This window comes from Crinia signifera, chromosome 4 (genome assembly GCF_055691185.1).
Source record: "Crinia signifera chromosome 4, ASM5569118v1, whole genome shotgun sequence".
In the NCBI taxonomy this organism is placed as follows: Eukaryota; Metazoa; Chordata; class Amphibia; order Anura; family Myobatrachidae; genus Crinia; species Crinia signifera.
Window position 1 is genome coordinate 298,972,684 of NC_139220.1, and position 121,896 is coordinate 299,094,579.

General features: G+C 46.8%; 2 protein-coding genes across 6 annotated transcripts; one reads left to right on the plus strand and one right to left on the minus strand.

Moving 5' to 3' along the window:
- The first annotated feature begins 10,199 nt into the window (after nucleotides 1-10,199).
- On the plus strand, nucleotides 10,200-26,649 carry LDLR (low density lipoprotein receptor). Its single transcript, XM_083185164.1, has 18 exons — nucleotides 10,200-10,429; nucleotides 17,025-17,147; nucleotides 17,250-17,372; nucleotides 17,807-18,184; nucleotides 18,453-18,575; nucleotides 19,623-19,745; nucleotides 19,861-19,980; nucleotides 20,501-20,626; nucleotides 20,754-20,925; nucleotides 21,041-21,268; nucleotides 21,366-21,484; nucleotides 21,598-21,737; nucleotides 22,075-22,216; nucleotides 22,488-22,640; nucleotides 22,748-23,017; nucleotides 23,225-23,299; nucleotides 24,439-24,599; nucleotides 25,251-26,649. Exons 1-18 carry the CDS (start codon nucleotides 10,339-10,341, stop codon nucleotides 25,284-25,286), a joined length of 2,703 nt encoding a protein of 900 aa, XP_083041290.1. The 5' UTR covers nucleotides 10,200-10,338; the 3' UTR covers nucleotides 25,287-26,649.
- Nucleotides 26,650-36,444: 9,795 nt separating this feature from the next.
- Nucleotides 36,445-108,180, minus strand: KANK2 (KN motif and ankyrin repeat domains 2). 5 transcript variants are annotated; one of them, XM_083185167.1, is made up of 15 exons: nucleotides 102,300-102,484; nucleotides 99,025-99,093; nucleotides 64,492-64,556; nucleotides 50,704-50,800; nucleotides 50,294-50,546; nucleotides 48,977-50,148; nucleotides 48,248-48,355; nucleotides 46,083-46,164; nucleotides 45,757-45,969; nucleotides 45,314-45,401; nucleotides 44,458-44,677; nucleotides 41,941-42,083; nucleotides 40,700-40,900; nucleotides 39,112-39,204; nucleotides 36,445-37,653 (listed from the first exon to the last, which is right to left on the minus strand). In XM_083185167.1, exons 4-15 carry the CDS (start codon nucleotides 50,741-50,743, stop codon nucleotides 37,597-37,599), a joined length of 2,670 nt encoding a protein of 889 aa, XP_083041293.1. In that variant the 5' UTR covers nucleotides 50,744-50,800; nucleotides 64,492-64,556; nucleotides 99,025-99,093; nucleotides 102,300-102,484; the 3' UTR covers nucleotides 36,445-37,596. The 5 variants fall into 5 exon arrangements, with proteins under 5 accessions (XP_083041293.1, XP_083041291.1, XP_083041294.1 ...); XM_083185165.1 differs by lacking the exons at nucleotides 99,025-99,093; nucleotides 102,300-102,484 and adding an exon at nucleotides 108,066-108,180; XM_083185168.1 differs by lacking the exon at nucleotides 99,025-99,093.
- Between the last annotated feature and the right edge of the window lie 13,716 nt (nucleotides 108,181-121,896).

Sequence of the window (121,896 nt, forward strand, 5' to 3'; positions counted from 1 at the left end):
GGGTATATGGGGTAATAGGAGGAGATATAGGGAGAGGGTATATGGGGTAATAGGAGGAGATGTACGGAGAGGGTATATGGGGTAATAGAAGGAGATATAGGGAAAGGTTATATGTGGTAATAGGAGGAGGTATAGGGAGAGGGTATATGTGGTATTAGAAGGAGGTATAGGGAGGGTATATGGTGTAATAGGAGGAGATATAGGGAGAGGGTATATGGGGTAATAGGAGGAGATATAGGGAGAGGATATATGGGGTAATAGAAGGAGATATAGGGAGAGGGTATATGGGGTAATAGGAGGAGATATAGGCAGAGGGTATATGGGGTAATAGGAGGAGGTATAGGGAGAGGGTATATGGGGTAATATGAGGAGATATAGGGAGAGGTTATAGGGGGTAATAGGAGGAGGTATAGGGAGAGGGTATATGGGGTGATAGGAGATATAGGGAGAGGGTATATGGGGCAATAGGAGGAGATATAGGGAGAGGGTATATGTGGTAATATGAGGAGGTATAGGGAGGGTATATGGGGTAATAGGAGGAGATATAGGGAGAGGGTATATGGTGTAATAGGAGGAGATATAGGGAGAGGGTATATATGGTAATAGGAGGAGATATAGGGAGAGGGTATATGGGGTAATAGGAGGAGATATAGGGAGAGGATATATGGGGTAATAGAAGGAGATATAGGGAGAGGGTATATGGGGTAATAGGAGGAGATATAGGCAGAGGGTATATGGGGTAATAGGAGGAGGTATAGGGAGAGGGTATATGGGGTAATAGGAGGAGATATAGGGTGAGGGTTTATGGGGTAATAGGGGGAGATGTAGGGAGAGGGTATATGGGGTAATAGGAGGAGATATAGGGAGAGGGTATATGGGGTAATAGTAGGAGATATAGGGAGTGGATATATGGAGTAAAAGAAGGAGATATAGGGCTTAAGAGGAACAGTTATGGAAAATTGCAATGTCTGGACAATGATTATTAATTGCATTGCTTTATTATGAATTAATCAGGGTTGCCTTCCTGGCCTCTCCATCAGGGAGAAAATGCTCTGTTCCCGGGCTTCCCTGGTAATGTATGATTGCCATCACCTGTGGGGAGCTAGGTAATTGATAAGAAAGGCGTTTCCCCACAGGTGATGGCAATCCTACAATACCAGGGAAGTCCAGGAACAGAGCATTTTCTAAGTGAAGGAGAGGGTCAGGTAGGCAACCCTGCAGTTAATGCTGTGTACGCACGGTGCGATTTGGGCTATGAATTTTGTCTGTATACATACCTCCCAACATGACCCTCTCCAGGAGGGACACAATGCTCTGTTTCTAGACTTCTCTCTTAATTTACGATTACCATCACCTGTGGTGAAACACCTTTCTTCACAATTAACCTGTTTAAACATGTGATGGCAATCATAAATTAAGAGAAAGGCCAGAAATGGAGCATTCTGTCCCTCCTGGAGGGGGTCATGTTGGGAGGTATGTATATAGTCAAAATCGCATAACATGCAAATCACACCACGTGTGCCCGCATCCGATCCCAATCCAATCCCGATTCACGTCCCCGCGGCATCGGGATCGAAAATTGAAATATACTGTGCAGCACAGTCTATCTCTATCATGTTGGACAGAGAGCCATGCTGCATCCCTGCCAGCAGATTCCGGTACCCTGCTGAAATCTAGCAGCCACCAATAGCGAATGAATTACGGTAGCCACCAATCGCACCGTGTGTACACACCTTAAGTCAAACACCAGCACTGTTTACATAAAATGATATTGGCTTATTCTCCATATTACTCTGCTCAGTCAGTCAATAACCTTGCGAACGAGGCTGGAGCATCATTCTAAAGGTTGTCTCACTTGTGAATTTTGGACACAGTGTTGTCCTCCGGGTACAGAAAATCAATTCCTCTGGACATAACAGCAGAACTCAAATAAACATTTAAATTCCAGAATAAACTGTGACCTTGTTATACCGCTATGAGAAAATCCCAATAGTAAAGTCTCATAAACATTGGTGCTGCTGTCATTCCTACTATAGATCCACAGGTTGCCTGAAAAACATGACTGTTGTTAGATCTTGAGGACAGATTTGGCCACCACTGCCTATAACCATCCCAGGGAGCTGGATTTACATCCACCGAATCAGCACCAACATAAATTCCTTGGGCAAAATCTGTATTCCCTCTAAGCCAGGTATGACCAAACCGTGGCCCTCCAGCTGTTGCGAAACTACACATCCCAGCATGCCTTGCCATAGTTTTAGCATTCCCTTACAGCAAAACTGTGGCAAGGCATGATGGGACTTGTAGTTGCACAACAGCTGGAGGGCCATAGTTTGGCCAAGCCTGCTCTAATCTTAATGCTGACTCATCTGCCAGTGTTAAATGTACAATAATGGAAATAGAAGATTAGTAGAAGTTCTCTTGCTGAAGTCCTTCAAAGTCATATTTACCATTAAGAATAAGAAGCCTTAAAATACTTCCTTGTAAATATTGCTAAAAAAAAGTGTTTATGTTGTTTGTCTGCTTCTTATATTAAAAAAGTTGATGCATTTATATTGAAGATAATAAACTATCCCTAAATAATTACATTCAAGAAAGAACTTCTTAGCCCAGATGAGCTACAATGAGCGGCTGATCCCAGGAAAGATGTACAAATCACCTGGGCCCGGGCTTGCTGGAGGGGCCCGGTACGGGCCGTGGTCCGACCCCTCCCTTACCCCTCTGTCCCTCCCAGGCAGAAACAGCAGCACACACTTCTACAGCATGTGCTGTGCTGACGGCAGGCTCAGCATGAGTGTCTCACTAACAGCGTGAGAGCTCATGCTGAGCCTGTTGTCAGCACAGCACACAGCCTACTGTGGCCACACCTCCCACACTTAGGCCAAACCCAAAATATTTTACCGGGGCCCGGCATTCCTCTCGGCTGCCCTGCATAGGGGTCAATCCTATGGGGTGCGAATAATTCCCAAGTGCGAATCATCACGGCACTGGGGCACACTTTATGGCGGGCTGAAGTCTGGGAGCTAGTCTGTAAAATGAGCGTTAACCAGAAGGAATTTTTGAAACGCTGCCAGATGGTAAAATGTCTTCAGCTGTGTAATGGATCTTCTATGGATTATATGTTTACAGTGGTGCTGTGAGCAGAGACTGGGAAGCCAGCCAACCAAAATGGTGCACATAGGGCCTAATTCATATCTGTTCACTAGGCAGCATATATTCGCTAATATATTATATATGATAGCATATATCCCTAATCCCTAGCCTGACCGTGAACCTCCCCTCCCAAATCCTAACCTCCCCCTTCTGCAGTCTAAGCCATATCTCTAACCTGAATCCTTGTACTTACCTCAGGGATGTATCCGCCAGGATCCCGCTGTTTGTTTCTAACTGTCAGGACCACCTCATACCTAATACAGTCCCAGATATAATACAGCCCATACACACTAGGACGATCCCTCAATGCTGATATTGGCGGCAGCGGGACCTGGCAGGGGGTTGATAGCAGGGGGTCGATGGCGGGTGAAGAAAGGCAGTCATGCTGAAGCTGCAGCATGGCCATCTTTACCGATGTCCTCCCTCACCCGAACATGCGTGGATTTGTGCTGAGCAGGGTTTTGCCTATTGAATATAGACAAATCGGTACTCTTTACTTAGAAGGGCGCCCACGATTTTGATCGTGGGCATCGTTAGTAAAAAATCTCGGGCATCTCGGGCATTGAATGCACTAAAAAATCGGGTGCGATCAACCGACGAGATGCCCGAGATTTCCCATAGGGAACAATGTTAAATGTCTCAATTGACCCAATTTTCCTGTTCAATGCCTCAATTGACCCGATTTTTCCATAGGAAACAATGTTAAATGGGCCACAGAGGCCAAATAGGCACCCTGAAGTGTATAATGGCCACCCGAATTGTTAACGCCACCCCACGATCAACGTCAACCCGATGCGTGGTGAGCGCAGCGAGCCCGCGAGGGGCGGCGGTACGCGTCCTACGACCTTTTCATACCCCCACTATCCACGTCGGCGTGGAGTTGAGAATAGAAAGTGTGGCGAGCGCAGTGAGCCACCGAGCCCGAAGCGTGGCGAGCCCCGCGAGGGTACGCGGACAGCTGTGAAGCCCGCGAGGGGACGCGGATACCTGTGAAGGTATCCGCGTCCCCTCGCCACGCTTCGGGCTCGGTGGCTCGCTGCGCTCGCCACACTTTCTATTCTCAACTCCACGCCGACGTGGATAGTGGGGGTATGAAAAGGTCGTAGGACGCGTACCGCCGCCCCTCGCGGGCTCGCTACGCTTCGGGTTGACGTTGATCGTGGGGTGGCGTTAACAATTCGGGTGGCCATTATTCACTTCAGGGTGCCTATTTGGCCTCTGTGGCCCATTTAACATTGTTTCCTATGGAAAAATTGGGTCAATTGAGGCATTGAACAGGAAAATCGGGTCAATTGAGACATTTAACATTGTTCCCTATGGGAAATCTCGGGCATCTCGTCTGTCGCATCGCACCTGATTTTTTAGTGCATTCAATGCCCGAGATGGCCGAGATGGGCGCCCTTCTAAGTAAAGAGTACCGACAAATCCCATTGATCTATCAGGAAAGACGGATGATGGCATCGCTGCAGGGCATACACACGGAGCGATCACTGCTCCATTTCTAAGCGATCTGGTCAGAAATGTGAACTTTGTTTATCACAAATGATACTTTATAAACTCCAGTCCAGTCCCCTTTCTGTCTGAACCCAGGACTGGAGTTCCCGCAGTTCCACCGTGATATTTGCCCTGTTAACAACTACTGCCATAGACTAATCTCTGCTGCGCCACTATGTAATTTTCTGTGGGATTTCGGCTGCAGCAGAGCTGACGCAGGACTACAGAATGGTAAGTAATTAAATATGGGAACAGGTCAGGATGTAAGGTGTGGGGGCCCTTGGACCCAGGATCCTGTGTGCACTCATTATAGATATGCCTGTGATTGTAACTCTGGCTGCCTCAGCCCACCCATTGTGTATAGGTGACTGGTACAATTCATCAAACATCTATCTACCAGGCCATTGAATTATTTATCAGCATAGATCAAATAAATATTGTTATTACCATTAAAATACCTTTGTATCCATTTTTTTCTGAGTACCAGCATTTAATGCCCCCCAAAAAAGACTGCAACATGTCAGTGTAATGGAAGGAGTGTAGGAAGGGGAGGCAAGATGTGTTCCAGAAGGAGCGCTGGTATACAGAACTTTCTAATGTTTTCCTACTAGAACCACAGGGCAATTAATGTGAAGCCCAGCTCTTGACACTCTGTTACACATGCAGGGGGGAAGCCTAGTTTGTTTGGCTGGAAAATGAGATTCCTGGGAGCACACGCCTCACTTAGTCCTGCAGAATGTGAGGGAGTGTAGAGAATGCGCTGATTGTCCAGTAATTCTTGAAAACAGGACCTGCACTTTCATGTTGTTGCTCTTGTGGTAACACACCTACACCGCACCCACAGCGCCCATTTAAATATCAGCTGTAAAAACTGACTTTCTGCATCTTTTTGTTGACAATAATAAAAACTATTCTATAACGTTTTCAAACGAAAAATGTGTGTATTCTTCATAAAAAAATTTTTTATTAGTTCCAAAACCAAATTTGTTCAACCAAATTTGTAACAGTGAGCGATTGTGATGGAATGCGCATGCACATATTCACTTATGCTCATGTGCAGGCCATCTGTGCGAACGGACGCGGCAACTTGTATAGGGGGGCGGTGGACATGGGTCGCGCCATGGGAACCCCCAGCGTTTCATGTCCGTCCCCATGAAAACGATGGGCGTTCCCATGTTAATACACCCATGACGCGTGTGCCGGGGGCGGGCAGCTGACATCACCGGATGTCAGTTGCCCGCCCTCTTCCCGTACCAGGGTGCCACTAATCTGATTCACCAGAGAGTGACTTAGAGTTGCGAACGCTGAAGAAATCATTCTGCTCCGCACACAAGCTGCGGGCGGCAGGGGGCGGCCTTTGGTTGGCTGGCATAGACATGTGGCATTTCCTGTAGTGAGCCGAGGGCCTATGCAAGTTATCGCACCTTTGTTTATTCATCTCATGTCTAGAGTGGAACTTCATGACTGACCGGCTCTTATGGGGCCCACACAAGGAGCGATCTTGGGTCATTTTACAAGCGATCTGACCAGATCACGTAAAAGATGACCCCAAATCGCTCCATGTGTAGGGTCCAAAGCTATAACGATGTGCCAATCAGCTCCAAACTGCCATTCTCCAGTCTGGGTTTGAATAATGCCATTTAGGATCTGATTTGCTGGTCCTTTATCACTCTGGATCACCCTCTACTTTATCACTTGTTAAGGCTTAATACATTTGGCCCATAGATACATCATAATTGCCTTCTTTTGAAAACTAGTTTCAGGGAGATAATTGGAAATAGAATTTTGTAAAGCGCCGGCATGTCATGCTCCACCCAAGGGGCGTGTCTAGATCCATATATGGAGAGATTGTGAAAAAGAGATTGTGAACATGGCACCTAGAAGCGTGGGTGAGTACTGCTACATCTGAGAGGAATCTTTTCAAATGACTTAAATCCAAATGTAGATAGCCCCAAAGCAGTTAAGGTGCCCATACACGGTACAATTATTGTATACAATATTGTAAAATAAAAACATAGAAACATAGAATTTGATGGCAGATATATACAATGTATGTATACAATATCACATTTCATCACATTGCATAGGTTTTGCAATGCAATGAGATGAGATGAGATCTAGTACAAAAAGTAGCACATACTTTTTGAGCTGTGCGTTGAGATGTGTGAAGGGAGCGCCATCTCATCGCAAATAACATTTGTACTGTGTATGGGCACCTTTAGTAAGAGATACTATACTTGCTAAAGTGCTAAGAAATGGTGCAGATGAGTGGTATGGAAGGTATGGATGGGAGCAAAACTTACTTCAGAAATTTGCTCCCAAAATCTGAAAAAGGACAAAAACTGTCCCTCAGACACGGTACTGTAGTTCAACCTGTTTGATTTAAACAATTTGACTGAATGTTTTTCTCCATTTTCCTGGGTTTGTGAGCTCATTTCTGATTGTCCTTTGCTCCCTTCCAGTACCACATTTTTATTCTACATCTAAGCAACTAGTTGGATGGTTGGAGGAAAGTTGATGTGTGGCCAGCATAACGCAAACGTCCATCTTGGTATCACTAACAACAACATCTGTAGATTATTACTAATCAGACGCAGGCTTCTGTGGTGATGACAAATGGTAATATTTGTATTATGCACTCATTTCAGCTCAGTTGATGTCAAAGTCCTCCTACCTGTATGTTCTGTTTGCATACAGTACAGCAGATAATAGGGAACTGATAAACACAGATGCATGAATTGAAAGTTCAAGTTCACTAAGACGGTCTTGTCTCTTCCTGAGGTTTATCTTCCTCTTCTATATCAATATCTATATATAAAAGCTCTGAACTGAAAGATTAAAACTTTTGTTTTACTACTACATCCTTTACAACTCTTTCTGGTGATGTAAGCTAATGTATTTTAACAATTGTGTTACAATTTGTTTATTATCCTTTATGCTTCTAGATTGTAAACAATTAATCTGTATTGAGATAACAAATACCCCTAACAACCAATCAGGGAAGTGCTCATTCTTTTAATCAGTGGGGGGTGCTTAGGGCTAATAAAGAGCATTTGCATACTCTGTTTTATTGCAGAAGAGAGGAAATATGCAGTACATACAGTATATAGAGCCTGTTTCAGGTTGGCTCAGTTAGCAGCCGGTTATGAGCACTTAAACGCCGTCCGTCAGCCAAGCGAACGCCACTGTTTGACTATATGCTCTTTTATGAGAACATGCCCTCACAGTGTCATTTGGGGGCGCGTCTTTTCACATTCCCGGACATTCCACAAAGCCACGCCTCTTTTTGTGCCCACACACGGCAGCCCGCACAAGAATCCCAACCTGGGACCTTACAATGTTGGGAGGTTTGCATACTGTATATGACAATGGGGATTTGTAATACGCCTTGAAGAGAGATAAAGTAACAGCCAATCAGCTGCTAGCTGCCATGTACCAGGCTGTGTTTGAAAAATGACAGGAGATACCTGGTTGGTATATTACTTGTCTCCATTTAGCCTCTCTCCAAGGTTTGATACATCTCAATGCCAGGTTATATATTACTGCAGCCTTAGTGACAAGATTGCAATTTCCTTTTCTGCTCTATCAATAAGGATAATTATTTCAATTCACTTTAATTTATCAGATGACACAAGGGGTTGAATTTAGCAAAGCGTGAGTTTTTAGAATTGAGAGATGTTGCCCCTAGCAACCAATCAAGTTCTGTTTATTAATTATCTAGCGCCTTCTAGACTCGGATAAAAGCTAGAATCTGATTTAATAATCTATTTTACAGAGAAAATGAACAAAACAAGGTGGCAACTGAAAATGCAGACTTAACCATTTAGATAGATATAATAAATGTTGTTATATTTTATTTATAAGGCCCCACAAGTGGTTGGCAGCGCCGTACATGCAGCACACATTAGAACAATACGGGTACACAGAACTAAACATAACAGTAACTGAGAAACTACAACAGAGCACAGGTATAGCAGCACAATTCTCAATACACAATGCAGCTGAGATGTAGGGAAGCAAAAGTGTTGTTAGTGTACTACCTGGGGCAGGTTATATATAAATAACTATGAAGTGCAAAAACCCAGGCCCTTATTCTGGTTCACTCATAAAGGCAAATGCCTTCTCAAATGGACAAAATCATATGCACAGCAGGTGGCGCAGATGCAACATGCGCAGAGAGAATTATATTTGAGTGGGGTTATGCTTCAAAGTGAGATCTATATTGCAGTGTGGTACTTATGTAATATCTGGGCTTCCGTTTTTCTTATGAGACCGCGTCCGCTCGCCACGCTTCGGGCACAGTGGCTCGCTGCGCTCGCCACACTATATAAAATCAACTCCATGAGTAGTTGGATAGTAGGGGTATGAAAAAAATGGGGTGCATTTAACATGGGAGCCCAGATAATACATAAGTACCGGAATTTGCCTTTGCAAGTGAACCAGAATAAGGGCCATAATGTATGCATCTGACTGTTCTAAGGGTGTGTACACATGGTGCGATTTTGGCTATTGATTTTGAATATATAGTCAAAGTTGATAGCAAGTTAGTCAAAATCACACCGTGTTTAGCCGCAATCGATATGTAGCCTCGCAGCTTATGTATTGCAAGTAGAATGATACTGTGATACAATGGCATATATTCAATGCCGTGGGCGAGCGGTGACTGCGAGCAGGACTTTTTGCTCGCAGTCACCGCTCACCCTGTCAGTATTCAACTGACCCCCCTCATACGCAAATTCCCCCTCGCTCCGTTTTTTGAGCGAGGGGGAATTTGCGTATATGCCTCCAAAAACTGCGAGAATCAAGGCTAATTACAGCGAGTTTGCTGCACTAGCCGCGGCTCTCGCAGTTTAGGGGAATCCTCGCCGTTCTGTGACGGCGAGGATTCCCCCGGAACGTTGCATAGTGCGAGCGGCCGGTGCGGGGGTTAAACTGCGAGGATCACTGGTTTTCTGTGATCCTGGCAGTTTAACCCCCTCGCCGGCCGCTCGCACCGGCATTGAATACCTGCCATTGATGTAAATCATTATTGCATTGGTGCTGCGTATGAGTACGCAACTGTGGAGGACCACGATAGCTCTGGTCTGCGTCTGTCTTATTTCTTGGGTGGCAGCTTCACTTGCGATGATGAGCAGTTCTGTAACTTAAAAAAACTGAAGTATTTAATATCTATTTATCTATCTATAAATATCCCCCTTCCTGTAAATGATTCTGCACGGATCTCTGTATGCATTATTTTGTCATATATCCCGAATCCCCCCCCCTACCCCCCTCCGTGTGTATGTGAAGGCATCTGAGGTATGCCAGGGAGGGGAGTGCCTGACTCTGATGAGCACCTATAGGAAATGAGTCAGTGTATCAGTAGTGTCAGCCCCCATCAGTCTGTGTGTGGTAAGGTTTGCATTACAGCCAAGGAGTGAACTGCCGATGTCATATCATGCGTTGCTAGACTCCTCCTCTGCTGGGATGTACTAAGCCATATTTTAAAAATCACACCACTTTTAGTCCCAGCCTACTAGTATGTAAAAAAAAAAAAAAAGGAATGAATTGAAATGCACACAGGGGGACTACCCCAAACACTTTGCAACCTGAACCAGTAGAGCTAGCATCCCCTTGCACTACACTGCACAGGACAGGGGAGCTGCATACTGTAGTATATAGATATATATACTCCTATTCATAGAGGATTGTATGCACATCACTACCAGCATGGGACCATCTGGGCTGTCTGCATTCATTGCCTTGCTGCTGCTTCTCATACACCTCAGGACTGCTCTCTCAGGTAAGTGCATGACCAGGGTACTCAGTAGGTGGCCACTGCATGGAGGGGGTATTTAGTCTGAGACGGGACATTTATTCGGGGGGAGGGGGGGGAGATTTATTTTGATGTGTGCGGCTGTAATGCAGTGTATACATTGATTGTTCTGAGTTATCATTACAGGAGTATTGTGGCATGTCCAAGTGTGAACCGTTATATTATTAGGGTGCATGTGCTCTGCTCTGTGGTGGGCAGTAGTAGTGGGACTTGTAGTTCTATACCAGCTGTGTGGCTGTTACTACTATTTTGAGGTGGGGTCTGATCATGATAGTCTGTGATATTACTGGAAGGGGGAGGGGGGGCTGCTTTTACCTCAGATAACCGCTTTAATAATGCATCAGGGGGCGTGTGAGGTAATAAGGGGGGCAGGTTCACAGTTACCCTACCGACAGGTCACACAGACAGTGTTTAAGGTACTAATGGGGTGTTCTGTGGTCATGGGTAGCAGTGGCTGGCCACTGGCATCTGTGACCGTGGTCCGCAGCAGCATCGGCATCGCGGCCACTGACATTTACAACCGGCTTCTTCTGTTCCTGTCACACACGGGAGACATTCCCTGTCAGGCCGCGCCCACCTCCGTTGTGAGGTCATGAATGGGCAGCCGCTGCGAGGAATCCCATTGGGCGACGTAAAATCTGCCGATCGCGAGCCTCCGCCCTCCAGGCCAATAGGGAAACAAGGAGGCGTGGCCAGGGTGGGCTGTGACGTCCCGTGCCTTATCCGGAGAGTCGGAGACGCATTGGCCCTTTTCCCGCCCATTGCTGAGGGGAGGGAGATAGGCGGCGCAGAGTGACACCGGCTCTGCCTCTTGGTCTACCCGTGTGTTAGGATGAGCCAAGGGTGTGGTGGGGCCATGTGTGCGGCTGATAAGCGACGTAGCATCCCCGGGCCGCTCCTTGTGCCCCTATTTATCAAAGCTTGGGGAGAGATCGTATTAATCAATGACAGGAGCTGACTGAGTGGTTGGTACTTTTATCTCTCACAATGTCGATGTTAAACATCGATATTCAGTGTGTATCCCTTCTATCCTGCAAGGTCTCATCAGATGTGTGAAGTTCTGTTGGTACCTCCACCTATAGTGTAAGGCAGTGGTTCCCAACCCTGGTCCTCAAGTACCCCCAGCAGTGCACGTTTTCCAGGTCACCTAGCAGGTGCACTCATTATTCAGACACATTTTAAAAGATCCACAGGTGGAGCTAATTATAGCTCTTGTGATTCTGTGTGGAGACCTGAAAAACATGCACTGTTGGGGGTACTTGAGGACCAGAGTTGGGAATCAAAGGTGTGGAGGGCACCTGGCATTGTGGGACTATGGTCCTTATTCAGATCTGATCGCAGTACAAATTTGTTCTCAAAATGGTCAAAACCATGTGCACTGCAGGTGTGGCAGATGTAACATGTGCAGAGAGAGTTAGATTTGTGTGAGTTATTTTATTTATGTGCAAGGTAAATACTGGCTGCTTTATTTTTACACTGCAATTTAGATTTCAGTTTCAACACACCCCACCCAAATCTAACTCTCCATGCTTGTTACATCTGCCCCAATCAGTGTAAATTAAGCTTTTGCCGTGTTGGGTAGTGTTAGTAATAACACTTGTGTGAGAACAATAGTTTAAACACGCATTGGTTAAACCCCACTGACCCACTGGCACAGAACCATCAATTCCCACACCATCATTGGTAAAACCTTTGATTCATTAGTGGCAAACGAACCATCAAAGGCCATCCATAAACTGGCTTTCCTCCATACACGGGACACTAATTGGGGTCCACATACTCAGGTATCAATTTTGATACCCAAAATTGTGAAAAACTCACCTCGATGTTTCCAATGTCGACCTTGTGTATGTCGATATTTTGTCGACCTTTTGCTGTTGACATGACTGCCGACCTAGACATTGTCTGTGAGATAAACCACACCTGTTCTACATATTCTGGCCCTCCTTCAGTATGGATTGCATTTGGGTAAATCAAGCTGTTCTCAGGCAGATTTACAAATGCAATCCAAACAATACAAATGCAGCAGGAAGTGTATACACACACCTCCTTGCTGCATTTGCGATCGCAGGCTGAGATCAAACTTAGCGATCATCGGTCGCTATGGTCATCAGTGATGTACTCAGGCTGATTGTCACAGGGTGGCTTGCGACTTGTGCTGCTAAGAAATCTGACACAGTCCTTGGCGTCGCCAATACCGGCCTCCCCCATCCCTCCCCCTGGTTGCTGGAGCAGAATGTGTACATGAGCAGTGTCCCGATTATCAGGAATCCACTACTGATCACATCCACAATGAGTAGTGTATAAGGCCCCATGTTCCTCATAGGAATTTTGCAGTAAAAAAAAATAAAAACCCTGTAGGCCGGGGAAACCCCCAATCACACTGGAAAAGAAAAGAATTGCTGCCTTAAAATTTCCCGTGACTCACTCAGCAAAGAATACTACAGAGAAGAGATGGTGTTCATATAAATAATATTTGCTGAGACAATTTATTTGCTTATATATTGTGCTTGCAGCGGTTAGAAGTGCGAAACTGAGCACGAGTTATTCAATACATGCCAACTTATTTAAACTCCTATCAGGGAGAAGCCCGGAGAGGAGTGAAAGTGGGTCGGGAAGAGGCTTTGTTTTGGGGGCGGGGTGAGGTTGATGTCACCAAGCCCCGCCCCCATGACAGACAGCCGCATCAATTTGCGGGTCGGTGGATGTGGGAGAGGGGCTAAAATGACGCAAATCTTGTCATTTTAGCCTCGCCCCCTCCCAGCGGACCCGCAAAATTCCTAGTTTTATACCGCGGGGAGCAGGGGCTGTGGGGAAAATGTGGGAGTCTTGCCCACCTGCCTGGGGGGGCGGGAGGGGGACCCGATTTGCGAGACCCTCCCGGCCATTCCGGGAGGGTAGGCAAGTATGAGTTATTCCCACCCCAAGCTCCTGTTTCTTACATTGGGCCAGATTCTCTAAGCTTCAAAAGTGATAAAATGGAGAGTGATAAACAGCCAGCCAATCAGCTCCTACCTGCCACGTCACAGACTGTGTTTGAAAAATGTCAGGCAGGAGCTGATTGGCTGGCTGTTTATCACTCTCTATTTTATCACTTTTGAAGCTTAGAGAATATTTTCCATTGAGTGGAAAGTTCTTTCTTAAACCAGTTTCTTTACATCCATTTCCTCAAAAACTGTATCTATATATAATTATTACAAAAAGTTGCCCCAGTTAAGCAGTATTGATCAGTATATGAGCCAAGACACTCCTCTTCATTGCTCTATAATGGAGGAGAGCTGTGGAGCAGCAGTTCACAAGGCAGGATGTCTACGCGGACGTTCTAGGGAACCACGCCCTGTGCAGCCTTGGTGTGGCTGTACTTTAGAGAAACCTGCTAAGCATTTGCTGGTGTCAAAACTTGTAGTTACTGCACCTACATTGTGTGTAAAAATAATAATAAAAAAGGTGAGAAATCCTTCTGTATTAAGTGCATCATTCATGTTTGTATGCAATGCCCATGTGCATGCAACTAATCGATTATCGCCAGACTGCATTCGCAGTGCTGCTCACAGTAAGGATTCCATTACAGAGTGATTGTCAGGAAGTGACTGTTTGGGGCTGGTAACGGAAGTGTCAGCAAAATCACAAGTGTGTGTATGCCGTCCCCTGCGATCATGTACGTGGGGGGGAGGGGGGGGGGGGGGGGGGGGCTCCACTTGCGATAATTAGCAATTCCGTAGCCTAAAATTAAACATGCATTTGAAATGTCAGCACTTTCATGTTGTTACATTTCAAGACTTCTCTAAACAGTGTTATTCTTGTAACCGCTGAATAAAGTATCATTGTAACCACTGTGTAAAGTACCACTAATTTGTGACTTGGAATTTTAGAGTAATCTCCCCTGCACGTAGTATCCAAGATTCCTTGGTTATGAAAGAAACTGAACAGTTTCAGCAATATGTGAGGCCAAGTTAGGGTCCATACACACTGGGCGGTTTTGCCCAGCGTGTATGGACAGCGATGATCACACCATGGAAAGGCGTTTAGTCGGCTGGTATGGCCAGCGGACAAATGGCGGCTGCATCAGACTGAGTTGCTTTCAGCTCAACGTCGCCAAGTGTGTATGAGCCTTAACTGCCCAAATAGCGGGTGAGCAGATATCACATTTGCAGCAGCACGTGCCTTTTATTTTAACACTTTGCCATGTTCAATGAATGGAAAGCTTGTGGCAATTGTTATATTAGATACAATAAAGGCAGGTTGAAATGCGAAACTCAGGTTTGTTAGGTTTCTAGTGGCGGCCATTGTTGGTGCTCGGTGTGCAGAGTAATCGTCCTGATGTAGGACACGTGCCGAGGAAATTCTCTTTCCACTCAACACCAGTCAACCAATTTATTGTCCCGTAAAAACAATGTAAAAGTGATTGCGTACTTTACCCGCGCAGAAAGTACAGCGTACGGCCAAAGGGATCAGAATGTTTTTCTGAAACTTTATTTTTTATTTCATTTTTACATCACTAAAGCATCTTTATGATCTGAAGATTCTATCAGAACCTGGAGCATTATTGAATACGTTGCTTGGTGACGGTTTTGTTCCCTGGCTTAAACATTTGCTTGCGGCTCACTTTCCAGAACATCTCTTTGATATAAATTAGGATAAGGTTCACATGTGGGTGCTTGTAGTGCTGTGCGGTTAATATGTAAGCCAAACGTGGCTCTGCATGCGCTGTTGCAACAGTGGGCGTTGAAATGTTATACTGTGCCAACATCGTGTTCTAAAAGTGGCTTTCCAGGCCCCTCTTTTACCGACAAGGTCCATAATAAGTCTCTGTGTCAGTATCTACTCATAGTCAGCATGTTGTACAGTTAGGAAGATCCTTAAAATGACTTTTCTTTTAAGTTATTTGTCTTTGTCCTATATAACATCGTTGCCAACATTTCATAAGATGTCCTATAGCACCCGGATGTTACACAAGCTCTATGCGTGCACATTTATGTGCAGGTAAATGGACATACTGTAAACCCTTCAGTGACAGTAAGGCAACTCTAACGTCATTTATGTTCCTGCACCTCAGTAATGCTGTGACCTCCCCTCCTGGAAAGTATTCTGAGTATAAAGTAAGACATTTCTCCTGTTCAGTCCAGAATAGCAAGTTTCGCTGTCAGGTGACAGAAGGTTGGCTTGCATTCACCTCTGCTCCCAACTTGTCATCGCCCACGTGAGGCTGGATTAGACCAGGCTTACTGTATTGTAGTGATATGTGAAATATCAGCCGCACCTTAGTGAAGTTAATATTTGTACTTTTGCTTCACGCTCTGAAATATTCACACCAGCTGCATATTAGTAGCTGAGAGTGTAATAGAAGCCGGTAATGATGCACTAAATACTCACGGACTTGATGTTGCTATTTCCATAACTCGGTTCTGCTCATCTCTTCCAGATAGAGATACAGTAGGGATGATTACTATGACGGGGTTGGCCGCAGCGAATATTTGTATGTTTAAAACAGAGGGAAACATATAAGACATTTATTGCACACCTGTCCTGCACAGGAATGGCTGCAGACATCACACTCGCCTCCTTAGGCTATTTCCTTATCAAGATATATGGCTTCCTCAGCTGTCGTATTTGAATAATCCATCAAACGTTGCGCGGAACATAAATACTGACAGAAGGAACGTAGGTGAGGAATCACATTCTATAACTGGACTACTAGTGCACCAAGATTGGATTTAGTTCTGCATCAGACACCTTATAACATTGGGGAATGTCGACATAGGTTTTCCAAGTTTTTTGTCCCAAATGTCGACACAGTGGACATGAACACTGTATCACTCTCCATACAATAGAAGGATTTGGGTGCAGCATGGACTCTTGGCTCTCCTACTACTAACCCAACATCTAGATCGAGCGTAATTGTGTTCTCCAGAAACTGAACAGGAAGGAGGTTCAGTTATTACGGATGTCGGTAGCTGATTGGCTAAACATGTCTTCAATGTATAGTTTGTGTTCTCTACGGTGTTCTGTGTCTCCTGCTTACAACCGTTCTGCACCGACATTAGCTGCACTGAAATACCAGTGGCTGGCTAGTGATTATTCTGTCTTGCAATAGCCACACACACTTGTTATTCCACTATCTTGTGTAGTGTTCATTCTAGCACCCGCCATATTTGAAAACCCATGCAGTTCCTCTTCCCTGCCTGGGGTGTCGCTGTCTGCTGTAGTGCTTCTAGCACAGTGTGGTCTGTATATCACCTCTGATATGCAAACCAGACCTGTGCTAGAAACACCACAGCAGACAGTGACACCCCAGTAAGGTAAGAGGAACTGCATGGGTTTTCAAATATGGCGGGTGCTAGAATGAACACTATTGTGTATTATTTGTCCCTCACTCCTCCTAGATTATAACCTCATATGGACATAACCATCTTTATGATATATGGAATTGCATGTCTTATTTTTGCATCATGTATATAAACACTGAGAGTGTGGTTATTCTGATAAAAATTAGCTAATTGAATCTAATAGTTATGTTAATACTTTTCATCTCCATTAATTGCTTTTTTCCCCTTCATTTTAGGGAATACCAAGTGTGCCAGAAGTGAGTTCCAATGTGGTGATGGAAAATGCATCCCGTACAAGTGGATCTGTGACGGCAATGAGGAATGCCGAGATGGCTCTGACGAGTTTTATGAGACCTGCAGTAAGTTCTTGTACTGGGTGAATGATCACCATAAAAAAGTGCGGAAACAACGTCTGCAAAATGTGTAAGCCTACCTCTAATATGGCGCTGCTCTCCTCTCAGTCTCCAGAACATGCAGCCCTGACCAGTTTAGCTGCGGTGGCCGGACAAACCGGTGTATTCCCAACTCATGGAAATGTGATCAGCAAGAGGACTGCGAGAACGGGTCCGATGAGAAGGACTGTGGTACGTATCGCATACATGCTGCATTCACGCATCACCATAGTCACAGGTAGATTTGCCCCAGAATTAGGTACATCAAGAGGCATATCGCAAAACCAAGGGGAGTAAAGCAAGGGGAGAAAATACATTTATATATTTTCTGTGCGGGTTAAATACTGGCGGCTTGTGCATGTAGACCACAAATGTAACACAGCTTTATTTTTAAACGGCAATTTTAGATTTCCCTTTGAACACACCCCACCCAAATCTAACTCTCTGCAATGCGACATGGTTCTGCCCGGTCGCCTCATTTGTGTGTTTGTGTGCGGAATCTGTTAGCCATGAGAATACAGTTAATGGTATCACCAGGAACAAGTAACATTGAGGCACACAGAGGACATATAGATCTGTGTATTTTATCTGCACATCATAAGTAATTTGCCCACTTTCCTGTCTAGCTGCCAAGCCCTGCGCTTTCGATGACCAGTTTCAGTGCCGCAGCGGCATGTGTATCTCTCTTGCCTATCTCTGCGATGGCGAACATGATTGCGATGATGGCAGCGATGAAGACTCTTGCCCGACACCCACCTGCAACCCCAAATATTTCAATTGCAAGAACTCTACCGCCTGTATCCCTGAACTCTGGACCTGTGATGGCGATCCTGATTGTGAGGATGGATCTGATGAGGAGAACTGTGATGGGAAGGAGCCAATAAAGACAGACAAACCCTGCTCCTCTCTGGAGTTCCACTGTGGCAGCGGCGAATGCATACACATGAGTTGGCACTGTGACGGAAGCTTTGACTGCAAGGACAAGTCTGATGAAAAGGACTGTGGTACGTAACTCACGAGTAGTATGCGCTGGGTAACTGGAGGCACATAGGGACAAAGTACCAGCCAATCGGCTCCAATATGTAAATTGAAAGTTAGGAGCTGATTGGCTGGAGCAATATCACCTTGCACATACTGTTCTTCATACATACATGATATATATACGTTATACATAACATTGGGGAATAGATACCATTTCTCCAAGCTTCATACATTTACTTCCACAGTGAGATGTCGGAAGCTTATTTTTTTCCCATCTGATTTTCATAACAGAAAAACACACTTGCCGGCCGGATGAGTTCCAGTGTAATGACGGGAAGTGCATTCATGGCAGCCGTCAGTGCGACAAAGAATACGACTGCGAAGACCTGAGCGATGAGATTGGATGTGTAAATGGTGAGTGTTATACGTGACTAAATATACATATAACTGGAAGAGATGGGCGGGAGGTAAACAGTAATTGCTCTTCATTGCAGTACTGTATGGAATTATTTTATATAGCAGATAACGGGAATGGTTTTAATGATGGGAGATGAGGAGATCCTGGGAGAGTAGGAATGCAGATCAAACATGGAATAATTTGCATCATTCTAGTATTTTCATATAAGCTAAGGGGATGCGGTCATTTGGTCTACTGCATTATGGTAGAAAGTCATTAGGTCGAATCCATTAGGTCGACATGCTAAAAGGTCGACATGACTCTAGGTCGACATGGGAAAAGGTTGACATGATTCTAGTTCGAAAGGTCATTAGTTCGACAAGGTCATTAGTTCGACATTGTCTATGTCGACATTCACTGTTTTTTGAGCCAACATGTGCCGACAGGCGGTATTTCATGCCCTACCATCCACTAGGGCGTGGTGGGAGAATAAAATAGTGTGCCGAGCGTAGCGAGGCACCGTGCCCGACGCATAGCGAGCGATGCGAGGGGATGCAGTGCACTTTAAACTGTGTCCATGTCGACTGTGTTGACATTCAGGTAAAAAAACAGTGAAAAACCCCATGTCGACCTTGTGAATGTCGACATAGACAATGTCGAACTAATGACCTTGTCGAACTAATGACCTGTCGAACTAATGACCTTTCGACCTAGAATCATGTCGAGCTTTTCCCATGTCGACCTAGAATCATGTCGACCTTTTAGCATGTCGACCTAATGGATTCGACCTAATGACTTTCTACCATAATGCAATAGACCAAATGATCCCAACCCAAGCTAAGATGTCATGGAACTTAGCCCAAGTAAAGCAAGTTGCAGAGCTCAGGATTGTGTGAACCCATTGCAGTAAGGGCTTTAAGAGTCCACACACTAACTAGTTTATGGAGCAGGATTTACTTCCAATCTATGTAGCCAGACAGGTTGTCTGCATATGTTGAACGCAGGCCTCTTGGTGTAATGAATGAGGCTCATTGTCTTCATTGTGTTGTCTTTTCTTTAATCAGTGACAAAATGTGAAGGTCCCAACAAATTCAAGTGTCACAGTGGGGAATGTATCAGCATGGATAAAGTGTGTAACAAAGTCAGAGATTGCAGAGACTGGACGGACGAACCGATTAAGGAGTGTGGTGAGTGGACCAAATGTTTATGCGCGCCCCCGGCAGATCAGGGAAGTCCCATCTTCTGCAGCTTCTCCTCTGGTTTCTTCTGTACTTACAAACATGATTGTCTCCTTCTCTTCAGGTGAAAACGAGTGCCTGAGAAACAACGGGGGCTGCTCCCACACCTGCAATGACCTTAAGATCGGCTATGAGTGCTTATGCCCAGAGGGCTACCGCCTGGTGGGAGGAAAGAAATGTGAAGGTAACTTGCCGTCACGTCTGTCTGAAGCACTACTTATCATCTTAAAGAAAATCAAATGCTTTAATTACAGAAAGTCCACTTTGACCACAACCCACAAAAGTCTTTTCATTAATTTGTTTTTATTTTAACACTATGTATGTTCCGTTTAATATACATACAAACACCAACCAGTGACAGAGTAGCCATGCCTGAGCACAGGTGACTTCATTTGTTTCTCAGGGCCAGATGTATCAAGCTTCAAAAAGCGATACAGCGGAGAGTGAAAAACAACCAGCCAATCAGCTACTACCTGCCATTTTTCAACATGGAACTGATTGGCTGGATGTTTCACTCTCCACTTTATCACCATTTGAGGTTTCGTACATCTGGCCCTCAGTCTCTTAGATTTAACTATGCGGACTCAAGCATAGATATCCTTAAAACCTGGACTGTAATGGCAGATTATGGGAAACCGTGAGCTAGTGTATTTCCTGCATTATTTCACAGCGTCATTCATTATTCTCCATTGCTTCACCCTCAGATATTAATGAATGTGAGGAACCTACCACCTGCAGCCAAATCTGCATTAACTTGGAAGGAGGCTACAAATGTGAATGCAACGAGGGTTACCAAATGGATCCTGTAACCAGAACCTGCAAGAGCATCGGTCAGTACAATATGAGAACACCTTTTAACCTTTTACATATTCAACACATGCATTCGTGACAGCGTACACTTTCATTTATGATGCCTGTTTTCTAAGGTTGTCTTATCGCTGGCTTTGTATGTTATAGGGACAGTGGCTTACCTTTTGTTCACTAACCGCCATGAGGTGAGGAAGATGTCTCTAGACCGGAGCGAGTACACAAGTTTCATCCCCCGTCTGAAGAATGTGGTGGCTTTGGACATGGAGATCGCCAGCAATAAGATCTACTGGTCCGACCTGACACAGAAGAAGATTTACAGGTAATTAAGGGGTGTCCGCTGGGTCACACCAGCATTAGTTCCCTGACGTTGGGTCTGAAGGTTCCCGTGGCAGAAATGAGAAGCTTCAGTTGTGTTTGTCTTTGTTCCTCTTCAGCGCTTTGATGGACAAGGCCCATAACTTTTCTCACCATGAGACAGTGATCGGGAATGAAATACAAGCTCCAGACGGTATCGCGGTGGATTGGGTCCATGCCAACATTTACTGGACAGACTCTGCGTATGGCAGCATTTCTGTGGCAAACACCGCAGGGTCCAAGCGAAAAACGCTCTTCAAGGATGGCCTGGCAAAGCCACGTGATATTGTGGTGGATCCCACAAAAGGGTAAGGGAACTGCAGAAGATCATTAACAACTTGTAATATGATACTATTATAGACTCTAGTTCTAGGGATTAACTTCTCCCTTGTCTGTGTATATCAGGTTTATGTACTGGACTGACTGGGGCTTTCCCGCCAAAATCGAGAAGGGAGGCTTGAATGGAGCAGCCAGACAAACCGTGGTCAGTGACGACATTGAATGGCCAAACGGTATCACTCTAGGTGCGTATTTTATCCGCCTTCATTTACCTACAGTAATATACAACAGTAACTTGGTGTAAGAACAGATGTTTGTTTGCATTAGCTATAAAATATGTCATATTGTCACATTTTAGACCTGGTTCGTCAGAGGTTGTACTGGGTGGACTCCAAGCTGCATACCCTATCCAGCATCGGTGTTTCTGGAGATAACAGGATGATGGTCATTGCCGATGAGCATCACTTATCGCACCCATTTGGCCTCACCATCTTTGAGGTAAGTCTACATTGACATTGGGCTGTAGGAGGATACATTTCCCCATCATGGTCAGGTTGCCTTTTGCAAATCCCATAAGCCATTGCAAAAAAAGCTAATCGATTAGATGAACAGGAGTACTAAGACTCTGTATTCATTCACTAAACTGTGCAGCGATCTCAGGACCTCTACCGTACATGCGCAGAATGGGCCCTGCATGTGCACAGTTTCCCAACACTCGGGAAACTACGGGGATTGCATAAACTGAATTAGGCCCTTAGTTGGGTGTCATGATTCTTTGATTACGCTTCTGTTTATTTGTGGCTTATTTATGCATTTATTTTTCTTTCATTTTAAGGAGCTTGTGTTCTGGACCGATATTGACAATGAAGCCATCTTCAGCGCCAACAGACTGACTGGAGGAAATATCAGGAAGGTAGCAGAAGATCTCTTGTCTCCAGAAGACATTGTCTTGTACCACAATCGGGGACAGCCGGAAGGTATGAGCTGCAATAGTATCTGAATACCAATATATAGCAAGTGATCTTGCCGCCCGGTAAGCTCCCTGGCGGTTCAATGGAATTCATATACGATTTCTCCCTCCGAGAACTCGCTTTTAGAGGTAGACATTACTTAATGCAGTACTGTCTGCATTAGGAGATTAAATATAATGTATGTATATTCTAGGGCACCTAAAAGAACAAGAATAATGTTTGCTGCCTAACAGACTATTTTTAATGAGTCCTCAATGTTTTTCTTTCTCCCTTTTAGCTGAAAACTGGTGCGTTTCGCAACAAATTGAGAACGGAGGTTGTGAATACTTGTGCCTGCCAGCCCCACACATCACCACAAACTCCCCTAAGTACACTTGTGTGTGCCCTGATGGAGAATACATGGGAGAAGACAGGAGAACGTGCGTGAAGGGTAAGTTATCCTGTATACAGGACCCTCGCTGCATAGAAGCCTGCGTGGCAGGACACAGGGGAATTTCTTCATGCAGATTGTAAATGATGTCACTGTTGTCCCTCCAGAACACACTTCACCTGACGGCTCTCAGTCCACCTCACCTCCCACCACTACCACAAGCTCTCCAGTCACAACGCCCAGGAGCACCATTCTTGCTAAAATTCTCACCACCCCGAAGAGGCCTTCGACTGTGAAACCTGAAAAGCAGACGCCAAGGCCCATAACTACCGGTGCACCTACAACAAGCCAGCCAGCCGCTAAGCCCAGTACTCCACGGAGTGAGAAGAGAGATCCTGATCATCCTACTTCAGATCTTACAACAGAGTCATACCAAGGTACATTACATTACAAGCCGCCTCACTCACAGATCATCATATTATGTTGTGATCTGTAGTTCAGCGCATTAGACAACAATGCGTTATTATAGCTTAATGTTTAGAGTGAAAGGAGAAAGAGGTCTTCTGTTTTAAATGGTCTGCATGTGACAACGTATTGTAGAGACAGGTGACGCGTTACTGAATTCTCCCTTATCTCTGTTACAGATGGGAATGAGGTGAAGTTGGGGGCTGCAGATTCCCAGTCCCATTCCAATGCTCTATATGCTGTCATCCCTGTTGGTAAGTGTCTGCTCCTTAATTTTATTCACTGTATGAGCCAGTGATGGCTAACCTTGACACTTCAGCTGTTGTTGAACTACACATCCCAGCATGCCCTGCTACAGTTTTACTATTTGGCCATGTTAAAACTGATGCGAGCATGCTGGGATGTGTAGTTCAACACCAGCTGGAGTCTCAAGGTTAGCCATCACTGGGATAAGCCTTTATGTGGATTGTTTGTGTAGCTGTTTATATTACTTATATATAACTAAACCCCCGCACTCCGCTGTGCTGTTAGGAAGTAAACCGCCAATCTTGCCTGCTAGAAATCTATTAGTATTGATTTGTTTACTTACTCAGAGTGCAGTATAAATGTCCCAGACTCCTCACTGTGCAGTATAAATGTACCGGACTCCTCAGAGTGCAGTATAAATGTACGGGACTCCTCACTGTGCAGTATAAATGTACCGGACTCCTCAGAGTGCAGTTTAAATGTACCGGACTCCTCAGAGTGCAGTATAAATGTCCCAGACTCCACACTGTGCAGTATAAATGTCCCGGACTGCTCAGAGTGCAGTATAAATGTACCGGACTCCTCAGAGTGCAGTATAAATGTCCCAGACTCCTCACTGTGCAGTATAAATGTACCGGACTCCTCAGAGTGCAGTTTAAATGTACCAGACTCCTCAGAGTGCAGTATAAATGTCCCAGACTCCACACTGTGCAGTATAAATGTCCCAGACTCCTCACTGTGCAGTATAAATGTCCCAGACTCCTCAGTGTGCAGTATAAATGTACCAGACTTCTCAGAGTGCAGTATAAATGTACCGGACTCCTCACTCTGCAGTATAAATGTAGTGGACTCCTCAGAGTGCAGTATAAATGTACCAGACTCCTCACTTTGCAGTTTAAATGTACCGGACTCCTCAGAGTGCAGTATAAATGTCCCAGACTACACACTGTGCAGTATAAATGTACCAGACTCCTCAGAGTGCTGTATAAATGTACCGGACTCCTCAGAGTGCGGTATAAATGTACCGGACTCCTCAGAGTGCAGTATAAATGTACCTGACTCCTCAGAGTGCAGTATAAATGTACCGGACTCCTCAGAGTGCAGTATAAATGTAGTAATCTTCTCTATCTGTGTCTTTGTTCCCCAGTTGTAATCTGCTTATGTGCATTTGGGGGATTCTTTTTGTGGAGAAACTGGAGACTAAAAAACACCAACACCATTCACTTTGACAATCCCGTATACCAGAAAACGACAGAAGATGACGAGATCCACATTTGCAGAAGTCAGGACGGATACACGTATCCATCGGTGAGATATAGCTTATTCATGTGCATTGTATGACCAAGTGACATGCCAAATACCTTGGCCTAAATGTAACTGTATTAGGCTTATTATATACTGAAGGAGAGGGGAAACCTGAAGATGAAAATGAGAGGGTGCGTCTATTGGATTGGAGTTCCCCTCACAACCTCCAGGTCTCCACTCACACCTAGGAGTACTATCCTTGTCCATAACTTTATGAGTTCAGTTTTTCTTTGTCAATAGATGCTAGTTCTAGAAGTAATAATAAAAAGTGTTGTTGTTGGCTTAGCAACCAATCCGATTCTTGGGTCTCATTTCTCTGGTTGCTACGGGCAATACCACCACTTTTCGTCTTATCTATCCGAGTCTCTATGCCCCAAACCTCCAGTGTCCCCCATTGGTTTCAGAGGATTTAAGCTGTTTAAAGTTGTGTTACTTTCACCATTTGATAACACGATACTTTCATTTGCGTGTCTTGCCCTCACTTTAAGAACCTATATTAAATTCTGTCTGGCTCGGGAAGAGTGGAACTTTAGAACTTTATACAGTATCTGTCATTGTTGTCTTATATTTCCCATCTTCTAGTACCGTATTAGTAAACGTTCTAGAGCAGGCTGCTACTAAACACCAACTGACAATCCTTTCTTATCTTTACAGAGACAGATGGTGAGCTTAGACGATGACGTTGCTTGAATATACCTTAACCACCTGTGCCTATCACCAAACGCTGCTGCTCAAGTATATCAGGGGCAACGACTGCTAAACCAAAGTAGAAACACCATATTTTATACCATCCAAGCAACAGGGCCATCCAGCACCGCCTGGAATCCTTTTTGTCTTGTTTATCCAACTCTACTAAACAAACGGTCCATTTTGTACGGTGCCCCGGGGACTGCAGTCACTGAATTACTGACTTATTTATGAAGATACTTGTTTTGTTGATATTGTGCCATTTTTACCTCCCTCGCGCCTCTTTCGGCATTGTGAAAGTTAGAAGGCCGGAAAAAGAAGAGGGTGGTGTGAGACAGGGAAAAGACTGGAAGGTGAAGGAAAAAAAAATGTATTGAAGGACTGTGAAGGACTGTATGTGACAATCCCTCTGGGGTTTATTTTTGTTTTGTTTTAAAAGCACAAGTTATTCGTAAACACTAAAATGGAAATTCCAATAAGGAATAAGGAGCGAAGCACAGAGAGCTTGTACGGAATTGTGGATGGAATGTCTCAGGGCATCCGATGTACTTGCCTTGAGGTCAACCTTGGGGTCAGCGAACAGCCATGTTGCATCAGGCTGTGCCTTCCTGCTACAATGTAGCCAGCCAGAAAAGGCCACAAATCACCAACAAGTGCCTGGTCTACTACCACTATTTGCTTCTTATGCTTAGTTTCTCTATAAAACCCGTCCTCCATCTGCACTTTGTTCATTGTCTTAAACGTGTTGTACATTCTGTTTTTGTTACATTTATTATCGTTTAGCGATGCTTTTCTCACCTGCCAGTATCCGACAGGACATGACGGTGGAAACAATGTTTTGAACATGTAATCTGGAAGGTTTGGCTGTTTCTTAAGCTTTAATTCTCAATTATTGTTACTGGATACAAGGAGAACAAAAACTGTTTTAACTGTGCTACCTACATACGAACAATGGCAGAGGATGCTCAGCCGCACTGTTGCTAACCACTCTGCCTTAATATAAAGCTGGTGCAATTCCTTTTTTTTGTCTATACTTGAAATATCCACCTTGGCTGTATATGAGATTATTCTCTACCGCGAAAAGGCCTTATCCTAATCACCTCTACCGCGAAAAGGCCTTATCCTAATCACCACTACTGTCTCCCTTGTCTCGCTTCGTAGAAAGTAGCCAATCTTTAATTGCAGTATTGAAATCAAAACATCCTGCCTGAACCTGTGAAGAAAAAAAAAAAGTGCTTTTGTTTTGTTGTTGTGAAGGGTGTAAATATGAATATTTGTACAGTTGTTTTGCACACATTTGTTTTCTGCATATGCATATTGATTGTATCATAAATGGGAAAAGTTTAATATATAATTTATTTATTTCTAAAAATATTTTGAGTCTTGTGTTTTTCTTATTGTATGTTTAGCCGCTTTTCTGGGTTTTCTAGCTATTGTGCTGTTGTGTTACTATGGAAACTCAAAGGATCACTTTAACCATACCTCCCAACAGTCCCGATTTTATCGGGACAGTCCCGATGGGCCTGTCCCGCTGTCCCACCCGCGGGCGGCAGTGTCCCGCGGTGTGGGGGGGCTGTTGGGAGTCCCCCCTGTCAGCTGCTAAGCAGCGGGGAATAAACATTCCCGCAGCCAGGGGGCTGGGGGCATGGCTAGAGGCTCACAGAGCCTCTGGGTCATGCCCCCATAGCGGCAAAATGGGGGCGTGGGGGGAGCCGCGAGTATAGGCCACGGCCCCAAATTAGGCCCCCCCCCCCCCCATAGCTGACAGAGGGCAGAGCATGCAGAGACTGGGTTCCATAGCTGACAGAGGGCGGAGCATGCAGACACTGGGTTCCAGAGCTGACAGAGGGCGGAGCATGCAGACACTGGGTTCCAGAGCTGACAGAGGGCGGAGCATGCAGACACTGGGTTCCAGAGCTGACAGAGGGCGGAGTATGCAGACACTGGGTTCCATAGCTGACAGAGGGCGGAGCATGCAGACACTGGGTTCCATAGCTGACAGATGGCGGAGCATGCAGACACTGGATTCCATAACTGACAGAGGGCGGAGCATGCAGACACTGGGTTCCAGAGCTGACAGAGGGCGGAGTATGCAGACACTGGGTTCCATAGCTGACAGAGGGCGGAGCATGCAGACACTGGGTTCCAGTATGGACCTATAAAGATATCCCGGCCACAGGGCCGGCGCCACCACTAGGCAAACCTAGGCATTTGCCTAGGGCGCCGGCCGCTGGAGGGCGGAAAATGCCGCCCGGGTACCTGTCCTAGCTACGGCGCTGTCTATTTAAAGCTGGCGGCGGAGGCAGCGGGGGTCCCTGCAGTCTATTAAAAATCACGAGCGCTATGCGGAAGCGCTTCTAGTGTGAAAACTCTGGCAGCCAATCAGCGTGCTGCCAGTGTTTTCACACTAGAAGCGCTTCCGCATAGCCCGGCGGATAGCGCTCGTGATTTTTAATAGACTGCAGGGACCCCCGCTGCCTCCGCCGCCAGATTTAAATAGACAGCGCCGAACGCCAGGTACCCGTACCCCCCCCCCCCCCCCCCCGGCACCGGGGGGCCCCCAGCCCGACTCGCCTGGGGCGCTCCGGTGCCTTGCACCGGCCCTGCCCGGCCATCCAAAATGTTCCCAAAGTAGCATTGCACGACTACCGCATGACATCCCTGTGATGTTCTTTGATAGGATGAAAAATACTTGTAAGGTAAAGTGGTCAGTAAGTTTATTTTGAATGTGACACAGGTATTAAGCCTTCTTCCAAAAGACCTAGAACCTGATGCAGATTTGCCAATGTTCACACAGCTGAGCATTTATACGTAGACGGTTGCACTTTGTGAGCACGTACACTGCAGTATATGTGTTCTTCCCCAAATCTGTCTGTCCTGCCGTCTGGTCCTACTGCAGGACCCGGCAACTGCACCCCGCCGCTAATGTGTGAGAGGCGCATAGGAGCCTGTGTGCAGGCTCCTTGCGGCACAGTGGGGACCCACTGAGCCGCTCTGTGTGTGGCCCCAGCCTAAGGGGTTTATTTACTAAGATGGGATGTTGCTATGGGCAACCAATCCGATTCTATTTGTTATCTTCTAGAAAGTGCTAAATAAATAGGAAGCAGATTCTGATTGGTTGCTATGGGGGGGGGCGAGGATTTCACAGACAGTGCTGTGTGGTATCCTGCTCCTTTTACTGTGTAACTCCCAGAGTAGTGATGTGATAGGGAAGAGCGGCAGCAAGAAGCCACAAACTGAGTTATATAGTAGAAGGAACAGGATCCCCTAGCAGCACAGAGCAATGCTTTAAGGAGAAGACTTAGGGGGTTATTCTGGTTCACTACTTCTGGCAAATTCCTTCTTAGATGGACAAAGCCATGTGCACTGCAGGTGGGGCAGATGTAACATGTGCAGAGAGAATTAGATTTGGGTGAGTTATTTTGTTTCTGTGCAGGGAAAATACTGACTGCTTTATTTTTACACTGCAATATAGATCTCACTTTGAAGTAAAACCCCACCCAAATCTAATTCTCTCTGCACAAGTAACATCTGCCCCACCTGCAGTGGACATGGTTTTGTCCATTTGAGAAGGAGTTTGCCAGAAGGAGTGAACAAGAATAACCCCCTTAACCACTTAAGTGGTATGCCGCAGCGGGCTGTCCCAGAAAATGTCAGGGCATACCACTAAAATGAAGGTGTGTGCCAGTGGTGTCCAGGTGTGCACCACTGGCACATCACCTGTCCCGACACCGATTGTTTTCTAAATTTAAAGCAGTAATCATTTATAGAGTCAATCCAGCCTTATATTTATAGGGGGAATCCTTCATCTCAGAATCCATTACATAATCTCTTGTGAATTCTATAGTATAACAAGCAGGATCCATAGTAGCACCGAATAGTGATATGAGAAGGGAATAGAGGCAGCAGGAAGCCACAGACTGTTAGTTACATAATAGAAGGTGCAGGGTCCTCAGCAGCACAGATCCGTGATATGAGAAGGGGGATAATGCAGCAGGAAGCTGTGATTCAGACCTGAGCACAGGTCTGTGGCCTCATGCAGATATCTGATCATCAGGAATCTGCAGACGCGCAATGTGAGCTAAAGTTTTCATAATTGTCTGGAAGTAAAAGGTAAGGGTTTTTTAACCTCTCATAATCTCCTTACTCTTTAGCCATTGTACTACTTGGTAACTCATTCAGCTGACTCACCATCTTTGAGATATGATATCCTGTATCAATATGATCCCGGTGAAACTGTCCAGATGCCATAACCAACACGATGGAGGGACATCTTTGTTCTGTAACCTGTTCTCACCCATTTCCTTATTGTATCGTGCTCTTGTGCAACAGTCGCCTTTATCACCAATAACAAACACTTTTTGGTAATAGTTCTTGGCAACATTTAGTGCCTCTGCAACCTGGAATAGGTGGCCTTGTGTGTGATGCTACAACAAAGCCTCATTTATGGGTGCCATTAATCACTATGGTGATGGTACTAGAAATCTGGGGTGTATTCGTGTCGGCTATCGACAATCTAGAAACCAAGTCCGGTCAGTGTATTTCCACCATTGCTGACCAACCACCAAATGCATTCTGAGCAGGTGCAAAACACAAGCCATTGTTTCTGTCCGATGCTTTGAGAGCATTGACCATCGACGGCAGAGCTGTTCTTAGGCACCCTGGGGTTCCGCAAGGCTCTTGCTGGGGTGTTTCAGATTGGTGGTCCAGGACCATATCCATTATTTATGATTGGTGCTTGCTGCTGCCAATCATAACATGTGGCCAATCAGAAGCACAACTGTGCAGTACCACATAACTGAACCTAAGAATGACAGGTGGGCGCAATGCACTTCATTTTATATTTTTTCTAAATTTATATAAAAAAAAAACTTTTATACTAGGGGTGCCAGCAAAAAAATACTGATACTCTACAGTGCCTAGATTCAGAAAAAGTTTGGGAATCACTGATGTAGCCTATTAGGTGTGGTGGTTCTTAATGCAGACCCATTTTCCAGACTGGGATATGCATTTATTAATAGCAGTCAGTGTGAGGCATAATTAGTGGCGCCTCACCTACCATTCCACACGATGAGCAATTGTACCACCCTGTGCCCCTTCTGCAGACAATATTGTAAAGCCACCTGGGAACAGAGCCCCTAGCATGGTGAGGAATAGAGGAGTGTAGGGATGGCCATCGATCATTCGAAATCATCGATGGTTCATGGCCGATGTCGAATACTTTTGCCATCAATGGGGGAGAGCCAGATGGTTTCCCTCCATCGATGGAACATCAAAACGATGTTTTGCTTTTTTTTTTTTCAAAGTGCCTGGACACGGAGCATAGCTCTGCCCCCGACAACCGCGAAGCCCCGCCCCTGTGTTTTCATTGGCCCTCAGGCCAATCAATCAAACACAATGGCTGACCATCGATATGTAAAATTATCGATGGTCAGCCATTGCATAGTTTAGCACTATCGATGGCCAGTTGCAGAATTGCCATTGATAAGGCAGAGCATTTCATCCACAGGTTCCCAGTGAATGCTGTATATGCCCATGATTATATTGGTCAGCCCGTATCTATGGCTACCTTCCCTGAGTGTACTTGACTTCCTATTTATTGTATTGACTGTCCGGCATAATCAGATGATTCTCCCTTTTAGTGGCATGTCTAGGCACGCTGCATCTTATGGTGGCCCAAAGTTCACGTTACCATGTACTGCTGCCAGCTGGCACCGGTTTCAGATCTTCAGAACCTGTTTGATACAGGGAGTCACTTGGGTGAAAGTTGCGGGGAGGGATTATGATCACACCACTCAGGAGAGAGGAGGAGACATGAATAACAGGTACACCTAGTGTCCTATAGGTGTGTGATACCTGTCAGAGGTGTGCTAGCCAGAGGATTATATGACGTGTTCAGGGACTGCTAGTGTACTAGAGGAAAGCAGTAGTTAGGTCAGTTCTTTATTTATATATACTCAGTATTATTATACAGTGCAGTGTGATCACTATCAGTGTATAGATACTCGGTACCATTATGCAGAGCCGTGTGATCACTATCAGTGTATATATACTCAGTATTATTATACAGCGCAGTGTGATCACTATCAGTGTATAGATACTCAGTATCATTATACAGCGCAGTGTGATCACTATCAGTGTGTATATACTCAGTATCATTATACAGCGCAGTGTGATCACTATCAGTGTGTATATACTCAGTATCATTATACAGCGCAGTGTGATCACTATCAGTGTATATACTCGGTATCATTATACAGCAGGGTTGCCGACTTTAAGATTCTCCTCTCCGGGAGAAGCCCGGAGAGGAGAGTTTCAGCAGCCGCTCAGGGGGCGGGGCTTACGAGTGACATCAATAAGCCCCGCCCCCATGTTGTTAAAGCAGTGAATTAATTGATCTCCGTGGAGGGGGCGGGGCTAAAATGATGCGATTGTGCCGTTTTAGCTCCGCCCCCTCCTCTGAGACCCGAGGATTGCGGCATTTTAATGCCGCAATCCGGGGGTCAGCGGGGGTCCCCCCTGAATCCGGGAGGGTTGCCCACCCTTCCGGGGGCCGGGAGGAGGTACCCGATTTTCGGGAGACTCCCGGAAATTCCGGGAGGGTCGGCAACCCTGTTATACAGCGCAGTGTGATCACTATCAGTGTATAGATACTCGGTATCATTGTACAGCGCAGTGTGATCACTATCAGTGTATAGATACTCGGTATCATTGTACAGCGCAGTGTGATCACTATCAGTGTATAGATACTCGGTATCATTGTACAGCGCAGTGTGATCACTATCAGTGTATAGATACTCGGTATCATTGTACAGCGCAGTGTGATCACTATCAGTGTATACAGTATACTGTATACTCAGTATCATTATACAGCGCAGTGTTATCACTATCAGTGTATACAGTATACTGTATACTCAGTATCATTATACAGCGCAGTGTGATCACTATCAGTGTATAGATACTCGGTATCATTGTACAGCGCAGTGTGATCACTATCAGTGTATAGATACTCGGTATCATTGTACAGCGCAGTGTGATCACTATCAGTGTATAGATACTCGGTATCATTGTACAGCGCAGTGTGATCACTATCAGTGTATAGTTACTCGGTATCATTGTACAGCGCAGTGTGATCACTATCAGTGTATAGATACTCTGTATCATTGTACAGCGCAGTGTGATCACTATCAGTGTATAGATACTCGGTATCATTATACAGCGCAATGTGATCACTATCAGTGTATAGATACTCTGTATCATTATACAGCGCAGTGTGATCACTATCAGTGTATAGATACTCAGTATCATTATACAGCGCAGTGTGATCACTATCAGTGTATAGATACTCAGTATCATTATACAGCGCAGTGTGATCACTATCAGTGTATAGATACTCAGTATCATTAAACAGCGCAGTGTGATCACTATCAGTGTATATATACTCAGTATCATTATACAGCGCAGTGTGATCACTATCAGTGTATATACTCAGTATCATTATACAGCGCAGTGTGATCACTATCAGTGTATAGATACTCAGTATCATTATATGCAGGAAACTGGCGACATAATGGGAGGGGGAGCCGATGATATTGAGTATACACTGATAGTAATCACACTGCGCTGTATAATGATACTGAGTATATATACACTGATAGTGATCACACTGCTCTGTATAATGATACTGAGTATCTATACACTGATAGTGATCACACTGCGCTGTATAATGATACTGAGTACATATACACTGATAGTGATCACACTGCGCTGTATAATGATACTGAGTATCTATACACTGATAGTATCATTATACAGCGCAGTGTGACCACCATACTTGAGGATCCTCCATCTAAGGCCCCGCTCCTTTTCTTGCCGCAGCTGCACCTCCAGTGTGGCAGGGCCCAACTTCCAAACATCTATAGTTAGAAGGTAGGTATAATTATACTGTGCAGTGCGAGAACTATCAGTGTATAGTTGCCCATTATCACTATACAGTGCAGTGTCATCATTAACAGTAAATAAGATTTACTAAATAAGATTTTAAAATTGCCAAGGCACACCATGAGATCTCCACAGGGAAAAAAACATTGGCCCCCACAGGGGAAAAAAAAAAAAAAAAACTATTGGCCCCCATATTAAAAAAACAATCACACTGGTCCCCACAGGTAACAAAAATAAAATACATTGGCCCTTTACATGAAAAGAAGAGACCAGTACACAAAAGTTGAACTGGTGGTGGCTGTAAACTGGTTTGGGCATCTGTAGATCTGGGGGCACACTTGGGAACAGCTCAAGGCACACTAGTGTGCCACAGCAGTGGTTGGAAAACACTGGTATAGAATATTAGGTGTAGGCTTTATATACACTCTCACCTTCTGTATGAGGATAATCTGCCATCTTCTGACCTTTATGAGGAACTGCAAGATTACCATAATAGGTAGTAACTCTAACCTGAGTGACTTGCTATTTGTCCAATAGTAACAACTAGTAATAAACATATCTGTCTTCAGGGGCGGATCCAGGATAAAATGACAGGGGGGGCACCATGATAAAAAAGGGTTTGAGTGGGGGAGGGGCGGTGTTAATGGTGCCAGTGTACATGCTAAGAGAGCGGCAGGAGAGGGTGGGAATGGAATTAAAAATAGGCCCTGGCATTTAAAGTACGCAGGCCCACCATGGCGACAAAAGTGAAGGATGCAGTTGTGCGCGCGCCGAAGGCGCGCTCCGGAAAAGGGTGTGTGGCCACTCAACAGGGGGCGTGTCAACACCATATACAACTTCTACACATTATGCAACAAAATACTAGAACCCATTATACTTGCCCCTTACAAATGATGCCAAATGGAATGAGCCAAAATTCAAATAATGCCACATGGATTGAGCCAAAATGTACATAATAACACACACGGATTGAGCCAAAATTCACATAATGCCAAATGGATTGTGTCAAAATTCACATAATGCCACACGGATTGAGCCAAATGCATAAAATGCCATACGGATTGAGCCAAAATTCACATAATGCCACATGGATTGAGCCAAAATTCACATAATGCCACATGGATTGAGCCAAAACTCACATAATGCCACACGGATTGAGACAAAATTCACATAATGCCACATGGATTGAGCCAGAATTCACATAATGCCACACAGATTAAGCCAAAATCCATAATACACTTCATAAACAGGGACATTGTCCACCAAAGGCTCGAATTAAACATTTACACCATAATGTCCATTACACGTTAAGTTACACGCCATTATGTCCATTATGTGTTATGCCAAACACCATGCCTATTAAAAATTATGCTACATAAGTGCTGCTTCTCTACATGCTTATTGCCAAGGGTTCCATGCTCATTGCCAGAGGTTCCATGCTAGTTGCCATGTGGGATTACATGCTCATTGCCAAGGGGGAATACATTCTCGTGGTAAATGGGGGACAGCAGAAGTGATAGCCACTGACAGTGGCAGAGCCTGGCTGTATTCAGAGCACTGCAGGTCCCGGTTATTTGAAATAATACCCCTTTCACACCAGAAAATGCATTCCCAGGTTGGCCCCTTTTACACCAGCCTAGTCCCTGCATTTTCTGGTGTGAGGGGGAGAGAAAACCACCCCTCCCCCCTTTAACCAGTTATCTCATTTAACCGCCTTTATCTTCGGAACCAACTGACCCATTTACATGAGACAAGTATTATATTGAAGAACTTTTGAGTGGGCTTTGAATGATTTTGGTCCAGTGAAACTGGAACGTTTGGTTCCAGAGTAATCTGCACTCAAAGAACATGAACAGCCATGAAATTACATTTCAAAAATAAAAAAATCGGTTTACACGCAATATCTCTAAAACCGATTGACCGATTTGGACCAGCCTGGTATGATATTGAAGACCCAGCGATTTGGAATTGAAAGAAATCAACCACAAGCTTCTGTGATGCCATGGCGGGAACTGGCAGCCGTCGGAACCGGGTGGGGGTCGGAATTGATGGGTCCCATATTATCCTATGTGGAAAAAACGTTACAGGTTTGCCAGGCGATATCTCCGGTTCCCAGGGGGCTAGAGACACGGGGCTGGGCTCGTTGGAAAGCCCTGTTCCTCAGCTACAAAATGACAGGGGGGGCACGTGCCCAGGTGCCCCCCCCCTGAATCCGCCACTGTCTGTCTTTAAAATAATCACGTGGACTTTGTTTCAAGGTTACCACTAGCAGGTGACTCTATATACAGGTATGAAATCTTCTATCCTTATTATCCAGAAAGTATAAAAAAACACTTCTCTAACGTCTTGTAATATCACTCACAGACATAGAGTTCAAGATTTTGCAATGTAAAAAAGCTTGCGGACCTCGCGCCAAATGATGGATTACACACACAAGTATGCCTACTCCCAGGGGTCTCTTCAGCTACCTTTGGTCTCCACTCCATTTTCCCACTGTGGAGGGGGCTGGGAGTTTGGGGCTGCTTGTAGACAACTGGGTGGTTGGGAGGGCAGGGGCTTCTGGGAGATGTTACTGTAAATTTCCCAGCGGCTGGCTCCAGGGGGAATGGCACTACACAGGGGGGAAGCATCACTCACAGAGCGTGTCACACATACTCAATGATTGCGATGTTCATCTAGAACTGCGATCACATCACAATTTTAGCTATCACAAATGCAGGAAAGGGGCGGTATCCACCTTCACCTGCATTTGAATTGCTACAGATCACATATGCGAGCTGCTTAGCATATATGAACCAACCTGAATCAGGTTTTACATCCCCTATTAATGATTTATTATTTTTCAGTGTTATGGACTACCATGGCAAACACTGTCAAAAGGCACATGATGTAATGAGCAGAGTGTCTTTGGAATGACACTCTGAGCTCTATGTACTGTGTAGATCCACTTATTCACCCCCCTCTGTCTACATACAGCATGTTGAGAGCTCTAAGCAGCCATACCTATTTTCCCACCAGAGAGAGTTTGAAAAGGAGATAGCGATTTGTGTAGGACAGCTAGGAATTCATATACTGTATATGCTTTAATAATACTTAACTAACTCTGCTTAGCCTCAGAGCATGACACGATAGTACCTATGGAAGGTCTACATAAACAAACTAACCCTACTGGATGGTTCAGAGAAGTGTGATTAACATGCATTACATAGTGAAGACACAATGAAGGTTTATATCTATTTATTTATATACATATATTTATAGTGATACACTTCCTAAAATACAAGTATTCAAAGAAACAATCTGACATATAAGTATGGATAACAAAAATATATATATATTTGTATATTGCAGTGCCTCTATTACAACCAATAATCACAAATATTATTGCTGAATCCTATGGAATGAGCTTAACTGGCTGGTGTATGGAAGCGACTGAGAAAGGACCAATGGGAGAGAGGGTCTATCCGGTACCTCCACCTATCAGATCCACCGTAACAATATTCCTGCTGCCAGGCTGCACATACATATCTTACTGCTCAACTTTCTGAAGTACCTTTCATTGGAATCACTGTATTCTATACCACCCCCCGGAGCTTTCTGAATAATAAGCATTTATTTGTATCACATGATTATCTGTACTAAAACCATAACAGCCAATCAAACGGTTGTTCTCATTGTCCACTTTGGATCAGTCCGGTAAAAGCTCGTTGTTGTTTAGATGTTAATGGTTTAGTGCCATGTTTCCCAACTCAAACCCTCAGGGACTAATCTGCATGTTTTTCCAGATCTCCCAGTGAGCGCACATGTGCAGTCATTACTGCCTGATACACAGGTACTGCTAATTACTGGGATACTGAGGAAATCTGTAAAACATGCACTGCCAGGGGTAGCTGAGAGCTGGAGATGGGGATTACTGGTTTAGCACAATGTTAGTAATAAGCTCTCACCTGGCCTCTGCCATCATTGTATCACTCGTTCACATATATGCTCATTACTGCGACATGCCTTTCCTGATTTATCCTGAATCTAAATGATCAGAAGCACATTCTCGTGTCCAACCATAATCCACCATTATGTCCCTCTATCTAATACCCCTGTTCTGCCTTCTCTCTATCAATCATATCTTATAAAACGTCATAGCAATAGTCTGCAGATCTGTACTCTCCACCCCATTCACACCCCACCTGACCACCCTCTCCCTCTCTCCATGGTGCTGAAGCTGGGTGCATAGTGGTTATTGCAGTGCAGTGATTCAGGGGAGGCCTTGAGGCTCTGGACGGCATGCAGAGGTAATGGCACCCTTCAACCTCTGTTCAGGCGGGGCGTAGCAGGCAGCAAAGGGTGTGGAAGCTGGTATCCCACAGTCCTCCATTTACTGGGATTCATTACCTGGGGTTATAGTCTGAGTGTTCAGATTTTTCTCATCTCCCTGGGAAGAAAGTGAAGAAACGAACATTCAGAAAGCAGATTGTTGCAAAGGGCCTGCAACTCCTTATAAGCAATATCCAATAAAGACAGAGGGCCAGATGTACTAAGCTTGGAAAGTGATAAACCATCAGCCAATCAGCTCCTTACTTCCATGTCACAGGCTGTGTTTGAAAAATGACAGATGGGAGCCAATTGGCTGGTGGTTTAGCACTCTCCATTTTATCACTTTTCAAGCTTATTACATCTCACCCATAATTTCACATATGTACTTTGCTACCTGTTGTTACCATATTATCAAGGATGATATACTGACATACTGTTTTATCACCATGTCACACATGTGCCTCCTGTCTGTGTCACCCTGTACTGGGAGGGACAGACCCCATGTCACATAGCTCCCTCCTGCCTGTGTCACCCTGTGGTGGGAGGGACAGACCCCATGTCACATAGCTCCCTCCTGTCTGTGTCACCCTGTGGTGGGAGGGTCAGACCCCACGTCACATAGCTCCCTCCTGTCTGTGTTACCCTGTGGTGGGAGGGACAGACCCCATGTCACATAGCTCCCTCCTGTCTGTGTCACCCTGTGGTGGGAGGGTCAGACCCCACGTCACATAGCTCCCTCCTGTCTGTGTTACCCTGTGGTGGGAGGGACAGACCCCATGTCACATAGCTCCCTCCTGTCTGTGTCACCCTGTGGTGGGAGGGTCAGACCCCACGTCACATAGCTCCCTCCTGCCTGTGTCACCCTGTGGTGGGAGGGACAGGCCCCATGTAACATAGCTCCCTTCTGCCTGTATCACCCTGTGGTGGGAGGGAAAGGCCCCATGTAACATAGCTCCCTCCTGCCTGTGTCACCCTGTGGTGGGAGGGACAGACCCCGTGTCACATAGCTCCCTCCTGTCTGTGTCACCCTGTGGTGGGAGGGACAGACCCCATGTCACATAGCTCCCTCCTGCCTGTGTCACCCTGTCGTGGGAGGGACAGGCCCCATGTAACATAGCTCCCTCCTGCCTGTGTCACCCTGTGGTGGGAGGGACGGACCCCATGTCACATAGCCCCCTCTTGCCTGTGTCACCCTGTGGTGGGAGGGACAGGCCCCATGTAACATAGCTCCCTCCTGTCTGTGTCACCCTGTGGTGGGAGGGAAAGGCCCCATGTAACATAGCTCCCTCCTGCCTGTGTCACCCTGTGGTGGGAGGGATGGACCCCATGTCACATAGCTCCCTCCTGCCTGTGTCACCCTGTGGTGGGAGGGACAGACCCCATGTCACAAAGCTCCCTCCTGTCTGTGTCACCCTGTGGTGGGAGGGACAGACCCCACGTCACATAGCTCCCTCCTGTCTGTGTCACTTTGTGAGGTTTGTTATCAAAGAATACTTAGAATGTGCTCAAACACATAAGTAAACATCTTGTGGTTAGAAAATAGCTTCACTATTTGATAATATTTAGAAACACTTACTGGGCTGCAGGTCTTGGAGTTATGATTATATAGCAGCATCGCTATGTCATTCTGCCCAGCTTCCAGCGCAATAGAGAGAGCCGTGCTGCCATCCTGATGCAGAGAGACATAAGGATCAGACCTAACATACACAGTCCACATATCTCATTACATCATACACAGCAGTGATAGCAATCATATACATTATACAGCTCCTCCCTATTACACTATACACAGCGCAGACACCTCTGGGGGAGATCCCGGTAATATCTGTGTATTATACAGCTCCTCTCTATTACACTATACACAGCACAGACACCTCTGGGGGAGATCCCGGTAATATCTGTGTATTATACAGCTCCTCTCTATTACACCATACACAGAGCAGACACCTCTGGGGGGAGATCCCGGTAATATCTGTGTATTATACACCTCCTCTCTATTACACTATACACAGCACAGACACCTCTGGGGGGAGATCCCGGTAATATCTGTGTATTATACACCTCCTCTCTATTACACTATACACAGCGCAGACACCTCTGGGGGAGATCCCGGTAATATCTGTGTATTATACACCTCCTCTCTATTACACTATACACAGCGCAGACACCTCTGGGGGGAGATCCCGGTAATATCTGTGTATTATACACCTCCTCTCTATTACACTATACACAGCGCAGACACCTCTGGGGGGAGATCCCGGTAATATCTGTGTATTATACAGCTCCTCTCTATTACACTATACACAGCGCAGACACCTCTGAGGGGAGATCCCGGTAATATCTGTGTATTATACAGCTCCTCTCTATTACACTATACACAGCGCAGACACCTCTGAGGGGAGATCCCGGTAATATCTGTGTATTATACAGCTCCTCTCTATTACACTATACGGAGCGCAGACACCTCTGGGGGAGATCCCGGTAATATCTGTGTATTATACAGCTCCTCTCTATTACACTATACACAGCGCAGACACCTCTGGGGAGGGGGAGATCCCGGTAATACCTGTGTATTATACACCTCCTCTCAATTACACTATACACAGCGCAGACACCTCTGGGGGGAGATCCCGGTAATATCTGTGTATTACACAGCTCCTTTCTATTACACTATACACAGCGCAGACACCTCTGGGGGGGGGAGATCCCAGGTAATATCTGTGTATTATACACCTCCTCTATATTACACTATACACAGCGCAGACACCTCTGGGGGAGATCCCGGTAATATCTGTGTATTATACAGCTCCTCTCTATTACACTATACACAGCGCAGACACCTCTGGGGGAGATCCCAGGTAATATCTGTGTATTATACAGCTCCTCCCTATTACACTATACACAGCGCAGACACCTCTGAGGGGGAGATCCCAGGTAATATCTGTGTATTATACAGCTCCTCTCTATTACACTATACACAGCGCAGACACCTCTGGGGGAGATCCCAGGTAATATCTGTGTATTGTACACCTCCTCTCTATTACACTATACACAGCGCAGACACCTCTGGGGGGAGATCACGGTAATATCTGTGTATTATACACCTCCTCTCTATTACACTATACAGAGCATACCCTGTAGACAAGGGATGGACTATGACTTACATTATCGGTAAGCGCCACATTGCAGGTAGGTACTGCCAGAAGCATGCTGACTATATCCACATGGCCATGCTCACAGGCACACATAAGCGCTGTGGAGCCGTCGTGATCCTGCACATTGACATCCGCCCCACACTGCAGCAAAGCGCGCACCACATCCAGACGCCCGTGGCTGACCGCCAGCATCAATGCTGTTTGCCCTGCCTGAGATTAGAGAGAGAGGGGCACTGGTTATCATTCATTAGACAAAAAACGGGAGACTTATATAACAGTCACATTTCATCATTTTAAGGGGTAAAATTACTTTAATAAAGTTTAAAAAATAAAATGAAAAGAAATGATGTTGCTCAATCAGGGTGTGTTTGTGCTAGGAGGAGAAGGAGTTTGGTTATGGGCGCTGTTATTCATCTTGCCCATGGCGCTAAAACCCATAACACCATGGGCAAGAGTAAGACCTCCCTAAATGAACATGTGCTGCATTACAGTCAAGCACATATAAGATGCAGCGGAGGTGCGGGGTCCTACATGCGCAGTGAGGTTGTGGCGGCCATCTTGGTAAAGGTGGCTGGCTGGCTTCACAGTAACACAGCTGTAAACAGCACTGGAGCACTCTTTTCTGGCACCAATACTAGATGAATAAAGGTGGCCATACTCACACAGATTTATCTTCAGATCTGGCTGGTTGGAACAAAAACATGGTTATGGATGAGCGCAAATGACAGTTGACCATTTGCTTGGAAATGCTGGAAAACTAACAAACTGTCACTCATCCATAACCATGTTTCTGCTCCAACCAGCCAGACCTGCAGATAAATCTTACTAGTGTATGGGCACCTTAAGTGTTGGGAATCATTGGCAGGACAACTGCAAATAAGAATGTTTTTTAATCCATAAAACTACCCCCAGTATAGGTGAGCACTGCCTCACTGGCCAAGAGAGGCTTAGGTCCCATTTGTCAAAAAATACATAAGAGTTTGAAAGACTAACAAGATGAAAAATCTATGAAGCATCAAAAATGTAAAAAAAAAAAAAGTAAACATTGTAAAAATTGTTTACTTATTGACCCTTACTGCCAGTGTGGAGCACCACTGTTTGTAGCCGGCTTCTGACGTCTGTAACCAGTTATCACCATCAAAAACACGTGCAAAGGCTTTTTCGCGATTGATAATGGACATAAGACAGAGGTCTGCTGTACCAGGGACCGATCTGCCGCAGGCAGGGTGGGTCAGTGGGTAAGTACGCACCTGGCTGGCTCTGCAGTTGACGTCTCCCAGGCGCAGCATCTGTGTAACTGTCTCTATGTCCTCGCTGGAGCGGAAAGCTGCCAAAGCTGTGAGCATGAGGGGAGTGAAGCCGGCCTTATTCTGTCTGTTTACATCACACAGGCCTGGCAGAGAGATAGAGGCACAGGTGAGAGATAGAGGCACAGATAGAGCAGGAACCCAGGATGATAGTGCGAAACTCACACAACGATGATCATTCAAGAAAAACAAAACAATGGCAAGATAAATCAAAAAGATAAATATTATTATTTAGATGCATCAAAATTCTGGGGATTCATAGACAATATGGAAATTATTCAGACGTCGGGGACCAGATGACGGGATGACCTTCATTAAGTGGGTGGAGCTAAAGTTATAAAGCTCCTCCCATCGGAGTGTCGAGGTACTGATGACACAATTCACCGTTTAATGAGGTGGGTGGGGACTGACGCATTTCACCTCATGCCCTCATGCATAAGATGCTGTGAGTCCCCCTGCCGCCCCCTTGCCGCTTACTATGGAGCGAACACCCCGGTGATTGTGAAACTCGTGTTTGTGATTGCATGTGTGCATATTCGCGCATGCGCAGACCCCCACCATCAAAAACAGTTCCGAATTTGCTGCTCACCGAGCAGGTCTGAATGGCCCCTATGTTGCCTTATGGATAATTCCAGCTTAACCTAGGATCCTGGTTAGGACTGAGACTGAGTGGACACTGAGGAGCCCGGACTACTATTTGTATATTTAGTATTAGTTACTGAAGCCCATCCGGTATCTGGGCTAGGGCCTCAAGGATCCTAATCAGGCCTAGTGTTGTGTGACATGTTCATGGTATCCATATGACCTCACTACAGCATAGTACTTAACCCTTTGCCAACATCTGTGAGAGATGTGCAAGATATCTGCCAGCGTTATATAAATTCATATACTGATGGATACTTCTGGTGGGGGCCAGGGATGGTCACATGCACGTGGAGCTCCCATCCCCCGGAGCTCCCATCCCCGGCCCCTAGAGAAGGGAAGAAGGGGCGCTCTGTGCGTCCGGAGAATGTGGCCAGAGGAGGTCGGAGTGGAGGACGGAGGAGGGAAGTGGATGCCCCCAGCGTGGCAACCCCTCGGCCGGGAAACAGGCAGCAGAACAACAGCTGCGGCCGCCAGTGTCAATTCCCAGCTGCCGCCCTCCCCCTCAATGGCACAGAATGGTGCAGTGGTGCGGCCTGCACGGAGGAGGTTAACAGGTGCCTCCGGCTCGGCTGCCCCCCCACCCCTGGGCGACAGGCGGCCAAACAACGGCAGCGGCCACCAGCAGCAAGATTCTGCTGGAGGACACACTGCTGCAGCCTGCCCAGAGGTCAGAGGCGGAAAGCCCCCCCTTCCTGAGAGGCTCAGGACGCGGCAGAGGACGTGGCCGCAGGTGCACAGCTCGGCCCCCGGCATGTCCTCCAGAAGTGGCAACCCCCCCATGGGCACCTGGCGGCAGCACCCACCCAATGCTCTGGACGATACACAGTGGCGGTGCCCGCGCAAGGGAGGAGGTATGATTAGACTATCAGAGGCAGTGGCGTGGAACTCAGGGCCCAACTCCATCCCCAGGCCTCACTGACTCCCCCCGCCCCCCCCCCCCCCCCACCACCGCCCATGCTGGCTCCCCACGCTGGTTCTCCTGCAGGAAGATGGCCTGTTGAGGCCTTCAAGATGGCGCCTCAAATGGCTGTCAAGGAACTGTGCACTCAGCCTATGTAACCCTGTGCATCCTGTGTGATAACTGTACTGTCTCTGCTATAACTGTGCTGTCTTTTCTCTACTGTTACCTACCTGGCTGCTGCAACAACCAGTGGCGCCGCTGATGGCTGCCTAGGTGCTGTGCAGCTCGGCGGAAATGTGTTCTCTTTGTGATAACTATACTGTCCCGGCTTATATTGTCACCTACTTGGCTGTTGCAGCGACCAGTGGCACCATGTATGGCTGCCTAGGCTCTGTGCAGCCTAGTGGGTATGTGTTCCCTGTGTGATAAACTGTATTGTCCCTGCTTATATTGTCACCTACCTGGCTGCTGCAGCGACCAGTGGCGCCGCTGATGGCTACCTAGGTGCTGTGCAGCTGGACGGGTATGTGTTCCCCGCATGAAATGTCTTAATGTAATGTATGCAATGTCCTCCCCCCTCCTTCATCCATGCTTGATGCTGCACTGTAATCCACAAAAAAATCCTAGTGTGCGCAAGCATACATGGCCAATAAAGTTGATTCTGATTCTGATAAATAATGTTGTGCTAAAAAATATATATTTCCTATATAAGGTAAGGTATGATGGATAAAAATGTTTACTTGGCACTAGTACTATTTTTTCACACCCATTTCGACAACTTCACTTGGCACTCAAAGGGTTAAAGTTTACTTGTATTACACCTTTAAAATGAATACTTGGCGACACTTTGGTAAACACCCCCCCCCCCCCCTGTCGAAGTTGAGGGTTCTGCCACATTGGTCATGTATACTTACCAGTATCTAGTAGCTGCCTGACCACAGTGAAGTTGGACTGGGACACAGCATAGTGCACTGCCGTGTTCCCTTTTGCGTCAGCCAAGTTCACAATGGCTTCCAGTAGCCGCGGAGACATCGCACGGAAGACATTTAAATGGTGGCGGATGATGGCTGGGTCCACCTCCTTCTGCCGCAGAATTTTCATCCACTCCTGCAGAACGGCGGCATGCGCTGCTACCTGGACACAAATCCACCACAGTTACATCATACACACACAGAACATAAAACACTTTACCTCATAATATTCCCTGGTGGCTCCAAAACATGCAAGTTTTATAATCGTGACAAGCAATAAACTGTTTTGAGGGTGTCGGCACCATCTCAGTCATTTTGACATCACTTGTTGCTTTTAAGCGGCCCTCTTTTCCTCTAGAACACAGGATCTCAAAGTCGGTCCTCGGGACCCCACAAAGTGCATGTTTTGCTGGTTTCCTCACAGAATCAAGTGAAATAATTAGCTCAACCATGTGTCAGTGAGTAATGAGTGCACCTGTTTGGTGACCTGGAAAACGTGAACTGTGTGGGGCTCTAAGGACCGAGTTTGAGAACCACTGCTGTCCTACAATGTATAGACCATTAAGGTATATTAGCATACACTTGAGTTGTTGGTTAGATGCAGTCTCTAGCACAGTATATCTATTAATAACGGAATATACTGACAATGAAAAGCCTCCTTTTTGCTTATGGAACTAAAAGTACCAGCCAGCCAATAGATTATTTTCTTTTGGAAGCATCTGGCTTGTTTGAATTTGCTGTTCTACAGCACCTGGCGAACCATTGGTTGCTTAAGCCTGGCATTAAATATTCTTCTTACCTTCTCGGTATCTGTAAGTGCAGCCGGGTCATCCAGAGACTTCTGTAGAGCCACGCAGCCGGAAATCAGTATATTGCTGAGCTCCACCCTGTATTACAAAAACATGGGTGTCTGTACAGGACAACAATATCTCATGCTGCATGTGCCTTGCAGTCTCATAGTTAACAGAAACGCTCTTTGCAAGTGAATTAGCATGTAGGGGTGTGGTCATTTAAAAATGAATATAATCTGATAGGTTATGCTTTTCTATTTAAGATGTTGTCTGATTATTTACATAAGAGCAGTGGGATGTGTCTCCGCTTCCAGGGGTGACATCTGCAGGAAGTACTCTACTATGCTTTATAAAGCTGCAGGTGAAAGACTGCATTGTCCCTTTATGATTTCTATGATCTACATGTGATAGTTCAGTTTGGGTTCGGTTGCTAGGCAGCAGGAAGTATTACCTGGGGGCTGGACTAGTAGGTGGTGAGCCGGTAGTCGGGGCCTCCGTCGGCTTGGTTCTCTCTAGGTCTTTGGGCTGGCTGCTGGACGCAAGCTGCAGTTGGGATTCTGCCTGATTCAGGGCCTCACTGGCCTCATGGTACTCACTCTCTGTGCTCTCACTGTCAGATGGATTTTCCATAGTCCCGGAGTCCTCAGACGATGCAGAATCCATACTAGATGAGAATGTTATGGCAGCCATATTAGTGAAGTCAGACAATGAATTATCAATTGGCATAATAACGAGTCATAAGTAAATAGATTGCTGTATTACTAGAATGTCACTCACTCTCCATTCACTCCGGAAAACTGTGACGCTTTTGTTTCCTGTTCGTCCTGTGTAATTCGTTTAGTGGATTTCACAAACAAGTCTGAAAAACACCAATAAACAACACAATGACAATGGGGACCCATATTGTTAGACTACGTAAAAGGAATAATTACAGAAGACATGAGAGAGGCTGACACGGGGAGCATGCAAAATGGTGAGCCGTGGCCTCAAGACAGGCATGTCCGGCTGTTGTGAAACTACAAGTCCCATCATGCCTTGCCACAGTTTTGCTATTTGGGAATGCTAAAACTATGTAATAACATTAGTCTTACCTCTTCAGTGCTGCAATAATATAATAATACTAGTCTTACCTCTAAAGTACTGCAATAATATAATAATACTAGTCTTACCTCATCAGTACTGCAATAATGTAATAACACTAGTCTTGCCTTAGCAGTACTGCAATAATGTAATAATACTAGTCTTGCCTTAGCAGTACTGCAATAATATAATAATACTAGTTGTACCTCATCAGTACTGCAATAATGTAATAATACTAGTCTTACCTCATCAGTACTGCAATAATATAATAACACTAGTCTTACCTTGGCAGTACTGCAATAATATAATAATACTAGTTGTACCTCATCAGTACTGCAATAATGTAATAACACTAGTCTTACCTCATCAGTACTGCAATAATATAATAACACTAGTCTTACCTTGGCAGTACTGCAATAATATAATAACACTAGTCTTACCTTAGCAGTACTGCAATAATGTAATAATACTAGTCTTACCTCATCAGTACTGCAATAATATAATAACACTAGTCTTACCTCAGCACTACATTAATATACCAGTGGTATTCCCTCATTACTACTACAATAATATAATAGTACTGGTCTTACCTCATCCTTATTACAACAATAATATAATAACACTAGTATTATCTTATATTTTCAGAATCCACTTAACCCCCACAGGATGTTCTTGCAGTGTGGGTGGAAACCAAAGCTCCCAAAAGAAACCCATGCAAACACAGTGAGGACATACAAACTCCACAACAAGAGGGCCTGAGGGCTAGATTTTCTTAGTGGCTGCTTTTTTAATAGCTACATAAAATGGAAATTTCAATAAGTATACAGCAGTAGTTATCAACCGCGGTCCTCAAGTACCCCCAAAAGTTCATGTTTTCCAGGTCACCCAGCAGGTGCACAGGTGTCCTCGTTATTCACTGACACATTTTAAAAGATCCACAGGTGGAGCTAATTACTTCACTTACAATTCTGTGTGGAGACCTGAAAAACGTGAACTGTTGGGGGTCCTTGAGGACCGAGGTTGAGAACCACTGGTATACAACACTGTGGAGTAACTTTACTAATATTGGAGATCTACTGAAGATGGGATGTTGCCTATAGCAACCAAACAGCCCATAACTGGCATGCTACAGACTGGCTTTGAATAATGACAATTAGGGGTCAATCGGTTGGTCGTTTGTCACTCTCCATTTTAATCCCGTTTCATAGCTTAGTGCATCTGCCTCCCTGTTTTTTTTTTATTTATTTTTATATAAGTTCCAATTTAAATTTCAAACTCAACAAGAATTAGGGGGAGATTCTCTAAGAATCTCCGCCCCACTTCGCCGCCCATCACATTTATAATTATCGCATATGTTCTAACATATGCGATAATTAAGGCAAAGGACAGCTCTTGCGTTAAGAGCTGTCCTTTGCGGTGAGAGTCGCCGGGTCCCAGCAGGTCCCGGCGGCTCCCCCCTCCCTCACACACCCGGCGCTGCTGCTGCTGCGCCGGGCTCTCCTCCTCCATGCACCCGGAAGAGGATCAGTGCAGGGAGAAGGTCACAGGTCCGGGCAGCACAGATCTGTGCTGCCCGGACACAGGTGAGGGAGCGATGCGGGGCGGCGTAGCGTTGCGGTAGAAGCCCATTGGCTTCTACCGCAATCTGGCGATGCCCCCGCCGGAAAACCCGGTAACCCGGCGGGGGATGCTTACAGCATCCCAAAATGCGGTAAAAACCCCGATAACGGGGTTTTTACCGCATTTTTCGCTTAGAGAATCTCCCCCTTAGTGGCTTACAAAAACTGCCGCTTAGCGAATCTAGCCCATGGCCCCAGTGCTGCCCACATATAATGTAACTCTACAGTATATAAATACTATACCTGTGCTATCTACTTCTCTCCTGGCCATAGAATCACCAACAATGATTTCAGCTCTCTGAATATTTTGGTTGGAGGACTGATCCTCTCTTTTATTCTCAATATCAAATCCTGTAGAGGAGACAAAAAGAGTCAGTGACGGCACCTAATGCCCGGAAAGTCTTCGCAAAAATTGTCGAAATGTTGGACCACACAGATCTATGTTCATGGATGCCGATGGAGAATTTTACCCCTTTTTGTGAAATATATGGTGTTTCGGGGTGGGAACAAGGCATGATACCACCCTGACTTGTATTAGTGATGTGAGCATGTATTTAAAGCTCTGTGCAATTCGGAGTCCAGCATATGGGGATGGATGGGAAGCCTGATGCTGGCGAAGTGCCCAGACTAATGATGGAGGTCGCCAGTGCAACTTTGCGCTTGCCAGCATATAAACCCCCATATTAGCTGAATAAATACTCCAATTACCATGGCTTCCCCGGCTGCCCGCAGATACAGCCGCATTGCCTTAGGCTCAGGAACTAGAATTATTTTATAAATCTCATACAACTTTTACATGGTTCTGACCACAGACGTTTAGTAATGATTCAATTTCCCAATCTGTCTACTAAATGGCCCCCTTCTCAGATTTGTTATTGATAGCTATCAAAAGCTAAAAACTGGGACTTCTTCTACTTTGGGCTTATTCTGTATGTTATTCATGTAAAATATTATGACCAGGCTCTCGCTCACCCTTCTTCTCTCCATCTTTGGGTATCTGTCCAGTGATGCTGATTTTCTTCACCACATGAACATGAATGGCAGGGCCAGCTGAAGAGAGGAATGGTTTCTCCATTACCTCTCTGCTTTTGTAGACTTTGGCTTCATCTCCTTCTCTAGTTTTAACTAGCCCGACTCCTCTGCCTTCTAAGTTACGTGCTCTCTGTGGCTGGACCCCAGGTCCAACTTCAGTGCTGGAGACCACTTCACTTCCTCTCTCCACCCTGGCAACCTTAACGGCATCAGCCCTCACATCCTCATTCTTCTCTTTCCTCAAAGTGTCATCATTTCTTGTTGACCGCTCAGCTTCCTCCAGCTTCCGGTTGGCATTCTGAACCTCTGTCAATGCTCGGCCAAGCTGCCTTTCCAATACTGCAACTTTAGCAGATAGTGCTTGCACCAGAAGCTTTTGCTTGTCAACCTCTGGCTGTCTAACCGGAACAGGATGGAGGTCCACTTCTCTCACCCAGACTCCAACACTGCAGAACTTTTTAGCAGGCCTCCCATCAGATGACAAGGATTCCTTTTTGGAATTTTCCGTCTGGTCTTCGGGCTCTTTATTGATCCCGACACATCCTTTTCCCTCTTCTCTCATTACAATCTCAAGTTTCCCATCTTTGGACTCTTCCTCTGGAATTTCAATGTAAAGCTCTCCCCTGGTCTTGCTCTTAGTGTTTCCCCCTGGGTGACCCAGGTACTTCTGGCTCTTAAGCTGGACACTGAGCTGACGTTTCTCCTCTTGGAGCACTGAGATCTTCACTTGGAGCACGGGAATCATTTTGACTTGTTCTTCCAGCTGGCGTAGTCTCTTCAGCGCCACAGCCATTTGTTCCCGTACGTGCTGTAGATGGACCGGGGTGGGAGACACTGGAGTAGACATCCCAGAACTTAGTGGAGTAAAAGAAGACAGTTGCTGGCAGGAAGACGAGGAGGGCAGACGAGAGAGAGATGGAGTGGAGATGGAGCTGGTGGACCTGCATCCAAGACTGAGTGGACGAGACTGCCCAGCTTCTAGCTTCTTGCTAGCGTCGAGCAATGTTCTCTCCACCCTGGGATTAATGTTGTTATTCAATGCTTGAGGTCCACTCCTGACTTCATATGCTGGATAAAAACTTCTTCCACAGTAGGAATATGATGAATGACGGCTGCAATAAAAGAAAGGGAATCAGAAATCCTTTGGACGGCATTTCTCTTTCACTATGACATCGCAACCTTAAAATGAATTGGATGTGGATGAGGTCTACCAACCTTTATCCACTAATACACAGTAATATATTGATGACATAGTACCTGTCATTGCTGGCATTGGAGCAGAGAGACTCTGTAGAGGTCCACCATGATCCCGTGTAGCCGGGGCCCCGGGGTAAGGATCCATAGCGAGGTCTACGGTTGACTGGTACTCGCTTGATGGTGTGGCCTTTTTCTATGTCGTCAACGTATTTCAGAAAGTCCAAATCCAAGCGATAGCCATATGGTGTCTCCACCGAATACGGAGCCGCATCAGGGCTTTTCATAGCAGACAATGAATTTGGGACGGATTTACCTACATAAAAATAAAAAAATAAATTTCCCACCACGCACTGATACACATCATTCTACAAATATAAGTCACATGTATATTATGGGTGGGGTGCAGTGATGTCACTTCTCTAATTTGCCTTACTTACATTACAAGACCAATGCAATATATTTTTTAGTACCTGGAAAGTGAGTCTCCATTTGTAGAACCTGCGCCATCATCTCTGTAATTGTTTGGACCAGAAAGGAACAGGGTAGAGTTTATTGTGTCAATGTGTCCTGTAAGAGGAGAGAAGAGGTGATTTGGTGATTGTATTGTACATTATGTAGGGGTAGCAAAGTAGGGTCAATGGGGTTGTAGTGGTTACAGGGTATAATTCACAGACATGTATACAAGTGTCACATATTGGACCTTATTCTGGTCCACACACAATAATCTGCGAGCTGACATCAGCCGCTAAAGCATATGATAGCAATACTGTCTTTGGGCAGTATTAAAAAAGTTTGGGTTTGGAACACAGTTCATCAACTGGATTAGGTTGTTGTATTGTGCTCCTAGAGCGAGGGTCCAGGTTAATGGATTTGTTACAGAGACATTTGAGTTAGCAAGGGGGACAATGCAGGGATGCCCGTTGTCCCCGATGCTGTTCATTTGGCAATAGAACCCCTTGCGTGTGTCCTTAGACAGTCCCCAGATCTTAGGGGCTTGGGTCAGGGAGGGACAAATAAGCAATTGATATCACTTTATGACGATGACATGTTGATCGGTACTTGTTTAGTTTCACAGCGGCCGATATATCGGATGCGATATCGGCCGATATATCGGCCGATCCGATGCGATTTTTTATCTGTTCATAACCCCACTATCCACTACGCATGGAGCCACCGAGCCCAAAGCGTGGTGAGCGTAGCGCGCCCTCCGAGGGGACGCGGATTACTGCGCTCGCCACATTATATACAAACTACTCCTGACTCTAGACTGACTTATATTTTTGAGCATCTGGGATGCAGACGGGGAAGGTGCTGACATCATGTGACTTCTGCTGCCCGCCCCTGGCAGGTATCGGCCTGCCTGCGTTCGCATGGGGACACCCAGCATTTTTTTGTGGAAAACGTTGGGCGTCCCCATGTGCCTTTCCCCTGTCCACCCCCGGCCTGGCAACTATGCAAGTTGCCAAAGCCATTCACTCAGGGGGCCTGCACATACACACTTCCAAGAGTGCCTCGGAAAAGTTGCATTACTTAAAATGCACTATAAGATGCCGGCCTGTAGGGGGAGCCCTTGCACCAGGCTTTGCTCAGCTTTGCTCTGGTTTACCATCACAATACCTTGTGTTTCCTAGGACCACTTACACAGGACGTACCATGCCCACAATAGGAGGCTAACATTACCCCCCTGCAATCTAGCTGCCATGTCCCTCCTGCTTTCTTGGCACGTGGCATTCGCCCGCAGCCCATTACATTCCTCAGGCTTCTGTGGCCTTCTGTTCTTTCCTCCTCTGTCATCTTTTTTTCTTCTCTGGCTTCTGTCTCCTCATCATGTGCTCTGTGTGTATCATACGTACAGTTCATGCTCTGTCACGGGGTCTAGATAATCAAGATACATCTTTCTGTTGTATTCTCAAATATTCCTCCCTATGTCCTATGTTATTCAGTTGTGCACCCTCTATCTTCTCACACCCAGCACCATCTGTACCCCCAACTTTCTGCACACTCCTCTCACTCCACCCCGTCTTTCTCTCTCTACTTCTAGCCCTCTCTCCTTATTCATTTTCCCTTCTGTTCCTACCATTTCTCTCTCTCTCTGGGCGCGATGTATTAATATACATCGCCGCCCCTCGCCGCGACACCAGCACATATGTACTAACATATGCGGCTGGCATTGCTGTGCGGTGACCCCCCGCGATACCTGTAATGTGGTTTGAGGGGGGTCTTCGTCACCTCCTGGGCTCTGCAGCGGTCCCTGGTGTCTCCTCCTCTATCCCCCCTGCAGCCGGAAGGACATCCCCGGCTGCAACATGCTGCTGGGGGAGGAGAAGCAGCATGGAGGACAGGGGAGGGGGGTGCAGACGAAAGGCAATGGGCGGCGATAGAAGCTTACTAATATCATTAACACACCAATATCAGACACACACACTGGACTATAGGGTTGGCTGCCAGTGTCGGGCGGGTGTCCAAGAATGGCCTGTGGCCGGTGCAGCGACCAGCAAGGGCGGGTGGCCGGGAAGGCGGGCTTTGATGGACTCACGGATTTTAAAGTGCGCACGGGCATGTGATAAAATTATATCACGCCACATTTTGCCGTGATGTAATCTAATCACATGCCCGTGCGCACTTTAATTGCCAATGTGTCCAGGGGGAAGGGGAAGAAAAAGGAAGCCCAGTTGGTATGTAAATGGAGAATGACCGGTAGCCTTTGCTGGAAGGTAATAAAAAAGTAAACTATATTTGGCCAAATGGGTGGTCCGGTGCACCCTCTGACCACCCCCAGTTTTGCCTTACATGGGCAGTATGAATGGGTCCATACACGTGTGTTTAGCAGCATTACTAGGGAAGCTATATATATATCAGCCTAGGGAACCTGGAAACTTTCATCAGACCCCTGCTCTAACTAATATGCCCGTAGGTTTTTGGAGTGTGTGAGGACACGGAGCACCCGGAGGAAACTCACACAAAACAGGGAGCACATACAAACCTCACACCATTGGGAATCAAATCCAGGACCTCAGTAGTGTGAGGTGGTCATGCTAACCATTACACCAACCATGCTGCCTACTTTTTCCTTGTCACTCTTTCACCACCCCTCCATACCTATCCCCCTCTTGTTCGCTCTTCTTTTCTTCCTCCTTACTCTCTCTCCATTCCTGTCAACATCTCCTTATTCCTTTTCCCTCCTCTTTTATTATTATTATTATTATCCGCTGCCATTTCTCCTCTCTTCTCATCTTTCCTCCCTGCCATACCATTTACTGTCCCAGTTTCATCCTATATCTACCCGCCTGTCCTATATATCTCACTATCTCTCGCGCTTCCTCTGGAATCGCATTCCCCCGCCTTATCTGCCCTTCGCTGTTTAATTCTGTTCCACTGGTTCATCCTGCGTCCTCTGCGCGGTCTACGTTCCAGTGGCTTCCCCCCCCTCCAGATCCCGCTATTCTCCCCCACAAGCTTTCTTCATGCAGTTCTGCCCTGGCAGACACACACTTATTGTGCCTGGCTTGTCCCTGTCACAGAGGTTCCCCAGATCACAGTGACAGCAGGCTCTCTGTTTCCTAGCTCCAAGCCACAACATCCCACACTGTGTGCAGCTGTGCCCCCTCCTATCCCCATTCCTTCCTTCTTCAGGGGGGGCATGAACTTTACTGGGCTGATGTCTGATGTAGCAAATAGTCACAATATACTGCGCCTGAGGAATCATCTAACACAGCTACAATATAGTAGTGGCGTGAAATACATTCAATCAGTGCTATTGGGAAATGCGAGATTGACCTTATAATATAACTATAACTCACACTTCATATGGCGCTCATAGTCCCTCAATCACATTCATGGATACATGTACTGGCTTCTATACAGCCCTGACACTACTCCTCCCATCCTCCTCTACCCAGCTCTACTATTCCTGTACTGACTCCCCATACACAGCCCTGACACTACTCCTCCCATCCTCCTCTACCTAGCTCTACTATTCCTGTACTGACTCCTCATACACAGCCCTGACACTACTCCTCCCATCCTCCTCTACCCAGCTCTACTATTCCTGTACTGACTCCCCATACACAGCCCTGATACTACTCCTCCCATTCTTCTCTACTGATCTCTACTATTCCAGTGCTGAGTCCTCATACACAGCCATACACAGCCCTGACACTACTCTGCCAATCCTACACTACACCTCTATACTATTCCTGTACTGACTCCCCATACACAGCCCTGACACTACTCTGCCCATCCTACTCTACACCTCTATACTATTCCTGTACTGACTCCCCATACACAGCCATACACAGCCCTGACACTACTCATCCCATCCTACACTTCCCAGCTCTACTATTTCTGTACTGACTCACCATACACAGCCCTGATACTACTCCTCACATTCTTCTCTACTTAATATATATCTCTACTAATCCAGTGCTGACTCCTCATACACAGCTAAACACAACCCTGACACTACTCTGCCCATCCTACACTACACCAATATGCTATTCCTGTACTGACTCCCCATACACAGCCCTGACACTACTCTGCCCATCCTACTCTACCCAGCTCTGCTATTCCTGTACTGACTCCTCATACACAGCCCTGACACTACTCTGCCCATCCTACACTACACCTCTCTACTATTCCTGTACTGACTCCCCATACACAGCCCTGACACTACTCTGCCCATCCTACTCTACACCTCAATACTATTCCTGTACTGACTCCCCATACACAGCATTGACACTACTCTGCCCATCCTACACTACACCTTTATACTATTCCTGTACTGACTCCCCATACACAGCCCTGACACTACTCTGCCCATCCTACTCTGCACCTCTATACTATTCCTGTACTGACTCCCCATACACAGCCCTGACACTACTCTGCCCATCCTACTCTACACCTCTATACTATTCCTGTACTGACTCCCCATACACAGCCATGACAGTACTCTGCCCATCCTACACTACACCTTAATACTATTCCTGTACTGACTCCCCATACACAGCCCTGACACTACTCCTCCCATCCTACACTACACTTCTATACTATTCCTGTACTGACTCCTCATACACAACCCTGACAATACTCCTCCCATCCTACACTACACCTCAATACTATTCCTGTACTGACTCCCCATACACAGCCCTGACACTACTCTGCCCATCCTACACTACACCTCTCTACTATTCCTGTACTTACTCCACATACACAGCCCTGACACTACTCTGCCCATCCTACACTACACCTCTATACTATTCCTGTACTGAATCCCCATACACAGCCCTGACACTTCTCCTCCCATCCTACACTACACTTCTATACTATTCCTGTACTGACTCCCCATACACAGCCCTGACACTACTCCTCCCATCCTACACTACACCTCTATACTATTCCTGTACTGACTCCCCATACACAGCCCTGACACTACTCCTCCCATCCTACACTACACTTCTATACTATTCCTGTACTGACTCCTCATACACAGCCCTGACACTACTCTGCCCATCCTACACTACACCTCTCTACTATTCCTGTACTTACTCCACATACACAGCCCTGACACTACTCTGCCCATCCTACACTACACCTTTCTACTATTCCTGTACTGAATCCCCATACACAGCCCTGACACTACTCTGCCCATCCTACACTACACCTCTCTACTATTCCTGTACTTACTCCACATACACAGCCCTGACACTACTCTGCCCATCCTACGCTACACATCTTTACTATTCCTGTACTGAATCCCCATACACAGCCCTGACACTTCTCCTCCCATCCTACACTACACCTCTCTACTATTCCTGTACTGACTCCCCATACACAGCCATGACACTACTCTGCCCATCCTACACTACACCTCTATACTATTCCTGTACTGACTTCCCATACACAGCCCTGACACTTCTCTGCCCATCCTACACTACACCTCAATACTATTCCTGTACTGACTCCCCATACACAGCCCTGACACTACTCCTCCCATCCTACACTACACCTCTATACTATTCCTGTAGGGACTAATGTGGATGGATGAATATTCTATGTAGAATATGTGTGGGCTATATATAACGGGTGATAAATCATAATACATTTGAGACCTTTACACAAAAATGAGAAACATAGGGGCTAAAGGGGATATGCTATTACCTGCGATTGATGGGTAATAGCTTCGCCGGGGGCTATCTAATTAGGCAAAATCCCCAAAAAGCAGCCTTGCATTCACTGGACGGAAATACGCAGGTTTCACTGAGAGACAGGTCTTTTACATGCAAACGTGAATAAGACAGTTAGAGGCTACAGTACCAGCAGTGGAACAGACTTAAGGGCCCCAATACATCAGCAATTAATTGTGACAATTTTCAGATATGGAGATGATTGCCACAATTAATTTTAGATGTGTGGGCTCCCCCTTTTGACAATCCCAATCAAAATCGCCAATCGATTGCTTAATCAGGTTTTTAAACATGTTTAATAATCTGGTATTATCTGCAGATCTTTTTTATATGTGTGGGCATTCCCAATTCGTCGTCTTCATCTATTTACATTATGAACAGCTGAAATGACAATCGATTGGGGCAATTTCCAGATATGAAGATGCAATCTTTAGATGGAAAAATCTGCCGATCACTGAAATAAATCTGTAATGTGTGGGCAAAGTCAGATAGATTGTAAAATCCATTTATCTGGCCAAAATATCCCTATATCTGAAAATCCATAAATTGTGATTGCTGATGTATGGGGCCCATTATATGCAGCAGCCAGAGGTATAGAATTCTCGTGTGGCAGATGCTGGCCTATCTGCTCAGAGTACAGCATCCTAAGGAAAGAAGCTGCGGAACATCACTTTACACATCAACTAGAAGCGCAGCTGTGCACTGCTACATCTGAGAGGAATCTTTTAAAATGACTTATTCCAAATATAGATGAGCCCCAAAGCAGTGAGTAGAGATACTAGACTTGGTATGGGGGTTGGTCACCAGCAAGTTGTTACAGTCATTAGGTCGACACCATTAGGTCGACATGCATTTAGGTCGACATGCAGGAAGGTCAACATGAGTCTAGGTCAACATGAGTCTAGGTCAACATGGGTTAGATCAACAGGCTCATAAGGTCGACAGGGTCATTAGGTCGACATGGGTTAGGTTGACAGTCAAAAGGTCGACATGGGGTTTTTCATTGTTTTTTTTTTACCCGAATGTCGACACAGGCCACATGGACACCGGTTAAAGTGCACGGCGTCCCCTCGCATGGAATGCTGCGCTCACCATGCTTAAGGCTTGTGCCTCCCTACGCTCGGCACACTATTTTGTTCTCCCACCACGCCCTTTCTCTCATTCCTTTTTTCCCCAAAAATGTAACAGTGTGGGCTGGGTGAAATGAGGGAGATTGCTAGACTAATGAGGGAGATTGCTGCTATGTCAGGGAGTCTCCTGCAGAATGCAGAAGGGGAGGTAACTACTTTTTGATGTAACAGTGTGATGTGGGCTAGGTGACATGATTGCTAAACTAATGAGGGAGATTGCTGCTACTGTATGTCAGGGAGTCTCCTGCAGAATGCAGGAGGGTGGGCAGCTATTAGTTGGATGTAAAGTGCAGTATAGAGTTATAGTTTGTAGTGGGGTTTAGGGTGGTAATACAGGTTGAGTATCCCTTACCCAATATTCTCCTGGTCCCGAGCATTTTGGAGAACAGATTATTCCGTATTTTGGAATATTTTTATATTTCAATGATGTATTTTGAAGTATCTTGCATTTATGCTGTATAAATACATTAACCACATGAAATACACACAAATATATTTTATTTTTGGTACTTATGTAATATCTGGGCTCCCGTTTTTCTTATGAGACCGCGTCCGCTCGCCACGCTTCGGGCACGGTGGCTCGCTGCGCTCGCCACACTATATAAAATAAACTCCATGCGTAGTTGGATAGTAGGGGTATGAAAAAATGGGGTGCATTTAACATGGGAGCCCAGATAATACATAAGTACCTTATTTTTTTTAAAAAACAAGGTTTCAAAACATGAAACAAAGTTTGTGTACTATCTCAGGCACTGAATTTGATTGCCAACCAATCGTTTTCTTGCACATTTTTAGTGCCAGTTACATGTCATGTCCCCAGTAGTGCCAGTTACATATAATGTCCCCAGTAGTGTCAGTTACACATCATGTCCTCAGTAGTGCCAGTTACATATCATGTCCTCAGTAGGGCAGTTACATATAATGTCCCCAGTAGTGCCAGTTACATATCATGTCCTCAGTAGTGCCAGTTACATATCATGTCCTCAGTAGTGCCAGTTACATATCATGTCCTCAGTAGTGCCAGTTACATATCATGTCCTCAGTAGTGCCAGTTACATATCATGTCCTCAGTAGTGCCAGTTACATATCAGTGGCGTAACTATATATTTTGCGCCCCCCCGCCAAATTTTTTCGGCGCCCCCCCCCCCCATACTCTTACCTGACGGTCACTGTCCCGTCCAGTCTCCCTCAGTCACCGCTGCGCTGCTGCCCGGCCGCATCTGCGTCACTGTCCCGTCACTCGCTCCCGGCGCCGGCTCCTGCTGATAATGAAAAGTAACTCTTAGAAAATGGCTGCCAAAACTGTCTGCAATACGGGGGCAGCCATTTTCTAAGAGTCACTTTTCATTATCAGCAGGAGCCGGCGCCGGGAGCGAGTGACGGGACAGTGACCGCAGATGCGGCCGGGCGGGGGCTGCGGAGGCTTAGTTACGCCACTGTTACATATCATGTCCTCAGTAGTGCCAGTTACAGATTTTTTTTTCACTTTGTGGAATGTATGGTTTTCGGAATAATTTGGATAATGGATATTCAAATAAGGGATACTCAACCTGTGTAGATAAGGGCCATGAAGAGGCTGGGGTGAGCCAGCACCACGGGGCCACAGGGTCTCTGTCGATTATATGCAGTCTGTCCATTCGCATGGAATCTGCTGAAACCAGCCCTCAGAAAATGGCCACCGCCTTGGAGGAGACAGATGATAGCGGTCATACTGTACCTCTAGCGCCTGTCAGTGGAGTGGAGCATGTACAGTATTACTCAGAAGTGCCAGGTTCTGCACCTGCAAGCAAGAAACTCCTGGAGAGCAGCATGTGAAACCCTGGCAACCAGCATGTGACCCCTGCCAATGAGCAGGAAACCCCTGGTAACTACCAAGAAAATGGAAACCCCTGGCAAGGAGCATAACAACCCCTGGCACCAAACATGTAAATATAAAACAAAATAATAATGTGGGGAGGGGGACAGACACTTTGTTGGCAATATTTCTTGTTACGCAAATGGGGCCATGGTCTAAGGAAAAGGTAAAAGAACAGAAGCAGGCAACGCTCTACAGTGGACAGATAAAGCACTGAGAAAGCCCGTTGGTCGTACCACACTATGAGGTTACAATGTGGGTGGCCACACTATATATGGAAGGAAGTTTTGAAATTGCCACTAATTGCATAAGCAACACAGCAAATTAACGCAGGATGATCAATCACTGCAGTGTAAACAAGCATGAGTGCGAGGCTCACATAACATGTGGATCTTGTTTGCGTTAACCAGACAGTCCCTTAGTGTTTTTCTCCTGCCGCACCCTGCCTATATGGAGGATCTTCCTATCAGCGCTAAATCAGTCTCATGCTAGAACTGTACATCTGGGAGTTGTTAAGGAATAAAAGGTTTGTTCCAGTGCTCCCTGCCATGTAAGTACAGGGATATTTCGCTGTAAAATAATCCCACTTTATGAATAATCTAGCTGTTCAGTTATACACTATGGGGCATGTATGCCTCATATTCAGGTGGCCGCTGATTGGCTGAGAGACCTCTCTCAGCCAATCAGGGTCTGCCCATTCTTTTGTAATTTTTTTTTTTTTTAATACTACTGACTTACGCCATCCGCCTCCAGCTGCAGAGCGGGGATTGGACGCACTCACAGCTGCATTTACGATTTATCTTATCTGCAGTCCGTCCAACTCTGTTCCAATGCGCACGGGACCCCATCGATTGTTAACATATATCAGTGACGTGAAGTCAGGGTAGGTATACAGGACGGAGCCTCTCCTGTATTTATCAGTACACTCCATTTTTTTTTTGTATAAACATATTACAACACTACAAATAAGATACTTATAACTTAAACATATCATCTTTTGATTATTCATATCTTTGTGCTGTTCTAGTTTTAAAGTCAAAACTCACCAGCAAATCATATATGTGTGTGTATATCTGTCTCTGATCCTAGCCATTGCCTCACAAGCCAATGACCTATATGCACCTCACTGCCATCAATGGTGGTGCAGTGAGTGACCATCGATAGTCACAAACGATGTAATGAAGGACCATCAATGGTTTCACTCACACCGGCTGGTTGGCCACATTAAGAACCCGGGGCAGGATTTTTTGTGGTTGTTTTGGGGGCTGAACAGGTTCCATCTTCCATCACTAAATAGAGCAAACTTACCAACTTTAACATTGTGTAAATTCGGGACCGTTCAAAAAAAGGGGCGGCTTTTTGAGCCAGGTGGGCGGGGCCTCATGTTGAGGGGGTGTGGCCTTGCACCGGGACCCAGATTTCTGCAATTTTGGGGCCCAGCGCTCCGCTAGCAGTTGGACAGCACCCGGCCTCCCTCGATGCTCTATAGCAGGGCTGGGCAATTGCGGCCCTCCAGATATTGATGAACTACACATCCCAGGATGCTTTGCATTAGTTTTGCTATGTAGCCATGCTGAAACTGATGCAAGGCATGCTGGGATGTGTAGTTCATCAACATCTGGAGGGCCGCAATTGCCCAGCCCTGCTCTATAGAGATGCCGTATGCATGTGTGCAGCATCTTCTCCGGCTGCTCTGCGACACTGTGACCCACAGGAGGGACAGCGGGGCGGTCTGCAATCAGCGGGACTATACAGCTGTATTCGGGACAGTTCGGAGGTATGCTAGAGGAGGAATAAAATATTGGGGGGACTCTAGTCTGGGACAGCCTTGTAAAATGATAAAGTCGACGGTGATAAAGCACCAGCCAATTAGCTCCTAACTGTCAAGTTACAGGCTGTTTTTTTATAAAAATGATAGGAGATGATTGGCTGATGCAACCTTCCCCTTTATCAATCTGCCCCTCTGTACCATCAATGGCCAACCCTACTGGTGATAATTACTGAATACGTATAATAACAACATGAATCGCCAAAGCTCTACATAATAAAATAGGTGTGAAGTGTAAGAAAAGCAGGGACGGGTGTGACCCCTGGTAGGGGGCGCCTGCACTAGTGAATGACCCCTTCCCACATGTGTTTATAAGAAGACTATTTAGCCTCCCTCACATCCATTACTGCAGACAGGAATCACTTCATGCTGAGTCTCTAGTTCCTGCAGTAACACTTCTCCACATCTTCTCCCTCCCCGGCCCCCGCTCTCCCACATCCCCTTATATGGAATATATTTTCTCTATAAATAAACATTTCTTACCCACACTGGTTACTGCAAAGACAGCCTCGTCCCCTAACAGCCCGGAGGGAATGAGTCAGGTCACGGGGAACCCAGGACATCCCTCCATTACCCAGTCTCGCTAATGAGAACATATCCAAGAACAGAGATATAAGCGGTAGTAAAACAAAGTCAGGCTGCAACTAATTGTGAGCTTGCCAATGATTATCATAGGGGGACATGTCTCAAGCTAGTGGTGGCGTTGCCCATAGCAACCATTTCTTACTATTGTTTATCTTTTACATTCTATCTGTAATGATAGCTAGCATTGGGCAACTACTCTACTAGTTATTTTGAGACAGTTTGAGACATCTTCCCCTACGTCACTGGCAAGCTTCCGTCTTTACACAAATATCTTATTTTAATTGTATTATTGATACATCTTCCCCTAAGATGGCCATCGAACATCGATGTTCCCAAAACATCGATGGTCGGGACCTAGTGCTCAATGTTTTGGGCATCGATAAACGAGGGTAGAATAGTTTTATGCCATTGATGGACAGCATCTGATGGGGATGAATTCTTATTTTCCCCCACTGGTTGGAATGGCCGGCAGTGTGCGCGTGCGCAACGTCGGCATACCTGGCTGGAGGCTGCTGCTCGGCTCAGCTATATATATTCACAAAACTAGACGCCCAGGACGGTGTGTGTGGACCCCGCCCAGTCTGGGACCCCGCCCCCCCTGTCTGCCAGTCACGGTCCCACTGCCAATCCCTCCCTACTCGGCATGGGTGGAGTTACATGGAATTAGTCAATTAGTCATGCTGAACAAATGGTGAGGAACAAAGGATTTTACAGGACTTTTAAATGAAATACTGAAAAAAAAAAAAAAAAATATATATATATATATATATATATATATATATATTAAGAGGGAAGCTGAGTCACTCCAGGGTCTTTTTTTGCAGTTGAATTTATTGCAAACACATCAATGATACATGCTGCGGGCATTTTTTTCAAGGCGCCTGCCACATGTAATGTTAACAAAACTGAATGAATATATATATAAAATTATTTATATTTCTATAAGATAATTAAAAGAAATTATGATACCTTAGAGGTTGAGGGGTTAAGTATGTAACCCACAAACCAAACCCCCCCCCAATTCTTTCTCGGTGACGGAGAGCAGAGTCCCGCATTCCCTCCCACTGGCAGGAGATTAAAGAGGAAACCAGGAGTTTGGGAGGAATGACACAAAATGGGTTATTTCAACACTATGGAGCAGACAGACATCTCCCAGTGCCCCTTACCCTGCACCGCATTCCAGTTCTGGGTCACATTCCTTGTAACTCCTATGCAGTCTGAGCAATAACTGCACCAACACCCAACATGATATGTTTCTTTAGCACACAGAGTGCCGACTCCAGTCCCAATGGCATGGTCATAGATGTGGAGGGCCCTATTTATGAAAGTGCTGGTGATAAGGTTGATATTATTGTTATTATTATTATTATTATTATTATTATTATTATTATTATTATAATTATTGCTACAAACTTGAGATTCCATTTAAATTAAAATGTGTGGACAAAAAAAGATCCAAAAACAATTAAATCTTGAAAACATTGGATTATTGTAAGAAGTATACAGTATTCAACTGCCCGCAAGATTCCTACATGACTTACTAGTTATAGATATGTTTTACTCTCCAATAAAAAATATTGGATCTTCCAATTCAGTGAAAGGACTGAATATGGGAGATGGCGAGTTCTACAGAAAACACGGTGTCTTTTTTTCCCTAAAAATTTTATTTTTTGGAATCACCAGCGGGACTTTGTTTGGCATCTTGGCGGCCCCCAGCCCCCCAGGTGGGGACTAAAATTAAGCAATCAGAGGTTTCCCCCAGCAGACCCTGCCCCAGTGGAAACAGCGGAGACCACCAGAGAGCACCAGGCTAGTGATGGTGGTGTAATGGTTAGCATTACTGCCTCACAGCACTGAGGTCATGGGTTTGATTCCCACCATGGCTCAATCTGTGTGGAGTTAGTATATTCTCCCCATACTTGTGTGGGTTTTCTCCGAGTACTCCGGTTTCCTCCCACAATCCAAAAATATACTGATTTCAGTGACACCACCCTCATTGTTTCCAGTTAGCCACAGACAGGAGAGAGCTATGTGACATGGGGTTTGTCCCTCCCACCACAGGGTGACACAGACAGGAGGGTGCTATGTGACATGGGGCCTGCCCCTCCCACCACAGGGTGACACAGACAGGAGGGAGCTATGTGACATGGGGTCTGTCCCTCCCACCACAGGGTGACACAGACAGGAGGGAGCTATGTGACATGGGGTCTGTCCCTCCCACCCCAGGGTGACACAGGCAGGAGAGAGCTATGTGACATGGGGTCTGTCCCTCCCACCACAGGGTGACACAGACAGGAGAGAGCTATGTGACATGAGGTCTGTCCCTCCCACCACAGGGTGACACAGACATGACTCCCTATGTGACATGGGGTCTGTCCCTCCCACCACAGGGTGACAGACAGGAGGGAGCTATGTGACATGGGGTATGTCCCTCCCACCACAGGGTGACACAGACAGGAGGGAGCTATGTGACATGGGTTCTGTCCCTCCCACCACAGGGTGACACAGACAGGAGGGAGCTATGTGATATGGGATCTGTCCCTCCCACCACAGGGTGACACAGGCAGGAGAGAGCTATGTGACATGACATCTGTCCCTCCCATTGTAGGGCGTCACAGTCCTCATGTTACATAGCCCCGACCTGCCTGTCTCAGACCACATGATAAATTAATACTGACCTCATAGATGTACATGTGAAACATCCACAATATTTTTGGGCCGATCAAGTCATTTTTTCAGTCATCTGAGGATATAAAAAGAGATCAGATCAGATCAGATTGGCAAATTCTGAAGGAAATGGAATAAAACTTTACATAAAACCTCGTCATATTATTAAACTGGTCAGACGGCCTGGAACATGAACAGGTTATGCAACTGCAGCTCACATTCGCAATGTAATGCTGAGATTCCCCGGAAAGGTGGGCATCCCTCCTGGATACCGGCGCCCCCCTCCACCCCATGGCAGTGTTAATTTCCCACGATTCGCAGGTTTTCGTGGTGAGGGGGTGGGGCTAAAGATTAGACCCACCTTCTCCCCGAAGACCCGCAAATCTCAGGAGTTACAGTACTGGGGGAGGGGCTTGATGATGTCTCCTCTCCGTGCTCCTCCCGAAGAGGAGACTTTAAAAGTAGGCAATGCTGAAATATTGTATATTTCATGTTTTGTGACCATGCCCCAACATGTTTGAGGAGGGTCTGTGACGTAAGGGCTGAGCACTTCCAGTCTGTCTCAGTCGTAGATTAGTGGAGGCCTCAGACCTACTCACAATTGCACTGATGGCAAAATCTCTTTGATGGTTCGGGAATTGCGTATGTATTAGTGAGTAGATAAGCGATCCATATGCATTCCTCTCACAGTGAAACAAGAGGAGTTTTCTCTTTCTGTTTGGATGGCGGCTTTCTCCTCACAGTCCACTGCAAATTCCCATGGTGAAGAATAGGCACATGCCACTATAGCTACCCATACACGGTCCGTTTAACGGATCCGTTTGGGACACATTGCATCGCATTGCATGCCTTGTGCATGCAGTGTGCATGCAATGCGATGCGATGCGATAACCAGCTAGTACAAAAAGTATGTGCAGCACATACTTTTTGTACCGTACGATGAGATGCGCGGGAGCGCGCATCTCATAGTACAGAACGGATGGTCCGGGAACGGACCATCTATGGGCAGCTTATGTTAGATGTTAGTGGAGTAGGCGCTAGATGGCAGAATCTACTTAATAGTAGCACATGTAGATGTAACATCTGCCTCTTTCCCACTGAGCCCCTCAATTCTAGAACTGAAATGTGAAACTAGTTCTCAAATCGCAAAGGCAGCCGCTTCCATCTCTAGAACTAGCCACACTAGACATGGATTGTCATCTCCAAACGCCACCCCCGTTTACACTGTGGGTCGGCACTGCAGTATGAACGGACCAAAATCCCGGATCCGACCTGGCTTGGAACCGTGTTCCACATACCAGGTCGGATCCGGTATTTTGGTGTAATTCTAGGATTAATTTTGTTGGGAGCCACTTTATTTATTAACAGTTTCTTCTACAGCACAGCAGTATATTTTTGGATTGTGGGAGGAAACCAGAGTACCCGGAGGAAACCCATGTAAGCCTGGGGAGAATATACAAACTCCACACAGTTAGGACCATGGTGGGAATTGAAGCCATGACATCAGTGCTGGGAGACAGTAATGCTAACCATTACACAGTACTCCTAATACATAAAGATCAGGACGCACTGACCTCGCTTCTCCTAATACACAGACATCAGGACAAAAAACACAATCAAGTGGCACTTAAAATACAAATAAACAACAGTAATGCAAATAAATACATTTATTTTAAGCAGCATACTGTAGATAAAAAAAATGACATACATAAAACCTCCCGGGTGTATCAAAATAACATATTAAAGTAATACAAATTTAGGCTTAAGAACAATCACTGATCATAGTAGATGTGTATCTGATAGCTGTCACCAGGACATGCTCATCAACTTGCATTAATGGGGTGGAAGTGGATAAACCAAACTATATGGATGTGTTCTTCAAGTGTGAGTCCACATCTCCCCTCCTAATAGACAGAGCAGGATACTGACCCCCCCCCCTCCACCTAAAACACAGACATGAGGACACACTGACCCCTCCCCTCATAATGCACCTACCAGGACACTGACCTCTCCCCTCCTAATACACTGTCCTATCCCCCTCCTACTAATACACAGACCAGTACACTGACCTCTCCCCTCCTCCTAATACACAGACCAGGACACACTGACCTCTCCCCTCCTCCACCTAATACACAGACCTTTCCTCTCTTCCTCATACACAGACATCTGGATGTACTGACCTCTCCCCTCCTAATACACAGACCAGAACACTGACCTCTCCCCTCCTAATACACAGACCAGGACACCGACCTCTCCCCACCTAATACACAGACCAGGACACTGACGTCTCCCCCCCTCCACCTATACACAGACCAGGACACACTGACCTCTCCCCTCCTAATACACAGACCAGGACACTGACCTCTCCCCTCCTAATACACAGACCAGTACACTGACCTCTCCCCTCCTAATACACAGACCAGGACACTGACCTCTCCCCTCCTAATACACAGACCAGTACACTGACCTCTCCCCTCCTAATACACAGACCAGGACACTGATGTCTCCCCTCCTAATACACAGACCAGGACACTGATGTCTCCCCTCCTAATACACAGACCAGGACACTGACGCCTCCCCTCCTAATACACAGACCAGAACACTGACCTCTCCCCTCCTAATACACAGACCAGGACACTGACCTCTCCCATCCACCTAATACACAGACCAGGACACTGACCTCTCCCCTCCACCTAATACACAATCCTGTTGCAGCTAATGTTGGACACTGGGGTAGTACACACTGTGACACGTCTTGGTTTGGCCTTAGGCAGATGTTGATGGTCACAAAGCGCTCTCAGCTCTCATGGTTATTATTAGACACATGTGTGCAGTCTGGATATATCCCAGCATACAAAGAGCCATTTATATCACAAGGACCCCATGCAGCTGGATGCAGCACAGAGCAGTGAGGGGGAGTTAATAAAGAAAGAGATGACATGGAGAAAGAGTAGGGAAAGAGCTGAGGAAGGAGGTATGAAACAAGAGAAACAGGGGAGGAAAGCGGTATTTGTAGACTGGGTTTTGATGAGGGAATTGTGAAAACCAATAAGAGTATATAATAGGGGGAGGGGAGAGTGGGAGTGGGAGAATACGTGGTATCTAAGACCTATCCCTTCCTCCTAATACACACATAGAACTATTTTACATGTTAAATGTTGTTTGTCTGTCTGGATCACAACTGATTTTTAATTGTATATATTAATAAAAGTTATATTTTATAAAAATTTTCTCTGTACCTCTAAAGCCCGCTGCCTAGGTGTTATCATTGACTCTGAACTTTCCTTTGTACTGAAATCTGCCTCAAAATCATGCCACATGCACCTAAAAAACATATTAAAAACTCGCCCTTATCTTACACAAAATACTGCAAAACTACTCTGTCAGTCACTTCATTGGTTACCTGTATTCTATCACATTCAATACAAAATTATTTTACTCACACACAAAGCCATAAACCAAACTACACCAACATACATCTCTTCTCTAATCTAAAAATATCTTCCAACCTGACCTTTACGCTCCTCCCAAGATCTGCTTCTCTCACCCACACTCATTACTCGCTTTCATTCCTGATTGCAGGACTTTCTTCGGGATGCACCCACTCTGTGGAATGCCCTCCCAAGCACAATAAGACTCTCCCCCATTCTCCAAACCTACAAGCGTTCCCTGAAAACTTATCTCTTCAGGCAGCTTATCAAATTCCAGAACCAGCCACTTAACCTTCATATACTGTTCCTATCCTTACTGTACAGTCCCCACATATCCTCTCTCTTTTCACATTTTCCATCCTCTTGACCCCTGGCCAAACTGATGGGTCACCGCACCATACAGCACACCAGGAACCTTTGCATTCTGTTGGAAATAATGCAATAAAGAAAATCTATCCTTGTGTATCAATACCTATGTCCCTATATATTGTAAGGTGGCAAGCAGGGCCCTCATACCTTTGACTGTCTGTAACTACCCAATTTGTTTTACCACTATCTCATATTGTAAAGCGCAACGGAATATGCTGCGCTATATAAGAAATTGTTAATAAATAAAATAAATTATCCCCAATGCCAGTGACTGAGATTTTAATGCACTATAACTTCCTGTATCGCCTCAATTAAGTAAATGAAGCAGAAGCCACTTTACTGGCAGAATATGTATGGTATTAATACATTAGAGGTCACTGTGCCATTTTCTTGTGACCTCACTTTCTATACCCAAGATGCCCAATAACATACAGATGCAATATAAATAATGGGTGCTAAATGAATTATGCAGGGGACAGTGGTGGCACATGTTTATTTCAGGCGACAACAAACTCTCCCATTAATCCAGTTTCCATAGCTGTTCTCACTTTCAGAAAGCTGTGGAAAATGATTGTATTTTTAGTCAGAAAACTAGTGGCCAGGCTCTGGGCCTTGGGGTGACATCCTGCTCCGGTACAATGGTCTGCAGTGTCTATCGTTTCCCTACTGAATATACAATGCCTTCATTCCAAAAAACGATGTCTGAACAGATTCTTAGCAGTTTGGCACATCTGGCTGGATCACTGTGAAACTGGGTGGCTTTATTGAACCAATATTGCCCTCTCCCCAGGCACATCACCAGGGCAGCCATGTTGTTCAACTTTTAGTGGCACCTAATGTAATAACACATTTAATGTATTGTATATAATGGCCATCCTAATGCGTAAAAAGGTGCACACTTTGTAATGAGTCTTAAATGTAGATTTTGAACTGAGTGCTCGATTTGGAGTTGATGGTGATGATGATTAATGTTACAGACTAATCTATAATTACATTTAAGCCTGTACCTACTGTGGGCGGGATGCTCTAACATCCGCGCCCCCCCCCCCCCCCCTTTACTGACATTATTATCACATATGCTCTAAAAAAGGGATTTTTGTAAGAACTTACCGTTCGAATCCCTTTCTCTGATATGGTCCTGGTGACACAGCTCAACACTGGGATGTAGGAGGGTCCGAAGGAGCCAGGCACCTATCCTAAAGTTTTAGAGGGTAGGCTCCTCCCCTACTGCATCCCTGGACTCTTCAGTTCAATCTTTTAAAGCCACTGGAATACATCAACTCAGTACAAACGCCTGCACATATTATATGCACATTTCATAACAGAAACTGTTAACTTTTAACCATTTTAACATGAACATCATGAACTTCTGGCATACTTACTAAGCGTAAGGGAGGGATCGCTGTGTCACCAGGACCATATCAGAGAAAGGGATTCGAACGGTAAGTTCTTACAAAAATCCCTTTTTCTCTTTCAATGGTCCTGGTGACACAGCTCAACACTGGGACGTTCCAGAGCCGGTCCTTTGGGTGGGTACGCTCAGGTCTGCAGCTCTCAGCACTGCTCGCCCGAATGATGCGTCCTCCGACGCGAACTCGTGGAATCTATAGAATTTGGCAAAGGTATGAACAGATGACCAAGTGGCAGCCCTGCAAACCTGCTCAGCTGTGGCCCCATGTCGAACCGCCCAAGAGGTGGCAACTGACCTGGTGGTATGCGCATTTATTCTGGCCGGTACAGGCCTACCCACTTTGGTGTATGCAAAGGCTATCACAGATCGCAACCACCTAGCAATGGTCTGCTTAGATGCAGGCCAACCAATCTTGTGTACGTCATACAGTACCAATAAAGTATCAGTCTTTCTGACACTCTTTACTCTGTCCACATAGATGCGTAAAGCACGCACAACATCCAAACTCTTCAACTTGTCCCTTTTCTTAGAACCCTCAGGGGGTTGAAACACAGGTAGAACTATCTCCGAATTTAAATGGAAGGCAGAGACTACCTTCGGTAAAAACTGAGGCACTGTTCTCAGAACTGCCCTGTCGTCATGAAAAATTAGGAAGGGAGATTTGCATGACAAAGCTCCCAACTCTGACACCCTTTTAGCAGATGCCACTGCCAACAAGAACACTAGCTTCCATGTGAGAAACTTAAAGTCCGCCGACCTTAAAGGCTCAAAGGGTGCCTTCTGAAGGCATTCCAAAACCAGTGACAGATCCCAAGGCGCTACTGGCTGCTTGTAAGGAGGTTTCAACCTGGATACTCCTTGTAAAAAGGTCTGAATTTCCGGTAAAATGGCTATCCTTTTCTGGAAATAGATGGACAAGGCCGAAATCTGCACCTTCAATGACTGAAGGCTTAGGCCCGATGAAAAACCATCTTGTAAAAACTCCATCATTCTTGATAGCTTAAAATGAGATGTGTGAGCCTTTCTTTTCTCACACCATCGAATGTAAGTCTTCCAGACTCTATAATAATTTGCTGAAGATACAGCTTTTCTGGCTTTTATCATAGTCTGTACTACTGCCTCAGAAAAACCTTTCCTTTTCAGAATGGCGGTTCCAATAGCCAAGCCGTCAAAATCAATCGATCGGAATCCAGGTGATTGAATGGGCCTTGTCTTAGAAGGTCTGGTCTCAGAGGTAGACGCCATGAGTCCACAGACAACCTCTGAAGCCTCGAGTACCAGGACCTCCTTGGCCAATCTGGGGCCACTAAGATCACCGGAACCTTCTGCCCCTGTATTTTCTTCAAAATTCTCGCTAACATAGGTACTGGTGGAAATGCATAGAGGAGATCTCCCTGCCAGTGAATAGTCATGGCATCCACTGCCTCCGCTAGTGGATCCCTCGTTCTGGCATAAAACCTGGGCACCTGATGGTTGAACCTGGATGCCATCAGGTCCACATCCGGAGTTCCCCACATCGAAGTGATCTGATGAAACACCTGAGGGTGTAAGCTCCATTCCCCCTCCTTGAGCTCCTCCCTGCTCAGGAAGTCGGCTTCTATATTCTCTACTCCTGGAATGAATATAGCCGATACAGCTGGAACATTCTGTTCCGCCCATAGGAAGATTCTGGACACCTCCCACATGGCCAATTTGCTGCGTGTACCGCCCTGGTGATTCAGATACGCCACAGCTGTGGCATTGTCGGTCTGAATCCTCAAAGGGAGGTTCAGTAACCTGTCTCCCGCCAAGAAAATCACTTTCCAGACAGCTCTCAGCTCCAAGATGTTGATTGGTAACACTGATTCCTCTGCCGTCCACAGGCCCTGCAGCCTGAGATCCAGGACTACTGCCCCCCAGCCCCTGAGACTGGCGTCGGTAGTTACTACCAACCAGTCCCAGGTCTGTAATGACCGACCCCACTGAAGAGAATCTACTTCTGTCCACCATTTCAAGGAGTCTCGAGTGTCCGAAGACAGCACTATCATCTCCGACTTTATGGTCAGAGTGTTTCCTGACCAGGCTGACAAAATGCTCCATTGGAACACCCGAGAGTGGAACCTGGCAAATTGAAGCGTCTCGAACGACGCCACCATTTTCCCCAGGAGCTTGAGGCACCTCCATACTGAAATGCTCCGAGCTCTGAGAATCTCCTGGACTAAGGTGACCAGATCCCTGGCCTTTACCTCCGGGAGAAATACCCGATGGAGATGGGTATCCAGTATGACTCCCAAGAATTGGAGCCGCTGTGATGGTACCAACTGAGATTTTTGCAAGTTTAAAATCCAGCCGTGAGCCTGTAAAAAACTAATGGCCTCTGCCAAGTGACTCTGAAGCATGGCTGCTGACTCTGCTTTGAACAGGAGATCGTCCAAATAGGGTATTACTGTGATTCCCCTGAGTCCAGCACCGCCGCCATCACTGACATTATCTTTGTGAATACCCTTGGTGCGGTTGCTAGCCCAAAGGGTAACGCCCGGAATTGCAAATGCAGGTCTCCTATAGCAAACCTCAACAAGGTCTGATGCTCCGGGTGTATAGGGACGTGCAGATATGCGTCCTGGACATCCATGGACGCCAAAAATTCTCCCTGGTCCAGACTCAGGAGTACTGACCGTAGGGACTCCATTTTGAAATGGTCTACCCATAAGTGAACATTTAGGGACTTCAAATTTAGTATCGGTCTGAAAGACCCGTCTGGTTTGGGCACCAGAAACAGAGTGGAGTAAAAGCCTTTCTTCCACTCTGCCCTGGGAACCGGGGTAACCACCCCTTTCTCCAAAAGGGAGTGAGCTGCTTTCACAAGAGCTGTACGAAACAGCGCTTCCTTTGGTAAGGATGTGGGAATGAACCTCTTTGGAGGCGGACCTCTGAAAGGGATTTTGTAGCCCTGGGTTATAATATCTAATACCCAGGCATCCTGGTCTAGAGAAGCCCATGCGTCCCTGAAATGTGAGAGACGCCCCCCCCACCTTTATCACTGCCGGGAAAAACCCCTGACAGTCATGCGGAGGGTTTGTCCTCTCCTTTGGAGGCAGGCTTCTTGTTAAAGGAACCAAACTTGGACTTTTGTGTCTTGCCCCTAGAGGACTGAAACTTTCCCCTGAAAGACTGTCCTCGAAAGGACGCACCACCTCTAGGGGAGGGCCGAAAGGACGGCCTAAAAGCAGAGAATCTGGAAGTCTGCTTAGTCGAGGGAGCCGGCAGAAATGTACTTTTGCCGCCCGTGGCCTGTTTAATAATTTCCTCTAATTCAGATCCAAATAGTAACTTCCCCTTGAAAGCTAAAGTTTCTAGGGCCTTTTTAGACTCATTGTCCGCTTCCCAGGCCTTAAGCCAGAGCACTCTCCTGGCATTAATAGAGACTGTGGACACTCTGGTCGCCATTTTAAGAGCTTCCTCCTCTGCTTCCACCACATATTCTGCAGCTGCCTTAATTTTCTCTGCTAGCAGCAATGCACCAGGGTCAGCCTGCAGCATGGTGCATAATTCACCAGCCCACTCAATCATGGCTTTTGAGACCCAGGCTGAAGCAATAAGGGGGCGTAGAGTGAATCCCACCCCTTCAAAAATAGCCTTGAGGTTACCCTCCAGCTTTTTATCCACAGAATCTTTAAAAGCTGCACCGCCCTGTACTGGCAATACAGTAGCCTTGGACAAACGTGCCACTGAAGCATCCACAACTGGCACCTTTTCCCAGAGCTCCGCATGAGACTCTGGCATGGGGTACAGACTAAGGAATCTCTTAGGCATTTGTAGCCTCTTATCAGGAGTTTTCCAAGCCCCTTCCAACAATTCCTGTAACCCCTCATCTGAAGGAAAAGTAACAGCCTCCTTCCGCTGTCGCTTAAAAACACCTTTAACAGGAGTCTTATCCTCCACAGACAGTTTTAAGGCCTGTTTCACAGCCACAATAAGATCCTCTATACCAGCAGAAGAGGTCTCTTCAAAATCATCACCCTGATCCCAGGGGATATTGGAATACGCTCCCTCCTCCTCATCTACCACAGTAGGCAAAGCATAAGACCTTTTAGGGGTCCCTGTAACATCAACATCCATTTTGTCCAGTATTTCACTGAACCTGTTGATCCCCTTAGCAGTATCCTGCATCACCTGAATAAGGGCAGGATCTGCCTGGGTAAGAGGCAAGGAGTCAGAAGACTGCTGAGATGATGGTATAGGTCTCTGTGATTCTACCAACACATCACTCTGCCTGTCCAGAAGCTGCACCAAAGCGTTTACTGACCTGCCTAGGGCACTGGCCCACGCAGGTTCACTCTGCTCTGCCCTATGGGGTTCACTGCCCATGGGTCTCACATCAGCGCAAGTAATACATAAGCCCCCCTTGGCCATCTGCTCAGGAACAAACTTTTGTGTGCAAACATTGCACGCGCTCAGTGCACTAAGGGCTCCCTCCCCCAAAACCACAGCCTGATGCTCAGACATGATGCAAGTGAAATATATATCAATATACACAGTGCAAACAATGTACAAGCGTTTATACAGAGTCAATGCACCCAATCACTTAGCTGTCTGTTGGTTTCAACTGCGGGGAAACGATGCCCAGGAAATCCAAGTCACTCTGCCAGGATCAGTAAGCCAGCTCAGCTCCGCTGCAAGCGTTCTGAAAGGCGCCAAAGTCAGAGTGAAGGAAGAGACCAAAAGTCCCTGCTGCTGCGGGGTCCGTGACTTTTGGCGCCAACCACCCCCAGTCAGCCGCTCCTTAGGTAGGATTTCCTAGTTCCAGTGTCTCCCCCTCGACTGGGGACCACTTGGAACATGCCTGTCACAACGCTGCTGTCCTCTCATATAGGAGCTCAGCGTGTAAGCTCCGCATAAAATGGCCGCCGCCATCACGGAGCGCCTGTCCCCCATGATCCCCACCTAAACGTGGAGCCGGTTTCAGGATACTCCGGAGCCCAGGCAGCCTCTTAATAGAGGCTGAAAGCGCTGCACAGGGAGACCAGACAGCGTCTCCCCTGTGCACAGTGAGCTGACAGGACGCGATTCTGTCAGCTCCTGCTGCGCTAGCAGTGTGAGGATTCACTATGAGAATCCTTACACTGTGCCTACCTAGCTAGGGTGAAAATTAATAAAACAATAAAAAATTCCCTAACTACTCTATTTCTTCGGCTGCTCCCGCAGCCCTTTAGAATAGCACCCACTCCAGTGGGCACCTAACACGAACTGAAGAGTCCAGGGATGCAGTAGGGGAGGAGCCTACCCTCTAAAACTTTAGGATAGGTGCCTGGCTCCTTCGGACCCTCCTACATCCCAGTGTTGAGCTGTGTCACCAGGACCATTGAAAGAGAAATATGCGATAATTATGGCAAAGGACAGCTCTTGCGTTAAGAGCTGTCCTTTGTGGTGAGCCAGCGATGTGCAGCGGGTCCCGGCGGCTCCACCCTCCCTCCCTTAGTGTAGGGAGGAGGAGGTCACAGGTCCGGCAGCACAGCGCTGTGCTGCCTGGACACAGGTGAGGAGGGGTCAGAGGGGGTCTGTGCGGCACGGCAGGGGTCCGTTCGAGGTGGCGGTGGGTCGCGGTAGAAGCCCATAGGCTTCTATGGGGCATTGCCAGATTTTGCTGGCGATGCCCCCCATCACGGTAACCCAGCCGGGTTACTTTACAGCATCCCACAATGCGGTAAAAACCCCGATAACCGAGTTTTTACCTCATTTTTAGTTTAGAAAATCCCGTCCTGTATCTTCAGATGTGTACGATGCCCGATGCAGGTGTTGAACATCAGGGAAGCAGTCACATAATGATAGTCTTTAGCAGGGCTGGGCAATTGCGGCCCTTCAGATGTTGAGGAACTACACATCCCAGGATGCTTTGCATTAGTTTTGCTATGCTAGGCATGCTGGGATGTGTAGTTCCTCAACATCTGGAGGGCCGCAATTGCCCAGCCCTGGTCTTTAGGTTACAGTCTACATGATTACTTGCCCATACAACCTGGTGGCAAGATTCTAAAAATGAATGGTCATTCAGCCATAGCTGCCTCCACTCCTGCATTCTGCAGGGCACTCCCTGATATAGCAGCAATCTTCCTCTCTCCCTGATTAGTCTAGCAATCTCCCTCATTTCGCCTAGCCCACATTATGTAGCTGTGACATTTTTGGGGAATGAGAGATAGATACAGTTACATAGAATCATCTGCACCATTTCCCAGCACTTTACCAAGTATAGTAGCTCTTACTAACTGCTTTGGGGATCATCTACATGTGGATATAAGTAATTTCAAAACATTCATCTCAGATGTAGCAGTACACACCCACGCTTCTAGGTGCCACGTTCACCATCTCGTTGCACAATCTCTCCATATATGGAACTAGACACGCCCTTTGGGAGGGGCATGACACGCCTCCTCAATGTCACACTGTGCAAAATTCTACTACCAAGTATAATCTTCCTGAAACTAGTTTTCAAAAGTAGGCAAGTATGCATTCAGCAATTGGATCTGCAATTATTTATAATCACCACAGATATGATGATTCTGTCATGTCCTCATTATGACACAGCCTCACCCACAGTCCAGAATACAAATTGGGATAATTGAGAAAACATTTGTATTGGATGAAAGGAGCAGTAGTAAAGTGGCCAGAGATTGGACTTTCCCAATTTCTGGTCTCCCATGGGGTGCACATGCTTGTAGCACACATGTCAAAAAAGCTTGTTTTGTTTTCATGTATACACAGAAGCAAGGAAGCACTCGGCGGTGCACTCACTGGTCCTGTGTGCACTCCTGAATCAGACTCATAGTACACTACAGCAGGGAAGCTTGGAGAATGCGCTTCCCCCCCTTTGTCATAGGCCTACGGTATTTTGTCTAAACTTTTAACATGACATTTTCCCCCGTGCAGGCGCCACGGCAGAGCTGGAAGGAAAACACATTTTATGAGGGAGAGATGGAGAGATAGGATTCTCACAGGTGAGCGGATCTCAGTGCACGCACAGGGGTTTTACCACATTTCCTAATGTATAAATCGATGGCCGCCGCATCACCGCATAGCAGGGTACCCTATAGAAGCCTATGGGCTTCTTTTCACCGCCCGCCACCTCTGCCGCAAACCCACCGCCTCTGCCGACCCCTCCTCTCCCCCTCCCTCCGGCTTACCTTGCTGCAGGTCCTCCTGGACCCAGAAGGTAAACTCCTCCTCCCCCTAGTAAGGCAGCCAGACGTCCTTCCGGCTGCAGGCGGGAGGAGGAGGAGGCGCCAGGGACAGCCACACTGGAGGAGAGCAGGAGGTGACGGAGACCCCCGCACACTATATTACAGGTATCAAGGGGGGCCTCCGTCACCGCAATGCGATACCAGCAGCATATGTTAGTACATATGAACTGGCATCGCGGCGGCCGGGCGGAGAGGAGTGGCGATGTATATTAATACATCCCGCCCATAATGCAGTGTCTCTCCGGACACCCAAAATACACACATATATGGTTCAGGTCTTATGGTAAGGGCTGTTGGTATCTAATGTCACGTTTTATCAATAAAACTTTTGAATTTCAATACGGAGTCCAAATCATCAATGGTTGACAACTGTGACAAGGCATGATGGGACTTGTAGTTTCACAACAGCTGGAGGACCATAGTTTGGACCTGTCTGCCATATGAAATCAGTAAACACAGCCCCACATTGAACTTCACACTCCAACATCTGAGGTAACACTCCGACAACTGAGGGCACAGGGAGTTAATCCGGTGACGGGGGAGATAAGAAGCAGCAGCAGGGTCTTAAGTCAGAGTCCTTATTTGGGATCTCTCTGCTGGTATCAACAAGAGCCTGGAATTCAGAGCACTGGAAACTAGATGGGTAACTAAGCCTCTGTTATCACAGGGAACATTACACTAGCACACCGTGACTAAAAACTAATTACATTATGCATTCCTAGTATCTGATATAATTGCACAATGGGAGTATTTACAGGCCAAACTGAGCATCCATAATTAGCAATCCTCATTTTGCAAACAGCATAATTAACGTCTCATTACACTTCACAGGCACTGAGCACCCCTCTAGGGGAATAGCCTGCCCCCCTAGGGACACTAGGAGGCCTCCCATTAATCCAGGAGGCTTTCAAACATTCCGGGAAATAGGCACTTTAGGAATGGACACTGAATGAATCAACCATTAATTGTCTTTTTTTTTAATTATTATTAATGAAAACATTGATAGCCATTCTGTAGCTTTCCAGCTGTTGTGAAACCACAAGTCCCAGCATGCCTTGCTAAAGTTTTGCAGCTAGGGAATGTTAAAACTGAGACAAAGCATACCGGCATACATCCCAACATTGAGGAGGCACGAGGAGGGATGCTGTCGTGCGTCGAAGACACTGCTGGCCCCGGGCGGGTCGCTTGAACGTCCCCCCAAAAAATGGGACGTTCCCAAGGAATAGTTGGGAGGTATGATACCGGGATGTTTCGTTTCACAACAGCCGGAAAGCCACAGGTCGGCCAGTGGAAACCATTGGTCAGCAGTAGGAGTATATACACACCCAGGAAGGGCAATCAGTAAGTAGGGTGGGAATAAGGGACAGTTTCCCGTTTGGTGGAGCTAAATGACATGCGACAGGGATGTGCAAAATAATCAGTCTTTCTCCAATTCTGTGGACATAAGCTCAAGCCTTTGGGCCTAATTCATGCACACAATGCAGATGATCATGGAAACGAGCGCTTTTTGCTACTGTGTTTTTCTTATATGTTTGCTTTGTTTCCTGTAGCAATTGTTATAGCAGCTGTTGCCGTTAATCTTTGAGGCACCATGAAAACAAACAATTGCGATGACTGAACGTAATCTTGCATATACAATATGGCCACAATAACCCAGGTTATTGCAGCAGTGGAAAAAGGGTATTAGCATTATTCCATACTCAAAAACCCAGAGCAAAAAAAAAAAAAAAAAAACCTCAAAATTGATTTTACCTGTGTGGTGTGTAGACATAACCAGAGAGTGGGCATGGTTGCGTCCAAAGGGCAGGGGAGGCAATGGGGTGGGCAGGGAGCTGGTGAATGGGGAATGTCTGCGATTGGCAAAAAAAAAAAATTCAACAAACATCGTCAACGTTCGGATGGCGGTCAGGCCGCATATACCAGTTCGCAAGGCTGGGAACATATGCAGGCTTGGAACAGGTCTGAATAAGGGCCACTATTTCCATTCCTCCTCTTGTACAGCATGCCACCGCCCTGATACTGCCAGCAAGCTCATACTAACTGCAGCAGCAGCAGCAGCAGCAGTACTCTGTAGTAAGAGACAAACTGGGATGTGGAGCTGGAAAGAGAGTAACCTGAGACTTCAGCAGACAAACAGCTGGAGGGCGTCTGGTACCCAGAGAAGAGGAGGGGGCTTCCAGAGGCAGACAGACAGAAACAGGAAAAGTCTTGAGGGGGCAGAGAGATGAAGGTGCAGAGCGGTCAGAAAGAAATAATATAGAGGAAGAGGGGATTGGAGAGGAAGAGACGAGGAGGAAAAGAATTATAAAACAAAATAAACTAGAAGCGATGCCACCAGATGTGGCACTATAATGAAGTATGCTGAAGTGGAGACTGTGGAAGAAATCAGATTGCAAGCTCTTTGGTAGATTTTCTGGCTAATTTGCTAGTCCTTCATGATACACATAGACTGTGGGCTGTATATGTGCCCTCAACATCCAAAAATCATCTGATAGAACACAGAGCGCCATCAACAAATCTCCTGTCTGCCCACTGCTATTGCTTTATTACCATGCGCTGCACCTCCCAGTAGTTCCGTGATACAGTGTAAACAAGGGGAAGTGTCCCACTGTGTGTCAGCGTCACCGGACTCGCTGTGCCCGCTGTGTCACTCAGCATACAGACAAGAACTGATGGCAACCGCAGCAGCTCCAGTGTAACTTTTAGGTCCTAGTGCTCATTGGACCTTCCAACCGATCCATCAGTATTCCAGTAGTATCCCCCTAAACTTAGTGCCTAACCCCCCCCCCCAAAGTACTTCAATTAATTAATCAACCTGAACTGGTATTCAACATTGACATTCATCCAACACTTTCTTCTCTGTCCCACATATCACCTGCCGCTACACATCCTCCTCAGTCCCACATATATCCTGCCGCTACACATCCTCCTCAGTCCCACATATCACCTGCCACTACACATCCTCCTCAGTCCAAAATAACACCTGCCCCTACACATCCTCCTCAGTCCCACATATCACCTGCCGCTACTCATCCTCCTCAGTCCCACATATCACCTGCCACTACACATCCTCCTCAGTCCCACATATCACCTGCCGCTACACATCCTCCTCAGTCCCACATATCACCTGCCGCTACACATCCTTCTCAGTCCCACATATCACCTGCCGCTACACATCCTCCTCAGTCCCACATATCACCTGCCACACATCCTCCTCAGCCCCACATATCACCTGCCGCTACACATCCTCCTCAGTCACACATATCACCTGCCACTACACATCCTCCTCAGTCCCACATATCACCTGCCGCTACACATCCTCCTCAGTCCCACATATCACCTACCGCTACACATTCTCCTCAGTCCCACATATCACCTGCCGCTACACATCCTCCTCAGTCCCACATATCACCTACCGCTACACATCCTCCTCAGTCCCACATATCACCTGCCACTACACATCCTCCTCAGTCCAAAATAACACCTGCCCCTACACATCCTCCTCAGTCCCACATATCACCTGCCGCTACTCATCCTCCTCAGTCCCACATATCACCTGCCACTACACATCCTCCTCAGTCCCACATATCACCTGCCGCTACACATCCTCCTCAGTCCCACATATCACCTGCCGCTACACATCCTTCTCAGTCCCACATATCACCTGCCGCTACACATCCTCCTCAGTCCCACATATCACCTGCCACACATCCTCCTCAGCCCCACATATCACCTGCCGCTACACATCCTCCTCAGTCACACATATCACCTGCCACTACACATCCTCCTCAGTCCCAAATATCACCTGCCACTACACATCCTCCTCAGTCCCACATATCACCTGCCGCTACACATCCTCCTCAGTCCCACATATCACCTGCCGCTACACATCCTCCTCAGTCCCACATATCACCTGCCGCTACACATCCTCCTCAGTCCCACATATCACCTGCCACTACACATCCTCCTCAGTCCCACATATCCTCCTCAGTCCAACATAATACCTGCCCCTACACATACTCCTCAGTCCCACATATCACCTACCACTACACATCCTCCTCAGTCCCACATATATCCTGCCGCTACACATCCTCCTCAGTCCCACATATCACCTGCCACTACACATCCTCCTCAGTCCCACATATCCTCCTCAGTCCAACATAACACCTGCCCCTATACATCCTCCTCAGTCCCACATATCACCTACCACTACACATCCTCCTCAGTCCCACATATATCCTGCCGCTACACATCCTCCTCAGTCCCACATATCACCTGCCACTACACATCCTCCTCAGTCCCACATATCACCTGCCACTACACATCCTCCTCAGTCCCACATATCACCTGCCACTACACATCCTCCTCAGTCCCACATATATCCTGCCGCTACACATCCTCCTCAGCCCCATATATCACCTCCCGTTACACATCCTCCTCAGTCCCACATATCACCTGCCGCTACACATCCTCCTCAGTCCCACTTATCACCTGCCACTACACATCCTCCTCAGTCCCACATATATCCTACGCTACACATCCTCCTCAGTCCCACATATCACCTGCCACTACACATCCTCCTCAGTCCCACATATCACCTGCCACTACACATCCTCCTCAGTCCCACATATATCCTGCCACTACACATCCTCCTCAGTCCCACATATCACCTGCCACTACACATCCTCCTCAGTCCCACATATCACCTGCCGCTACACATCCTCCTCAGTCCCACATATCACCTGCCGCTACGCCTCCTCCTCAGTCCCACATACCACCTGCCGCTACACATCCTCCTCAGTCCCACATATCCTCCTCAGTCCAACATAATACCTGCCCCTACACATCCTCCTCAGTCCCACATATCACCTACCACTACACATCCTCCTCAGTCCCACATATATCCTGCCGCTACACATCCTCCTCAGTCCCACATATCACCTGCCACTACACATCCTCCTCAGTCCCACATATCCTCCTCAGTCCAACATAACACCTGCCCCTATACATCCTCCTCAGTCCCACATATCACCTACCACTACACATCCTCCTCAGTCCCACATATATCCTGCCGCTACACATCCTCCTCAGTCCCACATATCACCTGCCACTACACATCCTCCTCAGTCCCACATATCACCTGCCACTACACATCCTCCTCAGTCCCACATATCACCTGCCACTACACATCCTCCTCAGTCCCACATATATCCTGCCGCTACACATCCTCCTCAGCCCCACATATCACCTCCCGTTACACATCCTCCTCAGTCCCACATATCACCTGCCGCTACACATCCTCCTCAGTCCCACTTATCACCTGCCACTACACATCCTCCTCAGTCCCACATATATCCTACGCTACACATCCTCCTCAGTCCCACATATCACCTGCCACTACACATCCTCCTCAGTCCCACATATCACCTGCCACTACACATCCTCCTCAGTCCCACATATATCCTGCCACTACACATCCTCCTCAGTCCCACATATCACCTGCCACTACACATCCTCCTCAGTCCCACATATCACCTGCCGCTACACATCCTCCTCAGTCCCACATATCACCTGCCGCTACGCCTCCTCCTCAGTCCCACATACCACCTGCCGCTACACATCCTCCTCAGTCCCACATATCACCTGCCACTACACATCCTCCTCAGTCCCACATATATCCTGCCACTACACATCCTCCTCAGTCCCACATATCACCTGCCACTACACATCCTCCTCAGTCCCACATATCACCTGCCACTACACATCCTCCTCAGTCCCAAATATCACCTGCCACTACACATCCTCCTCAGTCCCACATATCACCTGCCACTACACATCCTCCTCAGTCCCAAATATCACCTGCCACTACACATCCTCCTCAGTCCCACATATCACCTGCCGCTACACATCCTCCTCAGTCCCACATATCACCTGCCGCTACACATCCTCCTCAGTCCCACATATCACCTGCCGCTACACATCCTCCTCAGTCCCACATATCCTCCTCAGTCCAACATAACACCTGCCCCTACACATCCTCCTCAGTCCCACATATCACCTACCACTACACATCCTCCTCAGTCCCACATATATCCTGCCGCTACACATCCTCCTCATTCCCACATATCACCTGCCACTACACATCCTCCTCAGTCCCACATATCCTCCTCAGTCCAACATAACACCTGCCCCTACACATACTCCTCAGTCCCACATATCACCTACCACTACACATCCTCCTCAGTCCCACATATATCCTGCCGCTACACATCCTCCTCAGTCCCACATATCACCTGCCACTACACATCCTCCTCAGTCCCACATATCACCTGCCACTACACATCCTCCTCAGTCCCACATATCACCTGCCACTACACATCCTCCTCAGTCCCACATATATCCTGCCGCTACACATCCTCCTCAGCCCCACATATCACCTCCCGTTACACATCCTCCTCAGTCCCACTTATCACCTGCCACTACACATCCTCCTCAGTCCCACATATATCCTACGCTACACATCCTCCTCAGTCCCACATATCACCTGCCACTACACATCCTCCTCAGTCCCACATATCACCTGCCACTACACATCCTCCTCAGTCCCACATATATCCTGCCACTACACATCCTCCTCAGTCCCACATATCACCTGCCACTACACATCCTCCTCAGTCCCACATATCACCTGCCGCTACGCATCCTCCTCAGTCCCACATACCACCTGCCGCTACACATCCTCCTCAGTCCCACATATCACCTGCCGCTACACATCCTCCTCAGTCCCACATATATCCTGCAACTACACATCCTCCTCAGTCCCACATATCACCTGCCACTACACATCCTCCTCAGTCCCACATATCACCTGCCACTACACATCCTCCTCAGTCCCACATATATCCTGCCACTACACATCCTCCTCAGTCCCACATACCACCTGCCACTACACATCCTCCTCAGTCCCACATATCACCTGCCACTACACATCCTCCTCAGTCCCACATATATCCTGCCACTACACATCCTCCTCAGTCCCACATATCACCTGCCACTACACATCCTCCTCAGTCCCACATATCACCTGCCGCTACACATCCTCCTCAGTCCCACATATCACCTGCCGCTACGCATCCTCCTCAGTCCCACATACCACCTGCCGCTAAACATCCTCCTCAGTCCCACATATCACCTGCCGCTACACATCCTCCTCAGTCCCACATATCACCTACCGCTACACATCCTCCTCAGCCCCACATATCACCTGCCGCTACACATCCTCCTCAGTCCCACATATATCCTGCGGCTACACATCCTCCTCAGTCCCACATATATCCTGCGGCTACACATCCTCCTCAGTCCCACATATCACCTGCCGCTACACATCCTCCTCAGTCCCACATATCACCTGCCGCTACACATCCTCCTCAGCCCCACATATCACCTGCCACTACACATCCTCCTCAGTCCCACATATATCCTGCCGCTACACATCCTCCTCAGTCCCACATATCACCTACTGCTACACATCCTCCTCAGTCCAACATATCACCTGCCGCTACACATCCTCCTCAGTCCCACATATCCTCCTCAGTCCAACATATCACCTGCCGCTACACATCCTCCTCAGTCCCACATATCACCTACCACTACACATCCTCCTCAGTCCCACATACCACCTGCCGCTACACATCCTCCTCAGTCCCACATATCACCTGCCGCTACACATCCACCTCAGTCCCACATATCACCTGCCACTACACATCCTCCTCAGTCCCACATATCACCTGCCCCTACACATCCTCCTCAGTCCCACATATCAACTGCCCCTACACATCCTCCTCAGTCCCACATATCACCTGCCGCTACACATCCTCCTCAGTTGGCTTCCACACCAAACCTACACTTCCTCAACAGCTATACCACCAAACAATAACTTCTTTACCACCTTCCACACAAATGCATCACTGATTCACCACTTTGTATATTAAACCTATATATTAGTTTCTTCTCAATTATCTCCCCATCTCCCATGCCTATACGTTACTTTATTCTCAATCAGCTCATCATTTGTCACAAATATATAAATTACATCTTTGTCAATCATTTTACCATATTCCAGAGCTATACATTTCTTCCTTCTCGATCATCTCAACAATTAACACTATATATAACTATATAAATTATGTCATTCTAAATCATCTTACCATCTCCCATGGCTATACATTATTTCCTTCTCAATAATCTCTCCATCTCCCATGCCTATACAATACTTCCTTCTCAATCATTTCCCCATCCCTATACATTACTTCCTTCTCAATCATCTCTCCATCTCCCATGGCTATATATTATGTCTTCTCAATCATCTCCCCATCTCCCATGGCTATACATTATGCATTCTCGATCATCTCCCAATCTCCCATGCCTACACATTACTTCATTCTGAATCATCTCTCCATCTCCCATGCCTATACATTACTTCCATCTCAATCATCTCCCCATCTCCCATGGCTATACATTACTTCCATCTCAATCATCTCCCCATCTCCCATGCCTATACATTACTTCCTTCTCAATCATCTCTCCATCTCCCATGCCTATACATTACTTCCATCTCAATCATCTCCCCATCTCCCATGGCTATACATTACTTCCATCTCAATCATCTCCCCATCTCCCATGCCTATACATTACTTCCATCTCAATCATCTCCCCATATCCCATGCCTATACATTACTCCCATCTCAATCATCTCCCCATATCCCATGCCTATACATTACTTCCATCTCAATCATTTCCCCATTCCCTATGCCTATACATTACTTCCTTCTCACTCAATCATCTCCCCATCTCCCATGCCTATAAATTACTTCGATCTCACTCAATCATCTCCCCATCTCCCATGGCTATACATTACTTCCATCTTAATCATCTCCCCATCTCCCATGCCTATACATTACTTCCTTCTTAATCATCTCACCATCCCCCATGCCTATACATTACTTCCTTCTCAATCATCTCTCATCTCCCATGCCTATACATTACTTCCTTCTGAATCATCTCCCCATCTCCCATGCCTATACATTACTTCCTTCTCAATCATCTCACATCTCCATCCCTATACATTACTTCCTTCTCAATCATCTCTCCATCTCCCATGGCTATATATTATGTCTTCTCAATCATCTCCCCATCTCCCATGGCTATACATTATGCATTCTCGATCATCTCCCAATCTCCCATGCCTACACATTACTTCATTCTGAATCATCTCTCCATCTCCCATGCCTATACATTACTTCCATCTCAATCATCTCCCCATCTCCCATGGCTATACATTACTTCCATCTCAATCATCTCCCCATCTCCCATGCCTATACATTACTTCCTTCTCAATCATCTCTCCATCTCCCATGCCTATACATTACTTCCATCTCAATCATCTCCCCATCTCCCATGGCTATACATTACTTCCATCTCAATCATCTCCCCATCTCCCATGCCTATACATTACTTCCATCTCAATCATCTCCCCATATCCCATGCCTATACATTACTCCCATCTCAATCATCTCCCCATATCCCATGCCTATACATTACTTCCATCTCAATCATTTCCCCATTCCCTATGCCTATACATTACTTCCTTCTCACTCAATCATCTCCCCATCTCCCATGCCTATAAATTACTTCGATCTCACTCAATCATCTCCCCATCTCCCATGGCTATACATTACTTCCATCTTAATCATCTCCCCATCTCCCATGCCTATACATTACTTCCTTCTTAATCATCTCACCATCCCCCATGCCTATACATTACTTCCTTCTCAATCATCTCTCATCTCCCATGCCTATACATTACTTCCTTCTGAATCATCTCCCCATCTCCCATGCCTATACATTACTTCCTTCTCAATCATCTCACATCTCCATGCCTATACATTACTTCCATCTCAATCATCTCCCCATCTCCCATGGCTATACATTACTTCCATTTCAATCATCTCCCCATCTCCCATGCCTATACATTACTTCCATCTCAATCATCTCCCCATATCCCATGCCTATACATTACTTCCATCTCAATCATCTCCCCATATCCCATGCCTATACATTACTCCCATCTCAATCATCTCCCCATATCCCATGCATTACTTCCATCTCAATCATCTCCCCATCCCCCATGCCTATACATTACTTCCATCTCAATCATCTCCCCATCTCCCATGGCTATACATTACTTCCATCTTAATCATCTCCCCATCTCCCATGCCTATACATTACTTCCTTCTTAATCATCTCACAATCCCCCATGCCTATACATTACTTCCTTCTCAATCATCTCCCCATCTCCCATGCCTATACATTACTTCCTTCTCAATCATCTCCCCATCTCCCATGCCTATAAGTTACTTCCTTCTCAATCATCTCCCCATCTCCCATGGCTATACATTACTTCCATCTCAATCATCTCACCATCTCCATGCCTATACATTACTTCCATCTCAATCATCTCCCCATCTCCCATGCCTATACATTACTTCCATCTTAATAATCTCCCAATCTCCCATGCCTATACATTACTTCCATCTCAATCATCTCCCCATATCCCGCGCCTATACATTACTTCCATCTCAATCATCTCCCCATCTCCCATGCCTATACATTACTCCCATCTCAATCATCTCCCCATATCCCATGCATTACTTCCATCTCAATCATCTCCCCATCCCCCATGCCTATACATTACTTCCTTCTCAATCATCTCCCCATCTCCCATGGCTATACATTACTTCCTTCTTAATCATCTCACAATCCCCCATGCCTATACATTACTTCCTTCTCAATCATCTCCCCATCTCACATGCCTATACATTACTTCCTTCTCAATCATCTCCCCATCTCCCATGCCTATAAGTTACTTCCTTCTCAATCATCTCCCCATCTCCCATGGCTATACATTACTTCCATCTCAATCATCTCACCATCCCCATGCCTATACATTACTTCCTTCTCAATCATCTCCCCATCTCCCATGCCTATAAGTTACTTCCTTCTTAATCATCTCCCCATCTCCCATGGCTATACATTACTTCCATCTCAATCATCTCCCCATCTCCCATGCCTATACATTACTTCCATCTCAATCATCTCCCCATATCCCATGCCTATACATTACTCCCATCTCAATCATCTCCCCATATCCCATGTCTATACATTACTTCCATCTCAATCATCTCCCCATCCCCCATGCCTATACATTACTTGCTTCTCACTCAATCATCTCCCCATCTCCCATGCCTATAAATTACTTCCATCTCACTCAATCATCTCCCCATCTCCCATGGCTATACATTACTTCCATCTTAATCATCTCCCCATCTCCCATGCCTATACATTACTTCCTTCTTAATCATCTCACCAACCCCCATGCCTATACATTACTTCTGTCTCAATCATCTCCCCATCTCCCAGGCCTATACATTACTTCCATCTCAATCATCTCCCCATCTCCCATGACTATACATTACTTCCTTCTCAATCATCTCCCCATCTCCCATGCCTATACATTACTTCCTTCTTAATCATCTCACCAACCCCCATGCCTATACATTACTTCCTTCTCAATCATCTCACCATCTCCCATGGCTATACACTACTTCCATCTCAACCATCTCCCCATCTCCCATGCCTATACATTACTTCCATCTCAATCATCTCCCCATATCCCGTGCCTATACATTACTTCCATCTCAATCATCTCCCCATTTTTAGGCGCCGTGGGAGCGCTTCTGGAAGGACAGAGCGGCATGTTCGCGCAGCCGCCTGTCCTTCCGGCTCCGACGTCCGGTTGCTAAGCAACCAGGGACGCCGGAGGACGCAGCGTCAGAGCGTGACGCCCGTCCTCTCTCCCCGCGTCTCCCAGCAACTAGGGACGCCGGAGGACGCGGCGTCAAGACGTAACGCCCGTCCTCCATCCCCGCGTCTCCCAGCGCCAGAGACGCGGCAGACTACAGGGCAGACTTCCTGCCTACGGCAGCGCCGTTGCTTAGCAACGATAGACGCTGCCAGGCAGGGAAGGAGAGCCTCTAATAGGCAATTAAGCAGACCACAGGTGTCTGAGGGGGCTCGTTAGGACAGGCGGGGCTCAGGCCTCCATTCTCATTGGCTCCTAGCTTCCTTATCTAGGGAGCCAGCCCAGCAGTCCTCGCCGGTGATAGCTCCTGTTTGGACCTATCTGTCTGCTGCTCTCCGGTCCGCTTCCCTGCTGTTCCCAGTGACACCCTCGTGGACTCTTCTTCTACAGGGTGCTCCCCGTGTCGTGAGTTGCCCCACTTGGGGTAGTTTCCTTCTTATCTTTTTCATTGTTATTACTGGACTTGTACATATTTTTCCCTGTCTGCCGGTTTGGCAGGTCCTTTACGTTGGGGCATCCATTTTGCTCCCACTCGTCTCCTCCTCTTGCCTCCCAGTTTATCTGGGTTTCCCAGTCCTTCCTGTTCCATTCATGCTTTTGTATTTTGCCTTGTATTCTGTTTGGTTCCCTGGGCGACGGTTGTCGCGGGTTGTGGCGACCAGGTCGCGGGCGCTTAGCTGCGTTAGTCAGGGTTCGGCAAGTCGCCGTTTGTTAATTTTTAGTTAGGCCCCTCAGTCAGCTTTCCTCTTGACCGTACCCTAGGGGGGTCCCCGGCTCCTTGTCCTTCTATAACTCCTGGCTGCACCGGAGCTTGGGCGGGCATAACTCGCCCATTCAAACGTGGCGCCTACAGGCGAAGCCTAGTAACATCTGCAGGAGTCGGTCACCCAGCCTGGGGGGTACAACAGAGGCAGAGTAGGGTTTTGCCGTGGCTGTCCTAAACAGCAGTCCCGGCTGTGGGGTCACACCCGAAACCTAACACCCATATCCCATGCATTACTTCCATATCAATCATCTCCCCATCCCCCATGCCTATACATTACTTCCTTCTCACTCAATCATCTCCCCATCTCCCATGGCTATACATTACTTCTATCTTAATCATCTCCCCATCTCCCATGCCTATACATTACTTCCTTCTTAATCATCTCACCATCCCCCATGCCTATACATTACTTCCTTCTCAATCATCTCCCCATCTCCCATGCCTATAAGTTACTTCCTTCTCAATCATCTCCCCATCTCCCATGGCTATACATTACTTCCATCTCAATCATCTCCCCATCTCCCATGCCTATACATTACTTCCATCTCAATCATCTCCCCATATCCCATGCCATGCCTATACATTACTCCTATCTCAATCATCTCCCCATATCCCATGCCTATACATTACTTCCATCTCAATCATCTCCCCATCCCCCATGCCTATACATTACTTGCTTCTCACTCAATCATCTCCCCATCTCCCATGCCTATAATTTACTTCCATCTCACTCAATCATCTCCCCATCTCCCATGGCTATACATTACTTCCATCTTAATCATCTCCCCATCTCCCATGCCTATACATTACTTCCTTCTTAATCATCTCACCATCCCCCATGCCTATACATTACTTCCTTCTCAATCATCTCCCCATCCCCCATGCCTATAAGTTACTTCCTTCTCAATCATCTCCCCATCTCCCATGGCTATACATTACTTCCATCTCAATCATCTCCCCATCTCCCATGCCTATACATTACTTCCATCTCAATCATCTTCCCATATCCCATGCCATGCCTATACATTACTCCTATCTCAATCATCTCCCCATATCCCATGCCTATACATTACTTCCATCTCAATCATCTCCCCATCCCCCATGCCTATACATTACTTGCTTCTCACTCAATCATCTCCCCACCTCCCATGCCTATAATTTACTTCCATCTCACTCAATCATCTCCCCATCTCCCATGGCTATACATTACTTCCATCTTAATCATCTCCCCATCTCCCATGCCTATACATTACTTCCATCTCAATCATCTCACTATCTCCCATGCCTATACATTACTCCCTTCTCAATCATCTCCCCATCTCCCATGCCTATACATTATGTCCTTCTGAATCATCTCCCCATCTCCCATGCCTATACATTACTTCCTTCTCAATCATCTCACCATCTCCCATGCCTATACATTACTTCCATCTCAATCATCTCACCATCTCCCATGCCTATACATTACTTCCATCTCAATCATCTCCCCATATCCCATGCCTATACATTACTCCCAACTCAATCATCTCCCCATATCCCATGCCTATACATTACTTCCATCTCAATCATCTCCCCATTCCCCATGCCTATACATTACTTCCTTCTCACTCAATCATCTCCCCATCTCCCATGCCTATAAATTACTTCCATCTCACTCAATCATCTCCCCATCTCCCATGCCTATAAATTACTTCCATCTCACTCAATCATCTCCCCATCTCCCATGATGCCTATACATTACTTCCTTCTCAATCATCTCCCCATCTCCCATGGCTATACATTACTTCCTTCTCACTCAATCATCTCCCCATCTCCCATGCCTATAAATTACTTCCATTTCACTCAATCATCTCCCCATCTCCCATGATGCCTATACATTACTTCCATCTCAATCATCTCACCATCTCCCATGCCTATACATTACTTCCATCTCAATCATCTCCCCATATCCCATGCCTATACATTACTTCCTTCTCAATCATCTCCCCATCTCCCATGCCTATACATTACTTCCTTCTCAATCACCTCACCATCTCCCATGCCTATACATTACTTCCATCTTAATCATCTCCCCATCTCCCATGCCTATACATTACTTCCTTCTTAATCATCTCACCAACACCCATGGCTATACATTACTTCCTTCTCAATAATCTCCCCATCTCCCATGCCTATATGTTACTTCCTTCTCAATCATTTCCCCATATCCCATGCCTATACATTACTTCCTTCTCAATCATCTCCCCATCTCCGATGCCTATACATTACTTCCTTCTCAATCATCTCCCCATCTCCCATGGCTATACATTACTCCCATCTCAATCATCTCCCCATATCCCATGCCTATACATTACTCCCATCTCAATCATCTCCCCATATCCCATGCCTATACATTACTTCCATCTTAATCATCTCCCCATCTCCCATGCCTATACATTACTTCCTTCTGAATCATCTCCCCATCTCCGATGCCTATACTTTACTTCCTTCTGAATCATCTCCCCATCTCCCATGCCTATACATTACTCCCATCTCAATCATCTCCCCATCTCCCATGCCTATACATTACTTCCTTCTCAATCATCTCCCCATCTCCCATGCCTATACATTACTTCCATCTCAATCATCTCCCCATATCCCATATCCCATGCCTATACATTACTTCCTTCTCAATCATCTCCCATGCCTATACATTACTCCCATCTCAATCATCTCACCATCCCCCATGCCTATACATTACTTCCATCTAAATCATCTCCCCATCTCCCATGCCTATACATTACGTCCATCTCAATCATCTCCCCATCTCCCATGCCTATACATTACTCCCATCTCAATCATCTCCCCATCTCCCATGCCTATACATTACTTCCATCTCAATCATCTCCCCATCTCCCATGCCTTCACATTACTTCCATCTCAATCATCTCACTATCTCCCATGCCTACACATTCTCTATGCCTTCTCTACCATCTCACCATTTGTCACAGCTATATAAATGACATCCTGTGCAATCATCGCCCCATATTCCAGCCATACAGTTCTTCCTTCACAATCTGTTTCATCACATTCTGCAAATACGCTGTATACGGCTTCCTTATAAAACCTCAGTACATCCCATAAATAACCACAGCCCCATTGGCATTCCCTCACTATAACCTACTGCTTCAGTTTTCCATCTCTGCTCTTCCTTTTTCTCCTCTGCCTCCTTGTTCTCAGCCCCGTTTCTCTACCTCTCTTCCCTTCTAACTCTCTGAATCACTTCACTTATGACTAATAGTTTCCAACTAGGATTTCTCTCATGAGAAACGGGGAGAAAATAAAACCTTTCCTGTAACACATGATCTTTTGCAAATCCTTGTTCCCAAAATCAAGACCTAATTGACAAACAGTTTCTGACAACGCCACGAGCTATACTGTCTTCCTCGCAAATAACTCCCGCTGGAGATCTTGACATTATAGGTAAAGCCATTGGTTTGTAAAGTGTAATTAGTTATGTCAGCAGGCTGCATACGGATATAATACAGAGGGACTGGTGTTTTCACTTCACATCACTGCTGATAATAGTGCGAAACGTAAAAATAACCATGGGATGGGAGTAGGAAGCCCGGCACTCCTGTGCTGGCAAGGACAGCAAAAATAATTTGCCCGGGGGCCCACTGTATACAAGTGGCGAAAAGGATAAACGTGTGGACAAGTGTCCTAATGACAGGCGGAGCCCCAATCGACATTGACCCACAGTAAATAGTTTATTGCACCAAGACCCGGAGTGACGTTTATCCTTTTCGTGACATATATATATATATATATATATATATATATATATATATATATATAGATAGATAGATAGATAGATAGATAGATAAAAAGTACTCCAATATGCGCCCAATATATATAGAGCAGCACCTCTGAAAGATCCCCTGTTAGATGGAACACAATTAGAAATGTGAAAAAAAGAAAGGTTCAGAGGACGCTACGAGTAAACAAATATATACATAAATGTTTAATAAAAAATGCTTATCAAGCATAACATATTATATATATATATATGTATGTATATATATATATATATATATATATATATATATATATAACCCAATTCAATACAGCAGTGGATGAAATTCTTTCAGATAATCGATGGTTACAATCACCAGGTAAGTACAAAGGGTCCAACGCGTTTCGTCATTTCAATGACTTCATCAGGGGCAGTGAAAACGGCAAATCAATTACTCTAGTAAGCCCGCTCGCTAATGCTGTAAATGAGCTGTACCATTCCAGTGAGTGCTCAGTAATAGTCCTGCTAGTTACATGACTGCCCATCCTTCTGTCTCCTTCACTGCCTCCATCTGTTCTTATTTCTCTTCTCAGTCTTTGATTTCTTATCCCTCCATCTCAACCTATATGTTATTACCCACTTCCCCTCCCGTATATCCTAGATAAATGAAAGCCTAAAGCTAGCTTATGAAAGTGTACAAATATGGAGAAAAGGCCATCAAAGGGTTAACACTTATTTCCACTATCCCCAGGGTAGCGGAAATATGGGGTTTAATGTAATAGGGGAAATGGCCATCAGATGGGCCCTATTAAGGTCCACCGAAGGTCGACACCCAAAATAAGTCGACATTAAGAAGGTCCCAGGGTCACAAGGTCAACAAAAGCAATAGGTCGACAACAGAAAGGTGGACATTCAATAGGTTCACATGAGTTTCCCATTTTTGTCTCAAATGTCGACACCGTCGACATGGACACCATCTAAGTGTACACCGTCAGAGGCGAGCGCATGGCGAGCTCGATGCTCTCGCCATGCTTCCGGCATCTCGCACCCTATTACATTTACCCCATAATCTTGTAGTAAATTGTGAAGGGAAAATAAGCAACCATACTTGTCTCCACAAAAACCACTGCTATTAAGGAAAAGTTTGCTATCTTAGGTATAATAAATGATGTTATATCTTGTGGGCTATGATGAGGTTTTTGTGGTGTTTTTGCAGTGTGTGTTATAAGAATTAGGGGTACTTGTGTAGTTTCACGGCGCCAGCATGGCGCCGTGCTACTTCCGGGTTCTACGCTCGCCATGAAATATGTCAAAAAAAGTAACTTAACTCCATGCCAACATGGATAGTTCATACCCCCACTATCCATGTTGGCATGGAGTTGAATTTAAATAGCGTGGCGAGCGTAGCGAGCCACCGAGCCCACAGCGTGGGCGAGCGAAGCGAGCCCCGCAAGGGGACTCAGACGCCATACTGGCGCCGTGAAACTACACAAGTACCGCATTAGGATTTTGTAGTGAAATGCTGGTTTATTTGGGGTTTGTTTTGTTATGTTAGTAACAGCCCGTCAGGCTCTTGCTCTCATCTTCTGTCCTGTGGAAGCAAAATGACAGCTGCAACGTGATTGGTTACTGTGGAATGCAGCAAATCTGTGCACCATGTTATTATCTCTGCACCAGTGTGTGTGTGTGTGTGTGGGGGGGGGGGGGCATATAATGGGAGATTGCATAAGGCATGAGGAAGGATCTGACAAGGTTTTTGACACCTCAGCACATGAGGGGAAGTGTCAGCTTTCTGCTTGCTACTAATCAGTTTGTAGAGTGTGATAAGATAATTGTAAATCCTTGTGCACCTGTCAGTCAGTGTCCAGTGTCATCACCCCTCCACCGTCTGGATGTATACCATGTGCATTGTATAAGCAATTTACATGGGGACATCAGATGCTAGTTTAGGAATAGTCCCCTCAGCTGTACCATTCCAGTGAGTGCACAGTAATAGTCCTGCTAGTTACATGACTGCTCATCCTTCTGTCTCCTTCACTGCCTCCATCTGTTCTTATTTCTCTCCTCAGTCTCTGATTTCTTATCCCTCGCTCTCAAACTATATGTTATTCCCCACTTCCCCTCCTGACCCATATCACGTCTTCCCTCTAAATCCTTCTCTCACTCTCCCCCTATCTTATTTCCTCTTCCTTTCACTATTTTCCTTTCTTACTGTAATGTAATAAGCCCCACACCATTCCCAGCTTTCCCTGCTCACTGCTACACCTCTCGCACCAGGACAGGGCGTAGGGTGAAGGATTGTTCTGGCTACAGCAGTGAGCTCAACATCTGTTTTCCAGATGTGCTGACACCCAAATGTACCCTCCTACCTATACAAACAGGGCCCCTGCACTCCATCCTCTAATACTTCATGCCCATCGCTGCAAAGTACCCAAATCTTAACCTAGCTCCTGAGCATCTTATTACCCCTGTAACATCTTATTACAGTAACCCGGCCCCCGAGCGTCTTATTACCCCTGTAACATCTTATTACAGTAACCAGCTCCTGAGCGTCTTATTACCCCTGTAACATCTTATTACAGTAACCAGCTCCTGAGCGTCTTATTACCCCTGTAACATCTTATTACAGTAACCCGGCTCCTGAGCGTCTTATTACCCCTGTAACATCTTATTACAGTAACCCGGCCCCCGAGCGTCTTATTACCCCTGTAACATCTTATTACAGTAACCCGGCTCCTGAGCGTCTTATTACCCCTGTAACATCGTATTACAGTAACCCAGCTCCTGAGCGTCTTATTACCCCTGTAACATCTTATTACAGTAACCCGGCTCCTGTGCGTCTTATTACCCCTGTAACATCTTATTACAGTAACCCAGCTCCTGAGCGTCTTATTACCCCTGTATTTATTTATTTATTTATTAGCAGTTTCTTATATAGCGCACACAGATTCCGCAGCGCTTTACAGAGAATATTTGACCATTCACATCAGTCCCTGCCCCAGTGGAGCTTACAATCTATATTCCCTACCACATGTACACGCACACACAGACATTCTAGGGTTAATTTTTTGTTGGGAGCCAAATTAGCCTAGCAGTATATTTTTGGATTGTGGGAGGAAACCGGAGTACCCGGAGGAAACCCACGCAAGTACGGGGAGAATATACAAACTCCGCACAGTTAGGGCCATGGTGGGTATTGAACCCATGACCTCAGTGCTGTGAGGCAGTAATGCTAACCATTACACCATCCGTACTGCCCCTGTAATGTATTAATACAAGTCAGGTTGGCTTATTAGCCACATATGGCATAATTGCAGTGTATTTGGACTTCATTAATATTTTCTCTCCACTGCCATAAAACCACAAAGATCCCAATCGCCTAACAACAAATGCACACATACATTAGATCCTATGCAACCATATAATGTGTATCCATGCAGGGGCGGATTGGAATGGAAAACCAGCCCGGGAAATTTCAGGAAGCAGCCCTAATGGGGGTGGAGTCTGTCAATGGGGGCGGGGTTTGTAGAGTAAGCAGAATTGTTAACGGGAGAATGAATAATAAACGATTATGAGCATAAACTACACAGTATTTTAAACAATTTCACACACAAAAATAGTGTTGTATGTACGGGACTTAAAACATTTGTCCCATGGTGCATAACCCCATGCATAATACTAATTTCCTTTTTTTTTTTTGCAAATAAATTTACATCAACAATATAAATATGGGAATAGGTTAAGCCCCATACACACTTGGCTATATAGCAAAATATATTCTGAGTGATATGTTTTACTATATCGCCTAGTGTAGACACTGATTATCATTAACAATGCGTGCTCCTATGCATTGTTAACAATCCCTTCCCTCGTCCTGCATGTTGTCGCTCCCAATAACGGTGTCGGCAGGGATCGGCAAGTGTGTTTGGGGCTTTACACTATATTTTTGCTGGTGCAGTGGATTGTTTTAAACTAAAACAAGAGTTACAGCAACTCTAAAATATGGGAATATTTAGAATCAGGATGGATAATTAAATAGAGAAAATGCACGGCAGATAGCTACTGTACATACATTTGCATACTTTATAAAATAAAGCATACACTGAAGGTATACATGAGCAATTGCTACAGAAGCCATGGGCTTCAAACAGTTAACTCATCACTTGTGTGGGGCATACTTGCCTACTTTTGAAAACTAGTAGAATGAGCCACTTAGAGGTGTGTCATGCTCCGCCTAGGGGGGGGTGTCTTAATCCACCTATGGGCGTACTTATCGCTACTATGGGGGGTGTTCTCTAGTGGCTGGAGAAAACTCTGGAACACTCTGGGCATAAATCAGATGTGTATGTTGCTGCATGTAGCACTGCACTAAACCTTTGAAAGAACGTGTGTGTGTGTGTGTGTGTGTGTGTGTGTGTGTGTGTGAGAGAGAGAGACAGAGAGAAGAAAAGAGAGAATGCATGTGTCAGAAACTGAGAAGTGTGTGAGAGACACAAAGGTGGGAGAGAAAGAGGAAATGTGTGTGAGGGAAAGTTTGAGAGACAGAGAGAGAAAGAGAAGGGTAGAGCGTTTGTGGAGGGACAGAGGGAGAGTGTGAGGGAGAAAGGGAGAAAGAGAGGGGAGAGAGTGGAAGAAAGATAGTGTGAGAGTGGGAAAGAGAGAGAGAGAAAGAGTGTGAAGGGGGGAGAGAGAGAGTGAGAGTGGGAAAGAGAGTGAGAGAGTGGGAAAGAGAGAGTGTGAGGGGGGAAGAGAGTGTGTGTGAGGGGGGAAGAGAGATAGTGAGAGTGGGAAAGAGAGAAAGAGAGAGTGTAAGGGGCGAAGAGAGTGTGTGTGAGGGGGGAAGAGAGAGAGTGAGAGGGGGGATTGTTATGGAGAGAGTGTGTGAAAGAGTGAGGGAGGAGGTGAGAGAGGGGAGTGTGTGTGAAAGTGGGTGTGTAAGAGAGGGAGAGAGTGGGTGTGAGAGGGGGAGAGTATGATATAGAAACAAAGAGGGAGGTAGAGAGACAGAGGGGTAGATTTATTATTTATTATTAGGCGATCAGGGGTATATGCGCTATCCCCTGATCTATGGCACCCGCCGAGCAGGTGTCTATCGCGCGGCGGTGTGAGGCAGGAGGCATAGCGCAGCTACGATATTTCGTAATGCGCGCCTGCCTCCTGCCTAATTTATGAACAGTCAGCATTGCTGACCATTCCGCCGCCTGCAGCTATCGACTTCGACTGCTGCAGCGGCGATGTCCTATGCCTACAGCAGGGACAGCGCTGTCCCTGCTGCTGGCTCTGAGCTGCGCTGGGGATCTCGCGTGAGTAGCGAGATCCCGCGCATGCCCGCTTCAGCCGGCCGGGGAGAAGCAGACAGCGCGCCAGTGTCAGCTGGAGGAGGCATCGCGGGAGGGGGGAGTTAGCGCTCCCCCGCTTCGGCGGCCAAGATCTTAGTAGCCTTTAGCGCCGCTATAATAAATCTACCTCAAAATGAGTTGCTCTCAGGGGGTAAAGACAGACTCAGAGTGGGCCAGGGAGGAACGGCGGCAGCTGCTGTATTGGAGGGACCAGGCTCACCCTGCACACACTAATAACCAGGGAGGGGGAGTGAGAGTGTATGAAAGGCTTGAGACAGGTTGCACTGTACCCTTCCCCTTCTGTATAGGCAGCGCTGTGTACCTGAACCACTGGTCGCTGGGTCTTCTGCTCATCAGCGCTGGCAGCTCAGGGTCTTCCACTTGCCAATGCCTATGTGGGAAGAATAGGACAACTGGCGATGGCAGCATGAGCATGTTACAGCAGTGGAATGGGGCTGCAGCATCACCTTGTACAGGGGGATAACAGGACTGCAGCATCACCTTGTACAGGGGGATAACAGGACTGCAGCATCACCTTGTACAGGGGGATAACAGGACTGCACCATCACCTTGTATAGGGGGATAACAGGACTGCAGCATCACCTTGTACAGGGGGATAACAGGACTGCAGCATCACCTTGTACAGGGGGATAACAGGACTGCAGCATCACCTTGTACAGGGGGATAACAGGACTGCAGCATCACCTTGTACAGGGGGATAACAGGACTGCAGCATCACCTTGTACAGGGGGATAACAGGACTGCAGCATCACCTTGTACAGGGGGATAACAGGAGTGCAGCGTCACTGCCTGTGTCACTACATTTACATTTTTATTTTATTTTTAATTTGAAACTTCAAAAGGATGCAGGGGAGTGCCTGCTGGCCATTGGGACTCCCAAACATCTTCCCCTGTACCCTTCATAGTTACAGCACTGTGCCCCTACACATAACACACATCTCACCCATATTAAAGCCAGTACACCCAATCACAGTAGTAAATTATACATAGCAACCATCCCATTATACAAACAACACACCCCACTACCCATTATAAACACAACACCCCCCACTACCCATTATACACACAGCCCCCACTCCCCATTTTATATACACAACACACCCCCACTCCCCATTATGCACACAGCCCCCACCAGGGGCTGGCTGGCAACTTTTACCCTGGGGGCAAATCCAGAGCACTGGCCCATAAGGAGGCTGGCAGCCATGTTCCTGTAGCCACGGCCATGTTTTGAAAGCTGGCGCCGCGCTACAGGAAGTGGAGGGGAAAAAAAACAGGACAGCCCGCCAGGGGCAGATCCAGAACAAAAGGAGAGAGAGAGAACAGATGGGGCTGTGGAAAGAGCGGTTGATTCAGACCTGTTCTTTTGGATCCAAAATTGGTCCCTTTCCCCGATGGTCAGGGTCTGGATATGTGCAGGCACGAATATACGCATGTGCAGACTCTGGGAGCTAATGGCTTTGGCAAGTATCACACTCGCCAGGCTGTTCTCTCCATAGTGGGATTGAAGGGGGTGAGAGCTGGGGAACTCCCAGTGTTTTTTGGGCATCCCCATAAAAATGCAGGGCATTCCCCTGGGTATGACGTCACATGGCATCAGTGCTCGCCCCGAATTCGCCAATCTGAAGCCATATGATAAGTAAGTATTGACTGACTTTTCAGACCAAAGGCTGCAGAACTCATTTGATGCTCAGCGACCATCAAATGATTTCTCCTCGGTTCGGGCACATGCGAGGGGATGTTTGGGAACAAATCCCCTTGCATACTAGCGACAAGATTCAGATGACGAGGGAGTGGGGACAGAGAGAGAGAGACAGACACAGATAGATAGATAGAGAGAGAGAGAGAGAGAGAGAGAGAGAGAGAGAGAAGGAGCGCGTAGGGAGAAAGGTGAATGGAGAGAAGGAGAAGAAGTGGAGATAGGAAGAGACTACAGTGGAGGGAGTGTGGAGGGGGAGAGAGACAGAGAAGGAGAGCGGAGGGAGAGAGATAGAGAGAGACAGGGGCTGCAACAGGCATCCCTGTATCTCTCCCCACCCCCAGGAGAGGTATTCATAGGGTGCGAGAAAGACAGGGAGCGAGAGAGGGTGCAAGAAAGAGACAAGGAGCGAGAGAGGGTGCAAGAAAGAGACAGGGAGCGAGAGAGGGTGCAAGAAAGAGACAAGGAGCGAGAGAGGGTGTGAGGAAGAGACAAGGAGCGAGAGAGGGTGCAAGAAAGAGACAAGAAGCGAGAGAGGGTGCGAGGAAGAGACAAGGAGCGAGAGAGGGTGAGGCAGGGACAGAGAGAGAGGGTGTAGTGGAGAGACGGAGTAAAAGAGGGTGTGAGGGAGAGACATAGAGAGAGAGTGTGGGGGGGATGGATAAAAGACTGGGCAAGAGAAAATATAAAAGGAATAGAGACAGGGGGAAGAAAAATATGAAAGAAATGAGAGGGGGGGTGAGAATTGGGGTGGAGTGAAAAGGGGAGAGGGGTGAGACAGGGGGAGTAAGAGGCAGGTTGAGAGAGAGGGAGGGGAGGCTATTCAGGGGAGAGGGATAGAGAACAGGCATTTAAAAGGGATGACTTTTCCCCCAGTAAAAGTGGCCTGTGTTCATCTGACTCACCAGTCACTCAGCAGAGGCAGGCTCCAGGGCAGCGGCAGTCCCAGGGTCTCCAGAGTAGACGCTGCGCCAGGGTCTGCAGGGCAGCGGCGGTCCCGGGGTCTCCAGGGTAGAGGCTGCTCCGGAGTCTGAAGGGCAGCGTCGGTCCCGGGGTCTGCAGGGTAGAGGCTGCGCCGGCATCTGCAGGGTAGAGGTTTCGCTGGCGGCTGCAGGGTAGAGGCAGCACCGGTGTCTGCAGGGTAGCGGCGATCCCGGGGTCTCCAGCGTAGAGGCTGCGCTAGGGTCTGCAGGACAGCGGCAATGCCGGGGACTGAGCAGCGGCTGCGCCGGCTTCTTCAGGCAGCAGCACCAACGGGTCTTTTATCTCCCGCCGGGTCTTTCATCTTGCACCAAGTAATACGTGCCCGGGTGCCCCCCTAAAGCCACTGCGGCCCGCAAAAGTACCTGTAGAGCGGCCCGGGGGGCAAATGGCACCCTGCCCCCTGGCCCAGCCCACCCCTGGCCCCCACTCCCTATTACATACACAACACTCCCCATTATAAACACAACACACCCCCACTACCCATTATACACACAGCCCCCACTCCCCATTATATACACAACACACCCCCACTTCCCATTATGCACACAGCCCCCACTCCCCATTATACACACAACACACCCCAACTCCCCATTATAAACACAACACACCCCTCTACCCATTATAAACACAACACACCCCCACTCCCCATTATGAACACAGCCCCCATTCTTCATTATATACACAGCCCCCACGCCCTATTATATACACAACACACCCCCACTGCCCATTATACACACAGCCCCCACTCCCCATTATATATACACAACACACCCCAATCCCCATTATGCACACAGCCCCCACTCCCCATTATACACCCACTCCCCATTATAAACTCAGCCCCACTTCCCCAGTACAAGGTACATCAGCCCCCACAGCCCATAATACACACAACTCACTTGACTGTGTTGCTCTTCCTGAGAGGAGCAGGGATTTCACAGCGTGCTGGAGAAGAAGCATGCTTCCAGCAGCTCATGATCGCAGAGAGAAGAGAGGAGCAGGAGGGTGCAGGCCTGATGCACGATGTTGTTGAGGTGGGCGGGGCTAGCTTCAGTATGTGAAGCAGGGCCCTGGCTGTGCTGCTGCTTCTCCCGATGTGACTCCCTGTCACTGTCAGCACACACTGCAGCTCGGCTACCACACAGCGTCATGTCCTGCTGCAAGACGCTACGACCTCTCAGCACCCTCCTCAGCAGTGTATTCTAGTCAGGCTGCAGGCGGCCGTATTCACTTCTCGCCGGCCCGACAGAGGGTGGAATGGGTCCGGCCCACCGGGATTTTTCCTGGTATCCCGGTGGCCCAATCCGCCCCTGTATCCATGTTATGTACAGTATATGTATACTGAGAAAACAGAAATGGGCAGGTTATCCAATGATCAGAATCAGTGACTTGGATGCGGCTTGGGCGTGGGATGCACTTTTATAGAAATATGGCAGACTGATGTAAGCAACTTGGCAGATTTGAGCAAACAGGGCAGTTCTGACATTCTACAACAGGAAAGACCATAAAATATATAAAAAATATGTTTTGCTTTTTAGTTCCACTGTAATGTTGTCTGTCACAGTATGAGCTGTATCAACTGATTCATGTTACAGAATATCCTATTTAACCCATGGAGTGCCAAATATCCGCTTAAAATACCAGCCGCGCTTACATTTGTTATATGAATTAAAATAAGAAAATGTTGTGGAAAAAAATATTTCCTAAAAATGGTAAACATTACAGGTCATGATGTTGAATAAAAATGTTTATTTGGCAAATTTCCCACCTATTCACTTGGCACTCAAAGGGTTAAAATGTATGCTTTGTTTTCACTTCACTTTATTTTTGCAGCAGTCCAGTAAAACACATGTGAATAAGATATTCCACTAAAACTAATATGGTACATTACTCTGTTTTACTCTTATTAAAACTCATGTTACAGACCCAAAATCAGGGTTGCCTACTTTTAAAGTCTCCTCTTAGGGAGAAGCCTGGAGAGGAGTAAGGATGGCCATTGATTTGAAATCCTCGAGGGTTTGTGGTCGATGTTGAATACTTGGCCATCGATGTAGGAGAACCAGATGGTTTCCCTACATTGATGGCAAAGGAGAACCAATGTTTCTTTATTTTCAAGGTGCTGTGACACTGAGCATAGCCCCACCCCCAAGTTATGATAGGCCCACGGGCCATTCAGTTAAGAAATAATGGATGACCATCAATAGTTTTAGCTATTGATGGTCATCCTTTATTACTTAAGTTTAATACTATCGATGGCTGGTTGCAGAATCCTATCGATGGAAACCATCAATGGCGACTGCACCGATGACCATCACTAGAGATGAGACTGTCAGCAGCACCCCCCCCCCCCTCCCCAGTACTGCACATCCTACAATTTGCGGGTCTTCAAGGAAGAGGTGGGGCTAAATAATGCAATTTGCAATTTGAATATTTAGCCCCGCCCCTCTACCAGAAATCACGGGAAATGAAAGCTGTCGTGGGGAAGATGCGGGGGCCCCGCAAGTATCCGGGAGGGTTGCCCAGCTTTCTGGGGGGGCCGTGAGGGGGACCCGATTTTTGGGAGCCTCCCAGCCATTCTGGGATGGTAGGCAGCCCTACCCAAAATACAACATTCCTTATAGATGCATATTGCGGCAATAAAAAAATTTTTCATGATGATTTATCAATTGTCTGTTGCCGTGACAGTGGCTTTGATAACAGCCCACTCACAGGGATTACTAATGCAAAAACTATCACTTTACTACTAGCATACTTGCCTACTTTTGAAAACTAGTTTCAGGGAGATTATAGTTAGTAGTAGAATTTTGCAAGGTGCTCCATTGAGGGGGCGTGTCATGCTCTAGTTCCATATATGGAGAGATTGTGAAAATTGATTGTGAACGTGGCACCTAGAAGCGTGGGTGTGTACTGCTACATCAATGATGAATTTTTTTTAAATGACTTATATCCAAATGTAGATGAGCCCCAAAGCAGTTAGTAAGAGCTACTAAACTTGCTAAAGTGCTGGGAAATGGTGCTGATAATTAAATGTAAATGTACTATCTATTATTCCTTTTTTCCCCAAAAATGTAACAGTGTAATGTGAGCAAGGTGACATGAGGGAGATTGCTAGACTAATGAGGGAGAGAGGGAGATTGCTGTTATCTCAGGGAGTCTCCTGCAAAATGTAGGAGGGGAGGTAACTATGATGTAACAGTGTAATGTGGGCAAGGTGACATGAGGGAGATTGCTAGACTAATGAGGGAGAGAGGGAGATTGCTGTTATTTCAGGGAGTCTCCTGCAGAATGCAGGAGGGGAGGCAGCTATTCTACTAGGTTTGGGCACAACATGATTACTGTGCATGTGAGGCTTACAGGCAGTGTGTCTGCAAGTGCAAAACTACACAGAGGGCCAGATGTATCAAGCTTCAAAAAGTGAAAAAGTGGAGAGTGATAAACCACCAGCCAATCAGCTACTCCCTGTCATTTTTCAAACCCAGCCTCTAGCATGACAGTTATGATCTGATTGGCTGGCGGTTTATTACTCTCCACTTTTTGAAGCTTGATACATCAGGTCCACTGAGAGATCCAAAGATTTCCACACGGAAAAAAGTGCAATGGTGCAGTCTATACTTTACAATGGCGGCAGCTATCCGAGGATCATGCTCCAAAATTCTTGTTTAACCCTTTGAGTGCCAAGTGAATTTGACAAAATAGCTGTGAAAATTGCCAAGCAAACATTTTCATTCATCGTAATGACCTGCAATGTTTACTTTATATGGGAAATATAATCTTTTTTACACAACATTATTTATTTGGATTTATATAACAAATGTGAGCGAAGCTGGCATTTTTAGCAGATATTTTGCGCATTTCTCACAGCAGCTTATATTAAAATAATGAGACTGCAGTTAGAGACTATGCTGCTTACCTGAACGTGGGAAATATCGCCTGAGATATCCTGCATTCCGCTCTTATTAAATAACAATGTAGCGAAAATAATGCAGAAACTTTTTTTTTTTTTCCCTTGGGACTTTCGGTGTTTAGAGCTTTAATAAATAGGCCTAATTTTGGCAAATTTACTACAGCTTCTGAAAATGTAACCAATAAGATTCTGTCAATCATTTCTATATTGCACCCTAGAAAATGATAAACAGAATCTAATTGGTTGCTATGGGCAACAGTACCTCATCATTTTTTAGAAGTTTAGTCAATTTACTCCATAAACTCTGAAGGAAAAGTGACCCCTAGTGGGCAGACGGCCATTATACCATATGATCCTTCAGCGATATCGTTAGCGATGTACCCAGAACTCCCGAGCAAATGATCAATCACATGCAGACTGAACAACACAGCGATATCGTCCAGTGACGTCAACCGACCCTTGCTCATTGTTACCGAGCAGAGGGAGAACTCATCATTATCATAGCGCGTACACACAATATAATGATATCGCTATTGTGCATATCATTAATAATATATTATATTGTGTGTACGCACCTTACATTATTATACCAACAGTGCTCATATATAGATTAAACTTGAGGAAGGGCACAGCTATGCCAGAAACGTTAGCAATATCTTTGGCTATGCTTTAAAGCCTAATAAAGACATACTGTATGCGTTGTTCTGCCGTGTATTGTACCGTTAAACTACAGTATATATATAGTCCTTTATGTCATATTATAGTACAATGAACAGGTTCCTGCCCTCAGGTGTATAGGAGGCGGGATACGGTCCCTAGGTCGACACGATGAATGTTGACATACATTAGGTCGACCGTTCTTAGGTTGACACATGAAATAGGTCGACACGAGCATTAGGTCGACAATGGGAAGGTTGACATGAGTTTTTCACGTTTTTTTTTCCCCCAAAACAGGTGGCATTTCATACCCTACCATCCACTAGTACAGGCATGTCCAAATGATGGCCCTCCAGCTGTTTATGAAACTACAAGACCCATCATGCTTTGCCACAGTGTTGCTATTAGGGAATACTAAAACTACCGCAAGGCATGCTGGGATGTGTAGTTTCATAACAGCTGGAGGGCCACAGTTTGGCTATGCCTGCACTAGGGGCGTGGAGGGAGAATATAATAGTGTGCCGAATGCAGCGAGGCACCGTGCCCGAAGCATGGCGAGCGCAGCGATACACTGATACGTTGTCCTTGTCAACTTATAGTACGTCGAAATTCGGGCCAAATAAAACATGGTTGTCCATTTGACTGTTGACCTTCCCACTGTCGACCTAATGCTTGTGTCGACCTTAGCCAGGTCACCCTTTTCCATGTGTCGAGCCTACGAGGCACAGCGGAGTCACACCCGCACAGAGCACAAGTGACTACAACCTGCACATATATGGTAAAACATCTCATTACGGTTCTTTTGCGTCACCAGACTGAGCAATGGGTCATAACGCGGATTGCGGGGACGAGGCCCTCTGCATGTCTTGCGGTAAATGAAATAAGACGGGTTTCCAGTGTTCTGCCTCCTGTGGTGGAAACGTCTCCGACCTTCCAGCAACCGTTATAGGATTATTGTTACAAGCACTTTGGTTCTGCAGGAAAAACATTCAGCACCGGGTGACTCCTTCTGCCTCAATGTTGGGGGACGCTGCAAACTTTGTTTCAGCAGCCCCTCAACCAGAAAAGGTTTTGGGCCCAGTATTTAGAGCCTTTGGTCTTGGATATGGTCCATACAAATAATAACAGGCATATGTTACAACAGTGATTTGGGACCCACATCAGTCAAATAAAAAAAAAAAAAAAATTCTATACACTATTTAATATCCATCAATGAACAGTGATAATATCGTTATATATATATATATATATATATATATATATATATATATATATATATATATATATATATATATACACATATATATATATATATATATATATATACACACCCAAAAAAAATCTTGTTCCAAAAACCCCAGCACTGCCCTCTCCCCGCAGAATCCAGTACAAGGAGATTATATGCAGAACATGGAGAAACCCCCCATTCTCGCTGGCCACATCTTGGCCATGTAACTCCACGCAGGGTGGGTCTGTCTAAGCCCAACAGAGAAATCTGGAATTCATAACCCTAAATCCAGATTTTGTCCCAGAAGGATATTAAGAATTCCTGCATCACACCCTGAATGCTGGCGAGGAATTGAGTGTCAGCCTCTATGGTTCACCAGCACTTACAGCCAGATCATCACAGTCAGGAGCAGAATAACAGGCTATTACAGAACTACATTATTATAACCAGAACATATTAAAGATTATTGTCTGTGATCCTGTATAATATTAATCTGCAATTCATACAAACTTTTAATGATGTTCCAAACTGTCCCCCTGGTCTCTGGCTATTGTGTCCGTGCTGCAGCATGCAATAAGTGCAAATTGGTAAAGAAATCAGTGTATTTTATATAAAGAATATACAATACTTCATATTAATGCTCCATCTTTGTCCAGCTTTAAAGTTCCCTGCTGCAGAGCATCGCTCCCCTGTGCTGCAGGCGGAGATCCTATTGCACATCTGGTTCTAGTTAGTGGTCGGATAAAATATCCATCAAATCTGCGGGGTGTGGGCAGCAAGAATGCTGGCCACGCTGGCAAATGCCCCCTAAGGGCAGCAGACTGCCCCCTCTTTACCCCCTTATTGCAAAGGTCACCCCCACATTTGTAGACTCACCCTGAATGGTCAGATCTGGGTAGCAGCACAGAGACTCTCTCCCTGCTCCTCTCTCTCTCTTTCTCCGTCTCACTCAGTTTCTGCAAATTCCATCAGCTCCAAAACTCACCCTCTCCCTGGGACCCCCCCTCTGCCCCTGCCCCACCCACAGCTGCACAGCTCTTAAAGGGGCCGGAGCAGAGCGAGCTCCGGCTGTCCCGTGTTTATAACACAGCTGCAGCGCATCAGGACGTGCGGAACATGTGCACTCACATGTGTGTCTTACATGTTACATGCATTGCATGATGTGATCTGTGACAAACCCCCCCACTGCTCACATATGTGTAATGGCGCATATGCATTATCCATGGTCATATGATATGTGTGACTGAGCCCTTTACCCTGATGCAAACATCAAGCGAGAAATTGGGTTTCCTGGGTATGAATCAGTCTCATTGACAGCGGGTTGTGACTGGAGTAAATAAGCTGCATACAGTGTGGCTTCCAACAGCGTGTGTATACACTGTGTGTGTGTGTGTGTGTGTGTGTGTGTGTGTGTGTACACACACACAGTATATATATCTACTGTACAGGGGTACGGGTCATTGTGTGACCAATTTAAGGTCGACATGCATTGGGTTGACCACTGAAGATCGACATGGCAAAATCGACAGGGTCAACACAAGCAATAGGTCGACAGTCAAAAGGTTGACGAGTCACTTTTGTCTCGAATGTCACATGGCTCGCTGCACTTGGCGCACTATTCTATTCTCCCTCCAAATCCTAGTGGATGGTAGGGCATGAAATACCGCCTGTCGGCACAAAAATAAATAAATAATTGAAAACCCTTATTCCCCCCCCCATCCCACAATCCCACAGAGGTGAGGAGCAGTGTTAACTTTTAATAAGATAGGATATCATTGTGTGTTACACATATCATACAGTATATATCAAATGTAACGGTACTTGTTTCCTAGCACGGCCACAACGATCATGATCGTGGGCATCGTGAGTAAAAATCGGGGGCATCGCGGCCATCGCATGCACTAAAAAATCGGGTGCGATGGTACCGACGCGATGCCCGCGATTTCCCCATAGGGAACAATGTTAAATGCCTCAATTTACCCGCGATGCCCCCGATTTCCCATAGGAAACAATGTTAAATGGCTCAATTTACCCAAATCATCATAGGGAACAATGGTAAATGGGCCAGAAACCCCCCAAAACACCCCTGAACAGTGAAATGTCCCCCCAAAAGTATTTTACTCCACCCCACGATCAACGTGAACCCGAAGCGTGGTTAGCGCAGCGAGCCCGCGAGGGGCGGCGGTACGCGTCCTCCGACCTTTTCATACCCCCACTATCCACGTCGGCGTGGAGTTGAGAATAGAATAGTGTGGCGAGCGCAGCGAGCTACCGAGCCCGAAGCGTGGCGAGCGCAGCGAACCCCGCTAGGGGACGCGGATACCTGTGAAGCCCGCGAAGGGCTCGGTGGCTCGCTGCGCTCGCCACACTATTCTATTCTCAACTCCACGCCGACGTGGATAGTGGGGGTATGAAAAGGTCGGAGGACACGTACCGCTGCGCTCGCCACGCTTCGGGTTCGCGTTGATCGTGGGGTGGCGTAAACTACTTTTGTGGGGACATTTCACTGTTCAGGGGTGTTTTGGGGGGTTTCTGGGCCATTTACCATTGTTCCCTATGATGATTTGGTGAAATTGAGGCATTTAACATTGTTTCCTATGGGAAACCGGGTGCATCGCGGGTAAATTGAGGCATTTAACATTGTTCCCTATGGGGAAATCGGGGGCATCGCGTCTGGACCATTTAAGCCTTTTTTAGCCGCATACGACGCGACCGACGCGATTTTGACTTTTTTCAATGCATTTCAATGGGAAAATCGGGGGCATCGCGTCGGTCGCGTCGCAGACCACTAAAAATGACACCCGATGCCCGCGATTGTGGCCGTGCTAGGAAACAAGTACCAATGTAACTTGTGGACATATTTGGCAAATGTCTATGACATAAAATATTGCAGATACATACATACCTCCAAGCTCTGGCCAGTTTGGGACCTGCTGCTCCGAAGGGGGTGGAGCTGCTGGTGAATGGGCTTGGCCTTGTGTAGAGGAGTAGTACATCTGCCCTCATGCTCCCGTATTGGGAGAGGAGTAGTACATCTGCCCTCATGTTCCCGTATGGGGAGAGGAGTAGTACATCTGCCCTCATGCTCCCGTATGGGGAGAGGAGTACATCTGCCCTCATGCTCCCGTATGGGGAGAGGAGTAGTACATCTGCCCTTATGCTCCCGTATGGGGAGAGGAGTAGTACATCTGCCCTCATGCTCCCGTATGGGGAGAGGAGTAGTACATCTGCCCTCATGCTCCCGTATGGGGAGAGGAGTACATCTGCCCTCATGCTTCCGTATGGGGAGAGGAGTAGTACATCTGCCCTCATGCTTCCGTATGGGGAGAGGAGTAGTACATCTGCCCTAATGCTTCCGTATGGGGAGAGGAGTAGTACATCTGCCCTCATGCTCCTGCATGGGGAGAGGAGTAGTACATCTGCCCTCATGCTCCTGCATGGGGAGAGGAGTAGTACATCTGCCCTCATGCTCCTGTATGGGGAGAGGAGTAGTACATCTGCCCTCATGCTTCCGTATGGGGAGAGGAGTAGTACATCTGCCCTCATGCTCCCGTATGGGGAGAGGAGTAGTACATCTGCCCTCATGCTCACGTATGGGGAGAGGAGTAATACATCTGCCCTCATGCTCACGTATGGGGAGAGGAGTAGTACATCTGCCCTCATGCTCCTGTATGGGGAGAGGAGTAGTACATCTGCCCTCATGCTCACGTATGGGGAGAGGAGTAGTACATCTGCCCTCATGCTCCCATATGGGGAGAGGAGTAGTACATCTGCCCTCATGCTCACGTATGGGGAGAGGAGTAGTACATCTGCCCTCATGCTCCTGTATGGGGAGAGGAGTAGTACATCTGCCCTCATGCTTCCGTATGGGGAGAGGAGTAGTACATCTGCCCTCATGCTCCTGTATGGGGAGAGGAGTAGTACATCTGCCCTCATGCTCACGTATGGGGAGAGGAGGAGTAGTACATCTGCCCTCATGCTCCTGTATGGGGAGAGGAGTAGTACATCTGCCCTCATGCTCCCGTATGGGGAGAGGAGTAGTACATCTGCCCTCATGCTTCCGTATGGGGAGAGGAGTAGTACATCTGCCCTCATGCTCCCGTATGGGGAGAGGAGTAGTACATCTGCCCTCATGCTTCCGTATGGGGAGAGGAGTAGTACATCTGCCCTCATGCTCCCGTATGGGGAGAGGAGTAGTACATCTGCCCTCATGCTTCCGTATGGGGAGAGGAGTAGTACATCTGCCCTCATGCTTCCGTATGGGGAGAGGAGTAGTACATCTGCCCTCATGCTCACGTATGGGGAGAGGAGTAGTACATCTGCCCTCATGCTTCCGTATGGGGAGAGGAGTAGTACATCTGCCCTCATGCTCCCGTATGGGGAGAGGAGTAGTACATCTGCCCTCATGCTCCCGTATGGGGAGAGGAGTAGTACATCTGCCCTCATGCTCCCGTATGGGGAGAGGAGTAGTACATCTGCCCTCATGCTCCCGTATGGGGAGAGGAGTAGTACATCTGCCCTCATGCTCCCGTATGGGGAGAGGAGTAGTACATCTGCCCTCATGCTCCCGTATGGGGAGAGGAGTAGTACATCTGCCCTCATGCTCCAGTATGGGGAGAGGAGTAGCACATCTGCCCTCATGCTCCCGTATGGGGAGAGGAGTAGTACATCTGCCCTCATGCTCCCGTATGGGGAGAGGAGTAGTACATCTGCCCTCATGCTCCTGTATGGGGAGAGGAGTAGTACATCTGCCCTCATGCTCCCGTATGGGGAGAGGAGTAGTACATCTGCCCTCATGCTTCCGTATGGGGAGAGGAGTAGTACATCTGCCCTCATGCTCCCGTATGGGGAGAGGAGTAGTACATCTGCCCTCATGCTCCCGTATGGGGAGAGGAGTAGTACATCTGCCCTCATGCTCCCGTATGGGGAGAGGAGTAGTACATCTGCCCTCATGCTCCCGTATGGGGAGAGGAGTAGTACATCTGCCCTCATGCTCCCGTATGGGGAGAGGAGTAATACATCTGCCCTCATGCTCACGTATGGGGAGAGGAGTAGTACATCTGCCCTCATGCTCCTGTATGGGGAGAGGAGTAGTACATCTGCCCTCATGCTCACGTATGGGGAGAGGAGTAGTACATCTGCCCTCATGCTCCCATATGGGGAGAGGAGTAGTACATCTGCCCTCATGCTCACGTATGGGGAGAGGAGTAGTACATCTGCCCTCATGCTCCTGTATGGGGAGAGGAGTAGTACATCTGCCCTCATGCTTCCGTATGGGGAGAGGAGTAGTACATCTGCCCTCATGCTCCTGTATGGGGAGAGGAGTAGTACATCTGCCCTCATGCTCACGTATGGGGAGAGGAGGAGTAGTACATCTGCCCTCATGCTCCTGTATGGGGAGAGGAGTAGTACATCTGCCCTCATGCTCCCGTATGGGGAGAGGAGTAGTACATCTGCCCTCATGCTTCCGTATGGGGAGAGGAGTAGTACATCTGCCCTCATGCTCCCGTATGGGGAGAGGAGTAGTACATCTGCCCTCATGCTTCCGTATGGGGAGAGGAGTAGTACATCTGCCCTCATGCTCCCGTATGGGGAGAGGAGTAGTACATCTGCCCTCATGCTTCCGTATGGGGAGAGGAGTAGTACATCTGCCCTCATGCTTCCGTATGTGGAGAGGAGTAGTACATCTGCCCTCATGCTCACGTATGGGGAGAGGAGTAGTACATCTGCCCTCATGCTTCCGTATGGGGAGAGGAGTAGTACATCTGCCCTCATGCTCCCGTATGGGGAGAGGAGTAGTACATCTGCCCTCATGCTCCCGTATGGGGAGAGGAGTAGTACATCTGCCCTCATGCTCCCGTATGGGGAGAGGAGTAGTACATCTGCCCTCATGCTCCCGTATGGGGAGAGGAGTAGTACATCTGCCCTCATGCTCCCGTATGGGGAGAGGAGTAGTACATCTGCCCTCATGCTCCCGTATGGGGAGAGGAGTAGTACATCTGCCCTCATGCTCCAGTATGGGGAGAGGAGTAGCACATCTGCCCTCATGCTCCCGTATGGGGAGAGGAGTAGTACATCTGCCCTCATGCTCCCGTATGGGGAGAGGAGTAGTACATCTGCCCTCATGCTCCCGTATGGGGAGAGGAGTAGTACATCTGCCCTCATGCTCCCGTATGGGGAGAGGAGTAGTACATCTGCCCTCATGCTTCCGTATGGGGAGAGGAGTAGTACATCTGCCCTCATGCTCCCGTATGGGGAGAGGAGTAGTACATCTGCCCTCATGCTCCCGTATGGGGAGAGGAGTAGTACATCTGCCCTCATGCTTCCGTATGGGGAGAGGAGTAGTACATCTGCCCTCATGCTCCCGTATGGGGAGAGGAGTACATCTGCCCTCATGCTCACGTATGGGGAGAGGAGTAGTACATCTGCCCTCATGCTCCCGTATGGGGAGAGGAGTAGTACATCTGCCCTCATGCTTCCGTATGGGGAGAGGAGTAGTACATCTGCCCTCATGCTTCCATATGGGGAGAGGAGTAGTACATCTGCCCTCATGCTCCCGTATGGGGAAAGGAGTTGTACATCTGCCCTCATGGTATGGGGTGATTTTGCTCAATTTATCAAACTCTAGAGTTTAGCCTTCCCCTGATAGTGACACCAATCCAATCACCGGTGACATAGAGCAGTGCCATGAAAGGTGCAGCTGTTGTATGGTGTATTGCCCAGATACATTTACTAAGATGGAGATTCTACTGAAGAGGTTATGTTGCCCATAGCAACCAGTTACTAAATATTAATTTACAGTCAATTTTGCCCACCTCACCATGGGTGGGACGCTCTAAAGCAAAAGTGCGGTAAAAACGCCGTTCTCAGGGTTTTTATCGCATTTTCTTATGAACTAAAGCCCGCACGCTGGGTTACCGCTACGACCCCCCGCCGCCCTGTTCTGCCCACGCTGCTCTCCCGCACCTGATGTCCGGACCAGTGACCTCCGCCTCCCTAGCACCGTACTTCCCCTTCCGAGTGCAGCGAGGAGGAGGAGGAGGAGAGCTGCCGGGGACTTGCTGACAACAGCTGGGTTGGGGAATTGGGATATTGCACGTGTAATAATCCAGATTCTGGCATTTTTAAAAGGTTTGAATTTCCCAGATTCCCAGATGGATTGTCAATCATTGCTGGTGGATCCAGGTGGAGCGTTGGCAGTGGGAATGAGTGGTCCAAACCTCAGATTCAAATTTTTAATCCAAATGTAAAGGAAGTCCCGGCTCTGTGTACTCGGATTCTCGAAAATTATATGAATTTTAACAAACCCTAAACGTTATCTCTGTAATAACTGAGATTATTGCTATACCCTCATCCAGCGCTGCAGATTGCCCTCCTTTCCTGCTATTCTGTGAGGGTGGATGGGGATCGCTACTCTCTCCTTAGGATGCAGGAGTAAGGGCGCTGCCCAATCATCGCCCATTCCTTGCAGCCACACACAACCCAAAGTACCCTATGTCGCAGTCACACACAGCCCACTGTAAACTATGCCGCAGTCACATATAGGCCACAGTACCCTATGTCGCAGTAACATACAGCACACTGTACACTATGCCGCAGTCACACACAGCCCACTGTACACTATGCCACAGTCACACACAGCCCACTATGCCGCAGTCACATACAGCCCACTGTACACTAAGCCGCAGTCACACACAGCCCACTATGCCGCAGTCACACACAGCCCACTGTACACTATGCCGCAGTCACACACAGCCCACTGTACACTATGCCGCAGTCCCACACAGCCCACTGTACACTATGCCGCAGTCACACACAGCCCACTGTACACTATGCCGCAGTCACACACAGCCCACTGTACACTATGCCGCAGTCACACACAGCCCACTATGCCGCAGTCACACACAGCCCACTGTACACTATGCCGCAGTCGCACACAGCCCACTGTACACTATGCCGCAGTCGCACACAGCCCACTGTACACTGTGCTGCAGTCACACACAGCCCACTGTACACTATGCCGCAGTCACACACAGCCCACTATGCCGCAGTCACATACAGCCCACTGTATACTATGCCGCAGTCACACACAGCCCACTGTACACTATGCCGCAGTCGCACACAGCCCACTGTACACTATGCCGCAGTCACACACAGCCCACTGTACACTATGCCGCAGTCACACACAGCCCACTATGCCGCAGTCACACACAGCCCACTGTACACTATGCCGCAGTCACACACAGCCCACTATGCCGCAATCACACACAGCCCACTGTACACTATGCCGCAGTCACACACAGCCCACTGTACACTATGCCGCAGTCACACACAGCCCACTGTACACTATGCCGCAGTCACACACAGCCCACTGTACACTATGCCGCAGTCACACACAGCCCACTGTACACTATGCCGCAGTCACACACAGCCCACTGTACACTATGCCGCAGTCACACACAGCCCACTGTACACTATGCCGCAGTCGCACACAGCCCACTATGCCGCAGTCACACACAGCCCACTGTACACTATGCCGCAGCCGCACACAGTCCACTATGCCGCAATCACACACAGCCCACTGTACACTATGCCGCAGTCACACACAGCCCACTGTACACTATGCCGCAGTCACACACAGCCCACTGTACACTATGCCGCAGTCACACACAGCCCACTGTACACTATGCCGCAGTCACACACAGCCCACTATGCCGCAGTCACACACAGCCCACTGTACACTATGCCGCAGTCGCACACAGCCCACTATGCCGCAGTCACACTTGGGAAAGTGGAAGCAACACACCAAGGATGAGGTGAGTATTTGTGGGTATTTAAGTCATACCTTTAGTGGTGTGCGTCATGTCTTTATTTTTATATTTAAGATTTGTTTTAGTTCTCCGGGTATACCAGTATTTGCGGGGAGGCTTTCCGGGACCTGTAGTCCTATTGTAAAATGCAATATTATACCCCTTTTAGACATACTACCCGGGATTTTGGCCAGGTTTACCCGGGATTTTCAACCCAGGTCACTCCCGGGATTTTATAACAGACCCCCTTTCACACTACACCTCAAATCTGGGAAAAACCCGGGTATACCCCTTTCACACATAAACCAGGCTTTTCAAGCATTTCAGTGTTTCATCATTAAAATGGGACACGCCCCAGCAGCAAAAAAAAGCAACATCACATGTTTAAAACTGAAAAACCAGGGTAAACCCATTCAGACATAAGCCGGGTATTATACCCGGGAGTTAAATACCGGGAAAAACCCTGGTCAATTGCAGGTGCTCAGTATCCGGGAGTGAAATCCCGGGTATACCCTTTCAGACATATGCTAGTCCCGGGTCTGGGTGTGTTCATGTGAAAAAACCCGGGATTTCCGCGTATGTCTGAAAGGGGTATTAATCTATCTTAAACTGAATGCTATCAACTGGGCACCCACCGCCCATGAGTGCTGGGCATAGCCTGTGACTTCAGCCTAAGCCTTCCGTGCCCCGGGCGAGGTGGTTGGCATTTATTGGCAGGTCCCTCTCAGCCTGGGCTGACTAGTGAGGGGGTTTTGATGCATTGGCTGGTGTGACCCCCAACAAGCATGTCCCCTAGCTGTGGCAGTACCCTCCCCCACCCCCATTTCACATATAAACAGCAAATCGCACCACAACGACCTGTAAGCTCTACGCAGGGGAAAGGATAGACTGGGAGCTATATCTAATAAAGGGCGATAAAAAAAGTTTTATCCAACATCGATTAAATAGAATTTAAATTGATCAACATCAACCCCCTTCCAAAAAAGATTGACCTTTTGTAAATACACCCCAGGACATCCAGACAGATTTGTACTTGGAAAAGGGGCTGATTCCGTATTCGTACAGGTCCTAATTCGGCCCCGTCTCCAACGGTGGGGGTAAGCGAACGCTTTCGCCAAAGTTTTCACTCGCTGGGGTCTGCGCAGCGTTTCATGGCCGTGCCTATAAAATGGTGGATGCGCCCACCGAACACAGGTGTTCCCCTGCCTGCTCGGGGCGGGCGGATGATGTCACACGACGCCAATGACCATCTCTAATTCGCAGAAGAGCGTCCATTATTTTTATCTGTTGAGGAAAAATCATTTGATGGTGAGTGACCGTCGAATGACTTTACCTCTGTGCAGGAGCGTGCGAGCAGGTGTGTAAGCGTTCACATCACTTTGCAGCTCGGGTTTGTGTGGTGGGGTGGCGTGCGTTTGGCGTGGCGGCGTTTACCTGCTCGTTAGGCAGCGAATATACACAGAATAGCAGGCAGGTCTGAATGACCCCAAGGATTGCTGGCAGCACAAATATTGTGGGTGGCCAAGCACCCTCCAAGTTGGCACCTATGTATGTGGAGAGACTGTACTGTGAGGTCTGACACCACACCTTGTTAGCACGCCTGCATTCACAGAGGCACCTGTTCACATCCACTCACAACCCCCGGGACAATGTTCTCAGCTGGTACCCTGGGTGGTCATTGCAGAGACATTACAGTCACTTACTCCCACACACGGGGACCTGGTCTATGTACATACCATAATGGGACACTGTCATTGGGTCACCAGCATTATGGTCAACAGTCATTAGGTCGACATGAGTCTAGGTCAACATCGGTTAGGTCGACAGGGTCATTAGATCAACATGGGTTAGGTCGACAGTCAAAAGGTCGACATGGGGTTTTTCACATTTTTTTGGAGCCAACGTGCCGACAAGCGGTATTTAATGCCCTATCATCCACTGGGGCGTGGCGGGAGAATAAAATAGTGTGCCAAGTGCACAGAGGCACCGTGCCCGAAGCATGGCGAGTGCAGCGAGCCATGCAAGGGGACGCAGTGCTACGTTTCAGTGTCCATGTCGACTGTCGAAATTCAGGACAAGGGATATGTCAAAAAACCCATGTCGACCTAAATGCATGTCGACAAACATTGTGGTGACCGAATGATCCATATCCACTATAACTATATTGTAAAATGTGCAGTAACCCAGCACCTTCTATCAGAACTGCACTAGATGGAGCCACACAAACAATGCATCGCTCTGTGCGTATTCCCATGCCATGCGTGTGTAACCAGGCTGCTCTCCCAGACATGCAGGAATACTATGGGGCGATAGCAAACCATGATCAGGGGAAGGCTGGCACTGTTTGGGCAAGCAGTTACCCAATCATAGGCTAAAGCTGGTCCAATCAGAACACTGCATCCTTACCTGGGGCACCTGCAGCAGAGGCATTATTACTAATATGCCCACCTGCTGGAAGAAGTTTCCCACACAGTATATATAGTGTTATATGAGGAGGGACTAACAGATATCGCAAAGGTATCCAATTGCTCAGGGGCGTAACAATGGCACTGCAGCCCAGGCTGTGGCTTGGGGGAGCCGGCGCTGTGGGGGCGCATGGTCTCTGCAAATTCCATTGGGTCTATCGATAAAAGCAACTCCACAGGGGCAGCTGAGTGACCCCCTGCTGCGCAGGGATAGCTGGCTGGCATTGGTCAGGCTGGACTTATCACTTTGCCAGGCCAGCGTGTAGGCGGGTAGTGCATACATGACCAGGCTGGCAGGATCCCACGTGCACAGTGGATGGGAGCACAGGATTGGGCCTTCAGCGTAACTTTCAATTAAAAAATAGTGAATAAAAAAATGTAAGCAGTCTGTGACAAGGACACCACAACATGTAGGTCCCCATACACTGCAACAATATGTCTGACACTGAAGTCGGATGCGATTTCCCTTGAAGTCCCCCTGGACCTTCCTGGGAGTGATTCCAACCGAATTTGTACTTTGGCGTCTTTTTTTGCATATGATATATCGCATAAGATATATCTAGCCACAATAAATCGCATGCAATAGGTCTTATGAAATACAATTGTAGCGTGTATATCTGGTGGTCTGGGTTAAGGGGCTAGGGGGACTGGAAATGTCAATCACAGCACTCCATTTTCCACCCGATTCCGATAAATCGCTGGTGCAGTACGACCAATGTAGTGGCTCCTAGCCGACACTCACAGGACAGAGCATTGGATCGGATGGAAAACACATACGATGTGACACTTTACAGATGATATATCGACCCGAAAGGTCGTAATCTAATTAAATCGTGCAATATTGTTGTATTGTTGTAGTGTATGGAGTCCTTAACATGGCAGGAGCTGATTGGCAAGCTGGGTTTGAAAAATGACAGGTAGGAGCTGATTGGTTGGAGGTTTATCACTCTCCATTTTATAACAATTCAAGCTTAGAAGCTGGGCACATTTCTCACATTGGACAAGATGTACTAAGCTTGAAATGTTATAAAATGGAGAGTGATAAACCTCCAATCAACTCCTACCTGTCATTTTTCAAACCCAGCCTGTGATGTGGCAGTTAGGAGCTGATTGGCTGGTGGTTTATCACTCTCCATTTTATCACTTTTCAAGCTTAGTACATCTGGCCCTTTATATCTTATATTTGATACCGCTTTCCCTTACCCTTCAACTTTATACGCACATTGAAGCCAATTACCTCATGCAGTAACCTGCCGGGAAGTCTTTGGACCATGGGTGGGAAACCAAATCACCTCACGCAGGCCCCGACCGAGACCAGTGTGAGATGTCACGGTCACAGACCCCATTAGGGATAAACAGAGTCAGCTGACTGTCACCACTAAAGACTGAGTAGGACAGGAATCTGCCTGTGATGTGTATAGCAGGAGAGGTCAGGCAAGTGATTCATACATTGCTGATATATAACCAGCATTACGCTCTGTCCTGAGATGCAGATGAAGCCGCCCCTTTACAGATCGGCGGGCTCAGAGATGCAATTAACATGCCCAAAATGGCAAAATAACTGTGGCATGATGGGCACGGTAATTATCACTACATAAAAGGATGCAGCGGCAGCTGCTGTATTTCACTTCTACAATGGAATACTAGAAGCTTAAGTAATAACGAGGCAATTACGCTGCCTTCATTATAATGGCAAAATCCAACAGGAACATGCATTTGTGTTATACAGTAATTACAGGCCAATGAATATAAACTCCCTGGTTCTAACAAGTAGCTGCTACAGTATGTACCTCACAGAGCATCATTTTCAGTACTCCGGTCACCACTCACTGTGAAGGCGGCCATCTTGTCACCTTGCTGTGCTGCCATTTTCTAGAATATTCATGCAAATGTGACACAAAAATGACAGACTTCAGCGTTGTAGGCGACGGGTATATTTTCTCCACATTTAATTATAAGCGCACGTCTTGTCATGTTATGAGCAATTTCCCTTGAATGGGAACGGCTTTACTTAAAGTAACTGTAATTGGAGGACATGGAGCCAATTCAGCATCGCACGCAAAGTATCTGAAGCCATTTTGCACGCTTGGAAAAGCTGTGATTACTCTAGGCTGCATCTATGTGCATGCAGTGTCCATACACATCTGTTTATGAGGGCGGCTGTTATCACTATCGGTGTGTATTTGCACCAGCGCTGTCCTTGGTGCAAGAGATACGACTGACGTAGCTAGATATTTGTGTACGCCATGTGTGAGCAATGTGCAATGCAGCCACTGCGTGTTTCACAGATCAGGCACCACCAGGCTCTTCTCGCAGAGATGCAGATGTACTAAGGGGTGTATTTACTAAGCCTTGGAGAGAGGAAATTTGGATACAATTTACCAGCCAATCCGCTTCCATGTTACAGGCTGTGTTCAAAATATTAAAGTTAGGAGTAGGTTGGCTGGTAGACCTGTAAGCAAGGCTGCAATTTTTGCAGATGGACAAAACCATGCTGCACTGCAGCCGGGGCAGATGTAACATGTGCAGAGAGTTAGATTTGGGTGGGGTGTGTTCAAATGGAAATCTAAATTGCAGTGTATGAATAAAGCAGCCAGTATTTACCCTGCACAGGAACAAATTAACCCCCCCCCCCCCCCAAATGTAACTCTCTCTGCACATGTTACATCTGCCCCACCCATGGTTTTATCCATCTGCAAAATTCCAGCCTTGCTAAGAGATCTGAATAAGGCCCTTAGTACAGTACATAGACCCCTAAGTTTTGGAGTGGATCAGGTTCCAATGGGACTTGAGGTTCAGGATTTTCCCTTAGTCAAAAACAAAAAGCATTTCATCCTCTCCTCAGTTCATAGACATTTTGGATGCTGTCCTGCAGAACCCAAATAACGGAGACACCTCTGGGTGTAGGGGGAGGGAATAGCTGTCTTGGAGTAGGCACTACTGTCTCCTCCCCTCTACTAGCTTCAAACTATCCAAGCCCAAGCAAGTAAACCTGGGTACACACTAATATATATATATCTGCATAACAACTGATCTGCAGATATATCTACAGACGGATTGGGCAGCGTGTTCTCCATTCACACTGCCCGATCCGTCGGAACTGACATCACAAGTGGACAGGTGTATTTGCATGCGCCCGCCCACAAGCTGTCCATCACCGGCGGCTCCCGGCACAGCTGTACGGGTGGTCAGCGGATCGCCCCGTACATACAGCGCGATGCGCCGACATATCTCTAGATATATCGGGCATCTGCTGTGTTGCAAACCTGATAAAATATATCTGTAAATGACACTGTTCACAGATATATCGCTTGTATACACTGGCCGATGGTGCATTGGTATACCGGAGTTTCATGCAGACCACTTACATTTAGATTTCAGTTAGGGCGCGCCCTTCTCACATCTACATCTCTCTACACGGGTTACATCTGC

Coding starts and splice junctions, on each gene's coding strand:
- LDLR (XM_083185164.1), top strand. CDS start 10,339: ATGCACATCACTACCAGCATGGGACCATCTGGGCTGTCTGCATTCATT. Junction 21,269..21,365: donor GTGGTGGATCCCACAAAAGG/GTAAGGGAACTG, acceptor TGTGTATATCAG/GTTTATGTACTGGACTGACT. Junction 23,300..24,438: donor ATATGCTGTCATCCCTGTTG/GTAAGTGTCTGC, acceptor TTTGTTCCCCAG/TTGTAATCTGCTTATGTGCA.
- KANK2 (XM_083185165.1), bottom strand. CDS start 50,743: ATGATGGCGCAGGTTCTACAAATGGAGACTCACTTTCCAG. Junction 46,165..48,247: donor GAGAGAAGTAGATAGCACAG/GTATAGTATTTA, acceptor GGTGTTTTTCAG/ACTTGTTTGTGAAATCCACT. Junction 45,970..46,082: donor TTTTCCGGAGTGAATGGAGA/GTGAGTGACATT, acceptor ATTCTCATCTAG/TATGGATTCTGCATCGTCTG.